General features: G+C 39.2%; 4 protein-coding genes across 5 annotated transcripts in view; 2 read left to right on the top strand and 2 right to left on the bottom strand.

The window, feature by feature from the left end:
* The first annotated feature begins 833 nt into the window (after nucleotides 1-833).
* nars1 (asparaginyl-tRNA synthetase 1) lies at nucleotides 834-9,455 on the top strand. Its single transcript, XM_082542430.1, has 15 exons — nucleotides 834-1,049; nucleotides 2,308-2,390; nucleotides 2,495-2,560; nucleotides 2,725-2,817; nucleotides 2,932-3,021; nucleotides 3,793-3,871; nucleotides 4,249-4,319; nucleotides 4,777-4,863; nucleotides 5,249-5,470; nucleotides 6,203-6,402; nucleotides 6,490-6,625; nucleotides 6,752-6,865; nucleotides 7,414-7,545; nucleotides 8,075-8,206; nucleotides 8,592-9,455. Exons 1-15 carry the CDS (start codon nucleotides 1,007-1,009, stop codon nucleotides 8,721-8,723), a joined length of 1,680 nt encoding a protein of 559 aa, XP_082398556.1. The 5' UTR covers nucleotides 834-1,006; the 3' UTR covers nucleotides 8,724-9,455.
* Nucleotides 9,456-11,744: 2,289 nt separating this feature from the next.
* On the top strand, nucleotides 11,745-29,942 carry fech (ferrochelatase). Of its 2 annotated transcripts, XM_082538340.1 has the most exons (11): nucleotides 11,745-11,939; nucleotides 13,812-13,902; nucleotides 17,278-17,397; nucleotides 19,564-19,712; nucleotides 20,125-20,259; nucleotides 20,658-20,764; nucleotides 21,658-21,756; nucleotides 22,758-22,865; nucleotides 24,151-24,315; nucleotides 25,314-25,373; nucleotides 28,776-29,942. In XM_082538340.1, the coding sequence occupies exons 1-11, from the start codon at nucleotides 11,900-11,902 to the stop codon at nucleotides 28,911-28,913; spliced, it is 1,212 nt and encodes a 403-aa protein (XP_082394466.1). In that variant the 5' UTR covers nucleotides 11,745-11,899; the 3' UTR covers nucleotides 28,914-29,942. The 2 variants fall into 2 exon arrangements, with proteins under 2 accessions (XP_082394466.1, XP_082394467.1); XM_082538341.1 differs by lacking the exons at nucleotides 11,745-11,939; nucleotides 13,812-13,902 and adding an exon at nucleotides 16,413-16,503.
* Nucleotides 29,943-53,216: 23,274 nt separating this feature from the next.
* onecut2 (one cut homeobox 2) lies at nucleotides 53,217-94,617 on the bottom strand. Its single transcript, XM_082538337.1, has 2 exons — nucleotides 93,306-94,617; nucleotides 53,217-56,890 (listed from the first exon to the last, which is right to left on the bottom strand). The coding sequence occupies exons 1-2, from the start codon at nucleotides 94,531-94,533 to the stop codon at nucleotides 56,601-56,603; spliced, it is 1,518 nt and encodes a 505-aa protein (XP_082394463.1). The 5' UTR covers nucleotides 94,534-94,617; the 3' UTR covers nucleotides 53,217-56,600.
* A 26,557-nt stretch (nucleotides 94,618-121,174) lies between these two features.
* Nucleotides 121,175-144,179, bottom strand: part of st8sia3 (ST8 alpha-N-acetyl-neuraminide alpha-2,8-sialyltransferase 3) — a 24,412-nt gene continuing 1,407 nt past the window's right edge. Inside the window, exons 1-4 of the mRNA XM_082538339.1 lie at nucleotides 143,325-144,179; nucleotides 129,724-129,843; nucleotides 127,859-128,416; nucleotides 121,175-125,629 (exon numbers count right to left, since the gene is read on the bottom strand). The exon at nucleotides 143,325-144,179 is cut by the window's right edge and continues 1,407 nt beyond it. Of these exons, the coding sequence (XP_082394465.1) occupies nucleotides 125,347-125,629; nucleotides 127,859-128,416; nucleotides 129,724-129,843; nucleotides 143,325-143,578 (1,215 nt within the window). The 5' untranslated portion in view covers nucleotides 143,579-144,179 and the 3' untranslated portion in view covers nucleotides 121,175-125,346. The remainder of the gene's footprint in view (nucleotides 125,630-127,858; nucleotides 128,417-129,723; nucleotides 129,844-143,324) is intronic.

Here is a 144,179-nt window from a genome sequence, read left to right on the forward strand (position 1 = left end):
CCCATCTCCCCCATCTCCCTCCCCTCTCTTCACAGTCACCCCCCAACCAGTCCCAACAGTTGACTGCCCCCTCTAGAGCCTGGTTCTGTCATAGGTTTCTTCCTTTAAGGGTAACTTGCATTAGGAAATCTCTGAGCTGAGGAGGAGAAACACTGAGCTGGAGCAGCTCTCTCACACAGAGGACCCCACCCAGTTTCTACACAACTACACCTTGCTGTCAAGTCTCAGTGAAGCTCCCGACTCAGCCAGCATCAATATTCATCCTGAGAGGTACACCAAGGATGTGACGGCAGCTGTGTCAGAGACCAGAGACAAACTACAGGACATCCCCAGTGAGGAATGGACAAAAACCTCTCTGAGAGGAACTGAATGGGATGTCTTACTGTCACAGACAGAGCCCATGACCAGAGATGAATTCTTAAATTATAAATGTCAGAACACATTCAATCTAAACACAACACACCAGCGTACTGAATGTGTCCAGAGCTTAAAAGTAGAAAATAGTTCTACTTAAGGTGAAAGGTATCAAGATCACCCAGACAGATTCACTGACTGAAAATCTGGCTTTCTGTTCATAAAATTACATTTATGAATGTGGAACCATGGGCACATGGTAGCATTAAATAATTAAAAAAAATTATAGCATCAAATGCGGAAGCATCTTTGCCCCCAATGCCCCCACAAGAGTCTTCTTTGATTTCAGTCCCCGTTGCTGATTGGTCGCATTGTTATGGCACATGAGTTGACTGACGCGGTATTCCACCAATTGGATTTGCTTGACGTCTCCACTCTCGCCAATCAGCGCCTGGGAAATGAAAACACACTTGAGTCTCCTCCCTCTTCCCTTCAGTGTGTGTGAGAGCAGGCTGTAGCAGGGCTGATGCAAAGTTGCATGTAACCGGTTAGCAGTGAATACCGGTCGTCGGCTTTGGAGGTTAAATTCCGTATTCTTTAAATATAAAACTAGCGCGTTTTAGCGGGCTGCTGCTGCAGTAACAGAGCCGAAATGGCGACGGAGATAACGAAAGATGTGGAACAGATCTCAGTAGGTAAGGAAGGAGAGTGAGCTAGCTGGTTAGCTAGCTCCCACAGACATGTGTGGCTTTAATATTGCATCAGTTGCAGAGATGTTAGCAGTTAGCCTGCTGTGTAACGCCGATTTCTGATTCTGTCAGGTCTCTGGAATGATATGAGCTAATATGTGGCATGATCACGCATCGATCGGCCCTTCTTACCGCTGCAGAACCAATGAAAGTCATTATACAAACGAAAACATTAGCAAGGATATGCTAACATTTAGCCACGGCAGCTGTCAGTTTGCAGTGGAGAAGCAAAAGGAGGCTGCGGCAGACCTGGATTTGAATATCTCACCGTCTTTTATTTAATTGATCAAACCAATATCTAACCCGTGACTGTATTTCAGTCTGTTTTAATCAAGCAGGAAACTGAAGGTACTTTCGGTTTCATTTTAGGGTGTCACTATGATAGAATTCACACATATGTGGTGTAAATATACAGCAGATTTTTACACATTACATGTAAAGTTCGTGTAACGATAATAAGCGTGACAGTCTTAGTCTTTACCATTGCCTGTTGTTACCCGGAGGCTGACTATTTTACATGTCAGATATTTGAACACATGATGCAATCTTGCTGATCACATTGCTCAGTGGTATGTAGTAAGTGTGAAAAGTACTGCACCAGTCACCTCATTAGCTTTATATTACAATATTAAAGAGGGAACCCCAAGGGTCACACGGTCACTTATGAGGATGTACTCACTTTTAAAAGGAACCAGAACAAATGAGGGATGGTGCAAGATGACCTGATCCCATAAGCTTGAACAAGTAAAGTTTGAAGCCTGAACTTAAAAGTACAGAGGGTGTCTGCCTCTTTGTCTGACATTCTTTAGCTATCAGGAAGATCTCCTGTGTAGGAGCCGGTTGCTGAAGGCTCTGTCTCTGATTCCTCTTTTGGAAACTCTGAGTCTGAGAACAATGTTCTCTACTAGGATAATTTGGTACTTTGAGGTCTGAGATATGGTGGGGCCTGATTTTGCAAGACTTTATATATGAGGGGCAGAAGTTTAAATTCAATTCTCATATAAGAGGGCGCTAACGTGGGAGAAATGTGACGTCTCCTTCTTGTCCTTGTTAGTACCGATGTGTGGAAGTATTTTAAATGTGTTTTGCTCACAGCATTTTAATTCTCTTGAGTGACGAGTAAGCCCTGCCTTGAACGCAGGTAAAATCTAAGAGATTGCACATATTGAGAAAATACTGAGCCGACTGTGCTGGTGTTTCTCAGGTGAGCTGTATGTGTCAGATAAATGTGGCAGCGACCAAGACGGAGATGGCACGGAGCAGAAACCCTTCAAAACTCCTCTCAAGGTAACTTGTTTGTTTACTTCAGATGTGCACGGGTAAAAATGCTTCAGGCTGCATGGATTGTGGGATGTCTGTCAGCACCTCACTGTGTCTTTGGATCTTCACAGGCTCTGTTGTTTGCTGGAAAGGAGCCGTTCCCCACCATCTTTGTAGAGTCCCAGAAGGAGGGAGAGGTTGGTTATATTTATAGATGATCACTTTAACAAGGATAGAAATCCAATCTTTACCATTTTGAACCCAACTTTGCAAGTTTTATTCCAGTACCAGCTGCAGCACCTGTTTTTACTAACTGTTATTAATGACTGATTCAGTTTATTTTCCTCCTCGTCTCCCTCAGCGCTGGGCGGTGATCTCTAAGACACAGATGAAGAACGCAAAGAAGGCTTTTAACCGCGAGCAGATAAAGAACGATGCCAAAGAAAAGAAGGAGGTTTGTGTCTAACCTCGAGATGTTTCCTACAATCAGTGGGTCACAAAACATTCTACAGATTCATCCGTTTTGTGCTTTTCTCTTCATTATGGCTCCGCTGTGTTTGTCGTAAAGGCCGAGGACAACGAGAGGAGAGAGAAGAACCTGGAGGAAGCCAAGAAGATCGTCATTAAGAACGATCCCAGTCTGCCTGAGGCTGAAGCAGTCAGTCTTTCTTATTTTACCTGTATTTTGGCTCCTGCTCCTGTTATAAAGTTTGGTTTTAAGTCTGATTGAACTTGAACACAGAAGTTAGCAAAAAACAGTCCAAAGAACAGCAGCTCTGAATGCAGCCTCATTTCCAGCTCCATCTTTTTAGTGTTAGACTCAGAGTAGCTTTGCATGATTCACAGTTCAAAGTAAACAGCTTGTTTCGTTTCTATCTGAAATCACTGAATGACTGCATTATGCTTGATTTATGTTTACATTTAATTTGAAATATAAGGCCTGAGCTTTTGGTTGCTTGCAGATTTATAAACCTCCTTATTGGGAACCGTTTTATGAGAATTAATTGTTGTAAAATAATATATATGAGAAAAAATAAGAACAGCCCTCTTAACCTGTTCCTTAAAGTTTCACTTTTTGGTTCTTTACATTCATTTTTAATATTTTGCAGCGGATGCAGCGTTTCTGAATAAAAGTCACATACAGTTTAAAAACAAAGAAAGTAGATTAAGCTGAAAGTAACTGGCTTTGTGTAGATAGAAAACAGTTCACAGACGACATTCCTGAACCAGAATGGTTTGTGTGGAGCGATAAGCTTTGGCTGGTTTGCTGCTGTTTGAATTGAGCAGCTGAAACACAGAAGTTTGTTTTAAACCCCAAACTAGCTGAACAATCAATAGAAATATAAATATGACTCCAAAGTCTGAATCATTTCACTGATTCTTCTTCTTCCTGGTGATGATTTAAAGATGATTGTTGTCTTTATTTCAGGTTAAAATCCATCGTCTCCAAGAAAAGAGAGGCCAGAGGGTCAAAGTGTTTGGATGGGTTCACCGCCTCAGGAGGCAGGGTGAGGAAACAGTCGATCCATTCAGTATTTACTCATTCTCATTTCAATTTAAGATTCCAAAGTCAGAGAATTCAAAACTTATTTGTTGCTTGTTATTCATTTATAATACGGACAGCTGCATTAAAGGCTTAAACGAGGATATTTCTGAATTATTTTGCATTTAAGAATAATGTCAAAATGACAAACTTGAAATGAAAAGATTAATTTGTAAGTTTAAGATTCTTTACTGACTGTGAAAAGAGAGAAATGAGTAAGATTCAGTTTTTAAGATTGAGCCAAATTAAGTTTTTTAAGAGGATAGAAATAATTAAAATGTTACTTTGAGTCAACATATGTGTATTATTATGTTTTTTTGCTTTTTATTTTGTCTCCTCCAGGGAAGAACCTGATGTTCCTTGTGCTGAGAGATGGCACCGGTTTCCTCCAGTGTGTCCTCTCCGATCAGCTGGTAAAGCTTCATAAACCCCCATTTTTAACCTTTCTACACTGTGAGCTACATGTTATGGTTAAAAATTAAATGTTCATGTCCTGTCACGGCCAAAAGTTTGGCACCGGTGTGGTTTTTCACAATCTTTGCTGCTTCTGTCTTTATTCACAGTGTTTCTGTGTTGTTGTGCAGAGTGATCAGAAACGTATTCACAAGCTGCAAAGAGCTCCCTGGGATTAAAAAGTTGTTTGTTTGTTTTTTTGGGGGGGATAAACGTTTAACTGCCGCTCCTAAAACATTTGGCCGTGAATGTAGTTCAAGACATTTCTTTTTATCCTCTACCACCAGGCCTAAGCAGAGAATCAAAGATTTAACAAAATCGGTGGGAGTGATTCATTTGAAGTTGGTGCTTTAAAAAGAAGCTGTTTAATTTCTGAAGTTGATTCTGAGTGCGACTCTCTGTTGTTCTTGTCTTTAGTGCCAGTGCTACAACGGCTTGGTTTTGTCCACAGAGAGCACGGTGGCTATTTATGGGACCGTCACTGCAGTTCCTGAAGGAAAGCAGGTAAACTCACCTGCTGCAGAAACCTGCTCTGCCTGTGCATGCTCACAGGAAACTAGGTCACCCAGAGCAACATGTTTACATGCCCCACAGTTCTTCCTGGAATCATCCTAACAAGAAATCACCGCATGACTGAAAGTGTATTTCAGTAATGAGATTTGAGTTTCTGTTATTTTTATCAGTGTACAGTAAATATGTTGTGTTAAACTAATAGTTGAACAGAACAGAAAACTTTGTCTTCTGCTAAAGTCTGAACCATGACTGAGGAACAACCTGAACAATCTAGTAAACTGTCTGTTTCCACTGATGAGCCTCCTCAGCCGTTACAGATGCTCTGCAGATGCAGGACGGAGATGTTCAGTGAGTTCTCCACGTCTTCTTTTCTCAGGCGCCCGGAGGCCACGAGCTGCACGGCGACTACTGGGAGCTGGTTGGCTTAGCTCCGGCGGGCGGGGCCGACAACCTACTGAACGAGGAGTCGGACGTGGACGTCCAGCTGAACAACCGACACATGCTGATCAGAGGAGAGAACGTCTCCAAGATCCTCCGAGTCCGATCCACAGTCACACAGTGCTTCAGGGACCACTTCTTCAGCTGTGGGTACTACGAGGTGAAGCACAGATTTATTGTGGATGCCAAAATGTGGTGGGGTTGGGTTTGTTTTGTTTTTGCTTCTTCACCTCTAACAAGGAAAGAAACCCCCAAACCTGATGACCTCACTTTTAGTCAGTGACACTCTGTGCCTCTGTCACAGGTTGAGAGTAGTTTTGCAGATTAGGAATCAGATCCACCTGAACTGAAAAGCTCCTTAGTCACGTCAAGTCGATGCTGCTGGCCAGATGCAAGCTAAATAGCTTTTTTCCAGTCTTCTTAAAGCAGCTGCTTGAGTGTAGCTGGTCACATATTCCACCTGCAAATATCTGTCTGTGGCCTAAGTTTGTAGTTTTTAGCTGATTGTCTTATCTGGGACCTATTGAAGGATTTAGCCTCTATCAGATAAGAGCCTGGTACTACATCTTCTTATCAAATCCAAATGCATTCAAATCACTTCTTCAGTTTGTTTATTTGATTACAGATATTTTAGTCATAAAAGTGCAGTTTAATAGTACAGAGAAGTCTCACTCGACAGCTGCTCGCTCAGAAATAAAGTCGGTAATAACTACAAACCGTTATGGTTGTTTTATTTTATCCTGCTTTGTGATTGGCCCGTTTCTCCTTTATTCTGAAAAATATGCAGCAGCAGTAAGTTTGAGGGTTGAGTGTGAAAAGGAGCAGACAGCTCGGCATCAGACTGAGGATCGCTTTGCTCTACAATAATCGTTAATTTATTTTTCCGGTGTAGATCACTCCTCCGACTCTGGTGCAGACTCAGGTGGAGGGCGGCTCCACGCTCTTTAACCTCAATTACTTTGGCGAGCAGGCGTACCTGACGCAGTCCTCTCAGCTCTACCTGGAGACCTGCATACCTGCCCTGGGCGACACCTTCTGTATCGCCCAGTCGTATCGGGCCGAGCAGTCTCGCACTCGCAGACATCTTTCTGAGTGAGTCGCCACGTTACAGCTTAAAAGCCTTTCTGCAAAGATCCATCATTTACTTACAGTGTTTTTATTATTGTCCTCCATGGTCAGATACACTCACATCGAGGCGGAGTGTCCCTTCATTACATTTGAGGACCTGCTGAACAGACTTGAGGACCTGGTGTGTGACGTGGTGGACCGAGTGCTCAAATCTCCCGCCGCAGAGCTGCTCTACGACATCAACCCTGTACGTGACGAGCGACAGTTTTGTGCTCCTGCGTCATTTTTCTAACTATTCTGGAGCATTTGACCTCATAACATTCACGTGTGGTAGTAAAGTTGATATTTTGTTTGGTGACTATGGCTTTTCCAGAACTTCAAACCCCCGAAGAGGCCGTTCAAGAGGATGAACTACAGCGAAGCCATCGAGTGGCTCAGAGAGCATGACGTCAAGAAGGACGACGGCACCTACTACGAGTTCGGAGAGGTGACGGTTGAACACAGCACATCATTCAGCTGCTCAGCTCATCTCATAAAGTCCCCAAAACGTCTGATATCAAAAAAAAAATTAATCAAACATATTCCAAACAATTCAAATTCATGAGTGCATACAATCCATTAAACATTCATCAATGTTTTATTAAGTTTTAAAACAGTCCCCTCGATTAAAATGTTAAAAATTTTCCAAAAACACCCACATCTTCATTCCTTAAAGTATTATTCACACCAGCTCCTCTGAACGTCTAAGCCGGCCTACACTTGTGACAGACAAACAGGAAAGTGATCTTCAAAGATCCTGTCAGTAGCAGAGAGCTGCGGTTTTCAGAGACGCCTGTAGAGGGCACTATTGTACAACTTGTTAAAAAGCTCAGCTGTCAAACTTTGGTCTTTTCAGATGTTCTGCAATCATTTACAATTTATAAATACGGTTTTCTCCTACCTGAAGAGTTTTTTATTTTGAATATTCATGAAGTCTTTCTTTGATTCTCTCTCTCTTTGACTTGCCTGTTGTGTCGATATTTCTCCCTCTGTCAGGACATCCCCGAGGCTCCAGAGAGGCTGATGACCGACACCATCAACGAGACCATCCTGCTCTGTCGTTTCCCGGCCGAGATCAAGTCTTTCTACATGCAGCGCTGCACCGAGGACAAACGCCTCACCGAGTCGGTACGAACCTCACAGATCCAGCTGCGGTGTGGCTGAAGCCTGGTTAGAGAGCGGGGAGGTCATGTCCTTCACTAAAAGTACAGTTTCTGTGTGAAGAGGAGCATGAGCTCTTCACTTCAACCTGAGCATTAAGTAGGTAAAAAGGTAAAGACTTAAAGTATAAGTAAGTTGGTGATGAGTGAGTTAAAGGCTCGGCAGGAGAGTGTGAGTGACCTGTGGTGTGAGAGACGAGGTGTAGAGCTTCACTAAAGCAGGTCATCTGTGACTAAAAACAATGTTTTATCTTAAAAATAAAGGCAGGACAGCAGAACGGCAGTTGTGATACAGCGGCATGTCAGGAAACAACCAGCGGCCTTATTAAGATATGATCTGATATATTCATTAAACACAGTAAAGGTTCAAAGTTCTTTATTTGTCACATGCATAGTTATACAAGTATAACACACAGTGGTCTGTCTCTGTTTTACCAAAAACAAAAAACGTGAGTTACCTGGATCCCTCGAGTATCGTATGTTTGTCTGTGCTGCAGGTCGACGTGTTGATGCCAAATGTTGGTGAGATCGTGGGAGGGTCGATGCGTATCTGGGACGCTGAAGAGCTGCTGGAGGGATACAAGAGGGAGGGAATCGACCCGACTCCATACTACTGGTACACAGACCAGGTAAATGAACACTGGTTTGACCTCAGATGTTTTGTGCACCTCACTACATCTTTACTTTGTGCAGTTAAACGACTCACGTGGCAGTTAGTTTGTAACGTTAGCTTGAATAAGGTTATCAAACATGTGCTAGTCGACGTTAGCCAGAAGAAAGACAGTTCAGGACTTGGGGACCAAATCCTTGTTCAGCTTTATCATTAGATAACAGTGGTTCTCTTATGGCTGATGCAGTGGCTTCCAAACTTTTTGTCTCCGAGGACCACCAAACAGGAAGTCAAGATTTTAAGGCCCACCTGGAATGAGCCCTAACGTTTGGCTTTATTGCATCACTGCATGTGTGTAGTTGTTGGTAGCTGTGTGTTTCAACAGGCTTCTGTGTGTGTTTCAGAGGAAGTATGGCACGTGTCCTCACGGCGGTTATGGTCTGGGTCTGGAGCGTTTCCTCACCTGGCTGCTGAACAGACACCACATCAGAGACGTCTGCCTGTACCCGCGATTCATCCAGCGCTGCCGACCCTGAGCACTCACACGCCCACACACACACACACACATGCAGTCAGTACACCCGCATGTGGCAGCGCACATTAAATGAAACCGAATCCATAGTTTGCCCGTGTAGCTTTCATTTCTGAAATCTGAAGAGTTTAAAACTTCACCATGCAACTCCTCAGAAACAAAGTCGGACGCCAGCTGTGCTTCGCCTCTAACCTTCACAGCTTCCTCCTGTGACTTCAAAAGTGCATCTGATCATGTTCAGTGTCTGATTATTAAACCAGAAATAAACAGTTGTTTCCTGTAAGTATCTGCTTCTGAATGTTGCAAAATATTAGCTCAGTCCACCTTAAATTCTTTGTTTTTCTTCGGGAAATTTGGCTTTAAACATTGAACCTGCAGCCACGACATTTACTAAAATAAGTCAGCCTTAAGAATATTTCAGGTGCTCCTGAACAGAAAGCTGAAAAATATGAATCGAAGAATAAAACAAATCCACTTTATTCCTGAGACTCATCGGTGCGTCCGTCCTCCTGAAGTCTGGACTCAGGAGAAATTCACAGCCTCAGCATTGCTTCTCCTGCACGTGGTCCTGGGAACATTTTCTCAAAACTGTTCGTCATTGGTGGTTTAGAAGTGTGACATACTGTACGTGTTGGCCTCAGGGGGTCTTATTGTGTTTCTGTTCTGCCTCTTCATCTGAAATAAATAAACTCTTACTCGATCAACTGAAGTTAAATAAAAATGTGATTCAGACGTGGCTGCTTTGGGCTTGTGTCCTTTTTTTTTTTTTCTCCTTTTAACCGTAACAAAACCTTAATTATTTAACCTAACAAACACTACAGGACATTTTAATGAAAGATATTTTATATTAACTATTTTTACTAAGTTCACACAACGTCTGGCCCCATGTCATGCTCATCATCTTGCGAAAATCTGTGCCTTTTGTTGCTGCTCCACATGCTACAACACCGCCCCTACAAAGTTCCAACAAAGCAACACTTTAAGATGCCGTTTTTGCTCCTTCCAGGCCGGATACTTTGACAAAATCCTCGTAGACATTTCATCAGATCAGCTTGGTTTTTGGTCGGATCAGTCTAAAGATCACAGTGATGCTATATTGCAAAGCGTTTGAGTTCATGTTGGAGGGCATGTCCATGGCCCTATTTATCTTATGTCAACCTTAGGACTGATGTTTTTGCACCAACTTTCTTTTGATTGGCTGCTCCTCACAAAACAGAAGGAAATTGCAGCGTTGCAGTTCCACATATGACCACTAGAGGCTGAGATAATCCAACACTTGCTTATAAAGACTTTGAAGCGAAAGAACCCAAATGGCGACAGGTTGCGTCTGTGAGAACTTCCCCATCTGGCAGCTTTTGTTTCTTTCTTTGTGTTTCTGCTTAATTTAACTTCCTCTTCTTGTAAAAATGTTTTTAAGGAAGAAGGAAACATTATGCAAACTGGAGAAACTGGTATTATTTAATAGGAATGTGGGCCATTCAAACGAGATTCTGATTCAAGGAAATAGTTTTTTGAGCTCTTTAGTAAGGCCTGATGCTGTTTAAAACACACTTCTATAGCATTTTAATCCCTTATTTAATTAGTTTGATTACCGGGAGGTTGTTAGGCAAATGTTTGTAGACGCTTTAAAAAAAAACCCATCAAAACACATGTTCTGACAGAGCAAAGCAGTCGTAACAGGCTGTTTATGATCAGCATGGTAAGCCTTTGGCCACTTTTGCACCAGAAAGTGCAGCATAAAATACACAGCAGGTCAATGAACATGTGAAATGTTAATTATGAATAACTCATAATTAAATGCAGAGGGGCGTAATAGTGGGGATCAGGTTGGATCAGCTGCAGTGTCAGGTGATCAGGTGTGTCACAATTATAGAGCACATTGTGTGTTTCGCTTTTTCTGTTTAAATTAACGTTTCTCTTCTTGTTTCCAGCTCTGATTAAACTCTGATACTTTATCTCCTAACACATGTCTCTTAACACGCCGCCTGTGGGCGTGACCAGCACGGCCGTGGGCGGGGTCCTTTAACGTTAAGATGACGCCACACTGAGATAACGATTCTACGTTAAGCACGCCACGGTAACAAAGCAACAGACCGGAAATTGACTCAAGCTATTTCTATAATAAAAGCACGTGTTCTTTTTCTTTTCTTTTTCTCAGTTTAAAGCAAAAACAAAATAGATATCGAGCAAAGGGCTTGTACAATGCAGCTTACAATCCGTTTCTATATATAATTTTACTGTCATAAATACAATGAGAAATGTGAAATATATGTTCAGTTTAATTTATTCAATTATTTTTTGTATACTTACCTTGTTAAATCCCAAATAGTTGTAATTAGAGTAAAATAGTTCACTAATCTCTGGAACTGACATGGTTTTCTATAATTTGTGTAATCTTTTGTATGACCTTGTATTTTTCTTTTTTTCTTCCTTTTATAAATTTTGTTGTTATTTATTTATGTATTTACTTACAATAAAAAAAGCTTCAGTTTTACTGTTTTTGTTGTTTTGTTTTAGTTTTGATTGATTTTATTTTATGTTGTGTTTCATTGTCTTTATTCTAGATTGTCTTTTATTATTTATTTTGGCTTTTTTTTCGTTGAACGTTGAGGGAAAAAATATTGCTGAGAAGATTTAATTACAAATAATAAAATGCATTGACCAAAGACTAATACTACATGCTTGAATAGGAATGTAAAAAATAAAAATCCGACTTTAGGGGACAAAAAAACCTAAATGTCCTATGTTGTAATACCACTTCCAGTTCGGAAGTGCCTGATAAATATCCTTCATAGTGTAATCATTAAAAAATATAATAGTGACATCCTCTTATGAGGAAATTATCCAGGACACATATTTTAGTTTTTAAAGCGTTTAAATATATTTTAAGAAGATATACAAGTGAAATCTAATGAAAAAGATGACATTACATCAATGCAGTTTTTGTAACGTTTAGCTCGTGTTAGATTTTGTTTCGAAACTCTAAACCGGAAGTTGTTTTTCATTAGCTGTTATAACTCTTAACGGAAGTCCTTGCAGGCAGCCGGCGGTAGCTGAAGGAATCTGGCTGTGGTGTCGGATAGTACCGTGAGTTACTGTGGATCCAGCAGCAGAGAGTCTCAGCATCCAGCCTTAATCTTAGCAGGCGCGGAGACGTTTTTTGCGTCAGTGAAAGCGAACATGATGGCAGCCCTGGGCAGCGCCGGTCGTTCGATCCAATGTGAGTGTGATTGCGCCGCCAAGTTAGCCTGAAGAGAAAACTTCCAAGTTTTACTGGTTTTCTGAGGATTTAATGTCAGGGCATAAACAGCATCACAGCGCTTATTTTACACAGTTTACAGTCACTGAATTATTTTATTTTTATTTGCCAGAAACTCAACAGCACGCTTCTGACATTGACATCAATATTTTGTAAATGTAAAGTTAGCTCAGGGGATAGCATAACAACTTCCTGGCCGGATGTGCCCCTCGCTTTTAACAACCTCCTTTATTTTGCCATATTACTGACTTTTTTTTTTTTACCGTCACCGTCGTCTTTTTTGGAATACATCGAACCCAGGTTTTGTGTATAATACCCATGCGGTTAGGCGGAAAGGCTAAAATTATCTGAATGTGTTACCATGATTGCTCTCTTATTTTGTAAACGTTGGTGTTTCTGCGGCTCATTTCCACAAGCTTGACGCGGCAGAGCTGCGTCCCTTTAGGTTGCCGTGCGAACGTGAGCGTTACATAAGGGATTTATCCCATGCCTAGGCTGCATTTGGTGAGCGTCAGGTGGCCTGAAACTATCGCCAGTGTGCACATACACTTCGCGTTTTAGCGCCGGGAGGAAGAAAGAAAGACTCGAAGTTACACAATTGCAGCTCTGTGAACTTGCGTAACCTCAGCGAGCCCCCTGGCGGTGCGGCGCGGTACTGCTGGGAGCGGTTATGAAAGTGAAGCCGGCTGAACGCATCGGTTAGACTGTATAGTTATTATCATTATTATTAGAATAATAAAGTTTATTTCCACGACAGCTTTCAAGAAGTACTTTCAAAGTGTTTCCCAGGATATTTGAAAAAAAAGGGCAACGATCTAAAGAAGAGAATGCACGCAGTTAAAACGGCAATAACAGTTTAAAAGCTCATTCATGACTTCAGCTTCATAATCCATAAATAAATCTGTAACAGATTCACTAATCTGAGACCACTTTAGGATTTATGGGTACTTTTAAAAAGTTTAAAGTAAACTCTGTATCTGCCAGGAAGCTGGTGTTAAGTTCACTCTTGCCCAGCAGCTGGGGTTTGAGGCCTGAGTGGGTTAGGAAATTATAACAGTCCAAACATGATGAGATGAAGCAAACAAATCTTTATTTATATAGACTGTTTCATCCCAGGTGGGGGCAAAATTGCCTCATTCATACTCTATGAACAGATTTATAACTGATTCAGACCATGCATGTGCACAGATGATAATGAATGAAGGCCATAACTTAAACGCACACATCTATCATTATTTTTTTTGTGTGTTTAATATTTTGTTTTTCAATAAACCCCCAAAATGCCCAGAATGACAATGAAATTTTAAAAAAGGCAATTAAATTACACGTTAAGACCAGAAAGACCAAAAAATCGTCAGCTTGAATCCAGCTGTGATTTTGTGTGAGCGCTTACATTTTATCTGCATTTCTATGCTCATATCAGTGCCCATTTATCTGCACAAAGCCTGAACCAGTGCAGCCATGACAGATTTAAAAAGGAGCCAAAATGCAACGGTAAAATGTTGTTGTTGTTATTATTATTATTATTATTATTATGTACTATTTTAATCCATAAGCAAAATAGAAATTAAGATTGTTATTACAGCTATAACTGTAGTTTCACAGTACTTCTTTGGAGAGTAGCATTGGCTGTGTTACCTCTGTGATTTTTCTGGAAGAGAGACTTTTGAGTTTAATGTAACAACAGATTTGCCTTCTCTTCACCTTAAAACTGATCCATGGTTGAACTCTACACTCATTACAAACTGATCGTTACGCTCACTCACTGATTCTTGAGCTAATAAAATCATCTAATTGTTGTTCCGATGAATCGCACTGTTTCTTGTTCTTCAGTTGCCAGGAGCAGCTTGAGTCTGAGTTTGAGACGACGCTCCACTGCTGCAGCCGCCGCCTACGCCCAGACTCCAGAGACGCAGGAAAACAGGTCACACACGCCACACTCGATTTCATGTCTTAGCGAGGACATCTAATTGAAATAATGCTTTCCCTAGCTGCTTATCCTTACCCTAAATATCAAAAATGAATACCTACCCTTAAGCCTTTGCCTAAACCTAACCATAACCTAATTGTATCCCTGACACTAAAACCACATTTTGAGTCTCAAAAATGCCTTCAAACTTGTGGGGACCGGGACCACAAGGGCTGTTGGTCCCCACTAGTGATGTGCGATACCACTGATTTCCTTTCTGATCCGATACCAAGTAAAAGTCAGGGTGGTATCGACGATACTGATCCGATACCGATACTCTGTACAAAAACGTAATGTTTCATTGTATTTCATAATACAATATATAATTGTATTATGAAATTGTAATAATATAGCTTCATAATGATTACAGGACATCAGACTACTTGTTCTTTTTGCTTAATAATGTAGAATTATCATGTAGAAATAAAAAACCTGAAGTTGTGCCCTATTTGAACATGTTGAGAGACAGACGTCTCTCAGGACTCCCTGAGAGACGTCTGTCTCGCCCTAGCAGCACCTGTCCCTCTCCTCCTCTTCAGTTCGCCTCAACATAAGCTCGTCATATTCTGTGATGTGATTTACTCTCAGGTGTTTGACGAGGTTAGTGGTGTTGCCACAACACGTCACTGTCTTGCCACATGTATCGCAAACCGCGCCTCGGCCGTTTGTGGAGGTAAAATACGTGCACACATGACTCCATTTATGCTCAGCCATTGTTGTGAGTGCGCACGCCAGGGGCTGGACACATTTATACAGCTGTGTTTTGCACATGACTATGAAAGGCGTAAGAGGAAATAGTTCCTTCCAATTTAGACAATCCGAATGATATAGTTTCTTTCCACTTTGTTCCTGTTAATGAAAAACTACAAATTTACCCCAAAGTACTAAAATATCGATATTTTAATATGAGAATTGATTCTAGAACATAAATGACTGGTATCAGAAGAATCGATATTTCAATATCGATCCGCACACCACTAGTACCCACAAGTATAGTAAACTTCCAATTTTTGGTCCCCACAAAGATGTTTATACCCGGCGTCCACAAACACACACACACACACACACACACACACACACACACACACACACACACACACACACACACACACACACACACAAAATATGAAATAGGTGTAAATGGCTAAAGGGGTCTCTAAACACAGAGTCAGTGCCAGAGGTGGGTGGATCAATCCAAGTATTGGTATTAGATCGATACTAGCCCGATAGATTCGTACTTTCTATCATCTATGTTAAGTTTGCTTTAGCTGCTCTCCTATTGATTGATTTATTCCTTTTATTTCAGAAGCAAAATCTAATAAAACCGCTCCACACCAGTGTGCAGGGCTGTATACACAAAGATTCCTGACCTTGTCTAAAAAAACAAAAAACACGTTTCACAAAGCATCTTGAGTCTAAAAGAAGGTGAAAGCCTGTCAGGAGTGAGGAGGGGAGAAGACGTCCTGTAATGATTAAAGAACAAATAATGGTGGATTTCCTTTCATCTTCTGTGAAATCGTTTCTCCTGGTCTGACCTGCTGGGGTTCATTAGAAATGACAGGGACTGTTTTCACCAGTTTGTCGACATCTTCTCACACAGGACCCGCCTCACGCCTCTTTATAAAATTCTGTCCTCCTCGAGCTGACAGTTAAGCTATATTTATGAATGCGACAGCAGATTATTGGAGTTCAAAGCTCACTGAAGGGTTTAAAACCTTAGCAGTGAAACATGTTTCTCGGAGCTGCTACGGCTGTAAGGCCTGCAGTGATGTAGCGTCAGAGGATGGAAAAGCAGCAGGCAGATAATTCCTGCTGAGCTTTGCCCACATTGGTCTACAGCATAAATGCTTTTATGCAGTTTTTTGTGCATAAATACATTGGCGTCTCCTCCAAGCAGGTTTTCTTCTGTTAGGGGAAATGTTTACCCTTCACTACCAATTTTCATAACTGGACTTTCATTTATTAAAGCATAAAATGCATTTTTGTTAATGAGAAGTGGGCATAAACATCAGAACTTGTTGTATGTGAGGAAAGAAAGATAAATGACCTTTATTAACTCTAGTAGAGCAGGGCGATATGACCAAAAACATTTATCATGATATACATTTGAAAATTTGCAATAACGATATAACTGACGACATAATTGACACTAGACAAAATACTTTACAACTCCACAACTTTTATCAGTGCAAAAACCCATCAATGTATTTTCACTTAAACAAGCAGCTGTTTTTTTTGTGCATTAAAGTTATATAAAAATGTAACAGTGCAAAATCCTTGCTGACAGTTTAACCAAAAGACATTTCCAGTGGAAACTGGCCGACAGATCCTCAGCATAACCATGTATAATATCCACAAAACTTGAAGAGGTTATACACACACAATATGGTAATATTATGTTGAAGCACAGTACGTATCCCTCCGCGAGGCTCCTGCCTACTATAGCCGTACTGCTCCAACAATCCATCAAGCGGTGCGGCTTCGTAGCTTAGCAAAGTCGTACTGAAACATTTGACAGATTTTCGAGCGCCGTGTACGACATAAAATCGTTTCAAGGTCAGTAAACAAAACCAGAATTCATACATAAGGCACACGGGATTATAAGGGGACCTGTTGATTTTCAGAAAAATCAAAGGATTGATTTTAAGTGTGCTGTATTTTCCAAACAACACGGTAATAACGACGGCCCGCTAGCATGCTCTACCAAAAATAGTGCTTTGTTGCGTATCTGACGGACGAAAGCTAAATCAGTTCCACACCACTGAAGTTGGAGCATTTTTACAAACCAATTCTGATTCATCCGTTTCATTCAACGATCTGTTTTCGCTCTTCTCATTCTGCGTCGCCGCCATGTGCTTATGTAAACATAGGCACTGCTCATGCGCGTTTTACCCATATTCTATCGCGATATTTCATTTTCCTATCGTTGCCCAAAATTACACCGGTATTACCGTGAACGGTATGATATAGTACAGCCCTAAACTCTAGATCAGATTTGTTAATTTGCAATTGATTAACATTAAAATACAGACTGCTGAATGACCTGACTTTGTACTTTGTGGGGTGTAAACGCATTGAAGCACTGAGTCTGGTTTAGATCCTGTTTGGCTCAACTTTTCATTATTTATTCCAATAATTTATGCCTTTTGTTCTTAAACGATTAAATTTACCTAACAGAAGCTCCCCCTTGAAATATCTTCCCAGTCCCCCTGGCTTCCATCCATAATTTTTCTGACCTAGATTTGGCCTAGTGCACAGTTTCTACACAGTGTCACATCTTTTAGGGGTGTTAGATGTGAATTATTGATCGTGACTCTCTCCTGTCTGCAGGAAGCCGAAGACGGGGATCCTGATGCTGAACATGGGAGGACCCGAGAAGCTAGAAGATGTTCACGACTTCTTGTTACGCCTCTTCATGGACACAGACCTGATGAAACTCCCAGTACAGAAGTACGCACACAGAGATCACGCTGCCTTAAATGCAAGGAATTATTTGCAAATGTGAACACAAAATATAGTGACGCAAACAGCTGACCTTAGAGTTGAGGTGGTCGGTGTTTAACAGCTGGGATCTCGGTTTCCCAGCGCTCGCTCCATGCATTTAGCCCGTAATGTGAACTCTCCGGTGGACAGGATGTAAACAGGATATAAAGCTCTGATAAGAGGTCCTTCCTTCAAACAGTCCTCTGTCATCATTATTTCAGCAGGGCTTTGTGGGGATCTAGTGGATTATGTTATGCTCTCGTGCTTTTCTGAAACTCCCCAGATGTTTTCTGTTTAGATTATGTGATGAATTAAAAGCAACTGCTTTATTTTTGGGTTTACACATATGTAAGCACACACAGTGGGGGCGGGCAGTTTGAGGAAGTTTGTTGGGTGACGGCTCTGTGCTGTGTCCGTATTTCATAACGTCCCACTGAGAAGAAAAATCTTTGTGGTTTTTAGCAGCACTGATCCTTTTTAAAGCAGGCGTGACTGACCCAAGATCACACACTTTGACTTCAAAGATTGCTCCACCTCAATATGAATGTTTTATGAGCCACTTATTGACTTTATTTAGACCTCGGGCGGTCCCGACCCCGAGGGAATGAAGCGCTATAGCGAAAGTCTGGATATTTGGGTGCAAATGTGTCCTGTGACTTAACCAAGGACGTCATTCCAAACCAGCAGTTTGATCTGAACTGAGTTCACTCTGTGAAGAGCTTTCCAGAAATTAAGACCTGCTTAATGCATCCAGTTCAGGGTCTTGGGGTGGGGCTGTCACAGGATAAGATGCGGGGTACACCCTGGACAGCTCACCAGTCTGCTGAAGGGCCTCGTGCATGGTTTTGGGCTGTGGGAGGAAGCTGGGGTACCCATACAGAAGGACCCATGCTGTGAGGTGATGGGGTTGGCCACTGCACCACCGTGCTGCCCTGCACATAAATGCACATAATGCAACTTTCTGTACAGTTTTGGAACATTTTTAAAACATTGAAGAAATGTCAAAGTCGAACTGTAACTGAAACACAAATGACTAAACGCGTTTGTCTGTCAGTCGGCTGACCTCGGTTGGACCTCGGGGGTTAAGCCTTTCTTACACTTGAAGCTGTTTGACTGTAAAGTAGAGAGATTCCCATCAGCCACTGCTCCTCTTTGTTTGCTGCTAACATGCCGGGTTAGGATGGTGAGCATTTCAGCATGCTAACATTAGCAGGGGGTCAAATGACAGCTGTGTCTAAGTAGAACCTCACAGAGCAGAGCTCCCTCCCTTTAACTTCTATTTCACCCAGAAGTGAAGCTCTTTGTGTGAAGAATCTCCTTTTATTTATTTATTTATTTATTTATTTTTAAGTGTCATGATTGTAATCTCTGCTCTGTGTAAGAAAACAACACGAGTGTCCGTCTCCATGTTGTCCAGCACTGAGACAAACCATCCTCAGAAGCTGGACAGAATAATACTGACCTGCTAGGGGGTCGTGTTGTGCATGTTTTGTATAATTTTAGACCGTTTTGTGTTTCTGTTTTATTGTTTGGCCTTTTAAAATGCTCAAATATGACGGCACAAACTCCTTGTAACCCTGCACCAGTGCTCAGTAAGGTCTGTTTGTTCATCCATGCAGCATCTGCTCGTTGGACTACAACAGCATTTCATGATGTAACAGGATGAATCCAACTAGACCTGACAATAGAAATGTTAAAATAATAAATTCCTGCCATCATTGTGTACTTGGTGGTCACTTTACCTTTCCTGCTTCTGGCCATTTTGAGCAGAGTTGTCTGACAGGTTTCCCTGGGGTGGGAAACACAAAAACGGTGCAAACGTTAGTGCTTCTTGCTTCTCGCTGCAGAAAGTCCATGCTGGAAACTCTAAACTAGATTTATTGTCTGGTGTTTGGTGACGCTTGTGGACATGAATCTCACCTCCGTGTCCATGGAAACTGCACATCTTACTGAAAATGTTAATAATGAACCTTGACCCTTTAAAGCTCCAGAAATCACACGTTATAGTGCTGTTACAGGTCATTTGCTTTTCTTCTTCTTCGTTGCTGCGCAATAATTCACTGTATTAAATCTGTGATGCATTAAGTGTGAGTTGTGTAACTGCAGCTGTGCGACCTGCCTCCCGCTCTGCAGTAAACTCGGCCCATTCATCGCCAAGCGGCGCACACCGAAGATCCGGGAGCAGTACAGCAAGATCGGAGGAGGCTCGCCCATCAAACACTGGACGTCCATGCAGGGGGAGGGCATGGTGAAGCTGCTGGACGAGATGAGCCCTGAGACGGGTGAGGATGCCTCACAGAGGCCTCCGCTCCTCCTCAAATCTGACAGCTTACATGGAGTTAAAGTCATGTTTGGAGGCAGTTTGTGTGCTTTTATTGAGATTATGGTTTGCTTGGCTGTTGTTGGCAAAGTGTGTGTGAAATGGAGATAGTAAGACAGCGAAGGAGTGTCTCCTCACACGCCTGCAGCACACCTCACTGATAACACAGCAGCAATCTGAAAGCTGACCAGATCTGTTAGAATTTGGTCTAAAAGCACGATAATCTTCATAAAAACCTCCCTTTAAGCTCCTGAAATGTTATTTTTATTTGAAGATTTCAATTAAACTGCATATCCTGCATATTCAAACTGTAATGTTGCCAGTGAGTTTCTCCCGTGCTGTCTGGTCATTGGCTGTTTCTTCTCTCTGCGCAGCTCCTCACAAGTTCTACATCGGCTTCCGGTATGTTCACCCGCTGACGGAGGAAGCCATTGAGGAGATGGAGAAAGAGGGAGTGGAGAGAGCTGTGGCCTTCACGCAGTATCCTCAGTACAGCTGCTCCACCACAGGTGACACAAGCAGGAAATGATGTCTGTTAAATGTAGAGAACATGTAAAAGGAACAATCAGAAGATTACTCAGACGTTTGTGTCCGTTAATGCCGCCACACCCAGGGTGCTGTCTGCTCTGCGAGCTCCTGATAAATACACTCTGTTCTCTCCAGACTAAATCACACTCAGCATGTTCTCAGACTGTTCCAAGAACGCCCAGCTCACACGTGAGGCAGGCACACTCTTCAAACCCACAATCCATCCATGAATCGGTGCCCACAGACTGTTTTTGGGTTACAAAATATGCATCTGAGGAAGAAACTTTGAGGAAATTTATTGATTAGTGATTGGCAGCAGCAGAGAGATTTTATTCCTGTGTAATGAAGTATTTCTCAATGTGTTTTCTTTTGCTCACAGGCAGCAGTCTGAACGCCATCTACCGTTACTACAGCAACAGAGCTGACAGGCCGAAAATGCGCTGGAGTGTCATCGACCGTTGGCCCACACACCCTCTGTTGGTGGAGGTTAGAGACACACGCACTCATTTTCATATCTTAGTGAGGACATCTAATTGGCATAATGCTTTCCTTAGCCGCTTACCCTAACCCTTATGATTAGGCTAATTCTAACCCTGACACTACAACCACATTTTAAGCTGCAAAACTGCCTTCAAACTTGTTGGGACGGGCATTTGGTACAGTGGAGGCCAATTTCTGTCCTCACAAAGATGTCTAAACATGTGTGTACACACATGCAAAGTAAAACAAACTAGTACTGATGTACACGATTCTGCCAAAAGTATTCACTCATCTGCCTTCACATCCATATGAACTTGAGTAACATCCCATTCTTAATCCATAGGGCTTAATATGATTTTTGACCCACCGTTTGTAAAGGCTTCAGCTCTCCTGGGAAAGCTTTCCATAAGGTTTGGGAGTGTTCATGAGAGTTTTTGACCAGTCTTCCACATGTGCACATGTGAGGTCAGACACTGATGTTGGGTTGGGCGAGATGGCCGGCTTGGAGTCTTTGCTCTAATTCATCCTAGAGGGTTTGAGGTCAGGACTCTGTGCAGAAAGGAATTCAGTGAGCTCCTGAGAGCGACCCATTCTTTCACAGATGTTTGTAGAAGCAGTCTGCATGCCCAGGGGTGCCTTTTTTTTTTTTTTTTAAATAAATAAATACACCTGTGGCAGTGGGAGAGATTGGTATATTTGATTGGGTGAGTGAATGCTTTTGGTAATATAGTGTGTAAGAAAACAGAGTCAGTCAGTAAGTCACCACGCAGCTAAATGACCAGAAAGCAGTTGTGGTGGGTGATCATGGCAGCTTTTTGTCCTGACTGTGTTTTATCAGCTGAGGTAAATTTCACTAGCTGTGTTTATAATACACCCTAAGTGTGTGTGTCTGTGTCCAGTGTTTTGCAGAACATATCAGAAATGAACTGCTGAAGTTTCCAGAAGATAAGAGAGATGATGTTGTCATTCTGTTCTCGGCACACTCACTCCCCATGGCTGTAAGTATGAAAAACTACTATCAGTACTGCTCTAGCCTCAAAGTAACACGCTAATAAAATACTCAAGTTTCACTCACCAGAACTGGACCACAGACTTCTCTAAGCTCTGTACTGCATAACACTCATTATATTTCTCAGATAATTCAAGTAAAAGGCTTAAAAGGGTCATAAAATCGAGTGAAGTGACTCCAGCTTGCAGCAGCTGTCGGTATCACACCCATCACCCCAACTTTTAAACTTTAATACATTTGAAGGGGTGGATTATAAAAATGAGAACAGGTTTTTGTCACCAGACTGTAAAGTTTGGCATTTGCTGTCACAGTTTCTGGGGACTGACTCTTGGAAAGGAACGAATGAAGCCAGAGTGGGGTCTGGTCCTTATTACTGATGACACTGATCAGATGGTACTGACACTGACACTCTTATAAAAACTGATGTGCTTTCCACAAATTACTACTAAAATTTACTGATATTTCTCAGTATAGGCATTTCCTTTCACAATGGAGTAGTAGTATTTATCTCTAGAAAACAAAACCCACTTCATCTTCATTTTCTTTTCGTGTAAAGAAGTACACTTTAAAAACTATTCCGATTTGTTACCTGACGGTTCATCAAAACAGATGAAAAACCTGAAATATCTCAACAGAAATCAGTGCAAATTCAGTTTGTCTTTGCTGTTAGGAAGCCTATAAAACTGTTTTCTGCTGCTTAATTGGTTAGTTTGACAGCACATCTTTGGCATCTATATCCAACATGTCACCAGCAGTTCAGTGTAACTACTCACACTTTAAATCCAGGAAAGTCCCAAACTCTGTGATAGGCCAAGCTTCTCAGATGAGAGATCTGATTTCCTCGTGCCTTGTTAGCTTTCTTTGAACCATGCCATTAGGCAACAGAAGGTTTTTGTCCAGCTGAAGTACTTTCTTCCAGCACATTATTCAGGAACTGCTTAATGTGTTAATGTTGCTTAGCGCCGTGCTGTTGTGTGCCCTGTGCTGCAGGTTGTAAACAGAGGTGACCCGTATCCTCAGGAGGTGGGAGCCACAGTTCAGAGGGTCATTGAAAGACTGGGTCACTGTAACCCCTACAGACTGGTGTGGCAGTCCAGGGTGAGTAAACATCACTCGCTACGTAATTGAATAAACCAGCAGCACCACCTAGTGGTGACAGTGTGCTGTAATAATCAGGTAACGCTGCATACTCAACACTGATCACACATCAGTTTGTAATGCTTATCAATATGGTTTAAATTGACTGAGCGTATGCTTTGCTGTTTTTCACACAACTTTCATTGTCAAAATGCTTTTTTTGTTTGTTTGTTTTGTTTATTTATTTACTTTTTGGCATTATTTCACCCTGAGCCTGACTTTAAAAAGACAAAAACGCACATAGCGACATGGTCACCACAGGCCAAAGAAAGTCTGTGACATTCAGCGACTGAGTAATGATGGATTAAGTGACCACTAGTGATGCAGAGTGGGCAGGTTCCAAGTAAGGGGGGCATCAACACAAGAAACAATTTGCTCATCACTTTTAACTGGTTGTTGCTAAGGGACGTTCCAGACTCCAGTTGCCTAGGTAACCCTCTATTTTATTTGTCACACCATCAAAATACAGATAAGAGCATCCTTTGCTCTCATAGGTAGTCGCTCCATTCGCCTAAAAGTTCAGTAAAGTTTAACTTGGGATTTTCTATGGGAAATACTCAATGTCACCTAGGCAACCGGAGCCTAGACTGTCCCCTATGTCACCATCGGTGACAAAATGCTTTACTTCCTACATGAGCAGGAGCCCATCTGGTCACCGTAGGTAAGAATAGATTTGGGCAGTGCTCACATTCCTGGCAAATGTGTTCAGTTTTTCTTTAGTTCTGCAGACAGACTCTTCCAATCCAGCTTTACCTTCTTATTATACTTACATGCAGCTAAACTATTAATATTATTTAGACCTGGCCGGCCTGCTTTTGTGTTTTGTGTTGCCACAAGATGGAGCCACTTGTCTGACTAATATTTTTGCTATTTCAGAGTAGAAGCCCTCAAAGCTCCTCAGTGCTCAGGTCACAGGGCCTGGCAGCTTACATAATTCACAAATGATAAAAATTTCACAGTGGAAGAGGACTCTGAGCTGTCACTGGCTACCTGTAGGGCAGAATGAATAACCCAACAGGGTGAAAATGCACAGTATGTGGTACATACAGTAACACAGGGTACCAGAGATAGCCTTCCTGCAAGAAGATCATGGTATCAGTTTTATTTATTTTATATTTAATGGGATTTCAAGAAAGGTCACAGGGTCGTTTACGTCCTCACTGAACCAGGAACACCTTAAACCACCTTGGACACGTCATCCATCTATAGAACTTAAGTCAGCCATGTCCTGTGTGTGGTCTCTCAGGTGGGGCCCATGCCGTGGCTCGGTCCCCAGACAGACGAGGTGATCAAAGGTCTGTGTGAGCGAGGGAAGAAGAACCTGCTGCTGGTGCCCATTGCCTTCACTTCGGACCACATAGAGACCTTACACGAGCTGGACATCGAGTACAGACAAGTGCTGGGAGAAGAGGTGAGAGGGGAAAAAAGCAGTGTTTATATACATTTCCTCAGTTTTATGTAAAAATTAACCGGTACATAAATACTGATTTAAAAGAACAGAATAAATCTGCAGCAGCCTTTGGAGAAATAAACTGAAGCAGGCAGAAAGTCAATTACCCAGACCTGCTCTTTCTCTAAAGTCCTTAGAAAGATTCATTAAATAGGGGAAACGTATTTATGCATTTGTGATCTACAATTAGGGCTAAGGTCTTTGTACTGGTTGTTTTGGTTAGCTAAAGTGTGTGTATGTGTGTGAGGTTTGTTTCCAGCAGCCCAGTGCCCTCTGTCTGTCTGAAGGCACCAGTAAAATGGCCACCAATCAATGTGACTGGTGCCATAAAGATACACATTCTTATACCCATGAGGAACCATCGAAATCGTTTCTAAACTTGAACCTGAAGAAACACATCTGTCTTCCAGTCCCAAGTTTTGAGGTCTGAAATGCTAAAAAAAAACAACCATACTCCACCAAAAATGTGTAACACCTCTACACACCTGATGTATTAAATTCCTCGTGTTTGGATTAATTTACTCCAAAACAAGACTGTCGCATTAACTGAGCGTTTACTACCTTTTTTCTGTGTGAGTCTAAATTGTTGGTAGATATGTGCAGTTCCAGTTTTTCCCAGTGGGCTGGAGAATATCATGACGATCATTTTAACTGATGTGTTGTGGTCGTGAATCACATATGAGCTGTGGCAGTGACTGCATTTTCTCTTTGGGTCTATTGAGTTTCTAAAGCTCAAAAGCCAAACGAATGACTGCATAAAGCTATAAAATGGAGTAAAGCAGCAAATGCTGACCTTTTAAGTCCACAATCAAGAGACTCTTTGGTGTTCTGACTCCACGTTCAGAACAGAAACTCAGACAGGAGCAAAGGAATGAGGAAAAGGGAGGGTTTGTCCCCTAATTTTGCAGTTTTCTAAGATGTTATGAACATTTGTGATGTGTTGTTATTTTTCTTTCCAGTGTGGGGTGGAGAACATCAGGAGGGCCGAGTCATTGAATGGGAACCCTCTCTTTATGAAGGTACCTGTCACACACTAACCTGACCCATGTTTGCAGAACAAAGATTTTCTTTAAAAGAAATGCAGATGCCTAACATGAAGTGCCACGCTGGTTTTTAAAGTCATGTTTTGATCCCTTGCGTTGAGCATTTTGGCTCTAATGTCATATGCAAGTGTTGCATATATCTCAGAAACGGAGTTGTTAACCACCGACTGCCCTTTATACAGTCCTTTTTACTTCAAATATGACCATAATTGACAAAATGAGCATCATCATCAATCAAATAACAGTTAAAATGAGCAACTTGGACAATAAACCCATCAAGAAACTCTTCACTGAGGTCACAGATCAAGTGAGAAGTAGGGTCGTTTTTCCCATAGACTTCTATGTAGTTGCGGCTCTATTTTATAACCAAAGGAGTTGCCCTCTGCTGGTCATTGGAATGAATGCAGATCCAGCTTGCATATATATTCGTAAAACAATATGAAGACTGACAATGGGTAATTATTAAAAGGTGCAAATAAATGTGGAAAAATGTTCAACCCCTTAATACAAAAGAATAAGTGTGAGTTTTCAATTGGTAGATAAATTTTCACTCATGTTCCCAGACTGTAAAATATTCAGATTTCTTTTCAAACTTGCAAACTTACAGCTCTGTCATCAAACCTTTTCTCTATTAATGCCAGCAGAAAGGACGAGTAAAGTAAATGACAACAGTATATGTACAGTAGAAGAAGAAACGAGCAAAGATAAAGTTGAGGTATGCTGCAATGTTCCCGTGGGGCATGTTCATGTCATATGACATTTCTTTCCTGTCGTAGGTGAAACCTTTTCGTTGGCACCATAGAGCTTTTTACCACATAACATATATAAAAAGTTAGTTCTCACAGTAAAACTTCTGAATCTGAATGAGGTGGATGTGATTTAACCTTCTAGGCGAACTGCATAAAATGATGAAACCTGTCATTTCCATTCCCACTAGGTGGCGCTCTAAGCAAAGATTATCATGTACATGTGTTCCAAGGCAGGACTTCTATCTATGAACTTTGGGGCAGATTGGGCGATCCAGGTTTTGAGCTGCAGCAACTTTTTGTGTTTTACTGTTTCATGACGAATCATTGAAATTTGCCCTGGCACCATGGAAACGCTCTTTAGCAAAAACGCAAAGAAGAATTCATTAAAGTACACTGCCTGGAAATTGCTAAAACTGGACCAAAGTTGCATTGTAAATTTAAAATGGGGACCTTCCTGTTGTGTTCAGGGTATGGCTCTCATAGGTGTTTTTATACCTTTTGGGATGACACACATGTGAGCCAAATTTCATACATTTACATAAAACAAGTGGCTGTTTCGTTTGACTTTGCAGGCAAGACCCATAAAACCATATTTAAGTATGAAATCTGTAAGGGGGTCAAAAGAAGAGATGGTCCTGTGAAGTAGCTGCAGCCATGAGATGGTGAATGAATGAGTGAATGCCTCCTTGTGTCCTTCGTTCTATCCTTTATCTCTTTCCTTCTCCATTGTCACTATTTTTCCTTCCATCCCTCCTTCCTTTCCTCTCTCACCTCCCTCTCTCCCTTCATCCTCAACCCTGAAACCTTTCTCACAACAGGCAACTCCTCCAGCTGTATCGTGTGTGTTTGTGCGTGCGTGTGCACAGGGTTTATTAAAGGAAAGGGGCAGATCAATGGGAACCTTTAGAGCTGACTACAGTAGAACTGAACCGCCCGGCTGGCTGGCTGGTCAGGCCCGCCGTGCTCAGAGACCCCTTGCCAAGTGTGTGTGTGTGTGTGTGTGTGTGTGTGAATCAATATCCAGAGGATGATTAGTTGGTAGTTACTGAAGGATGGTTTCCTTGGTGTGGTTTTTAGTTTCTCAGTGAGCTGCTGCCGTCTGCAAGTAGCAGCAGCTAGAAAATACAGAAAAATGCATTCATCAGGATTTTTACTGCACACTCTGGCTGGTGTTGAAGCTTCATTTAAAAAAAAAAAAATTAATAAAAATAAGTTCCCCTCAAAATTACTACACCTAACAACTTTTTAAAGCAATTTCAGAGTTGCAAAAAATGTCACCTGTAAGACTAAAATTACAACAGTTCAGGTAAAGTTTTGGAGCGCTCCTGTCATCCTGTATGTTTGGTTTAAGGGGATCTTAAGACAAAATTTGCACTTCAGCAGTTGAATGAACTATCATGTGACTATTGTAACACCCACCAATAGGTGCACTCGCTCCAGTCTAGTGCATTAGCTGAAGTTGTAGTTCATGTTCACTGTGTTTGTAACCTTGTTGAGTAAATGATCATTTGCTCACAGATGTGGTCAGACACATCCACTCATCGTGGGCATGAATGTCGTGGTAATTCTGTGCTTTTAATGATATCTTTGAGCGGTTCTTTTTCCAGAGTGGAATAATTGTACAGCCTACATCTTTAATGACTATTTATTAAAAAAAACAAAACAAAACACTACAAGTTGGTACACAACTTCATTCATTTATTGTTTTTTCTCAGTTTCAAACACACATTAATTATGTATGCAGGTAGCAGCTCTGCCAGTTGCTTTTGGTCACATATCCTGCCAGAGGCTTGTTGATGGATACCATTTGTCTTGGCAGAATTGGTAGCTTATTTAACTTGGTCTCCTGGTGCAGATCTGGCTTTAAGCATAATCCACAAATTTTTCAATACGGTTGAGGTCGGGGATTCGGAAAGGCTATTCCAAAGGCTTAATGTTTGCCTGCTATTTTAAAACTAGTTTTGATATGCGTTTTTGATCATTGTCTTATTGGACCAACCACTTGTGTCCAAAGTTCTACTGTCTTACTGATTTGACAATTTTGGAGGTAGTCCTCCTCCTTCTTTATTCCAGGCCTATTAACGGGAAGTTAATATGCCTTGACCTTATCAACTTGAAATACTGCAGAACCTATAGCACAACATTAAAAGATTTAAGTGTACATGTATATTTGAGCCTGTGTGGATTAAAGAAAAGGATTAAAAGTTCTTGTTTGTCTATTTATTTTCTATTTAATGTCTTTCTAAGACATTAAAGATGTATGCTGTACAATCCTGTTTAAAACAAACACAGTGAAAAGGATTCTTATTGGCTTTTTACCCACAAAGGTTTCAATTCTGATTATAGTAACCACCACCATTGCTTCAGTGCTGTGTTCTTTATGCCTTTTAAAGCTTAATATATATTTGCTTTGCCGGGTTACAGCATTAGTTACAGCGTAGGGTTTCAGAAAGGTTTGCAGATATGTGCCCAATGTAGAAGTTATACTTAAGATGGCCTACTTTCTTTTAGCCTTTAAAATTAAAATGCTGACTCCAGCCATCTGTTTACTGGTTATATGGAGCCCTAATCTGTGAGGCACAGTTTGAACATACTTGTCTGACTGCTGATATTCATTTATCTCGTTCAGGCCTTGGCAGACCTGGTCCAGTCCCACTTGAAGTCCAACGAGCCATGTTCCCGTCAACTGACCCTGCGCTGTCCGCTTTGCACCAACCCCACCTGCGGAGAGGCGAAATCCTTCTTCGCCAACCAGAAGCTCTCATAGAAACTCAAGACACACATTCTGATGCAGCAGGGCTACCTGTGGAGGAACTCGAGGCCTTCTTCTAAAAAGCTTCATTCAAACGCACAAGCCCACACCACCTCTCCAACAAGAGTGTCAGTTAACCAGGAAATGCCACCAAGAAAGGACCAAATGGTTTCTGCAAATGTATTCCCACACACACATTTACTTTAGGTTTTGGTCTTTAGATGGGACTAATATCTGCCTTTCAAAACCTCTTTATGCTACTTAAATTCATCATTTTATTTCACCAGAGAGGTTAAACCGTCAACAGATACCATTTGGTCAAAGCTTGTGTAGATTAGAGAACTGGGACATCACATGACAGGAAAAAATTGCACTAAAAACTGCATTTCCCCTTACTCACATTCCATTTGCTTTGCGCCTGCAAACTTCCATCAGAGACCCCATTTTCTTGCCTCTTCGCTGGTGCTAAATGACTAACAGTCGGCCATGATGACACAACACGCACCCAAAGGGTTCTGGGCTGTCTGGCCATTTCCTTCGCCCTTCATCTCACCTGCTGCTTCACGCCATTGTCTCTCCAGGTGGTAGCCCCGCCCATCCTGTTGTAACTCCTGCAATTTGATTGGAGGAGGTTGGATCCTGTGTGATAGGAGGGTACTGGCGGGCTTAAGAGAGAAAAAGAGGTTCATATTTAAATTAAATAAAACTAAATGAATTCTTGTGATGATCCTTCATCTGCTCTAATTTCATAAATGAACCCCAGTGAAGCTGGGAAACTAGAGTCACACACTGACCCTGTGAGTGTCATAAGCAAGCTAGAAAAATACGTTGCTTCTGTTTTCCTGCTGAGGGAAAAACGGAAACCAAAACAAGTCAAAAAGCGATGAGGGATAATCGAACTGTTCACATCTTGAGCTGTCCGTATCGGTAAAGGTCCAGCCTGTGAGTTAGGGGTTGTGTGCAGCTATTTATTTTGAGAGCGATTGGCCCAGTGACGTGACCAGGAGATGAAACAGTAGCTGCATACTTTTTTTATTTTTATTTTTTTCAAATAAAGTAAAATGAATGTAATGAAGAGACCAGTCAGAAATGTGACTTAAAATTGTAGCTTAACAAGGAAGAAGTTACCATAAAATTGTGAAACTATATCAGTGAAGCTGCTCATGAACCCTCCATGAGGAAAAACAAAGAGGGAACAGACGTTACTGGTTTTTATAGTAGCAGTACTGTTTTCACAAATTGAATAACAGCCACCAACATCATCAAGCTTAAAAATATCTGGAAAAGGGGGGGGGGGAATGACATTGTCTGTATCTGTACACCTGAAACTGAAGCTAAACCTAATCTCTTTAAAGATGAGGAAAGTAAGAAGGAAAAACAAGCAATTAAAAAGAAAAACTAAGTGATCAACACGAGATATCCTCACATCTGTTAAAGGTTTTAAAGGCTCGTACAGCTATAAGGCCGAACCGATTTGGTTTCAATGGGTGTAACAATTCTGACAAGACTAAAATCATCATATTAATGCTGCTTACTCCCATTTTTCTATTGGGCATCACCAACTTAGAGTTTTTTGTTGCTGTTATGGTTTCTCTTGTGAGCCAGTAGATCAGTACTAGTTGAATACTTTAAATCATCTTTATCAGTATAGGTGCTGAGTCGGTGTCAATTCCATCACTCTCTAACCAGAGCCAACGTCAGAAAATGTCTTTATTCTTTAAAGTATCCCATCCTTTGGGGCATGATAAGAACTGGCTTCAGTTTGGAAGGACTGAACAAAATGTAGATGAGTGCAGAGAAGTAGCTCGAAAATGACATTTGTCAGGTGTTTAACTGCAGTTAACCTCTGACTGCTGTCTGCATATAGAAACAATTCATCCTGATATTATTGTATCCAATTTAACCAGTGATTAGTGTGAATTAAAGAATTCTATAATTGATTTCAGTGTGGGTTGATAAAACTCCAGATGTCGTCTCAGTGACTGCTGGTTTGATTCCACCTGACTTCCTGTTGTCTTGGAAATGTCCGGGATTTGGGAAGTGATGTTTGATAGTGATGTGTCGGTCGCGAACGAAATGGCTCTTAGAGCCGGATCTTTGACGTGAACGACGCGAGCCGGCTCCTTGTCGCGAGCCGTGGAGTTTTTTTCTTTTCTTTCTTTCTCTCACCCTCTCTCTCGCACATTTTTTCTGCTTCACTCGCACGCGAGCCTTGTGCTTTGTGCTTTGTGCTGGGCAGAGAGGGGAGGGGCGGTAGTTATACTCGCAGTAGCACAGGAACAGAGCGGGAGGGAGAGAGAAAGAGAGCCAGGGACAACAACGTCAACTGTATTCAGTTGTGGATGATAAAGGATTCAGAAAGTTTATTCATGCAGGCCCATAAGATAGAGGATATGCATCTTATTTTTATTTATATTTAATTGTGTTGTGCTTTCCAGTGTTTTGTTTTGTTTCACTTTAAATTGGTTTAAAAGGAAAAAGCTGAACATTCATATAGTTAAAAGAAGCACGTACAAAACACAACAGAAGTGCTCCAGGATGCTAGGCACAGTGTTGAGCTTTTGTTACCTGGTGGCTACACAAGCCAGCAAGTACCAACGACTTGATTTGGTGTGTGGTAGTAACAGGTAAATGAACTTTTTTTTTTTTTTTAATTATTTGAATATATATGAGTGCTTGTGTATAAATACACAAACAATACACATATGCTTTCAATTGTGTAATTTAAGTGATCGAGGTAGCTCTGTTTTGAAGTTCAGTTAACGCTAGGAATGTGTTTTGGAGTTTGTACGTGTTTTGTCTCTTGGGGCCAGCACATATATTTATATATAAACATATATAAATAAAACCACCAAGCAACAAAACAACCTGAAGAGCCGGTTGGGAGCCGAAAGAGCCGGCTCTTTTTAGTGAGCCGAGCTGAAAGAGCCGGTTCTCTAAAAAGAGCTGGAAATCCCATCACTAATGTTTGACCTCTGACCCTGTTCCTCCTTTACTGGTTTTGTTCTGTTATGCAGTGATAATGTGCCTTTTTTACACTGGCTGACTAAAAATACTGGACTTGTGCTGTGTATGTAAATTATACGCGTGCTTAACCAAAATGCTGACAGGAGAACTCCATCCTGAAATCTGAATTTGCGTGTTTCTGCTGTGGTCAGTGCCATTTATTTAAAAATACATTAAAAATAAAATCTAACCATAATATCCAGAAAGTAGTTAAACTGCTGGGGCTTTACTGCACATGTTTCAGTAATGACCAGTCTCTTTAAGGGTCTCCTCTCCCTAAAACTCCACTTTATTCTGTTTGGCCACTTTCTGGAAGCTTGCTTTTTTGTGTGTGTGCTATTTGGAACTATGACCATGTGTAAATTTTGCAACACTGTATCATTGTGTCAAAAACAGGGAAGAGCTACAGATATGTAACATTTAAAAAGTAGCAAGTACAGGATATTTACATAGTTTAGAAATGATATGAAAAACTGAAGGCTTGAACCTGTTTGTAGAAGCTAATGGAGCTCGAAATCAGCCTTTTCATGGTGCAGGTCATTCTCATATTTTTGCCAATGCTTGCAAAAAGTTTCTAAGATATTTTTGCTCCTACATTTTTCTGCTTCGACTGTACAACACAGACAGAAATGCACTATACAACGTGTACTCATCCGATACCAGACGTGTTAGTGTGCTTCCACATTCTTTTGTGTGTGTGTGTGAGAGTGAAATGCGTGAAGTATTACTCAGTCTCAGTGACTCCTTTTTAATGTCAGCATCCATAAGCTGTCTAAAGTGGTTTGTCATTATTATTGTGACCCATGATGTGGGCTTTCAAAACTGCTTTGCAAAGGATTAAAGGAGTGTCTCACTGCTTATGTGCAACTAAAAGACAAAGTTGACCTTCATTAAAACCCTGCTAACAATGGGAAAAGGTCACAGCAGAAAGACATTCTCAGGGTGTGTGTATCCTAACTTATTTTCAATGATCCTCAGTGTGTCCGCTTGGACAGCTGGTGTGACTGTGCGTGCGTTCAGCTGAAATTTTGCAGTTTGATTTGTACAAGCAAACGCACTCTAGATTTCTTGCACCTCCTGTGTGCTTGTTGTAGTTTGGATTTTTTTTAATTGATTTATTTTCTTTGTTCCAGAGCACATAAACCACCTGTCTCTACTGTTGTATCATGTTTTTTGGACATGTACATGAGAGGACATGGTATTAACAGTGCAGTTACAGACGACAGCAAGTCTTCCTTCAAAATAAAATACAGTAATGTGAGAAAAAAAAAGTAGTCATTTCTTATTATTTCAAATCTGTTGTCACGATTATCATTTGTCACTAAATAAAGGGTGAGATTTGCATGCACCAACCATTTTATTAGGCACACCTGTTTAGATATTTGTTAATGAGCAGTTAATCATCCAAATGCCAGCAGCTCAGTGCTGTTCATACTATGATCGTAGAGCATGTGTGTGTTCTCTATCACTCTAGACGAGTAAACCAATCATGATAAAACTTTGCATAAACACTGCAAGTCCCAACCTCTATATTCCATATCTATCTATATATATATACAGGGAGTGCAGAATTATTAGGCAAGTTGTATTTTTGAGGAATAATTTTATTATTGAACAACAACCATGTTCTCAATGAACCCAAAAAAACTCATTAATATCAAAGCTGAATGTTTTTGGAAGTAGTTTTTAGTTTTAGCTATTTTAGGGGGATATCTGTGTGTGCAGGTGACTATTACTGTGCATAATTATTAGGCAACTTAACAAAAAACAAATATATACCCATTTCAATTATTTATTTTTACCAGTGAAACCAATATAACATCTCCACATTCACAAATATACATTTCTGACATTCAAACACAAAACAAAAACAAATCAGCGACCAATATAGCCACCTTTCTTTGCAAGGACACTCAAAAGCCTGCCATCCATGGATTCTGTCAGTGTTTTGATCTGTTCACCATCAACATTGCGTGCAGCAGCAACCACAGCCTCCCAGACACTGTTCAGAGAGGTGTACTGTTTTCCCTCCTTGTAAATCTCACATGTGATGATGGACCACAGGTTCTCAATGGGGTTCAGATCAGGTGAACAAGGTGGCCATGTCATTAGTTTTTCTTCTTTCATACCCTTTCTTGCCAGCCACGCTGTGGAGTACTTGGACACGTGTGATGGAGCATTGTCCTGCATGAAAATCAAGACTCACTCTCATTTCATCAGTCCATAAAACCTTAGAAAAACCAGTCTTGAGATATTTCTTGGCCCAGTCTTGACGTTTCAGCTTGTGTGTCTTGTTCAGTGGTGGTCGTCTTTCAGCCTTTCTTACCTTGGCCATGTCTCTGAGTATTGCACACCTTGTGCTTTTGGGCACTCCAGTGATGTTGCAGCTCTGAAATATGGCCAAACTGGTGGCAAGTGGCATCTTGGCAGCTGCACGCTTGACTTTTCTCAGTTCATGGGCAGTTATTTTGCGCCTTGGTTTTTCCACACGCTTCTTGCGACCCTGTTGACTATTTTGAATGAAACGCTTGATTGTTCGATGATCACGCTTCAGAAGCTTTTGAGACTTTTGAGACTGCTGCATCCCTCTGCAAGATATCTCACTATTTTTTGACTTTTCTGAGCCTGTCAAGTCCTTCTTTTGACCCATTTTGCCAAAGGAAAGGACGTTGCCTAATAATTATGCACACCTGATATAGGGTGTTGATGTCATTAGACCACACCCCTTCTCATTACAGAGATGCACATCACCTAATATGCTTAACTGGTAGTAGGCTTTCGAGCCTATACAGCTTGGAGTAAGACAACATGCATGAAGAGGATGATGTGGACAAAATACTCATTTGCCTAATAATTCTGCACTCCCTGTGTGTGTGTGTGTGTGTGTGTGTGTGTGTGTGTATATATATATATATATATATATATATATATATATATATATATTTATTTATTTATTTATTAGGGGTGCAACGATACACAAAACTCACGGTTCAGTACTTTGGTGTCACGGTTCGATATTTTTTCGATACAAAAAAAGTTCATGCCTTTTTAATTTGTCATTTATTAAAATTATAAATATATATTTTAACTCAAAAGTACAGTTTTTAAATTTAATGTTGCTGAAACAACAAAGTCGGAGTAGATGTGCAGTCATATTCGTTGTGTTCCCACTAGTGCTATCAGCGTTAATTCTCGTTGAAATGCCGTTAAAGCCACAACACGACAAATCTCCGTTAACGAGCTACCGCAGATCGCCCTGTGTGTGGGGCTGGACCGCCAACACCTTAACAAGCTAACTGCGCTAACACACTAGTTCCCACCAATGTAATTGAGCATTGCGTGGCACATCCCACATACTGTTTTACTTTAGTCCGTGACGCGCTTACCTTCAGGGTCATACGTCACATGAAGACCAAAATAGTTCTAAACGCCAGATCTGAATGAAGGTGGGAGAGGTTCAATTTGCCATGTTGCAAGGAGAGCTTAACTTCTGTCTGCTAGCTTGCCCTGCGCTCAGTGAATCTGCATTCGACTACTCCGCCTAGGCTGCACTGTCGATCGCAGATCCACTGAGCGCTCAACACAGACAGCATCGTCAGAAGGAAAGTTGATAAAATATATTAAAAACTTTGTATTGTTCATCCATATGTGTATCGAACGGTTCAATATCGATACGAGTATCGTTGCATATGATTATATGATTAATGGTGAATGGACTGGTTCTTGTACAGTGCCTGAACACTCAAAGCACTCGATACAACTTGCCTCATTTACCCTTCACATTGGAGCAGCCAGTTAGCTTTACATCTTGAAACATCTCCCTCTGTATAATCTGTGAACCTCTCAGCTTCTACGCTGAGAAAAAACAACTTGATCATACTGTTGTGTCCTCACCTGTGCGCAGACACCAAATCTGAGAGGTGCATGACTGGCTGAAACTCCACCAAAGCAGCAACAGCATTCATGAGAGTGAGAATGGCAAGTATAATGGGCTCCTTGCACAGCTAAGCCAGGTGTAACAGTATCCAAACAGGTGAGATATAAAAAAGACTCCAAAACATGAAGGTCACTGGGGCTTTATGCTGCTTTCCATTTGAAGTTAAAAGTTGAAAATCCTGAGTTTCCAGTCAGGATTTACAGTTCGAATTCCGACTTTAGAAAGTTTCAGAAGGCACACCAACCCAAGGCATCTATGCTGTGGCTGTTGTGTATTTGTATTTGGATAAAGCTCTATCAGGGCACATTAAAAATATCAATCCAATAACCTCAAAAGAAAAAAAAAAAGGGGGGAATAAAAGTAGCGTTAAAATTGGCTTCTTGTTATTTGGTTAGTTTTGGACAAATGTAGGTGATTCGAGACACTTTTGAAGTTTTGTTGCTTGAGGTTTTTTTTGTTGCTGTTTAAGGCTAATATAGCACGGTCTAACACACCACCAGGATTTGATTTCCTTTATTCCTCCTCTGTTTTCCTTTCTTCTTTCACTCATCTCGTCTTTTCTCCTTAATTGTCCTTTTAATCCTCAGCCTATTTCTCTTTATCTTCCCTTTATTCTTCTTTCTTTCCTTCCCTCTCTATTTATGTCTTCATAGTCGTCACCTTTTTCATCTGAGTTTCCATTCATTTTGCTTTCTCCTCCACGTTCATCTCTGCCTCGGAAAACATTCCTTTCACATGCCTGCTTTCAGTTCCTCTTTTTCCCCTTTCTCCCACATCTTCCTCACTTCCTCTCCCATCTGTCTTTCTCTTATCTTCCACTTCATTCCTTTCCTCCTCTTTCCCGTCTCGCCCTCTCGCTCATTTCTCTTCATTTGTGCTTCATCTTTTTCTGCTTTTACCCCCTCACCTGTTTTCTCCTCCTGTCATCCCATAATTTTCTCCCCTCTTCCTCTCCTCTGTCCCCCTTACTGCTCTTTACCCCTCCCCCGTTTTCTCTGTCCCATCTTTTCCAATCGTTTGTCCTCCCTCCTTTCCTCTTGCACACCCCCCTCTTCCCCCAGTTTTCCGTGCTTTTCCAATCTTTTCCTCATCTTCACTGTTCCTTCCCCCTTCCTCTCCTGCACCGTTCATTCCTATCTCGTCTCCCTCCGCCTCCTTCCTTCGTTTTTCCCAGCAGTCCCCTGCGGTGTTGCAATCACCTCTGCTGCTGTTGATTAAGCTGAGAGAGATTGGCTGTCCACGACCCAATAACCCCTGAGGACGGCCGGCTGAGCGACCCCCCCCCCCCCCCCCCCCCCCCCCCCCTGCATCTGAGCCAGCAACTATCTTTCATTTCATTTTCTTCGCTCTCCCCTTTTTCCTCATCGTACTTCATCCCATGTTTTCTTTTTCTCCTTGTTCTATTTTATCTCCACTTCTTCTTTTAATTTACTCCTCATTTAGCTCCTATTTTTTCTTCCTGTCTTCCTCTCTTGACCACTGTCCAAAAAATCTGTCCTGTCCTGTTCTGTCTCCTTCATTCCTCTTCTTCATTCCTCTCCTTTCCAGCATCTGTTTTTATTTATTTCAGTTACCTTCTCTCCTTGTGCTCCACCCCTCGCTAGCATTTTCTTTGATTTTTTCTTTTTTCCTTTTCTCTTTTCTTAATTGTCTCAGTTTTGTCAAACTTGTCAGCTAAACAAGTGTCAGGAGGTTTGGTGCAGATGTTTACTGAGACTCTGATCCTGTTTGGATTGTCGTATCCATTCTGAACTTAATTAAATTAAATTGAATCTTTATCCTGACAAAAAAAAGCAGCTACCATAGAATAATATTTTTTTTTTAAAAAATCCCTCAAACTAAAACAAGTTCTCAAATCCATCCATCTTTTTCCGCTTTTTCCGGGGCGGGTCGCGGGGGCAGCAGCCTAAGCAGAGAAGCCCAGACCTCCCTCTCCCCAGTCACCTCCTCTAGCTTATCTGGGGGAACACCAAGGCGTTCCCAGCCAGCCGAGAGATATAATCTCTCCAGTGTGTCCTGGGTCTGTCCCAGGGCCTCCTCCCGGTGGGACATGCCCGGAACACCTCACCCAGGAGGCATCCTTGTCAGATGCCCGAACCACCTCAGCTGGCTCCTTTCGATGTGGAGCAGCAGCGGCTCTATTCTGGGCCCCTCTGGCTGAACTTCTCACCCTATCTCTAAGGGAGAGGCCAGCCACCCTTCGGAGGAAGCTCATTTCCGGCGCTTGTATCCACGATCTTGTTCTTTCGGTCACTACCCACAGCTCGTGGTCATAGGTGAGGGTAGGGACGTAGATCGACCGGTATCGGTCGGTGACAAAGGGCAGCCCTGGCAGACACAGCCCGAAAAGGGGACATGGGCCCACCACCCGCAGGAGGCGGGTGCATTGCGTGCCGGACGGCGGCCAGGAGCGGAGGGCCTGGCGGACTGATCCCCGGCTACCAAGACTGGAAACTGAACCCATTTAATCTATTTCTGTATTTTTCCTCAGATGTGTACTTCTCATTACTTACACTGTAAAAATGTCAAAAACTACTCAGAGCATCGTTAAAATCTCCTCCCACTAAATATGGCCAATAGTTTAGGAAGGCTACTTACTTGAAACACTCGCTGCCTTCATGTCTTTTGAAAACCAGCTCGCATTTCTACAGGTTGGAGATTTGAACATAACGAAACAGAAGTTTTCCGCCCCCTCATCGGCACCCACATTAGAGGGAGCATTTTCAGGATTTGTTTTAAATGAGGCGGTGCAGGCAGGCCACATGAAATCAGAATATTTGATCAGAAGTTTTACAGAAATGTTACAGCTTTGTCTTTTCTCAGGACAGGCTTTTCATACTTTAGGTGGTCGTTAGGTGGAGCCCTGCTCAGTTCTACCTGCATTCATTCCACCAATCACCCCGCTGTATTTGAGCACTAGCTTAAAGCTCAGAGCTCAAATCATTGTTGCCCTTGTGGTGTTAAGCAGGTTTAGGGAGGTTTGATTCTGTCAGTTTTTGATGTTGCTTTTTAAATTTGCCTCCTTGAAAATCTTGAAAACAACCCCCCTCCGCTCACCTGCAAACATCTCCTTCTCTGGACAAAACTGTCTCTCCACCACTCCTTGGCCTGACTCCTCTCAGCAAACTGTAAAAGGAAAACCAAGTAAAGACTCTAAACTGCACACTGAAGCATTAATGGCATTAAACATCCCCACCACTTCACACTAACCTGTCTGCTCCTCTCTGGCATTCATAAATTCCTCGTCCTGCTTCTGAAAACAGACTTACCTGGTTTCACTTACTGGCTCAAAATACTGGCTCCAGCTCCTGAAAATGGTGATCGGTCTCTGAGTGCTGCTTCTGATACTATGAGACAAGTACATTAAAACGGTACTTGAGTAGATGTACTGCTGATTGGTATCACTAGTCCTCTCCTTGCTTTCATCCAATGCTGTTGTCCAGAATAGAATTAACAATAATTCAGTATTTCTGCATCATTCAGCACTGGAAGGTGTTGATTTCATATCACAAGTGACTGACATCCACGAGAGGACACACAATGCAAACATTCATCATGGATCACTGACACTCCATTCTTCAGATTTTTCTTCTTTATTTCCTTCAACAATCTGACTTTGATTTATTCCATCTCTATCTGTCTCTGATGGTTTCTGTCATTTCAACATCTAAATTGTCCTTTCATCTCAAAATCTTTGCACTTAATTTTGCAACGGTGGGTTGGAGGAGCGGCTCAGTACTAAAGGTGTAGGTGTGTGTATTTTTGTGTGTGCACGCGCTGTGGTGACTGCAGGCTGCTAGTAATTGAAAAGCCAGGACACCAGCGCCCGGAACCCCGTGACCTCCTATTGAGGAGAACGACCATTGATTTCTGCAGAGCAAGAGAGAGAAGGACGGAGCGAGGTATGAGGTAAAATGAAATTAGAGAAATAAAATTGGGAGAGGATAGAGGTAAAAGAACGAAGGGCGAAAGGAGAGGAGGAGAAAGATGGAAGGTTGAAGAGAAAGCGAGCATAAGAGGAAACCAGAGAGAGAACTGGGGAAGCAGAGAATAAAAAACAAAGAAAATAGAAAGAAAATTTAGTAAATTCTGCACAGTCTCTCAGAGGAATAAAGAGCTCGCCTTGTATAAATTTCTCCACTGAATGACAGAATCAAGTGATAATCAAGGGGCAAACACCTAAAAATTGCAGTTCTTCTTGTGGTCACTTGAGGTTGTTATTAATAGTTAAACACTACAGTCTTAATTCCTGCTCTTCTGTGCAGGTCCGACTATTCAGATCAGCTTCTGTATATAAAGATGTGCGTGAGTCTGCTGATGAATTATTTTCTGTGCTCTCATTTTAAAGCAGAACCAAAATGGCAAAGCCAGGTCAGGTGACGTTGTTTGGGAACGGCGTGGTGGTCGATATCAGCCGGGCTGCACCGAGCTCAGCATAGTTTACAGGCTATTTGATTCCCTTTCTCCTGCATGCTGCCTGTTTACACTCATTGTGGAGGTGTATTGGCTCCTGTCCACTGGCATTAGCAATGTCAGCCTAGTCCAGCAAACACCCTTCTACCACGCAGCCTGCAGCACAAAGTCCTCGTACTTCAGCCTGAGTGGAAACCAGCACCACGCAGGAATCTGCTGGACTGTTAATGTGAATTTAGCACAAAGCAGTGACACAAAAATCTTAAAATCAAGCTGTTCATTGTACAGCAGTTTCCAGTGAGTTGCTCTTCGGTTTCCCACGCTTTGTTCTCCTTATCAGGCATCTGACCCACAGGTAATAGAAAGACAATGTCACCAGATTAACAGCTACACAATGGGCCACTGTTTCCCTGGCAACAGAGGTAGGAAGGCGAGCAGGAGGTTTGGGACGGAGTGATTAAGAGAGCGGGAGGAGGGGTTAAAGGGGAGAAGTGACGAGGTGGATTGATGAGAGGAGATGGATGCTGGAATGATTACAGTGAGAGAAAACAGAGCAGAGTGACACTGAGAAGAAAAGAATGAAGAGAGAAGAGATGTAGAATCAGACGGAAGAGGCGGTAGAGTCATTACAGACACAGAAAGAAAGAAATAGATGGGGTCGTGGAGTGGTTAAAAAGAAAAGAGGCAAGGTGAGAGGTAGTGGGGACCAATCTAACAAAAGAAAATGCGGGACAAGATGAAACTTTAAACACGTCTGTAAGGAAACTGAGGAAAAAGATCAAATTAAAGATGCTTTGCCAGGACTTTACTGCAGCTACCTTCGGTCTATGCTTGTTTGTGGGTCTTCATGGATTCAGTTTTTATATTTAATAAATGAAAAGCTGTTCCATCAGGTGACTGACTGTTTTGGACATTGAACAACATCCCATTTCTTTGCCTTGAGAACCTCTTGGGTTGCTTTTGAACTGTGACGCTCTGTCCAATCAGTTTTGAAGCTTTCCCTGAATCCTGAGAAAAGACCAATGCCCTGAACTCTTCACAGTTCATGTCCTGCTACTTCCATCAGCAATCACATCATCAGTAAACACTAGATCCGGATCCGCTGGCAGACCTTTATGCCCACGTAATGCTGCCTCCACCATGTCTGACAGATGTTGTACTCTAACCTCTTTTCTGTCTCTTCCCATCAGGATTAACTTTTTGGGAAAAGTTAATCTTGATTTCATCTGTCCAAAGAATTGTTTTCCCAGAACTGTGCAGCTCTCTCTACTTAGGAGGTAGGCTGTGGTTTGCAGTTTTCTGTAAACCTTCTGTATTTACATTTGTAAAGATCTTGAGCCCTTGAGAGCGCTCTTGACTTTGTTAGATGTTGTGATGTTATTTTCCCATGGAAATAATTCAGTCATCGCACACTTAGTTGTCTTTTTTTGGTCTTACAGCTTGTATGGTGTCGCTGAGCTGGTCAGTGCGTTCCTTCTTCATAGGAAATAACTAGATTGTTGGTTTGGCCACACCAAAAGCTTTTTTTCTTTGAACCAAAGTAAAGCTAATGATGGCCTTCTTCACTTTCACAAGCAGCTCTTTGGACCTCATTTTGAGAGTTTCAGTGAGCAGTTACCAAATAAAGTTCGACACTTAAACTCCAGATTATTTATTTGCTTAATCTGTCAGGGAACAGGACTCACCTGACCACTGGTCACTTTCAAACCTCTAAAAAGGACTCCAATTACTACTTTGTTGAAACCCATTAATCAAAGCTGAAAGCCTACACTTCAATCACATTTTGATTTTTGATTTTAATTTTGATTGAGAAACTAAAGTCACTGCACACTTGTTTGGTTTTGACTTGACAATCCCATGGTAGCTGCACCCTCAAACAAACCCCACTTTATCTTCTAGTTAAAGCATTCCCAAATTCAAGTTTCTTTCAGCACACTTTGGTATCTGAAAACCTTCTGCTGCTTACCCAGACCACTACACCTCTGCTGAATGCAGAAGATTAAGGTGTCTTCTGGTCCCACACAAGTTGGGTGATTTGAACTCCTAAACAATATGACTTCTCCAAATCAAGTGGCAACCAAAACTATCTCTAATGTCTCAGTTAGCCTCCAGACTCCCATTTTAAAATGCCCCTCTTTAAATAAAACCCTTTGGAGCCTGCTGTATAAAAAAAATAAAACACCTTTGGTCTCTGTAGGTAGTTTCCCTCCTCTCTTCAGTTTGGGCTGTTGGAGCACTTTTAATGCAGCTGGCAAATAACGTGGCCCGCTGTGTTATACTGACCATACAAGAAATTTGATTCAGTGTTAGTAAGTGAAATTCTAATATTTCATTAGTCTGCTAGCAGCAGTGTTGGGGAGTAACGGAATACATGTACCGGTATTACATATTTAAAATACAAAATATGAGTAACTGTATTCTATTACAGTTACTGTTTAAAAAGGTGGTATTCAGAATACAGTTACTTTGATGAAATAAATTACACGGCGGTATTTTCCTGTTTCATATGTTCGGCTATGTCCTCTCTATTTTTGGTCATTCCACGCCGGTGGAAACCCAAACAAAACACGCATTAAGAGGCTCTAATGCCTGTGTCTCAATCTTGTGGCCCGCATAATGACATGAAGAAATATGTTTTAAAATGATTATTCAAAAAATTATTTAATATGAAGGCAACAGGCAGAATGCTACAGGCATCGCCCTAAAGAATGTAGCCTCATGGGCAGTGTAGTCCGTACTGCAGGGAGAATGGACTGCCATACCCGTTATGTTTCTGTGAGCGCGAGGAGGGAGAAAAAGGAGAGTGGAAAAGTACGAGCTGTCATCGAGCAGAAACGGGAGCTGGAAGCATGTAAATATAATAATAACCACTGCAGCCAAGAAGAGTGCCTGACGAGCCCAGTTGTAAGTAAGCTGTTAAGACTCGACTGTACACCGTGTACACACGGAATAGTTTTCTATACGAGATCGCTGCAAAAAGTGCAGCCTTACCTAATTTCCACCCTACTGTTACTCAAAAATCTAGTTTGTATTGGTATGACAAGTAACTTTTAGTAATAGTAATAAATCACACAGCAGTAGTACATTCATGTAGTTGTAAAAAGCTAAAAAGCATGATATATTAAGTAATCCAAAGTATTCAGAATACGTTACTCTCACTGAGTAACGTAACACATTACAAAATATGTTTTGGGGCATGTATTCTGTAATCTGTAGTGGAATACATTTAACCTTCCCAACACTGGCTAGCAGTAATTAGCAAGTATGTTTCTTTGGGTGATATATAGTTCATGGGTGTAAATACTTGGGTACTTACATTAGCAAATTCTTACTAACTGCGATAGTTAATATTAACTGATTATTTATGGTCATTTTACACCTAAAACAAAAACAAACAACAAAAACCAAAATGGTAACTTTAAACCTTAAAGACCAAAACCAGAGGGTGACATTAGTGACCACATTTGTTAACCAGTTTATATTTAAAACACACCACCTCATTATATATTGTCGAACTTTCTATAAACGTTTAAACCTTGAAAAGTAAACTGAGTATATGAATCTGCAGTTTCCCATCATTGTACTTTTTATTATAAACAAAATAACAGAAGAATCAGTTGTACATGGATAAGACCATTGTGATTTCTTTATTGATTTTTTTTTCTTCTTTTATACATAGAGTGGAACAACAATTATTCTCCAAATATCTTCTTCATGTTTGATCATCATTTTTATTCCACACCACAAGTTTGCAGTCACTTCACTTTTTCTGTTCCGACCAAATGTCAAAAATAAAAATGCCTCATTTGATTTTTAATTACAGTATGACAAATATGACAAATTAAAAATTAAAAATAAAGAAAATTAAATTAAAATTTAAAATTAAATTAAATAAGTAAAAAAAAAAGGTTAAGAAGCAAAAAAAAAAGGATTAAAATATTGTTCAGGGGGATGTTTTGGCGCGTAAGCATGGAAAAATGTATTTTTGAAAGGAAGCTACATTAATTATTCTCCCCTGCAGTGTCCGTGGTAACTAAAAACATGGACAGGTTGTGATTTTATCCACGTACTGACTTCATGAGTCTGCCTCTTTAACCTTTGACCCCATTTTGTTGATGCTGCTGATGTTAAAACCATAGGTTCTGACTGGATTTCTATATGCACAAAAGAAATGCAGCTAAATGCACATATACAAATTTTATGTCATTGGTTTCATTATTTCACTTGTGCAGGTTAATGTTTCGTACACATACGTTATTAGAAAATTAATAACTTAGCGGACTTGTAAAGTTCTGATTCTTAAGAATTTTCAACTTAACTCTGGGGTTTATAGCACAAAAATAACATTCAGGATTTAGCATATTAATTTACATCACACACTTAATCAACAGACAAATGAAACAAAGAAAACATATACTCAACAAGGACCAAAAAAAAGAAAAAAGGGTTTTCCAAAGTCAGACTGTTAATTTTCAGGTGATAGATGCCATTTTCTGACTAGTTTCTCTAAGTTAGAGTAACACTTTGACCACGTTCACAAAACACTAGCCTTAAGTGAGCTTAAAGATTTTTTTTTCCTCACTGAAACACTGAAGTAACTTTTGTTTAATTTTCATTTTAGTTATTGAGTTATGAGGGGCCATTTGTATCAAGATTCTCATCACTTAAAATGTTCTTTTCCTTTGGATACTGAAATAACTCAAATTTGATCAACTGTCCATTTGTTCTTTGGCTCTTTTTGTTCATAAATAGCCTTTAAAAATGAATTAAATCTTGAGTTTCTCCTAAACATCCCTCTTATAAATGGTCAGAGCATGAGATACATGAACAATTTCTTAAAGCTTTGCTGCTTAGTGGTTTCAAGTTCACGTCCAGCAATATTCAAACCAAGCAAAAAACAAAACAAAAACAGAATACTACTTTGATTATTGTTTGATTTCAGTCAAAACCGTTTCTACGTCAAAGGCATCACATTTACTTTAACGATCACAGGAAGGGCCAGCTTCTAAATTGTATGATAAATTTTCCTTTAAACTATCAGTACCCTGATAATCCCTTCTCACTGTGGGTGCTGATGCTTCAATACTCCAAATGGAAACAAGTTATCAGGTTAAACATCAGGAGGTCAAAGGTGTGCCAATGCGAGATGCAACACAAGGGTCTGTGTGTACAGCATATAGTCATGAAAATGAATCAAGAAGATGACAACAAGAAGATGGTTAATAATAAGACTCACAATGCATTACATGGCTAGCTAATTATACTCATGCATAAAATCTGGGCTATAGAACTGCTGTATGGGTTATGTAATGTGATGCTAGCATTACGGCACTGGTAAGGAAAGAAACCAAAACTAAAAATGTAAAAGAAGTACATGAAAGCAGCCGTTATTATTCTGGGCTGAAACATGTAGATTGTGACATCATTCCAACAATGTTCCCAATCCCAAAAATATCCATACGAGGGGACAAAAACCCCCTTTAAAAGAGCCAAAAAATAAGATTTAAAATGATGTGTCCTTCAATCCTTGGCAGATGGGATAGACGGAGAACAGCAATACATCAACAAGAAAGAGCATAGAAGAAGACAAGCATTTTTAATTTTTGGTTTTAGCGCACCTTTTTAGCTATCACAAAAAAGAAATCACAAATTAAAAATGTATAAAGCTTTTTCCCCACATTTGTTTTATTTTAAAGTCACAGTTACCAAAAAAAGAAAGAAGAGCAAGTGAATAATTTATGACATACGCTATAATAACATCATCCTAACACTAGTGTCTATGAGGTATATCTGCAACAGTTTGGTAAAGAGAGCACGGTCTGCGCACAACGCTCATAAGTTTGTCTCCATGTTTAGTTTTATTTTTAAAGCTTTGCGACCATTTAAAAAGAGAAGAAGAAACAGAAAAGAGGAAAACAAAGAGCTAATTTTCCACCAGATCTAGTTGAGTATTGTGGTTTCTGTCTTGCTCAAGATTGCAAAATTTTCATTTCAAGAACAAGATCTACAATTGAAACCAAAAATGGAGTCAACATTAGAGAATCTGCACAGCTTTTGCTGTGTGAAATGACTTTAAAATTCCATCAGATTTGCACACTGGAGTTACTTTCACAAATAATAAAACTAATGCAACAATTGTGAAATATTTTTTGTTGTACTGAAAATCTTTCTTTTCTCATCACTTTATTTACTTAAAATTTTATGTCTCGTTGGCTTCAGTGCACAAAGATATTCCATATTTCCCTGTGAAAATTCCAGGTCACTTGAAATTATGTGTATTATAAAACATTTATTTTTGACTTTCTGTACACATAGAAAGCCAAGAATTAAAAAAAAATAATTTATTTCAAGGATGTCATGAAGTAACTGGAGAAATTGAGAAAATTAGTTTGTTAGCATATTACATTAAACTGAGAAAGAAAAGCAAAGACCAAAAATGCAAATTGTTTGTGTCTTTGGCCAAGATGCCAAACATTTCATTCATCACTGTCAAAGTTTGACAATTGGAATCATCAGTCATGGTAAAATGGTAAGTAAACTTGAAGCAAGCAATGATTAATCATGACATTAATTTTTGTACATTAGACGCTGAATAAAGCCACAATGAAAATGATGAATTTTGTGTTATCTAAGAAACTGCTTTGTAGCATAATCATAGAAATATCTAATAAGATTTTATCTGTTTTTAAAAATTACATTTTTAACACTGTAACAGAATACATAGGCTTTTTGTTCTACCACATTATGGAAAAACTGTTCATTCTTTTACTGTACAAGCAAAATCCTCGCAAAACTGGGATTTGCCTTCTTGTGATCTACACAAATATTTGTACTGATTTGCAAAGTCTGGAACTCATAAAGCAAACTTATATTGTTTGTAAAACATAAGAGTTTTATTTTTGTGGCTTTCCATATCTATGGAGGGTCAAAATCTACTTATCTTTGTGTTGGTTCCTGGTTGGACCAACATGCATTAATTGTGAAGACAGGTTTCTTGCCTTTTAGAGTATTGCTTGTAATAAACAAAATACAATCTGATTGGCCATCCTGTTCCAGTATGCATTAAACTTACAGTAGATGATTATAGCATTAAGTATTTTGTTTTTTCTTTTAACAAAAACAAGGAAAAATGGCAGAAAAAAAGTTTTTATGTCTCTTTGGCTTTCCACATTTACAAAAGGACAAGAGGTCAAACTTTTCATTAATGTCTCTGTTAATTCTAGCAAATATGACATTGACATCTTTCAGTCAGTTAATACAGGCACAACATCAACCAGATCATCCTGTGAAAGCCCAGCTGGGAAAAGACAAAGAACAGGGAAGGAATAGTACGTAGAAGAGGAAACCTTTGGTATTTAATGTATTTCTTCGCTTTCATTACACTGCAAAGCACCACAGAGCAGTGAAGACACTCAGTGGTGGCATCCACACTGAGGTTTTTCTTATTTCATGGGAACAGGACATTTAAAGCACATCAACAGATCTAGACTTTGCTTTGGTTCAAAAAAGGCACTCATCCAAAGTTATCTCATACTTTGCAACAAAAGCGCTCTCTTTGTTTTCAAAGCATCCTGGTTTGGAAAAGCAAAGTGTATTTTATTTAGTATTTAAATAGTATTTAAGCAATTTTCTACAATGTTTTACTATGACCCTGATGAAGGCCAAAAGCCGAAACGCATCGGTCAATTATTAAAGTTGTTCATCTTCCCTCAAGTGTTGCTGGAGTTCCTGCATTGTGAATTCTTTCATCCTCTCCATGCACCTTGGAAGTAGGTGAAGTTGTGCCAGAAATTTTTGCTGCGATAAATATAAAAGGTCCCATTAAGACTATAAATGTAGAGCCATCACAAGTTCCAACTCAGCCTAGTTTTCAATGCTAATTACCAAGTATTTTTTTGTTTAAGTAAAATTAGTCTAACTGGCTTTTATCACCATCATAATGGACATGATTGAGTCATTTTGACACATCCTGGAAGTAGTTCATTTGGCTTCTTCCTGCTCAAACACAGTACTGATGATGAATAAACATGACGTGGGTGTCTGAACAGAAAACATCTCATACACAAGGTGTTGGGACTTGTTTAAAGGGCTATTTTTTTCACTCTTGTATAATTTTTGGTAATTTTTACTTTTGTGTCTCAAAGTAAAGGCCTTACTTCATATGTCATACAGTCAAGTTTAGTTGAAACGGGCCTTAGCAAAGTCCAATTTTAGCTCAGTGACTCTTAATATTAATGTTGCAGTAGATTAATTAGAAAAGACAAACACTATCAGTTAAGTTTTAGCTTCGTTTATTATTTTTTCCTTATTTTTAGGCCAATTAACCAGAATATGAGTAGAGGAACTGTACAAAATCAGACTTTTTTTATATTATCACATCACATTGAATTTTTACATTTTTTAAGACGTTACTCATAGTTTAAGTGACATTGAGGCCCTTTTATTTACCAGCAGTTAATTTACCAACTACATTCAGCTGTAAAATATTTATAACAGATGCTAATTTTTTTTTACATTAAATCATGGGGCTGTTTTTGATCTTCAGTTGAGTGTATTTCTGAATTTGGAATCCAAACTCCGAAGCTCATCGCATGAAATGTTCAAATGACTTAGTTGAAGTCATTTGAACATTAATACCCCTACAACTGATAAAGCCCTGATATTCTGCATATAGCCCGAGCCTACACAAAGTCTGCCTTTTCACCTTCTTTGCACTTTTTGAAGATAAGAGGCCAAGTGGAGCTAAAAGAGAAACATGTAAATGTGAGAAAGAGAAAGTAAGAATAAGAGAGACAAGAAAATGTAGAATCTGTGGGATTATTAAACAGAACAGAAAGTACAAAAGCATGGAGCTGAGCGCAGACCGTACCGAAGAGGAAACAAATCTTTGGTTTCTTTGGTTTCATCAACACGATTAAAAGGACAAATGGAAAGTCAGTGAGGTAGCCTCTCTGGTTCTCACTATTGAAATAGAAAGTTTTTTTTTCTTTTTACACACAACAGACAAAGTCAGTCTTGGAAGCAGCTAGCTTTAAGGGACTCCTCATTTTTCCTTTGTAATAAGTGAAACAAGTTGGTGTGTTGGCATTCACGCAGTCATACACATTGAAATCCTGATACCAGCAGTTATTTCACATCCTGTTTATAGTGCCTGGGCAAGGACACGGTTTAAGTTTGTAGAGGACATGCTTGAGAATATGGTTTGATTTCTTGAGAAAAAAAAATCAATTTTTGGCAGCAAAATACTTATATACTGTGTATAAAAGATGGATGTAACCTTTGATCTTAGCCTGGAAAGTGAAGCCAGTGTATAACTGTCTTAAACATACTTTCTTTATAATAGTCAGCAGAGGTTGCTGCTCTGGTTGCAAAAAGAAGTCAAGTTACATTTACGTCCATAAGAAAAGGACCCCATTTCTCACAGTATTTGCAACCATGGTAAAAAAAAAAAAAGCCCCAAACCTTTCTGATAAGTTTATGGTCTTAGTTTAAGTCTTCTTAAAGATATAACAATGTTACTTTTTATAAATTATCGTCGCATTTAAAGCAAAAGAGACAAGAGACTGACCTACTTTTCACATGTGATGTTTTGCTTCATAAAAACAAGATGGTAACAACCAAAAAGTGAGGCTTTAAAATGTGGTTACACCCATGTTTTATATACAATATACAGGTGCCCTATAAAACAAATATCTCGTAAACATCTGACATTATGTCCTACAGCTGTAAAAGTAAATTAAAATTTTTCTTTATTTAGTCCATTTCTTATAAATTATTTTTGTTTTGCTGAATTAAAAATGTGACAAATATACCTTAAAAAAGTCACTACCTCAAATATGCTTTTGAAGAAGTGTACATGTGGTTATATGAATACGAGCTTTACCAGGGTGTGAGCTGCGTGGATGTAAACACACACAGTTTATTGGCCTCTCAAGGACTCCAGTTATCTTTGGCGAGTCAGTTCATATCAACATGTGGCCCTTCACTTCACCTGATCAAGTGTCACTAGAACACCAGTCTCAAATTCATTGCTTGTTCAACAATGGTCAGCAGGATGCAAACAAATTAACAAAATTAAGCACAAAAATCACAGGGAAGAAAAGGGAAACAGATGCAGTGCTCATCATTCGGTAGGCTAATATTTGTCATAAAGAGATTGTTTTCATTACAAAAAATTAAAAAATAATTACCAGGACAAAAACAAAACAAACAAACAAACAAAAAATAAATTAGCTAAAGAGTGAGAGCAAGTGTTCACATTCAGAAGTACGCAAGTCTAATCTGACATTTCTACATTGTTCTGTCATTAAGTCTAAACATTCATAACACAACATCTCATTTGCTTTAAAGTAAAGCTAGCTAAGAATAAATTAACAGGCCTGGCAAATGCACTGCATCTTTGATGCACCTAACATTCTTAAATACTCATAAATATTCATCAAAAAACAATTACATCTAATTAAATAACATAAAATTATTAATAAGTACAAAACTAGCGTGTTCTAAAACACCTCATAAATAAATACAGCATCGAACAGAAAGGAAAAGAAAAATACAGTGTAAACTTTGGCAAAGCTAATCATCAAGGGTAAAAGGGTTAAGAGGGAGATTTGGCAACAAAAATGTGTTCGCTTAAATTAATTCACAATTAAAAATATAAATTACATTAAATAAAAAAATCGCATATTGCAAAAACACACAAAAAAAAAAAACCCTAAGAAGGAATACAGTAGTAGTAAATTTGGCAAATAATTTTTAAGTACTTAAAAACAAGCAATGAAAACCTCTTTGGGACTGTTTTTGGTTTCATACCCTTCCTATTTCATTTTCATTTATCTTTTGTTAGTTTGGCAGGTTTAGCCTGTATTAAATCCAGACGAACTGCAACTAGGAATGGAAAATGGCCACCACCCCCTGAACTGTAAGTCACGCCCCCTCCTTGGGCGCTGTTAGCAGGACGGGACAGCCAGGTGGGTGGAGGATTTCTTTGGACTAGAAGCTTTACATACAGAAAGACAGAGAGAAAACTAAGGATAAAGCTATTTGACCGATATTTTAGCAGTTTCTCTCAGCAGATGTCGACTTGGTCTTTTTTGGTTTGGTTTTATTTATTGTTGTTGTATTCACGGAGCAGCAGCATAGTTCTTCCCCCCAAGGAACAAGCTAACATGAGCTTTCTTTGCTACAGAAAGGGGATTTTTAGGTTTCTCCTACAGCATGGCAAGTTGGGCTACAATTTTTACAGAAACCTTCTATCCAACTTTAAAAACTTTTTAACCCTAGCCAGCCGTGCTTTAGTCCGTCAGCTGAAATTCACTTCAGGGTTACAGTAATTATTGTTATATACTGTATGATAGAATAGATTATTGTACAGGTTTGTAAGTGGTCCAAATCTGATCTTAAACAGCATGCAGCTTTTTCTTCTTTAACAGATTTTTAGCTGGGTTTGGGTTGAAAAGCACAAAGTCAGACTTGGCATAAAATAAACTGATTGAAAAGTGACAGTGTGCTACTGTTAGTACAGCAAAAAATCTTTGGTATGCACTGTACAGTTCAAATAGCACTACCGCTGTCATTCTTTCCATAGCAGGAAGTGTGCTAGACAACAGCAACTAGCTAGAATATTTAAACTGGGTGCAAGCATCACAACTAGCTGATGTTGTTTCTTAATGCTAATTCACCAAGCTCAAATATGTTGTCCTATTGGAGTTGGAGGTAGACATTGACCTGTGTGAAAAGCTAAAAGGGAGAAACTTTTGAATTTTCCAAATACTCAAGTAGTTCTCCCTCGGTGTGCAGCAGAAGATTGTTTTTATGTGTGGTGTGGTCTGGTGGTAAAGTTTGCAGGTAATGATGGCTACATTGATGCCATGCTGAAGGAACAACCAATAAAAGTAAAAGCTGTAAGTTTGGGGTAAATGATCCACAGAAAAATAAAATTAGCTTTTTGCAAGCTCATGACCTTAAAAGCTTAGAAGTAGCTAGCTAGCTAGCTTACAATCAAACTAGGTTAATTGAAAGAGACATGTTGGGTAAGTTTGTTAGCTAACTGCATAAAGGAAATGCTACTAGTTTTAAAATCAAATGATAAACAAGGCTTTGGGATGGCCTTTATGCTAACTTCCAGAACAGCTTAAAACTATCTGATAAGCTAGCTAGATAGCTTGCAATCCAAGTAAAGTTTTCAAAAGAAAAATGTTGGCTAAGGTTGTTGGTTTTAATAAAGCTAAATGATTGCTGAAAATCCAAATTGTTTTAAAATACAAGCTAGATCAGCTAATATAAGAATCCAGAATAGTGTATAAGCCAGCTAGCTAACTCGTAATCAAAGTGAGTTCTTTGAATGAAACACGTTGACTGAATTTGTTGGTTTTAATAAAATTAGACTGAAGGTAATACTACTTGCTTTAAAGTCAACCAATGAACAAGTTGAATTAGCCTTTAAGCTAACCTTTAATGTTTAATGTATAACAGGTGATCAACAATAATAATAAAAAACAACAACACACCACTATCAACAGTACATATGCTGCAGGTATGTTCATGCTGGTTAACAAAAATGGGTATTTTATTTGGGGGGGGAGAACTGCTACTGGAGTTAACGGTGAATCTTTGGTTTGTTAGCTGATGAGGTTTCTGTTGTTCTTTTAACCTTTTTTTTACTTTGAAAAACTGCATAGGCACACGTTAAAGACACTCTTCAACCGTGAGAAACACATTAATGTTCTGCCTTTTTTTGGGTGGATCGAAGGGAAGAAAATGGTCAACGGTGTCCTCCGTTCGTTCCTTCCCTCCTTCTCATGTGGTTTTACCCTTTTTCAGTCCCCAACTTGCTTCCCCTTAAAGATTGCCTGACTTAATATCAGGCAGAACAAAGCTACTTCTCCATTCTCGTGGTGTCATCCTTCCTCATGTCCTCCCTTGTCATCGTTGTCCTCCATCCTCGACGTTGTCGGTGCCACTCTTTTTTTCTTTTTCTTTTTTTTGGTAATAATTCTCTTCCATCATCAGTTTTTCCCATTTGTTGGAACAGTTAGGTGCAGAAAAAAAGTTTTCTTTGGTTTCGATTTGTCAATAAATAGAAAAAGTCTTAAGTGTCCTTTTTTTTTTTTTTTTTAATGTTAAATCGTTCTTAAAGCCTTTGGCTTGCCTCTAACCAGGCCAAGACTCAGCCTGGGGTTTCTAAGGAGCAGGGGCTGCTGACTGGCGCGTTTCCTTTGGTTTGGTTTCCTTTCTTTTTTTGGTTTGATAGCTTGAGTGAAAGATGATTGATGAAGTGACTGCAAATGGTAAAGGCTGCCAAAACTGAGCTGGAGGTGATGGTGCTTGAGGTTTTGTGGGTTTGTTAGTATTTACATCATGTGTAAAGGCTGTAAAGTGTGACAGTAAAACCTTCAAATCAATGGGTATTGGAGGATTTGGTAGCTATGGATGCTTGGACACAAGGACAGTCACAAATATGGGCAGAAGAGTCTAGTTTTTGTGTCACAGCCCATCTGTCTGTTGACTGTCCATCCCTTTTACCAAGCATCCAACTTTCCTACACTGCAAACAAACTACATTTTTGAGTGTTGTCCTCAAACTTGCATTGCATTAGAGCTGATCTTTTCAAGTTGACATTTGCTTTATCTTAATAAATCAGCACAGTTTGATGTACACATTTATCAAAGATCATTTGTTTGCAGCAAATGCTCTTTTCCAACCCACTGACCCTCTGGAAGAGACAGACTAACCAGGCATCGTCTTTAGATTGTCCTCTTTAACTATTACAAAGGCCCTGATTCGCCTGGACAGTTTGTCCTTCTTGGGCTCAGATGGTTAACTGGTTCTGCGGATGTGTTGATGCAGTGGGAGGTTTTGGTTTGCTTACCTGTGGTAGCAGTGAGGGCAGATCAAAGCTTTCCAAAAAGCATCTTGGCTTAAAACTGGATTTATACCAAAAGATTTTCAATCCAGAACATTCTTTATTCTTAAAAAAAGTTAAAGTTTTGGTTTCAATATTTTTTGTGGTTGACTAAAAAAGAGCGGTAGAAATCACTCTCAACATAACGTAGCCTTGTTTTCCCAATAATTGTGCTTTTTTTTTCACAAATTTTGACTTAAGGGTCCAAAGAAACCAATGTAGGAGCATTTTTGTGGCATCTTTCCGATTTAAACTGGGGATAATGTCAAGATTATAAACCTAAATGTCACCTGCTTAGTGTTTGTTCAATAAGAAATTAACTCTAGTGCAACAGAATAGATGCAACTAGATGGTGAGAAAAGGCGGCTGGCCGGCCGATGCTTATTTAATGCCAAGATGTTTGCAGGGTTCTTGCGGATGACTAATTTAAAGCCCAGAACTTCTTGACATTTTTTATTGTCTTAGATTTAATGTTAATAATATTGAACTATTATCCCCATCCTACTTTTAGTTCACCACCTTGAGGATCACAGATTTTGGTCACATGGTTATAAATTTCAGCTCTAGTCTGACTTTCATTGGTTTGAAAACCTCGTTTTTCTTTGCAAACCAAGGTGGTATTAATGCTAAGATGCTTTGTGGAGTGTGCTGCCCTAATGGATGCGTTTATGGTAACAGAAGTGATGGGTAGGTGAAGCAAGGGTAAACTGGAGCTTAGCTTTGGTTTGGCTGTGAATTCAGGGAAGTGATTGGGAAATGACTCTTTAAATTTGTGTGTGTGTCTGAAATCAGTTTGTGTGTCTGCATGTTTGTTTGTACATTCGTACAGTACATTATGTGACAACAGACGCTGAATGGATTTCAGCCACTGTTTAAAAAAAATGGCATCCTGAGTTTTCTAAGATGTGATGACCACTCGGCTTGGCAGAGAGCCCCGGTTCTATTGCAAAGAAAATGTGCTTCAAGATTGTGCTCACGTACATCATATATATTCATATATTATACAGTAATACTCCATCAAACGCTAAATATGCTGAGAAGCTTGTAGTTGGCTCAAATTATGAAGAAGTTGCATGTGCCTTGGTGAGTATTTGTGTGTGTGTGTGTGTGTGTGTGTGTGTGTGTGTGTGTGTTTGTGCTTGCATATTTTGCCATTTCCTAACTTAAAAAGAAAAAAAAATCCTCACGTTCCCCTTTAAAGAGCCAAATCTTTACATGTTTTATCCAAAAAGCTATGGAAATTTTGTCATTTTATAAACAAGAGTTGGTTATTGATCACATGCATTTAAGGGATCGGCTTCCTATTTTCACATTAAAATTTGTATAGAACATGTTAGAAATCAACTCCTCAGTTGTGATAAAAACAGAGACTGCACAGCCAAAAAATCTTCCTGAATAATATATAAAAGACTCTTTGAGCTATTAAAGGCTGAATCTGAATTTTGAGGGGTACGATTTGGAAATTTACAAGAAAAAAGGCTAAATTAACTAGATTTTTAGTGTGAAATTTACAGGAAATATACCAAAAAAAAAAAACAAACCCTCAAAATCTTTAAGGAAGAAAAGAACATCAAGAATTGTATAACAAATAAGAAATCCTGAAATGAATGAGGAAAAACTCTAAACTTTTTTAAAGATTGAAGTCATAACCTACAGCTAAAATTGTGAGATTTTTATTGTAAAATTTTTAGACTTTTTTTTTCTCCTGAAAATGCTGTTGTATATCAGATAAACTGATACATTTTTATCAGCAGAATACTGAGCTGGAGTAACTATTAATGTTATTTTGAATAAAACTGTCCAGATATCCTGTGAAGAAAAAGAACTACCTTCTGTTTTCAAGATAAATAACAAACTTTGATTGTGCAGTTTCTGAAACCCAGCTTCTAAATTAGGATTCTTTCGTGAACTGATGTGTCGGCTTTGGACATTTGAGATTAGAAATACCACAAAATTTCCACACAACTCCTGCTTATCTCCGAGCTTCTATCACATTCTGTGGTCTTAAAGCTTTCCTTGCATTCCTGTTTGGTTGGTTTCTAGCTTATATTGCATAATAGAAAACACGCATCGTCTTCTCGTCTTTGGTATTTGGGCTAGCGTGTCAGCTTATTGTCCAAAAGGAGACATCAGCAGTGAACGTCAGTGAGGTTTGAATGCACTAAAGATTAATTTACCCTTCAGCTTCTTAATGGATGTATGATGAATTTGCAAAAGGCGGTTTGGCTAAAACAAGTCGTGGCAGTGAGCAGCCCCTCTCTCAGTTTGTCACTCTTGACAAAAGCAAAAAAAAACCCAAAACAAAACCAGACAAACAAAAAGAGTAAAAAGTTTGGTTTTCCTCCACGCTTCAACTGGACGAAACCTCAACCCGCGCCCTCCATCCCTCCCCAAAACTCCCACCCCCTCCCTGACTCCCCATTCCCCTCCTCGCTCTCTATTATCACGCTTTGGTACAAGTGCTTGACGCTGAAGATTGGCCGCCAGGGCTGGCTCCGTCGTCTGTCCATTTGTCCAGGCTCCGGCGGCGGGCGTTCATGAAGAAGTTGCTAACGGTGGTGAGTTCGAGGCCCAGCTGCTGCGAGATAGTGAGCTGCATCTCTTTGGACGGCCGCTTGTTCTCCTTGAAGATGGCCAGCAGGGTGCGCCGCTGCAAGTCGGTAAAGACCAGCCGCGACTTCTTTGGCGTATTGTTGCGGTCCTTCGACGTGTCCTGTTCCTTTCTCTTGCACGCTGCAAAGCAAGTGTGAGAGGGTGGGGGAAAGAAAAAATAAGAGGGGAAAAATAGAAAAGTGTTATTGTTTGCATTTGAACAACAGTTAAATATTGGAGGGGGATCTTGCAGTGTCCCTCACACGAAACACAAACAGAAGGTCTTGTTTACAGATGCTCATGTTCCTGTGTTGATCTGATCTGTGTACCTTCTGTCTCGCCATGTTTTCCATTGTGCCACCGGGCTGAACTTTACTTACTTGGCTCATGCTGTGATGTTTCACTGATTAGAAAACACAGGAGTTGCATGATCGTTTGGTATCTAAGTGTGCTTTAACCTCTAGCCTACTTGGTTCATTTCCTGATGGATTTGGTTGTATAGACTGTGGTAAAATCTGGCAATCAAGCTTTATTTGTGTAAAGTGAACAACCAGAGTAAGACTGCACTGAACTTTGAATTCTCATCTGTTGAATTATGACAGATATACTCTTATGTGTGATTTTGTTTAATACCATCAGGACTGTGTACTGTGTTTGCTTTACTTGCCACCTTGCTGTGAGTGTTTCTTCCAACCTCTGATTATGTTAAGATGGTGTACTTGTTTTTTCTGTGCACCTTTTTCCAAAAAGAAAAAAAAACTTTAGTTTTGCATCTGCCTGCCTAAAGCACATCATGTAATGCTCAAAAAGTGACCTTTAATATTTGAAGTCATGTCTGCTTTAAACTTTAAGGATCCTAACTTAGTGAAGTGGCCTGGCAATATCTTCTTACAGTCACAGTAACAGCTAGTAGGATTCTCTAAATAGTAAGGAAAGTTACTCCAGTGCTTTCTTTTTTACTTCCTTTAGCAGAAGATACACTGGAGCATCCTTAATGAGAGGAAAGCAGACATTTATTTTCCATAATTCAAAAGGAAGCACTATCTGATTGTCATTGCGTAAACTTGTTTCTGCCACTGAAAAAACAAACAGTTGAGTTATTACATTTGAGTAACTCTAATGTAATAACTCAAAAATTAACTCAAAATCAAGAAAAAAAATTGAAATTTTGAGTTATTAAGTTGAACTTTTGAGATAATAACCCCAAATGGTGACTTCTGGTTGCCAAAAAATGTTATTTTCAGTGGAAGAAACAAGCTTCTATGTGATGTTTTTCCAGCAAGTTGAAGGTAGGCTGACCTGTGCTAAGTCTACCACACCTGTCCCCAATTAGCCAATCAGCCCTTCTAATACATACACAGCCCTCCAGTCTTTCTCCTCCTGCTCGCTCGACTTTCTTGCCACTTTTTGTTCTTGTTGCAGTTCAGCAGCTCTTTGTGATTTTCTGGTTTTGTTGTTTTTTTTATTCGTGTATGACCTTTAAAGCTGTTTGTTTTTAACCTGATGCCTGCTCCTTTCCTGTAAGTGTTTGTTTTCGCTGACTGCCTCTACGTGTACAACCTCAGCCTGAATCAAAGATTTGGATTATTGTGGGCTGGAGCTGTCTCCTTTATCTTGGTGTAGAGCTGCATTTTAGCCCGATACTTGCATTGACCCTCTCTGACTAGATCAGAGTGCCGAGGGATCACCATTTTCCATCATGAAGTAACTGTAGTTTTCCTGTCACTGATTAACACCTGAAATGTGTCTGCTGCTGTATAGCAGCCAGAGAGGGCAGAGGAGGAGGATGAGGAGGTCTGTGTGTTTGATTTGATTACCTCCCTGAATTAAGTATGCACGAGTCAGAGCTGATCAATACGAATCAGGTTAAGGACTCAATTCAGTCACAAAACTATTATGTAAGGGGAAACTATCCTCTCTGTAAACACACACACAGAGTGACATCCCTCTCCCAGCTTTGTATCTCAGCATTTAGCGACCTGACAAGATTAAATTAATTAAGGACAGCACCTTTATTTGTTTCCCTGTCTCATTACAGGAACAGATGGATTTAAAAATGCACCGTTCCCCCAGATATTACCTTTTAAGCTCAGAACTGGCCTTTAAGGAGTGACTAGTCCTATAAACACAATCAGTCCTTGTACCATAACGACAACTTTGTTTTTTTTACTTGGTCTGAGAGACATTTTTCTGTTGGTTCTGACCATTCATGACCCTGAAATATTGTACATGAGTAAAACAAACACCAATTAAAGAATCTGACTAAGAAAGGAATTGGTGATTTTTGCTGGCTAAAACCTCGTTGCGGAGCATTTATACAGGTTCTGGTATTTTTGGAAACACTTTTTTGGACTTTTCTAGGAAAAACTGCCTTAACTTTGAAATATGTTCCCCCTTTGAGTTGAATTTCAGGAGGTGCCTTTCAAAAAGGCGTCTGGAGATAAGTGTGAATGTCTTTGTGTCTGTGCTGTTAATCATGTGGAGAGAGATTCCTCTTCCTTTGTTCTCGCTGTCAGGAGTCTTGTGGTTGTAGTTAAAGTGTATCACTGACAGGTGGCACTGTTGATCTCTGAAAATGAAGGCAGCTGTTACCAAAAAAACCAAAAAACCAGCATTGAGAAAATATATTCATCCTCAGAGATAGAAAGGGGAGAGTCAGAGAGTCATCTCAGAATCATCATGACTGTAGAGAAGAGATATGTACAACAAATATCAATAATTATATTTTAAATCACAACTAATGACTTTATTCTGTACCTGCTCTGCATGTTGAGCCTTTTAACCTGTTTCCTATATATTCCTAATTATTTAACTATTTTTTTTAACAGTGCATTTATTTCCTATGTTTTCTTAGGACTCCTTTTATATTTTCAAATTAGATTTTAAAGATTGTTGGTTATTAATATGAAGGTAATTAGAGGGCTTAAAATCTGCCACAGGTTTGTTAATTCAAAGTTTAAACTAGAGGCAAATGTTGGACTTTGGACACGACTATTTACTGGATGATCTTTGTGATAAAATATTTAACTGTGAGCTAACAGACTGAGGGAGGTACACCACTCTTCATACTTCTTATTAACAGCTTTCATTGCTACCTGTTTCTAATACTGCTGCTGTAGTTTACCCCCGGCTTTACACTCGCTTTAATAGGCGTGAAACAATGTTCTCGACTTTGAGAAATAATATTTCATATTTTGTGTGTGAATTTGAAAGCATGCACAGCTTCAGTTCTACTGAAAGGCTGAGAAGACGGAAAAATGAAATCTTAAGCGATATGAAATGGTTAGAATCAGCTTTTTATCAGGAATATGTGACCCCTGCTCAGCACATAATCCCTATAACTGTTGTTTTTATGTGTTTCTAAAGTTGATTTCAGAATAAAATGTCACAAAAGAAATATTTACTAAAACATTTAAATTCAAGTCCGAGGCATTCAGAGTCCTGCAGCGGTCAAAGCCACCACAGACTGAAGTTTCAGCATCATACACTCCCAGATGGAAAGCCTTTTAGTAGGCTGTACACATACTCTTGAAAAAAATTTAGATGATCCGCGTGAAATTTTCAGAGCTGCAACCAAATCAATTTTACACCACTTCAAGTGCCGCAGCCTAAAGATATCGTAGCATCATCATTGGGAAAGCTGCACCAGTTCAGCCCAGTGAAGCAAAGTGTGGCATGTTTGATGCAAGTGTTTTTGTGAGCTTTGAGACCTCTATATCATCAGTGTTAAATAATCTATGGATGTAGCAAAAATCATACAAATTATAAAAATGTATTTTAAAATGTTAAAATTTAATTTCTTTTTTTTTTCTTTGTATAAACTCCAGTTTCTAAAAGGAATTTTTTTGCATTTCAGTGTTAACATCTGTGACACAGAACAAATTCTTTTTATATTATGGGACTCATTTTATATTAAGTTCACTCAACAGTGAAACTACCCTTTCTGTCAGTTTATCTACAATTTAAATCCTGATATTCCTTAATGTATGCAAAAGAATCACAAATTCAACAATAAGTCTCAGTTTTTCTGCGTGATGAATAAATGCTGCTGTAGTAAATGAAACAAATCTGTCAGAATGACTATTTAGGCTTAAATTGTAAGAAATAAATGTATAAAATTATAGGAAAGCTCTATTATGTCATTGCCTAAACTTATGTAATTATAAAACCAAGTTTTGTTAATTCACAGAACTCAATGTAAAACAGAGAAATTTAAAATATTAAAAAATAGGAACTTACTTGTCATTCAATTGTTTATATATTGCTCAATTACTTTTCAGTCACAGGGCAGGTTTTTATTAATAGGAAAAGATACAAAACCTTTGGAAAATCCACTTTTCCAAACCTGTCCAGTGGGCCAGGTCGGAGTCTTTGCTGGGTCGATTTTGTCCCATAAGCCTTATGTTTCACATCTGTGATGTAGAGGAACAGTAATACCCATTGGTACCCTGGATGGTTAGATCTGTGTTCTGATAATTCACTGAGCTGTTTGGCCATGGAAAAACCCCAACATGGTGCACGTTTTTTATGCAGATGTTAATCTTAGAGCGTTTCTCATCTATGTCGTTCAGCAGTCGGTGATCCTGCTCTGTAACTTTATGTGCTCTGCCACTTCTTGGGGTTCCTAAACACTTTACAATAATCCCGCTCACAGCTGATCGTGGAATATCTAGGCTGGAATGACTTGTTGCAACTGTGGCATCCACTTGAACTCAATGAAACTGTATGTTTGTAAAGGCAGTATGCATGGCTAGGTACTCGCTTTTATACACCTATAGAGGTGTGGTCTAATATTTTTTATCTGCCAGGCTTTGTTAAAGATGCTCCATTTAAAGTAGTTTGCCATGCTGTAAATAGATTTTAAATGTGCTCTCTCTGACTTTCTCGCTTCCTGCTTACTGTAGCTAAATTAAAAGCAGATCAGCAGCAGTTCACCCCACACAAGTTTTTTTTAACTTAAAAAAAGTGCAGACACATCTACGTATAAAAAAAGGGAGCAATCAAACACAACCACCCCTCTTCCCTCCCGTTCCCCACACACACCCACACACACACGAACACACGACATTCAATGGAAGCACGCTTGGGTGGTTCATTCAGCCTTTTTTTTTCTGCCCGCGCCCTCTTCTGTTCGAGGTTACAGTAAGGATCAAACACACAATTATATTATTCAAAAGGGGTTTACCGGTTTGAGGAGGGGTGAGAGTAAAGGTGGGGTGAGGGGGTGGGTGTTCTTTAAAGGTAAGGGCTGAATCAATGGGATCAATAAGGCAGGGTCCCTCTGCCTTTCATTAGCTTTCTCAGCCACTCTAGACATCCGAGTGTTGCTAAATGTGTCTCTAACTGCACACGAGATCAGCAGAAAGTACTGAGAATCACTCCTGTTTTTTTCTCTCTGAATCAGCTGTCATGTTATTTTTACATCATCTGAGTAATCATCACTGAAATCTCAATTAAAGCATTTCCAGCACAATATTTACTCTCATAGTCATCTATGTAGTCACAAGTTAGCCTTAAATAGAGCTAAGGCTTTTATTGTCTAACCATTATCTAAAGTCTTTGATCTGCACTGCAAATTTTCCACTTTTATACTAAATTGCAACATTTATAAAAAATGATTAAGTCATCCAATAACAGTTTACTTTTGTTGTTGAATTGTTGCTAGAGAGCACACCAGAGACGTTATAATCCTGATTCTAATGGAAAACTTCAGTCTACCTGGGGATGAACTTTTTCTAGTTTCTGAGATGGGTGATACATCTTCAATACTTCAGTATGGCTATTAAAAGTAATTTGGCGAACTGAACCAAGACTGTGTTTCACAGCTAACTCAGTTCTATTAAAGCAGACATAGGTCATTAAGGGTTGGCCAGTTACTATGATCCATTTTATGTGAAATCAAAAACATGTTTCAGAGTAAAGGAACAGAGAATATTTTTTTTGCTAAGCTGCAAACTCTGGGTGCAGTTTCTCTAGTGAGCAGTTGAGGCTCACTCCAAAAGTGTGTCAGTTTCCACAAAGTCTTTACAGCAGTGATAAACATCTTTACAGACTGCTACAGAAATGGCTTTTATCTCGATAAACAGACTTTATTGCTATTTGGAGTTTGCACAAGTACTTCATGTTGGTGGTCGATTGGTCTAAATTTTTAGACCAAGTGGGTAAAAGGATCAACTAGTCGCGTGCCACACCTTCACCTCTGAAAGGCAATCTGTCTCCAACAATTGTGGTTACATTCAGAGTGACCACTGTCATTCTCAGACAGACTAATGAAGGTTTTACAAATAGTTGCCATCTAATTGCTAAATGGAGACAAATTGCCAACACGCCAACAAATCAGTCTGAATCAGTCTGCAGTAATGAGCACGACTTCCGACAAGTCTCTGCAATAGGAGACTTGACTCTACCACCTATGCCATTTTGTTGTTAAATCGCTATACTGCTGCAATTATGTCAGTATTTGTGGATGAACTTCTGTTTCAGATCTATCAGGTTCTGGCTGGACTCTCTGGCTGGATGTAGTTAAACAGAATTTCTTTGCATGTAGAAGGCAACAGATTTGTAATTTTCTAATTTCACACAGTTTTATTGCAAACAGATCGCATGTAATTGCTCACTTGGCCCAATTCACCCACCACTGATGGCAGGCCGACACAGGCTTATTGTCATCTTGTAGCCATCTTGATGCACCAAAGTCACTTTGCAGGCGACACCTGACTGCGAGTGGTCTCAGGCTGCAGTCTGCTCTCATTGTTTTTCTGAGTGTGACTAACATTAAAGAACAGTATAATTAGTAATATTAAACACACAATATTATAATAGACTATAAAAAATTGCTGAATTATTGTACATATACATTAAAATGCATATGTTACCACCTTTCTAGTGGGAACTACAAAGAGCTCTTTGTACGAAGAGACATGGAAGGTCAGGTAGTAGACATGGCTACAGTTACTTTGCTTCTTTCTTTGAATCAGCTGAAATATTAGTAACAAAAACCAACAGAACCAGTGAGCTGGTGGGAATAACATATCAAGGTGCACAACCTGAGTCAGTGAAGAGCTAAAAACCACCAGCTTTACCTAGCATGGGCTCTGAGATGCTCATTAATTGCTTGGATAAGTGAAGACTTTGACCGTGCAATGCCAGATCGAAACCGCACTACATTCACTAATAATACATGATGAGAATCTGCACAAAACAAAGGATGGAGCACCGCTGTTGCAGAAGAAAGGGCCACAATCCAGCTGACACACATTTAAGAGCACTTCACTGAAGTTAATTATTAACCAATTCTGAAGAAGGCTGATATAAAAACTGATCTTATGTATCTGAATCGCAGGTCAAACACAGATGTTGTGCACATCTGTGCTGAACTGTTTAAAAACACAATCAGCTTCTCTCTCCCACCTCAGCTCATGAGGTCAAGTCTTCCAATATGGCAGCTGAGAGGCACTACTCCACCTTAAAGCCCTTTCTCTTTTCATTTTTGAATGGGGGGGGTTGAGTCAAGTACAGAGCCTCAAGAGCTGGTAACACTCACAGCAAACTCATCAGTGTATCATACAGACGCTTTAAGAGTCAAGGGCCAATAAATGTCAATAGAAACGTCAAGTTGATGTTTTATTGAAGCAGCGATTCGAAGTGAAAACTAGAGATGGACCGATCCGATATTACGTATCGGTATCGGTCCGATACTGACCTAAATTACTGGATCGGATATCGGAGAAAAATAAAAAATGTAATCCGATCCATTAAATATCACGAAAGCACCTCACAAAACTTGCAACACGCTGTAACTCACCTCAGAACGTTAGCACGTCGGAGCAGTATGCATCACGTGATAGAGCGGCTGTGGCATGCGGGACCTGTCGTGGTCTGGATAGCATGTGGAGCTTCGCTAGCAACCTGGCATTTCATCTCCGACAAAGTTATCCCCGAGAGAAGTAAAGCAAGTGTGTAAGTCCATCTCTGAATGTTTGTAAAGCATTCCTGCGTTAAGCTTAACAAGCGACTGCCTCTCGCTCTCCGGCTGCTACTTCAATCGTGAAACTGATCAGCTGATCGGCTTTTCTGTCGCGAGTCCGTCTCTCTTGTTTGTTTTTGGCCCACTTTGCACCAGAAAGAGCAAACCAGCGGCTGAACAACAGCAGAACGTTTAAGCTTGATAAGCTGTTGTTAGAATTTATTTAATATTAATTTCTACTCCAGGATCTTTTTCTACGTAGCTGACGGCTGTAACTGTGTAGGGGCGGATCTAGCAAAGTTTAGCCAGGGGGGCCGATAGGGCATGAACAGGGAAAAGGGGCACAAAGACACACTTTTCTTTCTTATTCTCATTTAAAATGTCTAGCTTTTAATAAATAATTATCTGACACCCAAAGTTTTAATTTGATGTAAAATGAATAGAAGTCAATTACTGTATATAATGACTATTAAGTCTAATATATATACCCTAGTAAGCTATAGTACTTTTTACTTTGGGAAGGTACCATCTGTGCAGTCTGCAATTTTGTTGAAGAAAGATGTTGAATCTATTTAATATTTCTTGAAAAATAATTGATTTCTGTGCATTTTTTTTTCACACTGCATCAAATTAAGGTTGATTACGTCGATTAAGCATCATGAGGTGGCGCGTGAGGGGTGGTTCCCTATTTTTTATTTATTTAATTTTGTTGTTGCTGGGAGTTGGAACCCTATTAGTTAGGTTGCTTAATATTTACGCTAAGTACTCTTTAAAATACCAGAATAGGGAGGATGGTGTAGGTCTAAGTTTATTAGATTGATCAGTATTGCTGAACTATGAAATATTTTTTTTGTATACAGGTATAACAGAATAGCTTTAGTGTAGTTGTTGTTTTAAACTTGAGTATGAACTTGCAGACTTGCAAAATGCAGCAAGATATTTTAAAAAACAGTTTTGTTGATTAAAAAACACTATATCGGATTCATATCGGTATCGGCAGATATCCAAATTTATGATATCGGTATCGGACATAAAAAAGTGGTATCGTGCCATCTCTAGTGAAAACACAGATATGGAGCTCAGATACACCCGTGATTATAAGTGGAAACTGAGTGGAAAAAGAGGGGTGCAAGAAAAAGTTAGGAAACACAGAAAGGAGGAATGGATTATCAAAGATGAGGAGAACATGACATAATAACCAAAAACAGGAGGGCTTCATTTTCAAACAACATCTGTTAGTCTAGGTTAGTCTGTGTACTGGGTCTCTACTTGCTGTTTTTGTGAGCCTCCTGTCTCCCATGTCTTGCATTTAGCTTTACATTCCTTCCCTATATTCTGTTCACCTGTCGCTCATTTTTCCCCAGTTGTGTTCATATATCAACCTTTGAGTGTTAGGAGTGGCTGTGTGGAGACAGGAATAGGACCCAAGGTGCAGACTCCGGAGACAGTCGTGAACTCAAAACAACTTTAATGTAAAACTCAAAATATAACATAACTGGAAAAAAAATCAAAATAAACTTAAACCAGCGGACTAACAGAACACACAACTAGGTAAACGGTAGATCGCGACTCAGACACAGAGAAACACAGGGCTTAAATACACAGAGGGAGCAATCAGGGAATGAGTAACAGGAGGGAAACACAGCTGGGGCAAATCAGGCCTAAGGAGACAAGGGGAAGTGAAACCAGATACATTAACATCAGACATGGACTTTCAAAGTAAAACAGGAAATACATAACACAGACTGAACCAAAGACACAGACTCACATGCAGGCACTACAACAGAGGGAACAGAGACGTGGGACCAGGGCAGACACAGACACTGACTGGACACGGGGATATAGCGGACAGGGGAGACAGCAACTAAGGATTACACAGAGACAACCCATAAGACATAACTCTAACAAAGAAACCAAAGCATAGAAATGATAAGTAATATATAAACTCAAAACCCTGGGTCAACGACCCAGGCATCCTAACATTGAGTCCTGCATTTGGGTCCTAAACCTGCACTTCATGACAATTTTGTGTTCTGTGTATTGCTCTTTGCAAGTTTTTAAATTGTAATTTTAAGGACTTTAGTTTTGCATTTGTTATAGATGCATATTGTTTAGTTTTTGTAACTTTTTTCATGATCTTCATTATTATTATTAATAATATTATTATTACTACTGCTACTACATAATAATAATACAATAACATAAACTCAAAAGTAAATGAACTAAGGGGGAAAGGATTGTTTCCAATGCGTGAACATCCACAAACCAGGGACCAAACCAAAATTGTTAGTGTGAATATATTATTACTATGTTGTGCAGGAAAAGTTAAATCATGCATGCACATTCACCCTTTTTCTGAGTTCAAATACGTTATGGAAATGTTTTTTAAAAATGAACATCTGAAAATGTGTGCAGTTTCAAGACAGTTGCTTCACATGTGGTGAGAACTTACAGGTTGAAGTGGAAATACATTAAACCTTCTAAAGCCCAGATTTTTCTTTCACATCTTTAAGAATTAAAAAACACGGTCTAGCTCTAAAACCAAGTTTAACTTTCCCTTCATTTTCCCTCCTGCGTTGTACGATGCTATAGGAATGAAGCTTATTATAAAGAGTAAAAGTTTGAAGGGAGGAAGTGAGCGAGCCAGCGAGCATTGGTTTCATCTTACAGACGGGGAGAGGGGAGCTCAGCAGAGTCATTACAGACTGTTTTCATCTCCACCACAGAGATAGATCACAGCCTGGCAGCTCCTCCGTGACAGCCTCGGTCTCCACAGTGCCATGCAGGAGTCCAGCTGCTGATGGACGCCAATTCCCACTTTGCAATACATAAAGGGAATGGACGAGTCGCTCACAAAATAGTGACAAATTCCTGTCGGACGGTGTGATGGCTCAGAAATATAGTGGTCTGAATGACAGTGGATAAAACGGGGCACAGTTCAGGGACAGGGCTGAGTTTTAGATCACCAGTATTAGAAGTGCTTAGAGATGAATGCACAATCCCTTTCTTCTACTCGTAAAAACAAAAAATAGGAAAACTATAAGCCAGAATAATAAAAAGCACTAATACATGTGTTCAACATACCGTATTTTCACAACCATAAGGCGCACTTAAAAGTCTTAGATTTTCTTCAAAAAGTGCGGCGCGCCCTATAGCGCAGTGCGCCCTGTGTGTTGTAAGGAGGACGTAGTAGAGAACACCATGAGAACGCTAAAGGGTGAAGTGTGTGCGTTGACTTTATTGCACATACCTGTATAAAAGAACAGGTATGTGCGTTATGCAGGACATCGTTGTTTTAACAACCCTGAAAATGGCAAAGAGACACGCTTACGAAGCACAGTTTAAACTGAAGGCCATCAGCTACGCGGAGGAACATGGAAATCGAGCAGCGGCGAGAGAATTTAAGATTAACGAATCGATGGTTCGCAAGTGGAGGAAGCTGGAAAACAAGCTCCGGCAGGTCAAGAAGACGCAGCTGAGTTTCCGCGGACATAAGGCGATCATCGAGCAAAGAACGAGCGGGAGAAGCGTTTCGACGGTCACCATTCGGCTAAAAGCAGTTTCACTTTCACTTTTTATGAAACGGTGCCATTTTTCCCTCCGGACCAGGACTACGGTAGCGCAGCAACTTCCAGCGGATTATAAGGAAAAGCTGGCCATCTTCCGCTCCTACTGCAGCAAACACATCGGCGACAAACACATCCAGCGATGGATGACCGATGGAGACCACAGTTTAACCAAGAGTGGAAACCAGCGCCGGGCGAGTTACGCCACAATTTGCCAATGGATTGTAGATGCTTGGGCTAACATGTCTGCTGGCACTGTTGTTCGAGCTTTCGCAAAAGCCGGCATCATTTCCGAGGAGCCGCACGGCACGGAAAGTGACTCTGACGGTGAAGACAGTGAACCTGGCATGTTTGATGAAGATTTAGCGCAGCTGTTCAATTCAGACACAGAGGATGAGGACTTCGATGGGTTTGATTGATGATAAAAATGTGAGTACCAAACTTTGTTTTGCTCCTGCTTTATTTTTAAATACGCACACTTGTATGCTTGTGTGTTGTTGATGATGACGATTACTGGTAATAAAAATGTGAGTAAGGTACCGAACTCAGGTTTGCTCCCGCTTTATTTTTAAATACGCATACGGTACTTGTATGAGCCCTATGATCCAGTGCGCCTTATGTGTGTGTTAAATACAGTAATGGCACACATAACTGAGACTGCGCCTTTTAGCACAGTGCGTCTTATGGTCGTGAAAATACGGTAAATAAAGGATACAGATTACCTGTGACATGAAACCACATGCTTATTGGCTAAAAACCCTTCAATCACAAGTCAACAACTACTGACTGCGTGGGCTTCACAGTCAGACCCCGAACAGAAACTTCATCATCACCATCTTGTTTTTTGCAACCAAGACGGTGACGATGGAAACATAAAGCAGGACTTTAGAAACCAAAGTGATCTTTTATACTGGCTACAATCAGTCCTCACAGACTCCAGTGTTAAAATGTTCAAATTTACATCATAAATAAACATGTTTAGAGACTGCTACAAACATCCGATTTGGTCTTCATGGACAGTTTACCCTGTCATAATAACCATCTGAAGGTTGAACTCTTTTGGAACTGACATTAAGGCTTCAGTTTTTGTGAAATTGTTATATTTTACTAATGTGCTACTACTTACTTTGAACTAATGAGCAAGTATCTGTTCCTGTGCTGTAAACACCATAAAAGATGGACATAGCCTCAAGATGAACATCTTCATCACTTGCATCTTGGTGTTTTGAAACGGGACGTCACAAACACAGACTCAGATTTAACTGAGGACATAAACTCAGAAGGAAGGTGTTTACTGGGATCACACCTAATGGCTGTTCTTCCCAGAAACTTCTATAGTCTAAAGGAAGACAGAAGACAGAATGCCAAAAGTTGATTTGGTTTATTTAAACTGTTTTACATGATTTGTTGGCCTATAATCTGCCAAACGTGTCAGTCATGAATTATATCGATTCATTTTCAGCCAGAAAGAAAATTCCTATCAAAAGATAGAAGTTGCAATCAGCTTTTGGCACAGTGACTTTTAGAGATATGGTCTCGAGGAAAGCAGAAATTGCAGCAAATATAACATTACAGTTATGTAACGAAATCTTAAGTGACCAAAAAGGACTGGATTTATTATAATGTGGGTACAAAAATGCAGAGTCATAAAGATACTTGTAAAACAAGTTAGTTATTTAATACATAACCCCTTCATAAATAATGTTGATTAAAGTCTGTTTACCAATATAACCAAAAATATCACACATAAAAACATAAAGAAACACTGAAAATTACTTGTCAAAATGTTGACACAGATAACTCAAATCAATCCTTCAGCATTCAGTCAAGCAGCTGTCATTAAACCTGCAATGCTCTTAAACTTTTGGGAGTAAGAGTAATGTAAGAAGTCAGGGTAGCTTATGTATATTTAACATTTGGAACTGGCAAATTTAAAGACTCAATCTCTCACTTTCACTTGCCACACCTGGCTAGCAAACATTTCACGGTGAATTCCAGTGATAAAAGGTAGTTAGCAGCCCTAAGATCAAAGCACACTGCAACATGATTGGAGGCTTTTTGCTAACTTAATGCAGAAGTTTTTCCAGGTACCACAGTGGTGTCTGCTTGCATGGTGCAGAGAGATGAATTGTGGGAATTGACCCCACACACAGGCTACAGAGATAAACTTGAATTCAGTCCTCCTAACAAACCAACAGCACGATGGCAATGACGCTACGCCTGGGTAGAGGGCCGATTAGTTAATAAGCTGGACGCCATGAATAAAAAAACACACCAGAGATCAACAAAGCACAGAAGCTCAAACAATGGCTTTAACACAGAAATGAAGCGAGGGTCATGTCACCACCAGATATTTACTGGAATGTGCAAAAATGTTTGTATGCTTATAAACTTCACAGTTAACACATGTCAGACAATTGATATGAGTGAGAGGCCCTCAAATCACTCTGTGTCAGGGTTCAGTACGTATTACTTACATAGTTTCACAGTAAACAGGTCACACTGATCACCAAAGCATATTGATCACAGGCCATTGTTTCCTGTGTGAAACCACCTCTGTATTAAAATCAATGATTCTGACTAAACTGCAGCTGCCATTTTACTTCTCCTCTGTCTGAGACGGAGGCAGATGGAAGGAAAAAGAGGAAGACTGAGAAAAAAAGAAACCGAGACGCAGACGGAGAGAGTTTGAGGATCAATACAGCTGAATATAAAGCCACAGATGTCTGTCGGGCCTTTGCAGACAGACAGGCTTCATTCAGCAAGAAACAAAAAAGGATATTCTTGCACAAAAGGAAGTTCCTCTCTCTCTCTTTCTTTCCCTGCCTTTCTTTGCATCTGTGTGTGTAGATTTTGTGCCATCTTCTGTTTTCTGTTCATCGTTATTTCATCTTTTGTCCTCTTTCTGTCCGATCCATCATTTCCCCCCCTCTTTTGTCTCCATTATCTTTTTAACTATCTTCTCCCTTGTCCTCCCTTCTTCTTCTCCATCTCTCCTCTTCCTTCCTGTCTCCTCACCGCTGCCTCTCTGTCATTTCCCCGCACCTTCTCCTCCTCCTACCTTACTGTTTCTCTCTCCTCCTTCTCCACGTCTTCCTTCTCGGTCTCCCTCACTCTGTGATTCTTTATTCTTTTTTTTTTTATTGCACCATTACCACTTAAGCTCTGATATCCATTACACAAAGGGCATATAAGTGCAGGGTAAGTAGTAAAGTCGCCCTTCAACACACACTTCCAGGCTTGTGTGTGGCGCCATGTTTTGGACGCTTCGACACTCCGTCATGGGCCGACCAGGCCGAGCGTTGTTTGGGTTCAGTCGTTAATCAGCTGTGATGCTGTTAATGTGGGCGAACCTGGCGCGGTGTCACACGCCCCTACACTGCAATAACCGTGACTGCTAACTGTCATTTAGTGCTGTCTGCTTATCTCAGTACTATAACTGTAATCTGCTGCTATGTGCTCAAGGTTTATGTCTTTATTTTATTACTTTTCTGCTAAAACGTGCAGTGACAAAATCCAGTTGACTAAATCTTACTTCATTTTAAAAAACTAACAAAAACAAACACTTCTAACTGAACCTTTAAAAGGTACTTGTTGTATGTCATTTGTCTTTTTAATACAAATACAGACACAAAATGACCTCTGCTCCTACAGACATCTACAGCAAACCAGCCCTCAGCTCTGAGTTCTGTAAACACAGCTTAAATGTTCATCTCAAGACCTCAAAACAGAACTTCACAAATCGATGGCTGATATTGGTAGTTACATTCAATCATTACAAACACGTCCTTATTTACAGTGGTGGGCTGCTGAATGAAAAGACCTCGGAAAAACCTAAAAAGAACCACACACACACACACACACACACACACACACACACACACACACACACACACACACACAGACTGATATAATAATGTAGAACCAGGTCTCCGGCAGCCATATGTGTGTGTAATGTGTAAGACAGAAGCTAAAGCACAGCATGTCAGCCTGGCAATCATACTTGATGCATCATATCTCAGCACTCAGAAACAGGACTGTAGCACTTAGCAATGAGTACTCTACTACTGTATAACACTGTGTGTGTGTGTGTGTGTGTGTGTGTGTGTGTGTGTGTGTGTGTGTGTGTGTGTGTGTGTGTGTGTGTGTGTGTGGTCATGCTTAATGCACCATGGTGCTTTCCTGCTTCCGTTTTAAGAAAATAACCGGAAATGGAGACACAGACTAAAGCCTCTTTGTGCTTCTTTCTCACACAGACACACACTCGAGAGCATGAGTGAGACTGTAACAGTTTATCCTCTGATGTCTCCTTTAAAAATACAGTGTATGTCAGTAAGTCAGCTGAGAAATAAAGAGCACTCACTCTGTTAGACTCTAAACCAGACAAATCCTTGTTACCTTCATCTCCTTTGATCTTACACTATATCTTTTTTTGTATTGTGTCTATAAAGGCATGTAGATGTGTCTGTCTAAAATACACAGAACATGTTGACAAGGAACAGGTTTCCCTGACCAATCGCTTTTGGCAAATAAAAAAAGAAATGCCATAGCCAAACTGCAATCACCTGACAACTCCTTAGCTTTTTACAAAAAGCATTTGCCTTCATATATGGACTGTAAGAAATAACTGGGAAACACAACAGGAATTCTTGGCTGGGAGATGTGTTATCTGTATATCTGCTGCCTCTGTGCCTTTTAGCTGAAACACTGGCTATCACCCACAGAGGCTAATTCATCATATGACAGGCGATGGGTTCCCACATTGCTTATGTTGTGACCCAAAGCCCAAAACTCAGAGAAACATTAATCCCAAAGAAGCTATAAATCAGAATAGCAGGACCTCCTATAATTATTGTCAGCTGCCCGTACTCTTCCTGCTGATGCAGTTGAACCAGTCTCGTTATACTGAAATGCCTGAAGTGAATCCTAAGACTCGGCTGTGTTTATGAAACTGTTAATCTTCAAATACTACAGTGTTCTAACAAGCCTGCAAACCACCTGGAGACGCAAGCATCATCAGACAAAACAGCATGAAATTATGCCACAGGATGTAATGCATTGGGTTCAGGCTTTACTTTACTGAGGCTTTACTTTGGCCTGTGATATGATCAAGTTCTTTAAAGTTAATTATTCCATCCATGTTCAGTCTTGGTGTGTCAGAAGGGTTTCCACATGTACAGACTGATCTGTTTCATGAGTGATGTACCGAGGAACAAAGAGAGTCTGAGAGAGAGAAAGAGTATTCAGAGTACGTAATCACTGAATCAGTGTGTGTGCAAAGATGGTTTATCAGTGTGTAATCTGTATGTCCACACAGTCTGTGGTGACATCACCGGACAAAGGTCTCTCTGCCCGCCCGCCCGCACACACATAAACGCACACACACACATTAATGTATCTCTACTTGTTTACCAGGACAAACGGGCTGCCCAATCACAGAAACTGGTGACTCAGTGATGTCATTGAGCTGATGAGGAAATGGCCTCAGAGGAGTTTGATGTCATCCACCTTCATCACTCACCCTCTGTCTTGCTTTGTGCCGCCTTCTCTAATTTTTCATTTTCTCTCATTCACTTGCTTCCCGTCCTCTCTAGTTCCGTCCGTGCAGGAGCTAAGGAAACTTTGTTCAAATTCATGCTTAAATAAACATGATGACAATCATCTGAGTACATTACAAATCTGTGTTTTTATAGATATGTTTCCAATCACTTGGTATGTTTGCAATGAACAGGGTGAACCCAACTGCAGAGCCTCGCAGCTCTATGAGGCAGGAGGATGCAAAAAATACTATAAAGAGGAAAAATATAGTATGAAAAAAGAAAAAATATAGAAAGTCTACCAGAAAAAGGGAGACTGAAGGGACTACAGAGGACAACCTGACAAAGGCTGAACGCAATATAAATATCCAGAACCAAGGAGGGATAATAAGGCGCACGTGAACGACATCTTTATCTGCTGACTCAGACACTGGGCATTATCCACAGAGAACTTAACACAGACCAAGGGAGAAAATATTGGTGAATACCGACACCTAAGAGATGCACAGATGAACTATTGCTAGACCTCCAGTCTGTACACGATTCGGCTCAAACTGCCTAAAATGTACAACCTGATATCACTGCTGTTAAGTCTTCAGGTTCTGATCTGTTTGACAAATGGTTCTCTTATATCCTGAACAATATTTTATACATTGTGGATTCACTCAGACCAGCCATAAAAATAAAACCAATAATCCTGTTACTATGTTAGATCCTCATATTCACGGACCTAACATAGCATAGCATCTTTATTAATAGGTTACTTGTAATGCTAAGAAACCAGGCAATTTTAAACCAATGACTCCATGTTAGCATCCTTCCCGTTTACATCAAATATTATGAGAATTGTAGTGGCAAAAAAGTCACATTCATCCAAAGTTAAAAACAACATAAACCAAGGACATTCGCTTTTTTCCACCAAGATTTACAATACACACATAATAAATTATATCCCTGTATAAATGATTAAAAACCCATGCATTCAAAGGGTTTAAATATAACAAAGTAAATAAAAGTTAATAAGAGCAAGAAAAAAATTACATTAAAACATCCTTCCAAGAGAAAGAATGAAAATGTTGAGAGAAAACACCCACTAACCTTTAACCTGCTGAATATTGACACTGAGGATAAGTCAGAGGGAAGCTCTGTTTGGACATTACACACACACACACAGTAATAGGTGATGAGTTAACTGATCTCTCAGTACCTCTTTCTTATCAGCAATGTTTTTTGGAGGCCTGAAGTCATCGCCGCTCTGTCTCACAGCACAACGGTCCAACAGAGAGCAAACACGAGCAGAAAGATAATAGTCTCTGATCAATAGATTGTATTGTAATCGCTGATTGATCAAAAGAAGGTTGGTCAACTATAAACGTACATCCTGGCAAACCGCTCACCGCTATGTTTGTCTCCAAACGATCAGTGGCGAGCGATTTGAGTTGATCAGGTTTCCTGCTTTGAGAGATGCAGATGCAGCTCACTTACGTTTAGTCTGAAAATGTATTTTTAAAATTGTATTTAGATTTAAATATCTGATCTAATATGGCTTAATCTTGATCAAAAAGTTTAATATTTATTAACCAAATCAAATCAATCAGTAATCTGCTTCCTTACTTATTTGTACCTTTATTTCCCGTGTTTATCTTTGGCTTTTTTCTCTGACAAGCTCCTGCCCGCTCTCTCCTGCTAAACCTGTCTCCATTAAAGGTTGTAATATCTACAATTGGATCCCATCCATCCAATATGAAACATAATCCAATAACAGACAGATTCAGCTAAATGAATCCAGTTATGTGGCCCAATCAAATAGAGGAGGATTCCCTTCAAACCCATCTGTCTGATACACATCAATCTGGGTGCTTTTAATGCTTTTACCACCAAACTGAGCGGAGGTGAGCACAGAAGAAAAATAAGAACAATCTGACCTTCAACACTGGCTTTCTTTTCTCTGTAAATTTGGCTTTGATTTGGACTTTGTCACCACAAATGATAAGAATAAAAGGTCAGCAAAACAAAAAGTACAAGCTCTGTAGGTGAGATAAAGAAAAGGCCATTACTGCAAGAAGAAACCATGAAGTAGAAAACAACAAGATTCAACAAAAGAGGAAATTTGGCTTCATGCATACATTAGAACAAAGAGAAATTAGGCAGTCATGGCCCATGTTTATTTTTAAATGTCTGTAGTTTTCCCTTTTCACAGGTTTTCTCCTGTGTTGAATTGTGGTTTTTAAACCCTCATCTTTATTTCTTTATTTCCTGAACAGTTAAGGTGAGTAATTGTTCCCACCTGTGTCTCATTTCCCAATAACGCTTTGTAAACAGGTTCTCTTGTGTTTTGCTGTTACTGCCCTGTTCAACTGCTTGTGCTTATTTTCTGTGATCATGAAAACTGTCTTGCCTGCGCGTGTGTGTATGTACAATTATATACATGTTATCTATATATTTTTTCTGTGTTTATGTCCTTGTTTTTGACCTGCAAAGTGATTACTGTACCACATGCTGTACAATTTCTAATGTAAAAGCTGTGCTATCAAGACATGCATAGTGGTTTGCAAATGGTTATGAGATGAGAATCAATACTGCAAAAATCATCCCCTAAACAACACAACATTTTTCACTGGTGTATTAAACTGGTAGAATGGTAGTCCACGTGGCTTTAAATACAAAAATAAAACTATTGTTGCTAACAGTTTTCCACGAAAAACAACTTAAAATATAAGGAGTTTTTTCTTTAAAGGGGAAAAAAAGAGTTAAATGTTTGAACTTTAAATGTAAAACCTGATTCCATTTAAATCCATTATTTCCAAAAGACTAGATAATTTTACTCTCTGTATATTTTATATATTTTATTTATATATATATATATATATATATATATATATATATATATATATATTTTATTATTATTATTATTATTTTATTTTATTTTTTTACTATTTAATTTGTAAAAATGTGTATACACACACACACACACACACACACACACACACACACACACACACACACACACACACACACGTAGGAAAATATTTAGTATACACATCCAGAAATGCATACACTATTATATATTGTACATATATTTATTAGTTTCAGGTTGGCCATTCTTGTATTTTGCTCGTTTGTGTTGTTGTGTTTGCACATCTCTGTTGCTTGTGGGGCTCGCACACAAGAATTTCACTCGCATGTGCTGTGCCAGTGTGCCTGCACATGTGATGTGACAATAAAAAGTGATTTGATTTGATTTGATTTGTGATTTGATTTTATGCTATTGATGTGCAGTGACCTTTGCATAAAGACAAGCATATAACATAAAATAAAACCAGAGTGGTTGCCAGTGAGGATCACATCTCTCTCTCTCTTTTAAAGAGTATTAAAATATTAATATAACAATAAAAATCACAGCTGAAATATATAAGACTTGAGCACTGTATGACATGGTTAACTCTCAATATCTAAAAGGGGGTTTAAATATTTAAAAATAAAAGTCGTGTTTCGAAAATGACATAGAGTCCAATGGTTTTGAATCAAGCCCAGAGACAATAGTGAACTGTGGCCACAAGACATTGGTAATTTTTAGAAAAAATGCAAACAGCCAATATAATATAATATAAGCAGAACAATCGCTTGCACTTCGCTGGTTTTAACTGATGCCTATTTTTAGATTTCACTGGGCAAGCACTGCCTCTTTGCTTGCCCTGAACTTGGAATTCCCATGTGCTTGGTCACAGGTATAGGCCATCAAACTCCCTGGTTTCTCTGTCTTTTGCATGTGTACACCTCAGTTATTCCCTATTCCCTCAGTGCCTCACAACTGGTGTTTTATCAGAGTGACAACTCTACACTTGTTTATTATGCCAGTCAATACCAGCTGTAGGAGCATTTTTTTGTTAAACATCCCTAGCATGCTCCCATAGGTGGGAATATGGACAACAGCTTTCATATTGTGTTTTACAACATGATATGTTGCCTACAATAACACCTGTATCATGTCACAGCGATTCTATGATACAAGTAAACATCAAAATGCATTTTCAGCCTTAAAGTATCTGATATTGACTGGAAAATGCTTTTCATATGTTATGATGCTGATTATAACGTTGTTTAATGCAAGTCTGGTCCTCTCTTCCTTTTCCTCCTTCCACAAGGGGAACTACTCCATTCTCCCTAATAAATCATACTGTTTTGTAATAAAAATATTAAGATCTAAAATTTGACCTAAAACAGTCCTCCAAGTGGGGTGGACCCCTGGGCCCATCTCTAGAATATTCATTGACTAATCTGGCCAAAAAGAGGCAAAAACCAAGAATATGTCAGTAAAACTGACTAGCTCACTATTTTAATTGTCACATTTTCCCCCTGTGAGTTTCTTCCTGTCACATATTTCATTTGCTTTCCCTTCATTCATGTTATGAGTGCCACCATGTGGAATTTCAATAGCAAATTTCCTGCACATGAACATGCAGAAGAGTACTGACATTCAAACAGGCTCTGGATGCATGAAGGTAAACAGTCCATGTGGAGCATTAAACAGGGAAAGCATTTACTAAAACACAACCTTGAAACCAAAAACTAATGTCACTGGTGAGTCTAACTGGTGAGGGAATCGGTTTAGAGCAGCTACATCCTTACGTACAGAGATATTGATATATTTGGCTTCAGCGTATCAATAACATATTGCAAGGGAAATCGAAACAATATATACTCATATCAATATTTGGTCCAAAGTCAGTGAATGTCACTAAAGCAATGAAAGTGAAACATGCTGTTCTCATATCAAATATTCACAGAAGACTAAAGAAAACAGTCAATGTAAATGTCTCCAAACACCAGAAAAAGAAACTGGTTTCAGCAAAACCAAGTGCAAAACCATTTTAGCCACATTCTCCAGCACGAACCAGCACACAAATAAAGTAATTCCTGTACTGTGATTCAGATTCTTATTGTAATCGTTATGTAGTGAGCCATTGGCTCCAGAAGGCTCTTTGCTGAGTTGCATGTATGCCTTTCACATAAGTAGTTTGCTGCGTCTACTATTGCACATTAAAGTGTCCAGGTTGTTGTTATTGTTTTGCAGCAGGAGACATTCAGATACAGTCTCTCTCTCTCTCTCTCTCTCTCTCTCTCTCTCTCTCTCTCTCTCTCTCTCTCTCTATTGTATGCTGTCAGCTCTCTCGGCCTACAACCCCCTCCCCCATCTCTTCCAGGAACCGGTCTGGATCAGGTTCCTGCAGATCAATGGAGATCTCGGTCCACACCGTTTACGTTATCGTTGCCAGTATTAATGCTCTTTTAATCTGCTCGGGATTACAGCCATCGATCCACGTCATCCATCCACGCACACGGCCAAGCCCGAACTGCAGCTGCTTTACACACAACAACACACACACACACATTTCAGAGGAAAACAGCAGAGGAGAAAACAACAGCATGAGCAGAGGCTGGAGCAGGAAGGACAACAAACAAGAATGTGCCTCAGCTTCCTTGTTTGTGTCCGATCTCAGTATCTGACCATCAGAGCATTGATCGGTTATAGATACACATCAGCACATTTGCATAACTGTCAGCTGAAGCAGCAAACTGAAATATCACAGACTGACAAGAAAAATGAAAACTTTAAAATGAGTTTGGTGCATTCTGATGTATAAATTGTGCTTGAGCAGTAAGTGGGTGGAAGTAAAATGAGTTGAAAATGTTTCAAACTGTGACTATTTAAAAACTGAAAGATATTAAAAATCTGAATTTAAGCTTAATAGTCCTGTGTCTCATGCCTATTTTTGGTGTTTAAAAAAATCCATGTTTACACACTGACACAGTTTTTCCTGTAATAAATTAATGTTTTTACTCTAAGCTAAATTAATCAGCCTGTCATCAGATGTTCTTGTGCACCAGGATTCTTCTTCTACTTCTTCTCATCTTGATATAAACATTAAGCATAGAAACCATTACCAAGAAATTCAAGTTAAATTATAATAATTATAATTAATTCTATTCAGCAAATAATCTATAAATTATCTATACATATTTTGATGCTGTGTTTTTTCTTGGCAAATTAAGCATGTAAAATTTAAAACTGCATAATAATAATAAAGAAAAGGGCTCAGTGGCTACCAGAGTATGAAAGTAAAACTGTTAATTGAGAACGAGCAAATCACCAGAAGATCAATGTGAAGCAATGAAAACACTTCAACTCAGGCTCATGTGATGAGCACAGTTGTTATTAAAGATAAATTTTCAGATTTCCAAATGCAGTCTGGAGTAAGGGAATGACTGAGTTAGGTGATAATAAAATAGACATCTAAAGGTTTTTGTTGTGCGTTTATGTTCCTTTTTTCCTTAAACACTGTGTTTTCACAGTAAACCCTGCCTGCAGCCTGACAGGTTTGTCCTGCCTGTCGTTGCTCATTACGCCTCTGGACAGACTTATTTCAGCCAGGCAGTGACACCAATACTAATGAAGCTGAGGGAGGAAGGGTGAACAGGATGGAGGAAACAAAGAGAAAAAGAAAATTAGGAAGAAAACATACAAACCCCACAAAGATAACTACAGTAAAGTAACAGAAAATGTCATCAATGGGATCGGTCTATTCAAAGGTGCTGCTTCATGTGTGGATCAATAAATGAATCCTAACAACCACTAAAATAGCACAAACCAAATAAGGCCTCACATCCTGCACCTCCTCCAGTCTACTTCTGACCTAAACTGCTGCGGGGCCTCACTATTGATTGGATAACATCAGCAAACACATTCTGCAATCTCCTGAAAAACCCCTTGAGATATATAATGTGGTTAAAAAATAAATCCAACAGCAGCCAACAAGGACAAAAATAGTTGAAATTAATCACAAATGCTGTTCTACGTGTGACAATCATTAGATGTTTCCCATATTTTTAGTCTGTTACTGGAAGCAGTTCATTCCCAATTATACGTGTATAAACATTTTGTTTAATTGTAACTTCAAGGATTAATAGAATCTACTGCATTGTCTTTACACATCACGACCAAATTGCAGGCTTTTACATACCAGTCACTAAAATATTGACCTCCTTTTAACTGTAGCCTTTCCATTATTCCAGAAATATCCATGATGAGGACCTTTGGCCATGAAAACATACTTCATGATAGATTTAATAGATTTACTATTATTATTATTATTCTCTTGAAATAGGTTCTAGGTTACCACATGAATTGGAAGATAACTAATTGGCTTCTTTTGAATATAGCTGTAGGAAACATGCAGGGGGTGACTTGTTTCCTATGTAGACAGGTATCATTTAAACTGGAAAAATGGCTTTAAACTGCAATGTCTGACTGTTTTTTGTTCATTTTACAGTGTTGTGAAGCTTTTTTATATGGAAACCCAAGTAACTGGAACAGTGCATAGATAAGCTAACTTAACTGTTGGTGCTTAGAACCTGCAGAGGGGATCAAATAAAATCCTGTAATTGTAATCCACTGGCAGAAGCCAGAGTTCGCTCATGCTAGTTCCCGAGTTATTTTCTCCCAGACTACAGCAGCTCTATACTATTACACACTACTGAGCTCTTTATGAGGTTTTTGAGCTTAAAGCAGACCTGTTAACGGAGTAAGTCTTATTCATAAGGTTGAAAGAGGCAAATTTCCAAATGAATGGTAAGAAATTAAGACTGGCATGCTATAAATTAATACTATAGGGCCAAAGACATTGCATACTACTTTTTCCATAATGTATCTCAATAATACATTTCATTGAACCTAATGTCAGAGTAGAGTAGTTTTTAACTATACTGAAATATAAGATATTATCACCAATAAATAGCAAATTTTCATAGCTAGGCTAATCTTTATGAAAAGAAAGCTAATTTGGCCTTTTGAGCATGATTCAGGATTGTTTTCTCGTCCTTGCTGCAGCTCCGACTGTCCACTGTGCATTCTCTGAGCACTCGGCCTCAGTGAGTTCATGGTCCAGGTGTCACATTTGATTTGACCGTCCTAATAAAGAGGCGACAGGACCATTTTCTCCCCTGAACCCGAGCCACTCAAGCAGCCCCAGCAATGCTTCTACTGCCCCAGCAACACCAGTGCACCATAATTGGTGTGGACAGTCTTAACGAAAAATCTCTACACCACTCTTCTGATATTCTTATTGGGAACGGTGAAGGTTGGAAAGAGTCTGTAAAAGGAGATCGGTGCTCTGCTAAATGAATATAGTGCAGCCAGAGCCTCTAGAGTCATAATTTTTTGATTATCTGAACCTTACAAAACATACAAACGAGTTGTGAGTTTTCGTAATTTTAGACACAAAAGCAAGCTAATTATTACAAAAATGCACAGGCACAACCAAAAAAACATTGAAAATCAGGAGTGACCAACAAATGCAGACTTTGTCATACTTACAAACACAGTTAGTGTTTGGCCTCGGCATTGAATGTCGCTGCAGTTGGTGTATTAAGACACCAAAGTCAAAGATCACCTTTTGGATATCTCTGACATGGGACCAGGTTGGTTTAGACACAAAAAGGAGGAGCTCAAGTGAAGGTGGGTTGTAAAGTGGCTTGCAGATGTGGAGCAACAGCAGCCAGGTGGCTTAAAGCATCTTAGATATCATGCCTTACATGAGACTTGTCAACTCTGTGCATAAAGAGAATCAACTGATATGAATCAATTTAATTCAATTTAGTTTTAGTTTTATAGCCTTAAATCACAACAACAGTCACCTCAAAGTGCCTTACATTGTAACATAAAGAGCCTACAGTAACAGGCTTTATTAAGCATTGATTTAGACTGCTTCATCCAAAACACAGCATCTACACTGCCCACCATGAAAATAGTGTGCATTATCAGCATAATGTCATCACCAGCTTTTTGTGTCGTAGAGATAAAGAGCTCCTTCTTTCTACCTTCACAACCTGAAAATGTATATATTTTCAGTCTTGTAGTGTTCAGAATCATCATCGACCATATATAAGAGTTTGATGTAGCCACTGTGATGTTGTGAAACCTCAATCTCGTGGTTTTTGCCATCACCAACTTGATGTTTTGAAACCAAACGTGATGAGTGATAAGACTAAGAAATCAAGGGATTGCTCGAAGGCTAGCAGCTTGTCAGTTACACAGTAATCAATAAGTAACAAGTTGTACTCAGTACATCTATAAACCAGTGACTGAACCCATACCCTCATCAGGACAGTGTTTGCTCAGCTCATAGAGGAGCTGAGGGTTTTTCCACAATCTTCTTTAAAACCAGAAGAGTTGACCATTAAAACAAATGTAGGTTTAAGACACATCTGCATGAACTTCACTTTTCAGACCCAGAAGGTACAGCCATCTATTACGGAAAGACCCATCAGACCTGCTGGAGACACAGAAGTCTGCATTCACTTCCCAAAACCTGAAGACAGACTTTGTCACGTCTCACTTTCCAGCCACCGAAAACTGCTATCGACAGCACGAGACAGAGATAACAGCATCTGTCAAAGCTTCTCACACCGACACACAAACAAACATCACAAGTCTCCTCTTAGCAGCCTGAAATCCATTATTACAGATCGATGGCAGTCTGTGAATATGCAGGAGGTCAGAACAAAAACCCCGAAAACGGACACAAGCTGTATTCCCACAGTCTGAAATTGTAAGACTACGCACACACACACACACACACACACACACACACACACACACACACACACACACACAGACAGTAACTGCTGGTAATCTGTGTCATAAAGCAGAGTCCGACTCATTAATAATGCACCCTGTCTGCTCGCAGCAGGATGCATAAAATGGAAAATATTTAGGTTCAGTCACTCAGATTTTCAGCACAATTTGACTCTGAGTGGATTCATTCTCTTCTGGAAACATTAAGGTAATCCCTGGTGATCATATTCTGTATTTTATTTTCCGCTAAAACAACCAAGCCAACAATGACTGTATCCTATTGATAAATAGACTGTGCTATCTAGAAATTTGTTTCCCTTTCTACCTAATTTCCTGTTTTCTGAGATGCTTTTAATGTGAAAAACTCCATAGGAAACAACTTCACAGTGCAAAAGAGATGCAATATGAATACATGTTGAATTTGTGGTATGTAAAAGGAGAAAAGAGGGATCATTGTTGTATCATTACATGCACATTACTCTGAATAAACCATGTGAATAGCGGTTCGTTGATTCAACACCAATTTGCCCATCATTTTCCTGTCATCCATAATTCAGTCGCAGTCACGGGCGGACTCTGTCCTCCATCCAAACAATGGACTCCTCCTCCTCCTCTCTTCCTCTCTCCCTCTCTCCCTCTTCCTCCCTCCCTCCATTTTGCCTGGTTAACCCGGCTGTGAGGTGAAGAAGAAGTGAAGTGAGCAGACCGAGGCGGGTCACGCTGAGATTCCCATCAATAATTCATCGGGCCGCTGCTGCCTCTGCTCTTGTGTTCAATTCCCCTGACGATCACATAATACCTCCACCCCCAAAAGAGAGAGAAGAGGATGGAGTGAGAAAGAGGTCCAGGGGACGAGAAAATGGTGAAAGAAACAGATTCAAAATGAGGGAGAGGATGAGGAGGAGGCATCGAAAGAAACGAAGTAAAATATTTAAACAAGCACATTTGTTTTCTTTTAATATATTGTCAGTGTGCAAGTTTATATTGTTTCTTTAAATTTCAGAATTAGGATTTGTATGTGACTTCTCTTTAAACTGCCGTTGCAAAATGTACTTGCCTTTATAGTATGTGGACACAAAGATACTAGCACATCTGATGAAGAGCAAATCCAAAGGCTCTAAAATGTTGGAAATTGCCTTTTTTTTGTTCTGCCAGACAAAAGTGACTGATTCATCTGTCCTGACAATTACTTTTCAAGTGGAGACAGAGGTTAATAGGAACACATGACTTGGTTATTAAGATTTATTTATTATTCCAACCAAAAAAAGGTCCTGGTGGTTGATTTTCCATCCACCAACTGAAACAAAACCTGCTAAGGGTTTTTTGTGAATATAATGATTTTTGTCACCACCCAAAAATCCAAACCTGTGATTTTTAAATATTTTCTTGTGGGTTCTGGGTTCAATTTACACCAGCGTGAAATAAATACTTGTTTAATACATGACTGAGAACAGGGAAATGCACAGACTCTTTGCCTTAATCCAACCCACACAGGCCTCTTTAAAGGCAGGAACTGTTTTCTTATATGAACATGTACAAGTACAGGAACTGGGGCGTCCAGTTACACTGTCAGTGTAACAATGGTTAGAATTTTAGTTAATATTATTTTGAAAAAGTAAGGAGAAATTGTGACGTACAATGATTCATACAAGCTACTTAAGTGTCTCAAGAATACTTAATCTTAGTCCAAAACAGCAAACTCACTGCTTTTATTATTTTGTCTAATGTTTTTGACCACTCAAAATTCTTTACACAAAGCCACAGTCACTTATTCTGGCACTTATCCTACCAGACACTGGGAGGAATTTGGGGTTTCAGCATCTTACACAAGAACACTTCAAAATGCAGGCCAGAGAAACTAGGCTCTTTTTTTTTCTATTTCTATTGGTTATTGAGCCACTCTACATCCTGAACCACAGCCAACACCAGACCTTAGCTCTCTCCTGCTGTACACAGAAACCCATCTGAAGCCCATTTACAGCTCAGTATCTCAGTTCCTTTCGTTGTGTGTGAAGAAAGCTTTAATAGTGCAATCAATTCAATTTTCAATTCATTTGAATTTTATTTACATAGTGGCAAATCACAAACAGTTCAAGGCACTTATTACTGTAAGGTAAATAATACAAAGACAGATCACACAAAACGCAAAGCTAAAAATTATAGACAAACTCGGAACAATAAGAGTGATACGTACAGAGAGTTATTCATGTTTGCTGGACTTAAAATGTTTACATTTTGGCAAAAGATTTGCTTCACACTAGGTTCTGAAAAAACTTTCTCCAATAATTTGCAATGCAGGACAAGCGTATGATCACTGAGTTGGGTTCACATTTGCAGAATTGTAGGCTGATTCACGCTACTGGTTATTCTCTTCCTCATCACATTAGCGATTAGGGACAAGTACTTAGAGCTTTCCAGTGCAAATGTATCCATAGACATAGCACAAGGAAAAACTTTGTGGGCACTGGATCTGTGAAGTCTGTATCATTGACTTCCTTGTCACCGACTTTTCCAAACTGACCTAAGTGTATGTGCTGAACATTAACCGTCATCATTTGAATTTCTCTACCTACTTCTATGCAGCATGTAATACTTGTCTAACATCAAATATATATAAAGCATTACTGAAATTCTGCTTTCTATATCCATCCATCTATCCATCCATTTGCTTCCACTTATCCAGGGCCAGGGATACTTAAACACCTCCACTTGGAGCACTAACTCATCCGTGACCCAGACTGGGTAATCCGCTCTTTTCCGACTGAGGACCTCGCCCTCAGACTTGGAGGTGCTGATTTTCATTCCCCCTCACTTCACAAACCACTCCAGTGCAAGCTGGAGGCCACCACCTGATGAAGACAAGAGAACCACATCATCTCTGAAAAGCGAGACCGCCCAAGTGGAAGCCATCCACTACTTGGCTATGCCTAGAAATTCTGTCCATAAAAATTCTGAACAGAATCGGTGAAAAAAGGCAGCCCTGGTGGAGTCCAACCCCCCCGGGAATGAGCCTGACTTATTGCTGGCTATGTGGACCAGGCTCTTGCAGCGGCATACACTTTCCCCAGGAGACTGAAGAGTGTGATCCTCCTGGAGCACACCGTCTGGTTCCCCTTCTTAAAGATGGGGAACCAACACCGCGGTCTTCCAATCCAGAGGTACCCCACCTTATCTCCACACAACACTGAGGATGAACCTCATCCACTCCCATGGCCCTTCCACCAAGGAGTTGTTTAACTGCCTCAGTGACCTCACCCCTGGTGATGGACGATTCATCCCCTTCATCCCCAGATTCTGCTTCCTCTATTTTAAGATGTAGAGAAGTTGCTTGATGGTTTGTCAGAATCTCCTCGAGGCAGTCCAAAAGTCTCTCCAACTGGCCTCTCCAAACTCCTCCTACAACTGAGTGCCGGGTGGCGGCCAGACACGGAGACCCTGGCGGACAGAGCCCCAGCTGCCAAGACTAGTGGTTGGGACATGCTTTTTAAAATTAGAAAAAAATGATAATGCTTTGTTTTTCCATGCCCACAGTCTCACAATAATTTCCTGCAAAAGACCCTGAACAAAAATATGTTTATAGACTGAAAAGCATTCAACCCTCATTTATTACTGAAAACTTTAGTTTCCAAACTTTAGCTGATGGTTGGTTGTCGAGAAATAAATACAAAAAATAAGCAAATAAGTGGACTGAATGAGATGAAAGTGTATCAACTTCCTTCTGTAGTTTTCCTACAGTTTCTTCCGACCTGCGTATTTTTTCCCCAGAAATATAATATGGATCATATTCAGAATTTACGGACAAAGGCATTACTAAGACATTTCTAGACAGAGTCTGAGATGATAGGGAGAGTAAAGAAATTGAAATATATGCTTAAAATAACCACATAATTATTATTGTCCTTCATTGCTGTGACTGTAAAGACCATTATGATGGAGAATTTAGCTACCAGATAAACCTGTCTCCAAGCTCTCAATTCTTTTCTTTTCCCCGTGCATGCTGCTCCTCCCTCTCCTCTCTGCTCATCTCAGGGTCAAGGGAATATTTGCTCCATCTATTGTCTGAGTGTTGCAGCTCTGACCTTTGACCCCACCTCTATTGGTTGCTTGTAGCGTTGCTGATCTAAGGATTGCACCTCCCTGTTTCTGCGGTAATTTTAAAATCACCGTAGAGGCGAGAGAGAACAATGGAAAGAGCAAAAGAGCAACACCTGGCCAACACTCAAATAAAGAAACAAAATATTGACCCATTCTCTGAGAAACCACAGGATGCCAATTACACATCAAGAATCAAACAGAATTAATATTTAAAATCAAGGCATCAACATGTAGCATCTCCAAAGCTGATTTACATTATACGGAGAGCGCTTTTCTATAGCCTAGCTTAGCCAAAGAGCAGACGTCGCAGCCAAGTCAAACCATGATGTTTAGACTTTGTGTAAAACTACCATTGCTTTCATGTGCACAAGAAATGTAAGAAACAAAACAGGAGCTGGAAACAAAACAAGGTCAATAGATAACAGCAATTTAAAAAATGATGGCGCTGGATGAGCCACAAACCCCAGTTTCCTGAGTGAAAGTCCAGTGTGGGCCGAGGCCAAAAGAATTTTATAGCCTTTGTTGTTGTCTCGTACATTTTATTCTGTGAACCAGCTTCATAGCTATTACATAATATTTATAGTAAGCCTATTGCCAGAGGAGGAAACTACTGGCTTAGCAAAAGAGAGAGAAAAAAACACTTTTCCACTTTTACTTTTACAGTACTATTATGTCATCAGTTCTAATGTACTACAGTTTCCTATTTTAAACTGATTTACAGTAGAGAAGAATAACAGCAGTATCTGTATATTTTCCCACACTCTTTATGGTAATATACTGCGTAAAAGGTTGTGCAGTATCTTACACATACTACAGTTGTTTAGATAAATGACAGTATGTTATCATAGGTTTCTCATTATACAGCCATTTAAATTACATGAATTCCAGTGTAGCTTTTGACAACTGCTTTAGACAACAAAGACACTAATAAACAGAAAACTTAATTACCTTTTACTCTATAAATCAGACATTGTACACTTAGTTAACTACCTAAATAAAAAAAGGATTATATTATATTTCTCAATGTTTAGAATTAAATAAGAAGAATCTTTAGCATTGGTATAATAAACTGCAGGCTTTGCAAAGATTTGAAGTTAAAAAAGACCGAGAGTGTGAGATATGCAGTTTAATCCTAGGGAAAGCAGATGAGTGCAGCTCACTCAGACAGAGGTATAACTGTGAGGCTGTCCTGTGACATTTTACAACACACAGGGGAGCACAGATCACATGAACACTCCCCTGCTCTCTTCCAGCTCCAACCTTCACCCACTCTCTCCTGTCATTTTCTATTAACCTGTATCGTCAAATACCAGCATCGAAAATCAAAGAACCCCTAATGAAATTACAGTCAAATCCTGCAGAGATAATCTCATCCACATCAGCAATCTACAGACAAATCCAGCCTGCTTAAATACTGATTTCCAATCGAATGTTAAAGAATCAGCGCTCCATGTTGGGCTGATGTCACGCATTGTTATAGTCAAGACCTTTTCTGTCTCTGCAAAACTCAGAAGGATACTGAACTGGTTGCATCATATTACAAAGTACATCATAGGATGTGTCAGATGAAACCACGGCAGATCTGAAGGTTTAAGAATAAGATAAAATCTTCTTAAACTCTTAATAAAAACCCTGCAAAAACACTGACATTCACAAGGTATAAAAAGGGTTATCACAGCGATAAAATAAGAGAGGACATAAGTTCATAAAATGCTGTTACGATGTTATTATTAGTAGGAAAAACAACAGAAGATATATAGTTTTAGGAAAATGTAGGAACACCTTTACATTGACATATTACTAATAAACAAGCTGTTTGTTTTAATTAACTGCGTACTCATTTGAATTTCTCAAGTGCAATTGTTTTTGTTATTTGGATAAATCTTTTAATAATATTTTGTTATATGACTGCATTGTATAGATGAATAAATACATTTTTAATTTCAAATTTGACCCAATCATTCATCAGTTGTATATTTTTGCCTCATTTATTTTGATTTGTGTTCTTATTTGGTAGATTTTTTTCTTGACATAAAGTGGTTTTTTTTTAATCTCTTATCTCATTACAGCAACAATAATTAAACCTAATTAAAATATTATGATAATATGAGTATTATAAGAAAGCTGTAATGATATAAATTGAAAGACATATGCGCTGTATGATAACAAACATATTTATTAGATTAGACCATATCTATTATATTTTTGGATAAATAGAGTTTATTAAAAAGGAAAAAAAAATAAATGAATGAAAACATGAAGAGACGCACACACATGACAAATGCACATATCCAGCAGTGAAAGGGATCAATTTCAATTTACTTAATTTCACCCACAAAATCCAATATCAATATCCTATATTCATGGAAAGTCCTGGAAATGTATATAAACAAAAGAAAACCCATAAAACAGCCATGCTGAAGACTTATTGTTGGATATTACACCGACTCTATAAAAGCAGCTAGATATAACATTTAAAAATGTACTAATCTATAAACACATTAAGCCGGTGAAAACGATTTAATGTATTTATCTGTGACTTAAAGAAATGTATAAAATGATTATTTGAATGCTGTATGCTATCATCTTAGTGTCACTGTATGCGCTTATAATCATGCAGGTTTTAGAGGGTTCATTAGTCTGTGTGGGAGATTTTACAAACTCATAATGAAGCATGTAAATGTGCAACTTATCAAAACGTTATAGTTTTTATTACTTTTATAATGAACATTTTCAATTTACAGTGATTATTTACGGAAATGATGAATAAAAAATAAAACACAAAAGGTAAGAATTCCTTATCATGATCATTTTAATACAAAGATTTTAATTTAATACTACTTCCATGTAAATCTGCATTTGTTCTCTGGTATCTTGTATGTACTTTTGTTTGTTTAGAGCTACTGAAATCAAGAGCATAATTAAAATGAAAAAGATAGTGATCCCCTAAAACAGAGCATTTACCAGATTTCTTTATTTAGACTAATTCGGTGCTGATTATTTCTCCTATGAAGGCAGCTGGGATTAATTAACTTGAGTCAACCAATAAAACTGAAGTGGATTTCAGCGGATAGCAAAATACAGGCAGACATCTTTTTTAAGCTTTTAAAGATTATAATATTCCCAAGTATCCCAAACTCTACAAAGTCTATTCGTCAGAAATCCTGCGACTGAATGTTTCACAAATCTGTCACTTTGCTGCTCCACATGTCACTCTTTTTATTTGAAAGTGAAAGCCACGTGCCTCCCAAATTTAAAAACAAGGTATATGGGGTTTTTTTTTAAATTAAAAATACGAATTAAAATACAAATTGATGCATTTTGAAAACTATTTATTATTTAAACTTGAAACATAAAAAGTTGATGTTTAATGGTTTACCTAAGCAGTACAGTGAAAATACTACTACTACTAATAATAATAATAATAATAATATCTTTGTTGGGGCTGCCACACAGTTTTTACATCCATTTCATTCATATTTCCTCTTCTTTCTTACTTTTTAATCTCATGTTTATTTGTGTTTTCTTTGGAATTTTGCATAAATAAAAACAATGTAAAAGCATATTTACACAGAGTGAGGCACTGACACTACATATATAAATTAAGCTTATAGATTTAACACAACAAGGGTGAATGCACCACTGAAAATATGCAGGTTATAGCTTAAATATGCAATAATTACAAACTTCACACATCAGGTAACTATAAATACCGTTTCGCTTAAGCCAGGACACCATGACGATAAAGTATGCTTAGTGTAAATGTAATAATTTGTAATATTTTGGATTGTCTTTGTGTTTTCTCAGCTTTTGAATAGTTATAATTTTGCATATATAAAAAAAATGTGAAGGCACCTTTCCTGTACCTAAAATATCTCGGCACAGAGTTTTGGCTTTCCTTCCAAAGGAAAATCAGCAGTTTTATGATTAAAGAAAAACATTTTTAATCTGTGTTTTTAACAGGGCATAATTTACTGAAGTTTGAATTCATGTTTGTTTAACAATGGTCAGAAATAAGAAGAAAATACAAAGATTTCTATCCGGTGAGGTAACACACACTTTTTGCCTTTATGTATATGCGAAGCATTTGTACTTACAGTATCTGCATATTTAAAACTTCAAAATGAGTTTTGAAGCCACAAGAAACCCTGGCATATATTTTTAAAACAAACAAAAAGAGAATAATTTTAACGATTTAAAGTCTTATGGTAAACCAGATAAATATAAACACTCATCATTTATGCTTTTAATGGGACATAATGAAAGTAAAGACAATTTTAACAATATGGGATCTTGTTTAACTTATATAAAAACAGCAAAAGTCATACGTGTGAATGACTGTGCAAAAAAAAAGTAATTTTGAATCACTCACGGTGCATAAATCATGCAGTTTATAGCAAAAAAAAAAAAAAATGCAGCCCTAATGAAAAACACATTTTTTTTCAGATTAACATGAAAAAAAAAATCATTTTTAATGTGATTTAAATAAACTGGCCTCTCTTTGTTTTTTCTGTTTTTGCATGTAAAAACAATATAAAGGCATATTCGTATCGTGGGAGACACTAAAAAAAAGTTTAATAAAAAAGCTGAAATGATGTGGAGCTATAATTTACTCCCAGCAAGCAAGCTATGAAGTATGCAGGCATTAAGATGTGGACGTGCAGTGGGTAGTTTAAAGTCGTATTCTAAACCACGTAAATACAAATACTGCTGTCACTTGTGCTGCGCTTTACATTTTAACATGAAAATAAAGAACCTTTGATATAATTTAAGACTCTAAAATTACTACATATTCAAAGAAAATGTCTCTGTTGTGATATATAGATGACCAAATCCCAATAGAAACATTAAACGTTTATCACATCTTGGTGTGAAATTAAATGCAAGCCTTTCCATGACCTGACCTTTAAAAAGGGGGAACTGGCCCGTTTTAGTGCTGCTCCTGCAGACAATAGAGGCTGGGACAGGGAACAGGTTCCTCACTAGAGGGGGCACCAGACCCACCGATTCTGCAGACCTTCGTGTGTTTATGTCACAGCTTTCTGATCGCTTGAAGCTCCACACAATCAAAAACAGATCCTCCTGAATGCCCCCATCACACTTCTCCACCCAAATGCTAATGCAATCGCAATGCAATAAGCATTTAAGGAGCTAATGACAGTAAAAACACCAGCATTATAAGAATGTTCAGCCCTGAGAATATATATTTACACCCGCGGATGCACATTAACAACCACAAATTATACCAAAAATATTGTGCGATGTTTAGCAGGTTTTTATTGTTGTTTTATTTTCTTGGAATTTTAAATATATTTATTATTAATCTGGGTGTTATTTAAAGCAGAATAACTAGTAGATTTTTTGTGTTAGTGCAGCGTTTTCCTCGCTGCCATGGAGGGACTGGAAACTGAAAGAGGAGGATTGTTGGAGGGAAATCCCATGACCTTGTCATTTCCCATCGATCCTTTTGTGTTATTGATCAATAATGGTAATCATAGCACCGGTGAGTCTAAATAAATCCCATTCACCTAAATTGGAGTGGCGCGTGAGGAGCCACGAGGAGTGAGAAAGAGAGAGAAACCAACCAAAATAAAGCCAGCAAGAAGATTAAAAGTCAGCTAGTGATAAATGCTGAGGAATCATTTGAGGATATTTTGTTTTAATGTGGAGGATTTCTCCTTTTTCTTCTCGCTGTGGCACAAAAACAAATCAAAGCAAAGCAGCAGCAGCAGCAGCTCAGGTTGTTTTCCTCTCTTACCTGCCAGTCTGAGCGCGGACATTCTCTGAAACTCGGGCTCCTGCAGCCACTTCCACATCCTCCTGAAGGTCTCCCGGCCTGACTTTAGTTTACTCCAGGGTTTGGGGTTCCTCAGCAGGTCCGACAGGGTCCCCTGGGAGCGGCACAGCACCCTCTGGGCGAAGATGGCCTGGGGGATGCTGTACCTCTTGAGCTCCGCCGTGATCCTCTGCGCAACCTCCTTAGTGTTGATTTCTTCCAGCTGTCCCGAGCTGTTCCCCCCCTGCGTCCCCGAGGAGGAGGGCGTTCTTTCCCGGGTGGAAGCCAACACGGGCCCGTGGGATGGAGACTGGAGGTGGGGGTGAGAGTGGGGGTGGGGGTGGTGGCCCGCCGAGGAAACGACCGGGTGTCCCGGGTGGTGCATTCCGTTCAGGTGCGGCATCATCCCGCCAGCCGGAGCGCCGAGGCCTCGGTGCTGGTGGTGGTGGTCCCCTCTGGCCAGCATAGAGGCTGTGTGGTCGAAGTTCAGCATCTTGTCGTGGCTCCCGTGCGTCGTGGTGCCGTAATTGTGGAGACTCTGTTGGGTGTTGTGGATGGAGCCAAGGCCGTTGCCCAGCACCGGGGAGAGGTTCTGACCCATCCCGGACATGTGGTCCTTGTGGTAGGGGCTGTAAATGTTGTTCATCCCCGGCAGTCCCCGCTCGTCGCGCATCAGGGTGAAGCTCCCGCTCACGTTCCCGGAGAGCCGCTGGTGGTGGTGGTGGTGGTGATGGTGGTGGTGGAACTTGTCGGACACGGTGGAGATGGGGGGCAGCGGCTGCAGCGGGGTGAGCGTGGTGTAGGTGCCGCTCATCCCCATCCCGGGAGAGGAGGTGTCGCAGGGAACGCTCATGGCGTGGTGCAGCGGCAGGGACAGCTCCGGCCGGTACTCCCCGCTGCCGTCAAGAATCGTGGCCATGCCGGACACCATGGCCGAGCGGGAGGACGCGGCGGCGGCGGCAGCCAGGTCCTGGTGTATCCGCAGGGTGGACGCCGCCGCAGCCGCAGCCGCCGCTCCGGGTCCCGACGAGCCTCCGCGGCCGTGGTGCGGGCTGTGGCCGCTCATCAGCTCCGCATCAGGGGCCACGGAGCTCACCGCCACCCCGCCATGCAGGCTGCCGATGCCGTCCATTGTCATGTCCGTGTTCATGGCGTAAGCGTCCAGGTCCTTGGCCAGGCATCTATAGGCGTTAGTGTAGGCAGTCTTCATTCATCTGTCCTCTCAGTCCATCAGGTCGAGCAGAATTATCTCTCCTTCTTCTCCTCCTTTCTCTCGCCGCTTCTCCCGTGATGAGCCGGGATGGGTCAGTAGCCGTGTCCCCGTGTTTCCTCCACTCCCTCGGTGTGTTTCCCCCCCGGTCCTCCTTAAGGCCTCTCCAGCTCGCTCTCTTTGTAAAAAGTGTTTTATCTCGATCATACGGGCCTGTGCGGTGGCTCCCCCATATCCAGCCCTCTCCTCCTCCTGTGTTGCTCTGCTCCTCGGACGGGAGCTGTCCACGGTCCCCTAGCCGACCTCTCAACCCAACCTGCTGGGTGAGGAGGCGGAGGGGGAGAGGCGAACTCGTATACGGGGTGACTGACGGTGGAAGAGATCAATTAGAGGGACGGAGAGGACTGTGGGGGCGTGGTTGACTGAAAGACAGGCCAATCAGCGTTAATGATTGCAGCTGTGGGCGGGATCACCGCTGTTATGATATCGGTCTAAAGAAGACTTCATACATATTTTTATGTACTAGTTTAACATTTTTGATTAAAAAATAAAGACCAGTCCCCTGCCATTTTCTGTGCTTATTTTAATTATCTATTTATTTATTTTCTTTTATTAAAGTTATTGAGATATTTTACTCAATGAACTTTATACACCACATTTTACTGTATTTTAGTCTGATTTCCACGTTTTGATCTTCTTACGTTGTGATACTCAGCTTTTACATAGCATTTTGCTGTATATCATACAATTATTTTAAAATGATCGCGCTAGTGGGCTTCTTAATATTATATATTCAGTTCTTTATATAATATTTAATTGTATTTAATGAGCTGTTTTACTCTATTTAGCTTTAGTTCTTTTTAAATGATAATTTATAGCATTTTACTTTAAATGTTATTGAATTACACTAATCTTTTTGCATGGCCTATTGAGATATTTTATTTTGATTTTTACTCGTTAAGCTCCTTACTTTACTATATTGAGCTGTTTATATGATATTTGATTAAATTTGTTGAGCCATTTTACTTTATGGAGCCAAATTAGAGTTTTTTTTTTACCAACTGTCTTATTTTCTTTAATCTCATAACTACTTATTGAGCTCTTATTATAATAAATAAACTTTTTTGCTTTGCATGTCACTTATTTACCTTCTTCAGATTTTTGGTTTTGTCATATCCTGTTTTATTTAAGCTTTTTTTTTAAATTATAGATTTTCTTTCGTGTTTTGGCTGCTGTACCGTTATTTGCTTTTTCCCAGCTTCTGGCATAAAGAATATATTTATGTTGTTTTCTTATCTAATTTTTTTAAATATATTTTAAAGATGTCACCAAGAACATGTATGACATGTCTCCTCCTGAATTTATGGTATTGCAGTATTGTCTGTCTGTATATTACTCCCACAAACTGTGATAAATTAATTCTGAAATTGTAAAGACTGTGCTGTACTTGTGCAGTGCAAGGCTTAAAGGTCATTATTGACATTGGGAAGGAGTCTGTCTGTTCTGGGACTTTCTGTCATGTTACACGGCCTTCCGTGGCACATCTTGTCCAGTTTTAAAGACACCACCATGAAAAAGTCCTTCATATTCAAATTAAATTTTTATTGTTAACTTAACTGACAGCCTGATCTACTGGCGACACAACCAGAATATAGTGAGACCTATTCCAACCAAAATTTGAAATATAAGGCTTTACAAGATTTAATTGTTCCTTCTAAACAAATCTGTTTAATTATTTATGTCATATAGGGCTTTACATTAGACATATAAATAATTTAATACACATGACTGAATAAACTAGAAATAAGGAAAGGAAAGAGTTTCTTTAAAATAAATAAATAAATAAAGAGGTGTTGAAAATAATACAGAAAGCTTGCTCCATAGTTTGCCAAAATTACAAGTGCTAACATAAATGTGGTGTAAAATCATTATATGGATTTCTGAGTGTGAGCATAACAGCTAAGAAACATTTCCACTGATATGAATGTGAACTGAGCCTTTAAGGCCAGTTTGGCTGAAGGTGTTCAGCATTAAGTGTGCAGATTCCCTAAATCACTTCTTCATCCTGCGGACATTCGTCTTGGCGCCTTCCTGCGAGTGAAACCCAAAAAACAAAGACTTTAATCTGTGCGTCCTTTGTAACAAACCAAGGATGCTGTGTTTTCTCCTCAGCTCCTGCAACAAAAGATGCAATTTGCCCACAGGGATCATTAAAATTTGATCTCATCTCAGCTCTCATCGCATCACCTGCTGTCTCTGACTGTTCACCGTCAGTGTGGGGACAGGCAATAACACATGACAAAAACGTGAAGCACAGAGGAAGTGAGCCTTTATGCTTGTCTGATATTAAACAAGTGATGTTTTTGCAAAATACCACATGATCGTAACACTGTTTAATCTCAGCAGTCTTTTTGCAACTTTTTGATGCTGATATCTGAACGGACTGCAACAAAATGTAAAACAAAAATACCTATAATTGAGACTCACCATGTATATTATATTTATTATCATTAAAAACTACCAGGTTAGTTTTAGCCAATAAATATAATAGATTAAGTTTGAACGAAAGTCATGGTTTGGGTTAAAATGAGTTTTTCCAACTTTTCCTCCGTCGCCATGGTGATGCACCCCCTCTGAAGAGTCCAAAATCTAGGTATTTCATGCACTGAATATAAATATTCCATGTTCCAATTACCACTTTTTACAACCGAGAATCGGATTGTGAAGGCCTCCATTTCTGAATGCTACTTTATCCAAATTGCAGCAGATCCCTACAGGCTCTCCTGAGGGTGGTACGCCCATAGGAGGGCTGGCCCACAGAGACCAATGAGTCACACAGACGAAGGCCTGGCCAAAAGGCCCTCACCAATTAGCTCCTCCCTCAGGCTTAACTCCAGGGAGGTTCCCCTGGTAACCCAGAGCCCTGGCTGGGCAAGGTAACATGGACTACTGTTGTTCTCTTCAAAGTGGTCTTCTGAATCTCACATAGTCCTTTCCCCTCATCCTGGACCATTTTACCTTTGGAGACCACACAAGGAGAAAACTGGTGCTGAAGGACAACACAGCTCCTGGGATCATTCAGGCACACAAACCTTTCCGCCATACTAAAGTGGCATTTCATTGGACCATGGACTCTGAGAGGAGCCGGTACTCCTGCAAAAGGAGCCAGAGCTTGAGGGGTTTTGGGCATGTCCAACCTGGAGGAGCTCTCAAGGCTGACCCAGGACACAACACAGAGATCATGTCAACATGTACACAGCATAAGTTATCAGTCCCTAAATGCAGTATCAGCACCTTCAGCAATTCTAGAGCTAGTCACCATGCAGGATATAAAAGACATACTGACTGACTAATAGAAGATTTTCATTAACTTCAAACTATCTAAAACGCATTTGTGAAAGTAATTTGACCCATCACCCTAAAAACATGTACTTTACACAGTTATAGCAGAACAGGGCAGTTTAGCCAGCTAACTCAACTCAGCGCTGAGGTTCTGCAGACATGTGACCGCTAACCACATGACATTTACTTATTGGCCACTTTGGATGTGTCACAATGTCATCACAACTTTTACTTTGATGGCAAACCTTCTCCAGTTCCAGTGTTCGTTGTACTTTTTCAAGTTTTATTACCACGTGGCTAATAATTAAGGACTGTTTGCTGACAACCATGAAAAACCACAGGCAACGTTCTTTCCAGTGAGAACCAGAAACCTCCAGGAACCGCTGCTAATCAGTCAGTCAATGCACATCTTTCCCCAGAAACCAGTGGTTGTCCAGCATGGCTGACAAATATGGAACAATCTGCAAGTAATCTCACTTGAATTACCTCAATACAGGAAATCTAATGGTTTGAAGAAAGAATTGACAGAAAGAAAAAGAATGGGGAAGTATTACAACAAAACATTACATGCTTTAATATTAAATGAGACCAGAAGTGTCTTAGACAAGGCATCCCCACCAAAGTCAATACTTTATTTTCTAACTTTAAAGAAAATTATCTCAAACCAAACCAGATCTTTATGACTTTTTCCTCAAACTCCACCTCTCCACCAAAATTCAGTTGGGTAATAATGAACCTATGTACCTCATTTAACTGGTAGATGAATATTGTGGGTGTTAGTGCAGCTGGACTGTAGTTTGATGCTGGTTGGATAGATGTTTGCAGCCGTGTAGCTCACAGTGTTGAGCGCTGGCTGCTGCAGCGTAAATGATGTGGTGGTGTGTCGGGACGTTATCGACAGACTCCGGGTGGAGTGATGAGCGTGGGAGCTGCACTGAGAGAGCATTATAGCCCGTAGCCAGTTCACTTTACAATTCATTACACTCCCAAGGACAAATGACTGCTAAATAACTCTGTCTGCCTCTCTGTCTCTGTGCCCTCTCCAACTGATCACTGCTATTGTTAGATAACAAGAAAAAAAACATGCAGTTATTTTAGATCCAGTCAGTAAAAGATCTGCTTTTTATGGCTATTTCTGTGGCTTCATGAATCTTCATGAATCTCATCAGTGCAACATTTTCTAAAGTAAGGTTTTGGATGGTGAGAGTGCTGATTGTTGGAGAATAGCTGCTTGGTGGAGCATTGCTAATCACTATTTTAGCTTTACTTTGGCTTTGAGAGAGAAATATCCAGCCTGTTCTCATTCTTGTGTCATGGATGGAGCTGAACAGGTAGAATGATTTTTAACACCGGCTGCTAAACAAAAATATCCACCTTTTTATTTCTCACATATACGATCGGACATTTAATCTATGCTAACACCGGTCGTTTTTCTCACAGGGCAAAAAGGACATTAGCATTGTTCTAATCAGCCTGCTAAGGAATTACAGTACTGTGCAAAAGTCTTGAGCCACCCCTTAGTTTCTGTACATTTTGCCAGGAAAATGAGAAAAGCAACAGTAGCATTTGTTCAGTTAAAGTAAGCTTGAAAGTCTGCATTTGGCAAGACAACCTTTGTTCTTCAACACAGTCTGAACTCTCTCAGGTGAGCATTCTTCTAATTTTTTAAAGTAGTCTTCAAGAATAGTTCTTCAGGCTTCTTGAGTTACATTCAAGAGGACATTTTTAAGGACATGATTTTCAGACACTGCTCATCTGTTGTAGAGATCTTTTATCTTTTTTGTAAGCCTGGCACTTCTTTGCCTCCTCCACTTGTCCAGTTGATAAAGTAGCCACAACTGGAGGCCCAAAGAAGAAGTGGGAGGACTAAAAAAAACAAAACTATATCCAGCAGATGAAAATCACATCTTTAAGAAATAAGAAAAATCCAGCAAAGACCTGACTTTCTGAATGTCCTTCAGAAAGTCCGGAGAATTATTCCTGAAGACGACTTAGTAAAATTATAGGAAAGCTTCCATGAGTAAGTTCAGATTTTGTTGAAGTATAAAGGTGGTCATCTCAGATATTGACTTTCAAACTCATGAAATAGCAAAATGGATTTTAAAAAAGGGATAGCTAAAGACTTTTGCACAGTTTTGTGTATAATAGAAACATAATCTAAAACAACCTGCAGAATAATCCAAATAAAAACAGACGTGGTAAAGTGTAGGAAACAAAATTTGTGTCACTGCCAAGACTTTTGCTCATGACTGCAGCTATACGAGACGGCAGGAAGATGTCGTACTTAAAGTAAATAAATAATAGTAAATGTAAGAAGGAAGTGTTTGTGTACACACTGTGAAATGTCTTTAATAGACACTTTTGATATTTCTAGTAGGGAATTATAATCACTCAACAATATTCTCAACTTAAACAATTATACTCAGAGCGTTTGTGATGACTATATATATGACTTTGTAAACATTCAGCACTAAAACAATATTACTAGTTGTTTCTATTCTCAGTGTATCTGGATAAATGACCAGGATTTGCTTCCACTTACAAAAAAGTCAAAGTAAAAGTTAAAGCTGCTCTAAACAGTTTTTTAAAACATGATTACTTATTTTCTTCTTTTTTGGGTTTTTTTTTTTGGTTCTCTTTAGTGGACTATGGTAATTATATAAATTACATTTATTTAGTATTATTGGAAGTTTTATTCCCCACAAATATATATATACAATATTTTCTTTCCTAAAACCAAAGTTTATTTCTTGCAGGTTCAGCTCTCCGACTGGGTAAAAGTCTCCCTCAATTATTCTGTATGTTTTATATTTTTTCAGCTGAGGGCCCGTAAAATACAGATTTTGAGAATTCACTGATGAGAAGGAGGATGAACCACAGAAGAAAAGGTGGTGGATGAGACAGAGAATGGCGAGAGGAGCAGTAGGAGGAGGAGCAGGATGGGTAGTTGGGCAGATGTTGCTTTGTTTAAAGACTGTTGTGTAATTAAGGCCAGAAGAACAGAAGCCTGACCCATTTTCTCCTTTTGATCAGTTGTCAGAGACTCTGCAGGAGGTCTGCTGAGGGATAACCTGTCCGTCTGTCTGTCTGTCTCTTCTTGAAACTTTCAGCTGCCTTGCTGAGGAAACACTGCAAGAGAAGCAAACTGTTTATGTTTTATGCTCCACTTGATATTTTTAACTGCACGGAGAGGAAGAAAAACAACAGAGAAAGGTGGCATGCCGAGCAGGATGAGCAAGCGAAGAAGAAGATGAAGAGCAGGAAGAAAGAGGTGAGGTAATAAGGGAGTTTGGGGTCGGTCAAGGAGATTGAGGAGAGAGGAGCAGCTGTAGGCTGAGGTGGTGGTGATGGTGGGTTGAGGGGGAGGGAGGGAAGTGACCGAATTTGGAGTCAATGTGGGGGCGTAAACAAAACAAATCACTTCCCAGCAAAACTTTAAGCTCCGCCCCTTCTGAAAAAGTTCATATCAAAATTTCCGAAACATGCATGAACTTTTATAAATGACTGGCTGACACTCAAATACCAACATTTTGTCTTAAAACCAGTAAACCTGTATTTTCCTCCAATAGCTCCAGCTCCCATGAGACGTGTACGTGAATCATCTCAGAGGGGTACACTGTTGGCAAACATTAGCTAAAATAAATAAATACAAATATTTAGTAATTAATAAAATCAGTAATTAAAAGATCCATGTGGTGTAATTCTGGCTGTCAGTCAATCTGTCAGTTGTTTTCTGAGAAACAGTTTAACACCTCTGTTGTACTAGAACACCAACCCACTGGAGACTGATATTTTAACAATTCCCAGATATGAAGTTTAATTATTAGTCTCAGTAATGTCCTTAAAGAACTGCGCACTGTACTCTTAAATAATAGTTGTTCACCGTTTGATGATGCGACACCATAAAGAACTATTTTGTGCAGGCGAATGATACACATTTTTTTATTCCTTACAATTTGAGTCCACAAATAACAAAAACAGAAAGAAACATGTACCAAATACTATAATAGGGACAATCATAGATACACCAGTGACCCAACCAGTTGCAGCAGATGGCCCCGCCCCTCCCTGAGCCTGGTTCTGCTGGAGGTTTCTTCCTGTTAAAAGGGAGTTTTTCCTTCCCACTGTCACCGAAGTGCCTGCTCACAGGGGATCATTTAATTGTTGGGTTTTTCTTTGTATGTATTATTGTAGGGTCTACCTTACAATTTAAGTGCCTTGAGGCTGTTGTGATTTAGGGCTGTAGAAATAAAATTTACTTGAATTGAATTGAACTGAATTAAAAAGCATTATCAATAAAGTAAGAAAAAAGTAAAAGCATATCATTTCTGTGTGAATCTGGTCCTCACCAAAGAACAACATTTTATCATCAGAAATATAGAGTTCATTATTTCAAAGGCTCAGGAAAAACAAGCATTGCAAAAGTTTAAAAAAAGTTTAAAAAGAAAAACAAGAGAAGGAAAGTCACGGTTTTATTTTCAGTCATTTCTTTAATACTTGCTTTGTATTCCAGTGAATGATGGACTGAGAGCACATTAAGTAATTTCCAATGAAATTATTTAACATAAAAAATACTGAGCAATTAATTTACTGACTATAATTTTTTTTTCATATACAAACTGCAGTGCTGCTGACTTGTTTTTCATTTATTACATTTTTTTTACATCACCACAACGTTAAATCTTACATTATTTAATAACAGTTATGTGATTGTATTCAGTTGCATGTTACATTATATAGAATTACAACTACATTACTTTACCTTCACAATGATAATAATACATTTTCTGTGATGTTTTACTGCATGTAAATGTTTTGTACATTTGGAGCACATTTTTGCTTCTATACACTAAGAAGACATCTTTCTGCAAACTCGAGGAGCTCTTTAGATCACTGACCTGTCAGTGTTGCGCCTTTGGTGTCCCTGTACATCAGCACACACAAATCCCTCAGTGATGACGCATTTAGTTATGAACTTATCTGGCAGAGAAATTACTACCTAAAGCAGCAACTTACTGAATGCTCTTTGCATGTAAAACAGAACATCCATACATTTATTTTATAAGGAAAACAGTCAATTTTAGGTCTGGTGGTCGTCACTGTTCCAGAGACTCTTTTTCTTATTACTTTTATCAGAAAGCACTCTGATGTTTTATCAGAGAAACCTGATCTTCATCCTGTTATTAAATTAAACACACTACAGATTTATAGAGGCTTTAACACATCATTGCAAATGCTTGACAGACTCAGTTGGCATCTTCTTGATAAAAGACTAATTCACGGTGCAATTTGTGTAAAGGCTGGGAAAACACAGCAGGTTCCTCTGCCGTGTTTCCTGGTGAGTTTTAGTGGCTACGGCTGGTTGTAAAATGTGAATGAAGCTGAAAAAAAAGGAAAAAAAGCTGCAGGATGATCTGGATGCTTCCTCCTGCTTCCTCCTCTCTCTCGCTTCCTCTCTCTCTGTGTCCCGGGCCATCTGCTGTGCACAGAGCAGTAGTATTGATCTGCAGCTTTGTGCTGGAGACCACATGCTAATCTATAGTGTTAGTGACAAACACTGCTCCGCTTTGCCTCGCATCTGTCCCACTGACTCTCTCTCTCTCTCTCTCTCTCTCTCTCTTCTCTCAGTATAACTAGTGTCATCCTCCCTCTCCCTCTCTCCCTATCTCCCTCTAAATGAGCCAGCAGTTTTTAAACGGGGGTCCATCTGTCCGGCTGTAAACTCTTCCTCCTCCTCCTCCTCCTGCTGCAGTGGTTGGTTGCTGGTGAGTCCTGAGTCGGTAGGCTTGTGTTTTGGTGTTTCATGGCAGCCATCTTTGGTGTTGCATGTAAGACCTGATGACGAGCGGAAGCAGAGGTAATAGAGACATGCTGTTGTACATATGTGCTGCATATAAATAGATGTGTGTTTATTTTAAAAACAGGGATATTTCAAATTAACATTTCTCTATTTACAGGCATATAAAGGATTTTTGCTCATGTATGCTCTCTTAAAACAAGCAATGATTTCATACAAAGATTTACATAAGTGCATACATGCATACAGATAAATAAGAAACTATTAAATGTAAACCTAAATGTATACAAACCAATAAAGTGGCACTTTTAAGACACAAAGATTCAGCTGTTTACAGATTGTCATGTATATAAATGGATTAATGGAAATATACAGAGAGAATACGTCTAGAAAAGATACACAGGAAGAACTGTAGAGCTTGAAGCAAAATGTAAAGACTCAGATATTTCTGATGTAAGTTTAGAGATTTACTGAAACAATGTGAAGGTTGATATGCATAAAACAGATTAAAGCAGATTATAGGAGATTTGAATTAATTGTTGGTTGATAAGTGTTACACAGTACACAGTATAACATTTAACAGTAGTAACATGTTTAAAAGTAAGATTTTGTAGAAATATATACAGCATATGCAATTTAAAATTAAAGGCACACACAATCAATATAATATGTAACAATTTGTGTAGCTGATGACATTTTGTCAGGTGATTTGCATTTAAATTCATAATATAGAAGAGGCATAGACAAACATACACAGTATTTGCATATTTATATGATTATAAAAATACAATTTCTGCCATAAGTCCAATTCATAATTAAATGTGCATAAAAAGACACTAGGATAGTATCACCACAGATACATCCATAATTTGTGTAACTGATGACATTTATTTAATTGTTTTGCAATAAATTGGATGTTTATATGAGTATTTATATCCAAAAAGTTGAAATATGAACAAGTTTAAAATGAAAAATAACCACAATATAGACATTAAAACCAATACAATTTGCATAAATGTATCAATACGTAAAAAGACTATGCATAGATTTTTATGCTTAGACCTATTGTTGAACTTCACAGCATCCTTGCTCTCAGCATTTGTATTTATAGTGCAGTGATACAGCCTATTTTATGCTTCATGCATTGTATTTTTAGTTTTTCTGAATTGCTAAAACACATTTCCTAAAATCTCATCTCTTTGTCTCAAAACACTAAACACAAACTCCAAAATTCAAGCTACACACGCAAAACCTTTGACTTGTCTCGCAAAACCAAACATTTGACCCAAAACTATTTTAACTTAACTCAAAATCAAGCACTACTGTCAAAAACCACACAAAACCAGCCAATGTGCAAACACAACTTAGCAACGATTACACACTACAGAAATAAATACAAAACACTGTGAGATAGTGGAAAATAATATGTATTTATTCATTCATTTATACTTGTACTCACATTTTAACAAAAAAGAACAGCAGCAAAAACAAGATATATATATGCATACATATTCTATATTTTTACAGCATAATCAGATTATTTAATCTGCCTCAGCATCAAGCCTCTGTGCTGGGTCAGGCCACAGGACTTCATCCACATCACATGTTATGGTCTCCCTTGCAAGGCAACGAGGAAAGAATCCTTTAGCATATTGAATCCAGCCCTAGCAAGATTCCAGTCCTATCTCACCACATGCTCCATTCAATGCTTGAAGTAGATTTTCCTTTGTGTAAGGGTTTCGGTCGTACACTTTCCATCACCATGCTGAGAAAAACTCCTCGATAGGGTTCAAAAAGGGAGAGTATGGTGGAAGAAACACATTGATAAAATGCTGCTCATTGTGAAACTGCGTATTCTTGGACCATGGTGAAAGCTCGCATTGTCCCAAATGAAATGGGATGCTCTGCCTACTCGCGATCTCTCTACTCAAGCAAAGCATCCAGGAATCTAACTAGAAGTTCGGTGTTATATGGCCCAACAGTAACATGACTGTGGAGAACCCCATAGCTGCTGATGGCAGCACAGATAGTTACATTTCCACCACGCTGACCAGGCAGTTCAATAATGGCACGTTGACCTATGACATTGCAACCTTTTCTTCTCCTTTTTGCTAGATTCAAAATGTATGTTGTCTTCTGCTGCATTTCATGCAGACAAATTGCATTATGCATGTGGCCGTCTTTCAATTCTAAACAAAATACCATTTTGTTATAAGTATACATAGCACATGTATAGATTATACTATTTCATTTACAGAACTAAAATTAGTTTGTTGTGTAAAGAGAATCTTTGAGCTTGACTCAATGGTTAGGCCTCATGAACACATCTTCATGGATGAAGCTGTATTCAATCTAGCAAAAAGCAGAAGAAGAGGTTACAATATGTGTTTTCAATTTGTGTGTTACAGTTTTTTCTAAATGCTTAAACCCTAACTGTGATTCCTGTAGCACAATCTCTAAAACTATTCAGACTTATAGCAAAACCACTCACTGAGTTTGCAAAACTAAAAGCACAAAAACTGCTTTGCACTCAGTTTGCAATTTTGTAACACACACTTTGCAAAACTGTAGGCACAATTCACTGCACAACACTCAATTACCAAATTTCCAACACACTCCTAGCAAAAGTATACACATGTATGGCTATCATTAACACTAACTTGCCAACTGTCTGGCACACTTTCACATGTGAAAACTTTTTTAGATAATTAGTTCACTTTGCAATCAGCCTAAGCACTATACAGTTTTTCTCAGTCGCTTTGGTGCGTTTCTCAGATCAGAATTGAAATTCTCATAACTATTAGTTCAACCTCCACAACACTCAGTCATTTGTGCACATCATAGTAGCAATTTCTCCTCTCTCTGAACAAACTGCAAATGATTTTGGACATGAATCAGTTGCTTCCATACATTTCCCTGCTGCTTTCTGACATTTCCATTTGCTTATGTCATGTCAGTCAAAAGTAATCATACCTATGGATGCTGAATAGTCGTTCCCAATAAAACTAATAGTCATACATCCATTGCTTGAGTCATCACACACAAAATTGTTGAACTAGTTATCACATGCCAAATATTGGCCATCTGTCAAGCAAATCCTATACCTTTCTGTATCATTGTTCCTGGAAATGTCTCCGAAATTGAACAATTGATCTCGGGTGAATTACAGCTGTCACTCATGAGGAGGCGTGTGAAAGTTTAGTTGTAACCAATGACAAACAACTTGTTCACTGTCAATTATGGATGAATCCTGTGAATCCCCAATTGGCAAGCATATATAAACTGCGCAGGAGCTAGTGTGTACCATTTCTACACTTCTGTGACACAAAATGGAAGGTCAGCACCGTGGAAGAGGGGTGAGGATGCGGGGAGGAAGGGGAAGAGGGAGAAGAGGCAGATATAGGCGGATTCCTAATGAAATAAGGGCTACAATTGTGGACCATGTTGTCAATCACGGCCTCACCATGGAGGAGGCTGGTCGAAGGGTGCAACCCAATATTGGAAGAACTACTGTCAGTTCAATCATTCAAACATTCCGTAGGGAAAACAGGTATGCAAACAGTAATACACTGTACTGTACTGTGCCATCTCAGACACATCACATGTTACTGTACTGTATTTGCAATTTCACAAAAAGTTCACTCTGCACCACATAGGATTGTAAGACAACCTCGCGGAGGCGGAAGAGGGCCCCTTTTTACCCCACAGCAAGAAGAAGCCATTTGTGCAATGGTCATTGCAAACAATGCAATAAAGCTGAGAGACATACAAAGTGCTGTCATAGAGAATTACACGGTATTTGGCAATATTGAATCTGTTTCAATTTCAACAATTGACAGAGTACTCAAGAAAAATGAAATCCACATGAGCAAATGGCCCTGCTAGCAGCCATGGATGCAGCATGTGACGACATCACAGCAGGGTCCTGCAGAGGATGGATTCGCCACTCCAGGAGATACTTTCCTCGCTGCATTGCGAGGGATAACATCTGTTTTGATGTAGATGAAAATATGTGGCCAGACAGACAGGAACGTCTGGATGTGCCAGAATGATTTACTGTACTGTTACATGTGCTGTTTATTGTTCACATTAGTGCACAGCTCTACCAAATGGGTGATTTTATGTTTACATGTATTCTACAGTGCACAAGTGACTGTAGCATATTTTTCTTTTGCACAATTCTGTAGGATTACAAACACTTCTACACAATGGAAATGTGAAACGTACGTATTCAGTGTCTCAGTTACTCCCAAGACTCCCATAACATCTACAGTGACTTTACTGCACATTTCAGATGGCTGTACAGGTAGGCCATAGTGCTGTCGTCAGCATTTTCAGGTGTCACCAATTGTTTTTGCAATGGGAAACACTGAAATTATAAACTGTCATAGTGGAAACATGACAATGCCATTTGACTATCTTGTTCATAAAGATGGTGTCAAGACTTTTCATTTTGATGGCACTGACAGTTTCATTGACATAGATACTTGCTTTTGAGGTATGGATAATCAATTCTGTGCATGTGACGTGCTTTTGCAGGCTATCCACTAGGTTTTGCAGTTTGCACTAATTGTTTTGGGAAATGCACTAACTGCTGTGCAAATGTTAATGGTGTTCTGAGAAACGCACCAAAGCGACTGAGAAAAACTGTAATACAGGTAAGCTGTGTGTGCGGAGTACAATGGAGGGAGCAGAAAGAGTGAGAAGAAGAGGAGGCCGAAGAAGAGGACGTGGAGGTGAAGAAGTAGGATGAAGAGGACGACAAGGACAAGGAGGAGCAAGAGGAAGACGAGGAGGAGGGAGAGGAAGATGAGGAGGGGGGAGAGGAAGGGTAGGAAGAGTAAGAAATAGAATTGCTGATGACATCAGAGCTACAATAGTGGACCATGTAATCAACCGTGGAATGACCCTGAGGGTAGCTGGCCAACGGGTCCAGCCTAACTCGAGCCGCTACACTGTAGCAAGCATCATAAGGACATCTTGAAATGAGAATCGGTTAGTACAGTCACTTTGCACAAAGATTTGTAGCACTGCCATATGCCAATGAGAAACACACCAATACCATTGATGTGAAAATACTGAAATTGTTACTTGACAGAATTGCTAGATGACCAGATGCTGGGGGCAGAGGAAGCATGTTCACTGCAGACCAAGTAACCCATATAGTCATTATGGCGATTGCAAATAATCCTATACTTGGAAATAAACACTTGTGTTTGTTTTGATGTGTTTGAATAAACACCAGTACTTGAAGTTTGGATCCCTCTATGCTTATGGATCTATGACAGAAGTATGAGCTCAAACTGACATAGCCTACCTTGTGCACAGGGAAAGCAAAAGCCAGATGTGTTTTGTATTCATACCATCAGTGTGCAGTTGGCGCATTGTGTGCTTAGTAGATGATGGCTTGTGTGTACTGTTTGATACGGAAACACCATTTTTACGAAGGTGTGAAGAGTTAATCTAGCTGTGTTTGCTTTTGCAAGAGAACTACAATGTTTTGATTATTGGGTGACAGGTTTTCTTATTTGTGTGAAGAGTTTTGCAAAATTAGCCAATAGTTACAAAAAATGTGCTTAAGCAATCAGAAAAAACTGTAATCATGAAAACAGTGTGTTAGTTGTGTTTCACTTCTGTAGCCTGTGTGCATCGTTCTGGGTACAAGTGCACCACACTGCTAAATGTGTGTTGTGTTTGAGAATGTGCTTAGAGTTATGGTAAATGGGAGATTCAGATTTGCAAATGGTGTCCTAACCAGATGACTAGTATTTACAGTTTTTACCGAATGCCTAAACACTAACTGTGATTCCTGTAGCACAATCTCTAAAACTATTCAGACTTATAGCAAAACCACTCACTGAGTTTGCAAAACTAAAAGCACAAAAACTGCTTTGCACTCAGTTTGCAATTTTGTAACACACACTTTGCAAGACTGTAGGCACAATTCACTGCACAACACTCAATTTCCAAATTTCCAACACAGCAAAAGTATACACATGTATGGCTATCATTACAGTTTTTTACAGACGCTAGGACACATTTCACAATACTTAGGTCACTTTTGCAAAACTCTTCACACAATCCTCCTAACTGACCGTCAGCTTGGCAAAGCAGTTCATTTCACATTCAAAATGCACTACAACTACCAAAACACTTCATTCAGGTCTCAAATAAACTCATTCTTCCAGAACACTAGCAAAGGTTGACAGCCGACAAACACACTTTGTCACCCACAAAACAATGACCTAAAAACACTAACAACATGTAGCATTACACAGTGTTTTCTTGTGTAAAACAAGGACACATCTCTGTTTATAATTTCAATATATGTTACTGGAATGAATCAGACATCATGCAGAATTCGTTAATATTTGTTTATGTATTTTTTATTTTTTTGCACTAAGTAATCCCAAAATACAAGAATTTGTATACACACCATCCACTGATACACATACAATAGTAATGCTAATCTACTCGGTCTTCTCCATTTGGCCACATGTTCTCATCCACATCACATCTTATGTCATCTAGGGCAACACACCTAGGAAAGAATCTTCTGGCTGCCAGAATTGAAGGAGTTGAAAAATTGAAGGAGTAACACCTGTGTAGATGTTCATCTACAATGAGAATCAGCTGTGGCTGGTTAAACTGCATTTTTAGATTTAAAATATGTTTCAATAAAATATTGCTGTTGAATTTTGCTGTCTTTTCAAGTTTTGCATTGTGTTATTGTTTTGGCCATAAGTTTAACAGTTTTGAAAACAGTATGTAAGCACATGCAAAATGTCCTGTACGTACAAAGATTTTTGGCAGTTGTTGTGTCTGAGTGAGAAGATAATTCATGAAATTTGAGAGATGTAGTCATTGAATGCATTTTGTGCCAAAACAATGATAACTGATCCTCAGTTTAGCCCACATAGACTTCTGTTGTGCTCACTGTGTGAGGAGCTTTGCAAACGTGACCTAAGTATTGAGAAATGTGTCCTAGCGTCTGTAAAAAACTGTAACACTAATTTGCCAACTGTCTGGCACACTTTCACATGTGAAAACTTTTTTAGATAATTAGTTCACTTTGCAATCAGCCTAAGCACTATAATACAGGTAAGCTGTGTGTGCGGAGTACAATGGAGGGAGCAGAAAGAGTGAGAAGTAGAGGAAGCCGAGGAAGAGGACGTGGAGGTGAAGAAGTAGGATGAAGAGGACGTCAAGGACAAGGAGGAGCAAGAGGAAGACGAGGAGGGGGCAGAGGAAGCATGTTCACTGCAGACCACGTAACCCATATAGTCATTATGGCGATTGCAAATAATCCTATACTTGGAAATAAACACTTGTGTTTGTTTTGATGTGTTTGAATAAACACCAGTACTTGAAGTTTGGATCCCTCTATGCTTATGGATCTATGACAGAAGTATGAGCTCAAACTGACATAGCCTACCTTGTGCACAGGGAAGGCAAAAGCCAGATGTGTTTTGTATTCATACCATCAGTGTGCAGTTGGTGCATTGTGTGCTTAGTAGATGATGGCCTGTGTGTACTGTTTGATACGGAAACACCATTTTTACGAAGGTGTGAAGAGTTAATCTAGCTGGGTTTGCTTTTGCAAGAGAACTACAATGTTTGGATAATTGGGTGACAGGTTTTCTTATTTGTGTGAAGAGTTTTGCAAAATTAGCCAATAGTTACATAAAATGTGCTTAAGCAATCAGAAAAAACTGTAAGATTTTGGCAACTGTGGGATTGATTTGATGAAAGAGTTTTCATAGTTAACAGTTTAGTTTTTACAATGGAATTTAGTGTTTCAGCAATTCAGAAAAACTGTAATTTTGCATGGCTGCAAATATTATAATAATAATAATAATAATAATAATAATAATAATAATAATAATAATAATAATAATAATAATAATAATAATAATACATTTTATTTATAGGCACCTTGTACAACAAATTAAAAAAAAAAAGATTAAAAAAACAAGTATGAAATATAAAAGCTAAACAAGGTAAAAATAGGAATCATGATGAAGGATGTGCAGCTTTTGCAGATATTTTGAGTTAGTATTGAAAAAATGAAACAAACAGCTAATTTAGAGTTATGTCAATAATATATAATAATTATAATAATAATATAGATCTATACATGTACAAAGATCATATATGGACAAACATGTAATGATAAAACAGAATATTTTAATGAGAAAATATGAATGTATGAAGCTAACATAAATATAATGAATATATCTATGGACACACAATACATTCTGAAAAATCCTTTTTTTCCTAATTTCTTTATAGATATATAGAAATGTAGGCATGCAAGGTTGTATGAGATCTATAAAATACTGATGTTTTTAACATGATATTTGCAGTAATCTGCTAAGATCATTTATAAAGACAAGAGAAGAGATGGCTTAATTATGGTTAAATGTCTACATTATGAAGTGATTTATAGATGCAAAATCTGCAGCACAAGTCCGCGTCTTTATGGAGAGAAGACTCCGTCCCTGGCTGCCTGTATAACAGCATTGATAAATGTTTTAGAGGCTTTAACTTTCTGCTGTAAAGAAAAAAAAAGAGCTTTCTGTGTGTGTTCTGGGAATAAAAATTTGAGCAAACTTCAAATATCTTCCTTCTTTTTTTCTCCCATCTTCCCCCTTCTCTTCTCCTCATCCCTTTTCTCTTCCTCCTTTATTCTCCTCAAGCCTTTTCAAACTTTCGGGACCTGCTGCCTCTTTTGTTGCGGCTCTGTTGGCCATGAAATCAGTCTTTGATGGGAACACAATGGCCGCGTGCAGAGCCGGCCCGCTGTATTCAAATGTGACCGCACGCCATTGTTGCTGCATTTCCAGCTCTAAATAAACACTCCCTTAACAGCCTTTTATCTCATGCTTTTATGAATTTCTATATTAGCTGTTGGGCATTCTTGAACTGCTGCTAAACTCCAGCCGAGTGCAACAAATCGGCCGTTTAAAAACTTGACACTGATGGTCAGGGTTGGACCGACGCGCCTCGCAGTTTTAACTGGTAAAAAACATGTTATAATGAAGTCAGCCTTGTTTTTAGAAAACAAAAAAAGAAGCAAATGAGCAAACTTTCATAAATAAAAGATGCTGGATTCATTATTTTTTAATGGAGAAGGGCAACGCATATAAACAAGTATTTCTATAAATGTATCACTGTTAGCGAGCTAATCATCTCTTGCAGGCAAATGGCGGGAGGTTCTTTAAAAATTAAAGTGGGAAAAACACAAAACAAGACACCGAAATATCATCAAATTGTGTGCAGAGGCGTGAAGGAGCAACAATATAATGAAAACATCCACTGTCCATGAAAAACAAAGACAAGAACAATAAAACTGCAATTATGCCAGCCTCACGTGATGTGTAACATTAAAGGAAAACAGTGACTCAGATAAAAGTATGAAGTATAAGAAATATAAAATATAACAATAGTAAACAAGATATTCCCCAAGGGACAATTAAAGAGGGTGTGAATGCATCAGCAGCAGTGCAGTAACGGACAGAAAGTGTAAAAATACAAAAAAGATTGCCTCTCCATGTCGTCAATGTTTGTTTTTGTTTTTTTTAATGGACTGGTTGCCTTTGTTTTGCAGCTATAGCACCATGCTGTCATGCAACATCAGCAACACGCTAAAAAGATCAGAGCTGCCATTAACCACTCTTTATTTAAACATGCGGATATAAAAAAAAATGCATAAAGGTAAGGAGCTTCATCTTGTATCACTATATGACGACATGTTTTAAAGGTAAAATGATTAACAGACATATACATTAAACCCATGCATAGCACTCTTACACTATACACTCTTAAATGAATATTAGAAAACATTACAGCTTGGAAAGTAAAGCACACAAATGCAGGAATTCAACCAACACAAAGCCAAAGAATCTTTATCAGGTCATGTGATGAGTCCACTACAAAGTCCAAAACGGGGTAAACAGAAATACAAATCTTCACAGGGAGAACGAGGAGCAGACCGAGGCGTTTCCACACATAACAAACCCAATAATTAAACCTGCACTACGACATGAAGTGAAAGCTCAAAATCCCAGCGCGCATAAAAATCAAATCTTCAAACAATGAGCAGAAACAAAGTGAGAACTTAGAATCACGATAAAGCTGAACAGAAAAAAAGCCCTGAGAACACAGAGTGCAAAACTCCAAAGAATCCACACTTCACTCTAAGACCAAAATTCCTTTACAGAAGATTGAACAATATACCCAAGGATCAAATTCACCACACACCCAAAAATCTAAACTTTACAGTTTAGACAAAACCCCACTGAGCGTGACAACAGAATTTTGTTGTTTCAAGGGGTAAACACAAGGGTGAGGGTGTTTATTAGTTTTTCCCGTAAATGTGAAGACTCGAGAGAAACATTTTAAAGGTGAAATATTTGAATCTGTAAAGTTCTTTAACTCTTTTGAATTAAATTAAGTGAATTTGATGTATGTTACTTGTGTGAGTATTATAGTGCTCAGTATTTTTAAACAAGGGGACGAGGTAAAGTAGAATCAGGAAGTAAGTTGATAAGTTGTTAAATTATATTTTCTGCTTATTTCTATTTAAATTTTAAAATTAGTTTTCAAAAATGTGCACTCACAGTAAAGATAACATAACCTCAGTCTTCACACATTTTACAATAATTAACTTCCATGCTGTTATTCTATCATCTGCAACTCATAACATACATTTGAAAATGTACGAATCATAAAGTTTTAATAGCGCTGCTGCTCAGATAAGACAGGAAACAAAGAGGACACAAATCAAACAAAATGAAATATTATTAACTCGTCTTGTCTTTAGTTAAATATTGAGCAAGTAGATATTTTTACATTTTTTAACCTGCACATGGAAAAGGAAGAAATATAGTATTTTTCATAATTATTAATGCACTTATCATTTCTACTCATTAACTAGGTTTTATACACACACACACACACACACACACACACACACACACACACACACACACACACACATTTTTGTGTGTGTTTAGGCAAACATCAGAGGGAACATGGCCACAGGCCGCGACAGCTCATGCTAATTCAGATCAATATTGGTGATGAACTTCCATGTGAGCTCAGTTTCCTCTCGGTGATCTGAGGGCAGCTTTACTTCTCAACTCTGCACTTTGGTTCACACTGCATGACCTGGTGTGTGTGTGTGTGTGTGTGTGTGTGTGTGTGTGTGTGTGTGTGTGTGTGTGTGTGTGTAGTATAATGCAGTACACAATGTATAAGCAGTCTTGCAATCAAGGTTGTTTTTGTTGAGTAAAGTGTTGTTTACATTTTATAATTTACACGTTTCTTTTTTCACTCTGAAGAGAAGATGAACTTGATTTTAACCTAAAGTTAAACAAAATGTTTTGCAGTGCGTTTCATCTGTGCTTTCTCTGGTTTTGCTGACAGTGCACAGTTTGACAAACAACACGTTACTGTGTTGGCCTAATGGGGGGAAAATTATTTGTTTTATTAGTTCAATTATTTGAAATAATAAAATTAAAAAAGATTTTGGCAGGCACAGTAAGTATTTTCTGTTTGAGATTTGCTTTTGTTTAAAAGGTTTTAAACAAATTTCTGTGATAAAGACTGTGAGGTTTTGATTACTAGCTTTAATAAATCTTTAGTTTAAAAACAGAAAATGTGACCTTTTTTTATGTGCAGTGTTTTAGAAGACCCTGTTTTTGAATACCCCCACATGTGTATTAATTTCAAAGCCAGACCAAGTTTTTAAAGTTTGGTATTTGGAGCCTTGTGCCATTGCGATGCAGCGTCTGAATGTTCCTGCAGCAGGGCTCGTTTCACAGAAATGTTGTCATTTTTGATTCTGGACTGATATGTTCTTTTTGTCCATATTGTACTTACTGTAGAAGTCAAAACCAAGAAATATATTCTGAAAAAATTGGAACCTTAATTTTTCAATTTCTTCCATTTACGTCTTTTTCCTTTTATCTTTATCCAGCATTTTATTTTATTTTATTTTATTTTATTTTATCGTTATTTGTGTCTGTGTCATTACAGTTACATCAAAAACAATAAATCAGAACTGGACACCAGATTAGATCCTAGGACTAAAAGCTTAATTGTTCCTGGATTCTGGGTTTATGTTGTGTTTGATTCTTCTTTCATATTATTGAGTTTTGGTTTCAGAGGTCTGCACTATGAGGCAGGAATTGGGCTTATCCTGGTAAAGGGTAAGGGATTCACTGGGTACATCGCTACGTTAAATTATGCTGCAAACCTAACCTGCTTCAGCAGAGACCGACGCTGTCACTGCCTACTGACAAATCAGTTCTCTGGAAAACAGCATCACCATTCCAGGAAAATCCTTCAGACCTCTGTGTGTGGACAGTAGGAGGGTCTAAAGTCTTTGTGTTTCCTTCATAAGCATCGATCATGAATAGAAATTCTTAGATAAAACTTGATTCCTTAGTATTTTTTTTCTGAAAACTGCAATTTTATAACAGCTTCATTGTGCTATATGCACTAGCACCATTGTTGCTAGTGTCAGTATTGTCTGTTGTCTATTCTGTTAAACTGAGAGCAAAGAAATAGCCCAATTCCTTGTATGTGACATATACCTGGTCAATAAAGCTGATTCTGATTCTGATGTCTGTCTAAATCTATTTGTACTTGTTGACCTTATAGCAAATTTGCATATAGACTAAGCCTAAGACTAAAGTCTGATATAGACTTGTGCCGATGATGTATCCTATGTAAGTGTCCCCATGTTTCTAATGCAATGCCAGCCGAGATTAAAATTAAAATCCATCCATTCATAAAATCCTGGGATTTTTTCCTCCTGCTCTTTATAATGGTTAGTTTTTTGATGTCGTTGTTTTTCATACATTCTCATCCATTTCGCCAGTTTCTGAAATCTCCCTCCAGAAATCTGCTGACATTTTTTAGGCCTTCTATTTACACTACAATCATCGTACTTTATACTGAGGTGATGATTGTTATTCTCTCACTGATTACTGCAAAAACTACAGTGAAAAGGTAGCCGGAAATGCAGGAGGAATCGACGATGCTGAACTGGCCATTGTGGGAGGGTCACGTGTATTTACATGACACACAGGACACCAAAATAAATAGACATAAACACATAATTTTACACAAAATACATGCTAACTAAGAAGTGCAACATTACAAAAGTAAGTAAAAAATTGGACTTCCAAGCAATAACCTGCCTTATAAACCAGCTGTAACACCATTATAAAGACAGAGGGCACACACACACATTTTAAATGCCAAAAATAATTTTAAATAATTCACAAAGATTTTCCCCCTTCTTATCTTTTTTGTCAATAAAATGGCTCATTTTCCAAAATCTGAGCATCTGAAGCTGATTTCTGCAGAGTATCAGGTTTAGTTAGAGACTCGCCCATTAACTACAGGACTGAAATAGGGGGAGGGCTCTTCCTCCTCCTCCTCCTCTCCTTCCTGCATGATTATTTAATGTCCTCTGGCATGTTGCTCTTTTAATCATAGCATTTGATTTATTGATTTCCACTCGTCAAGAAGACGGTTGAGCATCTCTGAGTATTCACAACACTGATCAAAGAGAGGAGAAATAAGGGAAAGAAGAGCCGAGTTTAATATTTCACGAATCGACACGTTTGAATTGGAGACGACAGCTGAAAAAAAAATCATCTGAGGATTTCAAGACTAATATTTACAAGATATATATATATATATATATATATATATATATATATATATATATATATATATATATATATATATATATCTTTGGCTTTTTATTCTTATTTTTCTCATCTGCGCGATATTGACTTTCGTTCTTCTACACATGATGTCATTTTTTAACTGTCACTTTGAATTTTATGGGTTTATTTTGGTTGGGCAAATAAAAAGATCTATATATCTCACTTTACTTCAATGAGACAGACCTGGTTAATCATTTTAGCCACTTTTACTTCTTTAGGAAGGAAGGTGATTGGTGCCAAATTTATCCTGATGAAGACGTCCTGAATCGGACTCAGTGAGAGATTAAAAGAATAGAGGGAGGACATTAAAACAGCCCTACTCTGTGGTAATAGAACATTAAAATACACCAGCATGAAAATCCAACTTATAATATACACAAAGTGCTTTAATTACTGAAACTGAGATCAACTTTTTATTTTACAGTATGTAAAAATATGAGTTCATGTTTCTCAGTTGCTTCTTCGTTTTATTATGAAAATTTAAATTTGGGCCTCTGAAGCCATCAAACGTCAGCAACTAGTGTTTATTAAATATGCCTTCAAATTTTCTTTTATTCTTTTTCCAAACTGCATGAAAATGCAGACATTCAAATAAAGCAAATTCCAATAAATTTCAGTTTATTAAAAAAAAAGTTTTGATTCTAAAATAATTTTATTTCCTTCAAATCTTTCAGGAGTTTTAAAGACAAAAACTAGCGCCATCTGAAAGTAGGTCAGTTTGTATGTAAATGAGACGGGTCAGATGGCGTGCGCCGGTGGTGGCTGACCTCTGACCTCTGACACTTTCAGTCCTCCCTGCCCCGTGTGAGCAAAGCTTAACAAAAGAAATTCTGCAGAAGTCAACAGCTGGATTTAACACACCATTGTGTAGATCGTTAATCAGTGTGAAAAAGGGATTATTAATTTAGTCATAAAATAATCAAATGGTGCTTTAAATAAAATTTAAAAAAACAACTGTTTGTGTGATTAATGTTTAATTTGGTATGAAATCTTATCTTTTTTTTTCACATCTACTCTCGAGCTTTAAAAGTAATCTGGGAGCACAGATATTTTAGATGATCCAACTTTACTGACCTGCTTCTGAAGATGCGTCAACAGTCAAAGACAACTTAAAAAGAAAAAGGTCTTAGGGGAAAAACCTTTATTGATTCCTGCAGAGAGTTTATATAAATAGATACTCAACAAACAAATACAAAATTAGATAAACCAAAAATCAATAGATATGCAAATAGCTAACTGAGTTAATGAATGAATACCGACATAACAAAATGAATAAAATAACTTAATGTTTTTTAAAACATTACAAAAATAAAGAAAACAATAAGTGGGTTAGTGTTATAAATAAAGACCAAACATTGATCAACCACAACATTAAATACATTCACTTCCACCTAATTCTGATTTAGTTACAATATAATAACAACAATTAATAACTGCTAAAGTAGTGGTTAATTAAGTATTACTTAACATCTATTTTCTGCCTTATTTTGTGGAATCAAAATGTATTTATTTTTTTGTCTATTTGAGTGAGTGGACTGTTTTTGTTTCATACAGAAATACATTTTCTTATTGGACCTGTTATTGTTCATCATACCTAAACTTTGTCTATGGCAGATATTCGAAAAAGCTCTAGTGCAATTAATCACAGTTTTATTAGTTTCCTGAATCCTGATTCATCTCAGATGAAAATGTGTCCTAAACATCTTCACAAGTATTTGTGGCATATCTGTAAATGTGCAGAAATCTTTCCTGAAGCAGAGCTTTTAAAATCCAGCTGTTTTCTGAGCGTCCTCTCAGCAGCTTTGCAGTCGTTCTGAAGACCCTCGACAACCTTTGACCTCTGCTGTTCACAGAGTATCGGCCTGCAGGGCGTCGCAGCCTCGTATCACTTCTGTTTGCATTGTGTGTTTGCCTTTGAACTGCTGTGTGCATTTTAGACAAATAAAATGACACCACTTTGAAAACATCAGATCCTGCAAATGTGATGATATTTTAAGTGACTTTCATCAAATGTATATCTTTATAAATGAGGACACTCGTGAAGTACAGGATATGTTGGAAGAAGACATTTCACTTGGACTTTCTAGGGACAGAGGGATACGCTGTACTGCAGTTCTCTGCTCCTACTGTGGACTCTTGCTTTTGGAGACTGATTCATTCACACAGCACTTTATTTTTCAATGTCTTTAAACACTTTTAAACACACCAATCAATGATCAAGCCAATTTAGGGTTTAGGATGTTGCTCAAGGACACTTCAAAATGGGGATTGCAGGAATTAAACTACTTCCCTTCTGTTTAGTAGATGAAAGAGGCCTGTTTAGCCTTCACAAGAAACTGTGCGCCTGACTTCAGGTTGGGCTTTGTAACTCACATGTTACACACAAATAAAGGAATTATGTGATGATGGTTGAAAGAGAGTAGGGTCCCATGTCTTTTGCCTGAGTGAAATGATTGCACAGCATACATCTTCAATGATTTTAAAAAACAAGATTTGGATGCACAATTTCGAATTTATTTGGGTTTTTCTGTAATCCACACAGGGTCACAAGTAAACATACAGCCTCAAATATATACATACATTCACTTAAATATGAGGCTTTTGCATCTTTTGTTTTCTTGTACTGTTTATGCATTTTGTGGGACAGACTGTCAAAGGAGGCTTTTTAGTTATTCCAGACCTGGGCTGATGTATGAGATACCGGCAGGCTTCAAAACTATTCAGGTACCCATGAACAAGGCGAGGATTTGTGCACAGTTCAGTCACCATCGCAGTGCACTTTGAAAACAGTCCAGAAACAAAGAGTATTGTCTAATTAAGCTTTAATCAGTGATTTGATTGCACTTTGACAGGTAGTGCACTCACAGTGGCCGAGTGAAGTGGACTTTCTCAATGTCTCAATGAGTGACTGAATACGCTTTTTTATCATTAATATTCAAATATTCATTATATCAGATATTTCTATTTGGCTTCTATGTTAACCATAAAGCATGTGACACATAAACTCTGTGTAGATACACAGCGACAACAACAAAAAAAAACAATTTCAAAAACAAAATGATAAAATTGTAAAAACTCTGGATCAGAGACACGGGCTGCTGGAATGAGTTGCAGTTTTGCTGTTTAAGCAGAGGTAAGTTGGTGCAGGGTTTTGTATCCATCCACTCATTCACTTTCTTCCACTCATCTGATTCAAAGTAGTAGTGAGACTGAAGCCTATCAAAGCTGTCATAAGGCAAACGATGGACCCTGGACACGTCGCCGGTCTGGTGCGGGGCTAAAAGAGAGATTTAGAATCACCCATTAACCTAGCATGGATATCTCCGAACTGTGGAGGGAAGCAGACAGAATGAAGAACTTCCAAAGTCCCAGGCCCAGGATATTCCTGCTGGGAGGCAACAAAGCTATCCACTGCATCGCCATTTGTTGCCCTGTTTTGCATAACAGTTATAAAAATTTCACTGGAAGGCAATGATGTGCAGTCACATCAGCGTTAGACGTGTCGACGTGTGATGGCACACGGACCTCCGTGTCCTCCCTCGTGTAGATTAAAGGTCACTGAGCGGGTTTTACTCTGTGCGACGTGGACAAATCAGTGTTTACTGCTGATAACGTTGAGCATTTTCTGAACCGAGATTATTTTTCCCACCACAGTCAGCAGCTTCCAGCTTTAGAATTATTTCAGTTTGTGCTGACTAAGGAAGGAAAAAGATGTTTTCATCTTTTTAACAAACAAAGGAGAAGAAGACACCACTCACATTGTCAAACTGATCATTTAATTCATTTAATGACTAAATAATGAAATAAATACAGAGTAGATATAGTTTCTTTCAAGTACTGGATGATTTAAACTTATTATTAAATCTACAGCATATTGTTTATGATATCTAAAAGTGGTTCTAGTTTATGTTATTCCTGCACGAATCTTCCTCCATTGGTCTCTGAAGACATGGACGTGAATGGAGCCGGCATCAGTTTCATTCACAATGCGAAAAAATACATTCTGTAAAAGCTGTTACCTGATATTTTACTATTATTTTACACTACAAAAATAAAAGATGACAAAAGAAAGAAGAAAAAAGACAAAAATAAAACATGAGAACATCTTGTAAAACTCAGCTCAAGTCAGAAAATAGCATAACCTTCACAACGACAATCTCTATGTCTTTAATTCCCTAAAACATCATATTTAATCTTTCTGGAATAAAATTTTAGGACACTAAAAGGAAAAATAAGTGAAATCCAGCAAAAATTGAGCTGCAGATTACAAAATTAGTCCCAGTTTCCCTCATTTTTGCAAAACTCAAAAAATGTTAAAAATTAAAAATCCACAAAGACACAACTCTCCCTTGGAGATAAAAAGCATGTAAAAAAAAATTATAATTCATATTTGATGTGCCTAAAAACAAAACATGCTTATGATGGAATTTCTCTCATGTAGCATGTGGTGTCTTAAATCATCTCTAATTAACTACAAATGAAAAAGTATTTGATGGATTTGTAAACACACATACACAGAAGCAACAGCAAAAAAAGAGAAAAAGATTAACATACCACAAAACACTCAAGGAAGTAATGATTAAAGAAGTTAGTCCAACTGTACCTGTTCACAAAAACCTGAGTATGTGGATGCAAATATGTATGGAAAGCCAAGAGTGCCAAAACTTTTACATCGATGGTGGATTTTTCCCATGAAATGAAAAGTGCCTCCTGGGATATATTGTGAAAAATGTGCACATTTCTGTAACAACTACAAACAGGGATTAATGACAGTAAGAAAATTGATATTTTAATTGTCTTATCTTTGTGCTTGTTATACTTTATAAAACCAATGAACAAGCCGACAAACAAAGACTTTGTTGTGTAAGCACAAAAAACCCCTTTATAATAACTTTATCTTATTTCAATGTTAAAGTCTCAACTCTCCACAATTACATCAACAGATAAGCAACAGAGTCTCGTGCCAGTGACGACCTTTAATCTACCGATTCTTGATCATAAGTTGAGGTTAAAACCACTTCAGGCTCTCTCCATTGTCTTACTAGTATTTTCTAACAGTAAAGGTTCAAAATAACAGCATCTCAATGGACCCACCAGTGGTCAGTCAAATATCTGGACTTGCATCATCGTCATTCTTTAAAAAAAAAAAAACAGTATGGAAGAGGGAACACATGTCTTCCTGCTAAAATGAACAACCTGTACATTTACCAGTGTTGTCCCTTTACACAAAATAAAATTTAGACATGATTTAAAAAAACTAATAAATAAACACAAATATAAACACATCTTATTCTTATACTATATTTTTAAACTCTTTCCATTCACTTGTGGCAGGTTCACTGTTTTACTGAGTAACAAGGTAAATCTAAACACCACACAGCCCATTTTACAAAACAGCAAACAAGAATTTTAACATTGTGTCGATGGCGCTGACAATGCTAATTCCCTCTTGAATGTCTTCGTGGCTCAATCTGATTGTCTGTAAAAAGTCTCGTTGTTGCTGGCATAAAGTGGTGAATTGTACGCGGCCCAAAACACGATGCTAAAGACAAGCAGCTAAAAGGTTCAAGTGAGTTAAATTTCATCATCAAAGGGAGAAGGCGAGGCCCCGTGTGGTCATCCAGGAGGCACTACACTACAATGCCACAACTTCTATCAAAGAGGACTTGAATAAAATATAATAGGAACTATTTTCCATGTAAAAGCAGAAGAAGAAGCTTTGCTGATGCATCTTAAATTAACTTTTTATTAGTCACCTTAAATTAATGTCTTTTTATTTCTTTCTAGCTGGGCTGGACTCTTAAACTGCATTTAAAAAAGCTGGATGTAGCTTCTGGGTCCATACAGAAGTACCTTAAATCTACATTATTTCTAAAAGCCAGTCGGGGGCAACTTCAGCAGTTCGGCTTTCTTGCCATGTGAAGTGAACACTTTTCTTATGACTTGGCTCAGTTGGTAGTTTCAGGTTATACTGAATTTATGTTGTTTTTTTTTTAAAATAAGTTAATATGGTAAATTAGCTTCCTTGCCGCACTAATCAACTGTGACGTCACAATTTCCATCATTTAAATACAGTCTGTGATTGAACTTTACAGATCAGCTGGGATTTGGGATTGTTTGTAATTGTGATTATTTAATGTGATTATTGATTCAAGAATCATGCATTTATTTAATTTAATAAATAAATAAATAATTTTAAATATTTTAAATAGTTGTAGAGAATTGAATTGCTTTTGACTGCAAAGCAAACTCTGCTTTGTACCAACCTGCCTTTCAGAGCTTCTAGCCTTTCCTAAACCTTGTCATAATTTACTTCTACAGAAATTGTATTGACCAAAGTAGCTCTTTTCATCGTCTTGGCTCCATCTCCAACACTTAATCCAATTATCTTGTTTTTCCTAAATGATATTCAAAAGAATCACTCAGCCCTACTATCCCTATGAAACGTATAGTTATTTGTTTTAAAAGTAGATCTTTTAAAGTGACGTTAACTCCACGGTTTACTCTGTTTATAGCTCTAACATTAGCAGTAGGTTCACTTTAGAAATCAAAGGTTATCAAACCACTCATACGCAACAAACAAATAAAAACAGCAGGGTAGAAACGGGAATAAGGAATGAGCTAATGAGACTAAAAGGAGAAAGAAAAATTGATTTGTATTCATCAGATGGACACAAACTCAGATAGAGTTAAGTGAATATATGTAAAATACTACTTCGTTTTTGGAGAGTGAAGTGCAAATGCAATAAGTTTTTTCATACTTTAGTGCTTGTAGCACAGGGCGTTTATACTATATCATGCCTGCTGCTTAAATAAACAAAAAAGAGACTTCTCCAGGCACCGATTGCACTACTGTAGGATCTACTATATCCTTTCACTGTGCTAAATATAGAGACTGAGCGTTCTTATATATATATATATAGCACAACAGCAGACATGGCAAAAGGAAAGACTGATAATGATGTTGGAGCTGTCAGGTGGAGCAAAGAAAGCCAAACCTGGTCCCTCCTTTTGTTCTCCTTTGTATGTGGCACTGTAGAAGTTTTGAAAACAGAAAGATATGTAGACTGATAATGTATCTTGGTCAAAGGCAAAATACTGTGTATTCTGATCTCATCATCATCTTCATCAAGCTTCATCTTCTTTTCTTAATATGACTCTAATGTGCAAAAATAAAATCTAGGATATTGTCAGGACCCTGCATACATCCAACCTCCAGACTTTGTCAGTGTGGTCCCTGACATGCGGATGATCCCAGCATTGTTGTTTTCAGACCAAAAACAGCAAAGAAACCAAAGAAAAAAAACCCCAAAATGTCAGAGCTCTGAGTTTGAGGGTTTACCAAACCCCAGCGCCACACGGCTGTTTATTATAATATATAACGAACGTAAGACAGCACTTTGCAATTTTTGAAAACAGCCACAAAATCATGTTTTTTGCCATGCCTGGATCTATGTGCTTGAATCTGATTGGCCTACATGCTGTCATTTCTGGATGGAGCAGTTTTATGTTGCATGTGTCTGCATTAGTTCTGTGAAAGACCACGACTGCAATTAAAAAGCTATTAAATGATTCAGCACTGTGACACTCGTCTGAAGACCAGCTTTTGTATGACAGTCCACCTTTTTGTGGTAAAATGAAACTAAACGCAGTGCTGTTCAGCTGTAGATTTATGAGCAGTAGAAAATTAACACACTGCTTGTTTATTGAGCTGTCACAGTTCATCTTGAGCACACGATTACGAGCCTTTGCTCTGGTATCTCAGACTGATCTCCACTGCACCAACTCAGCCTTACAGTCAAGCTGTTGCCTTTGACTAAACGGCAGGAGTCCCAACTTTGCTTGTCTCACCCTTTCTGTAATTCCGGCCAGTGGAAGTGCTGGATCGGAGCCTGAAGGAGCACAGTACCTGCCACAGTTTTATCCCTAAGCACAGTGGGAGAGGGAGAGCTTCAGCAGTCCTTCTGTGTGCATCTTGTAGAGGAGTTTAAACTCGGCTGGCAGCTGGTGGGACTCCTGCCACTTGGTGGTGAATTTGGTGCCCTTCTTGTCGTAGTAGTGGTAGGGGAGCTCTTTGCCTGTGTTCGGGTCCCAGCCAAAGGGCCAGAAACCGTACAGGTGGATCTGGTCACACATGGAAGAAGCCAGCGTGTACATCAGAATGCCTGTGCTCAGGCGCTTCGGCGACAGCTGCTTGGTTTTCCAGTAGCTGTGGAGTATGAATGACAAGAGACTGGTCACAGATTAAATTAATAATTCAGGCACTCACAACTTTATTTATTCACTCTTAAAGTGAATTATATCACTTTTACTATTAAACACTTGAAAAATGCTATGACCTAATAACTAAGTGGCAAATAAATGCAAAGCGATTATTAGAATTAAAGAATATTAGAATCAAGGATTTGCAACAAACCACTGAGTTTATCTGTGACATGTTCCTTGTACTTTTTTTGCAATGTTTTTGCTGTGTTTTGATCCTTTTTAGCATCGACTTCCTGCTTTTGTTCCTAGTTATTTCCCCCTTGTTTTGAACAGTTTAGGCAAAAACCTGAATTTTGGTAAACGGAGATAAAGGAATATCATCCTGTCCACTTTTGTCTGCTTTTTTCTAGAAATCATTCCCAAAAATTCTGAAAATAGGACTCTATTGATAGGACATAATCTGCTGAAGCTTTAATGTGGCAGTTTTGCTCTGAAGAATCACAAAGGGGGAAACTCTCCAAACTGGCCTAAACAAAAGCGGCTTCAAGAGTCCTTACAGCGCTGAAAGCCGTCTGAGCTGCTTAAAAGTGGTAATTCTTCCAGAGCAGGTAGACTTAATGGGATTGGTAAAGATTAGACTACTGTACGGGCAGCCCTATTCTGCCACTACAACACTAAGAACCCAACTTAAATCCCCCTCTCTCCACACACACTGTTACAGCTGTGTGCCATACCTTTCACTAAATAGCTGTTTCCTTATAATCCGGCTTTGGAGCCTAAATCTCCTCTTTTGACATATAGAATACAGCTCAATACAAAACAGCCACGTGTCAGCCAGTTTCTACTAGTTTCTTTAAACAGGATTGAGGTGGATGAGGGACATTTAAAAACACAGACAGAGAGAAAGCACAAATAGCTACAGCCTTTAAATGCTAAGAGACAGGGACGACCAAGCTAACCGGGCGGAAATGAAATCCAGTTGTGAGCATGTCCATTTTTAACAAGCAGAAAGCACCGAATTTGATCAGCTGTTAATCTTAATGAGCTATGCAATAAACTCAGAGATTAATTCAAGTAGTGGGTTGGACCCCATTTTACCTTCAGAACTGCCTTAATCCTTCATGGCATAGATTCAAAAACATACTGGAACCATTCCTTTAGATTTTAGTCTATATTGATCTACTAACATTATCGATAATGTGAAACCCTAGAGATGGTTGTTTGGAAAAAAAAATCACAAATCAGCAGTTTCCAAAATCTCAGAGCCCGTCTGGTACCAACAGCCATGCCACGTTCAGCATCAGATAAATCACCTTTCTTCCACATTCTGGTGCTCAGTTTGAACTTCAACAGGTCACTTTGACAACCTTATGAAATGTGAGTATCATCATAGGTAAAAGGTAAATAATTACCAATGACAATGACAAGACATATTTAGAAAAAAGTTATCTAGTAAACCTAATGTTCACGTTGATGATGGAGATTTCCTTGTCAAACAAATCAATTAAAGACCAAAATCCAGAAATTAATCTATCAGCCAACAACCCTACTGTTGTCCAAAAACTATTAAAGTCATCAATAAATTGCGTTGTTGGACTGAAGAACATGTTTCCTCATTACTGTGAACACAAATATGTACCCTAGAACAAAATTTGTAAAAACTCAGCTACAACCTCAGAAAATAAAAGGCCAAAACTGCAGTTCATCTAACGGCCACTGGGGGGTTATATTCAAAAACAAATCTGTCCACACAGACTCCTGACTTAAAACCATCCCCCTATCTTCTTAACCATTTATTCCCTTCAGGATACTCCACACAGAAATGATGGCCAGTCCTAATTTGGCCAGTCTTGGCCATCAGGGTTGCCTCCTTATGCAGCTCTGCTCCTCTTCCGGCTTGGCTTTTTGAAGTCTTCATTAATGTGAAACTAAAGTTGTAGAGTTTTTGTTTTTATAACACAATGAAGACAATACAGTGTACGTCACAGACATACAAATATAAGTGCAAATTCCTCATCTGGAAGAGGTCCAGAGGTGCACATGGAGAAGACACTGAAGAGGAGATCAGCCAAATTTATATTAAGTATACATCTTTATTTTTAATGAGTAGAGTTATAAAATGTTTTACTGCTACTAATGACATAGTGATCACATGTGGAGATGTGGACTGATGACGTACTAGATATTAATGATTTAACACCTGAATGTACTTTAATAGTCTGCTTTTTCTTACTTGTTGACATATTTCATGATGTTTCCAGGCCAGGCGAGCTGGACCTTGAGCTGACCTTTATGCTCCACAAAAAAGTCCACCAACGTTCTCGTCACTGTGGCCGACGTGTGGAAGAAAAACGCCGGGATCCACAGAATGGCGCCATCTAGCTTCTTCAGGCTAAGGAAGAAGTTATTTCTGTCCTGCACAGTTAGTAAGTTGTTATAGTATTTCTCCAGGATACTGGGGTTAAAGGTCGTCATGTTGGTGCGACGCCCAACATCTTTTTTAAAGATCTCAGTCGGCGCAAAATTGCAGCGGAAGACAAAGTCGTATTTCTCAATCTGGGGACCACAGCGTGAGCCAGTGAGGATGCCGCTGTTGCCAATCACAGCACATACGTTATAGTGCTTGTTGAGGATTGGTGAGACCTCCGGGAGGAGAGAGCGAAAGTTGTCGCTGATGGAGAAGACGTATTTGTGGCTGGAGTAGTCATAATGCATCAGCTGACCGATTCGGACTGAGTCTCGAGTCAGCGTGAAGTTGTGGGGTATGTCGATGTACTGAGAGATCTCCTTCCTGCAAGATGGAAATATATTGCCTTGTTGAGATTTTTTTTAGCTACAACAGACAACACAGAGAAAGTCAGTCAGGTAGAACACTACAAAAGCATGTGCAGCGAAAGTGTGCTGGGAGTTGTTCCAGGTGGACAAAAATAAATAAACAAGACAAGGTGATGGCAGTAGGACTGGAAGCTGATATGTAGTCGATCTTCAGGAAGAAAGGCTCTCCTCCCTCCACTTTGCTGGCACCAGAGTTCTTACCCTGTATCTTGTATTTGTGTGGGCACATTGAACTCTATTTTGACACAAATAGATTTGGGTCTGATAATTGGTGGTAACCATAGATAGTATAAAAAATGGATGTAGCTACATGATGTCAACCACAGTTCCAAAGTCCTGCTTTGATGGCTCTATCTGAGTGTTTTCATAATGACCATCTTTGTCTTTTGAAGCCAAATGTGAGAAGCAAGAGGCAGATATGATTGTAGGATTGCCTTGAGTAACCTAAATCTGAGACTATTATTTGACTAAGCCCATAAACTCATCAAGAAACTATTTACTGAGGTCAGGTCAGAAGGCCAATTTCCCGGAGACTTCTTATCAAAAATCTTTCTTGCAACCACAGGTATTGCCCCCTGGTGGCCATTAAAAAGAATCTTAAGAGGTTTAAGGTATCTTCATTGGCTGATAGCGAACTCTACTAAACAGTTAGGAGTCTGTTGAGAAAAGTGCCTTCAGTTTTAGAGCAGGAGGATGTATTTTAAAATGTGACTAAACACTTAACTGACTTAAGTGATGCTCTAACTTCAGACTTGAAACTTCTTTAGATTAGCATCAAACTTCTGGACTTTAATGTGACTCGCTATGACTACACATAGCTTGGACTTGTATGTTTTTGTATTGTAGAATATAGGTCAGTAGCAGCCCTATCCACAAAGAAAAATCTACTAGATGAATTTTAAGTTCATGCTTTCATTTAGCAAAAAATATCTTGCACTAATCCAGAAGAGTTTCAAAATGGTCCACAATCAGTAAACAGAAGTGATACTGGGCTCGGATTCAGTGAAGTGTTTCTGAACAGCTACCCAAAGCTTTCACTAACACAAAAAATGTGGCAAACTTTTTCACAACTAACACTTGCTGTTGGGAGTGCTAAAAGCATGTTAAGCTTTCAAGACCATCAGAAACCAATGCAGGAGACAGTTTTTGTGTGTGTGTGTGTGTGTGTGTGTGTGTGTGTGTGTGTGTGTGTGTGTGTGTGTGCGTGTGCGTGCGTGCGTGCGTGCGTGTGTGTGTGTGTGCGTGTGTGTGTGTGTGTTCTACCTCTGCTGGTTAAAAGCAGTGCTGTTGTGCCTCCATTTGGATGAGTTCTGCAGGTCCTCGCTGAGAGCGTTGGTCAGAGAAGTAAAAGCTGGATCCAAATACTTCATCGCCAACTGGGAGCTGCACAGAGGAGGCAGAGACATGTCAATTAACTTGGTCCTCTTTTTAATAAAAGTAAATCATGCAGTTGCACTTAGAAATATTTTATGAAGCATTTTAGCTTTTTGGTAAACCATTAAGCAGCTTTGAATATCATCAAATGGACATAATAACAAAAAGTCAGGCAATCAGGCAGGTTTTGACCAAGCCAGGATATAAACACATTTTTATTTGGTAGTAAAAACTGTGGCTTAGTGGCTTCTGAATAAAACTAGAAACTGTACAATAGTACAGCAACAGTCTGAGAATAAATATACTAAATACACTTTTAGTGTGTCAGAAATATTCATCCTGTGCATATCTTTACATGAAGTCAACAGGCGTGTTTTTTAAGAATAAGCTAATTATTAAAGAAATCTTTTTTTTTTTTTCAAACATGCATATTATACTGGTATGAGTGCCCAAGTGTTTTGAGTTTTGTTTTTTTTTCATATAGCATTTAACACTTGCATGCTGGTCAGCTTTGTGCTCTGGTGGGTCCTCAGCACCATTCAGACACAGACAAGTGCCTTGAACTGCAGTTGGCGACTGTAAATGTTGTTCTGTTCTGGAGAGAGAGTGTCCAATACCACCAACTACAGAGTGTTGCCCAGTGATCCATAAAAGGTAAGGAGCTGATGCCACTACACTGAGCTCACCAAAGCTGCAGAGCAGAACATGGATTACAGTCACTAGCAGCAGTCCAAAGCGGTGGAGTTGGAGCCCATCCAGAGAAGCAGCTTCTTGCACTGTTATGTCGTTATGTCTTCTTGCACAAAGTATGTGAGGTGTGATCAGAAAGTTCTAAGGTAGTCAATAAAAATCAAATTTGAACAATCTTTCCATCAAGGTCAGCATGACTCCTTCTACAATAAGCACTTGATTTCTTCCACTGTGTCAAAACTTTAGTCATTCCACTTTTATTTGCATTTTTAAGAAAGTTTAAGAAAGATGAAGTTGCAGGGATGCAAATCTGGCCAGTAGTCCAGTTAATGAGTAGGGACTGCACTGATATGGCCAAGCATCTTTTGATCGCACCTCGTGCATGCAGCATGCATGCCAGCCTTTCTTGCTACAGCCACAAATACTCAATGATATTTAGTTGGGCAAATACCTGGAACCAAAAATGCTGAATTGTTTAAAAACCTGTCTGATTGTCAGCTGGTGTTTTTTCACAACTTCTTTACAGTGATGTTTTAATAAAAGTAACAAAAACAATATGGCTAAAACTATTACATGAAAATATAAATAAGACAGGAACTGTAGATGGGAACTCTCCATTCATAAATCAGATTTTGTCTTTTTCTCCACAAAGCTAAAATGCTTCCAAAAGAAACTTACTGAAATGTGCAAGACTTTAAAGAGCCATTTTGCAAATATCTATCATTCTGTTCATTTGGAAATCAGCTGCAGTGAAAAACAGCTCATTCATTTACACTCAGCTCAATGTAAATGCAGACTTTCAGTCTCTTTCCTGCATGCGAATCTGGTTTAGTCAAAGAATAGACTCTTCGGGATTCTGTGGAAAAATGAGCAATAAGGCCAAACAGTTGCATCAACTCTGTCCATCTTAACAAGTTATTCATAGTGACATTGAGGAAATATTGACTGTTCAGCCTAATACAGTTTCATTCACTGTGTCTGTGTTTGGGATGCTTTTAAAACACTGATTCACATCAATGACAAAACAAACGTGTTAAGATGAACATTTTTATTTGCAGTGCAAGAAGGCCCAACTTTAATTTCTCGGTAATGATAATCGTCCTGAACATTTGTAATAAAACCTAGACTCAACAAAGAGATTCATCAGGTAAGTATTTTAAAAGAATTTCTATACACCGGGTTTTTGCAATGAAAACTCGACATTTTGTATATAGTGAATTAAGCCTAGACTAAAACAAAAATTCAATGAAGGTCTCCACTGGAAAGTTTTATTCCAAGGCTTAATCCCTGTCTGGGAAAACTGAGTCATTAAGACTAGTTTCCTGCCACAGACTAAACTTCAAAATGTCAAGATTTTAGGTCTCTAGTATGACATAGGCAAATAATAGTTGATCAAATACTGTTTGAAGTCCTTGATGTTTATCCTCCATGAAGAACCAGGTTCGTGCAGGTGACTGCATTAGGACAGTCCAGAAAGCAACAGAGGTAACTTGGACTGTCCTACCAGGCAAGCCAGTAATGACTGGTTGCTAGGGGAAAATATGCACTCCCTGACCAGTTGGCATGGAGTTTGCTTGAGATTTTTGAAAGTCTATAGCTGTGTCACAAAACGTAGGCCGCATCCTTCGGAGGACCCAGCCTGGGCCGGGTCCTTCGAAGACCGAGAAGGCCGGAAGTGCGAGGCTGTGAAATGGGACGGTCTAGCCTTCAAAAAAAATTACATTTTTAAGTTATCCGAGTGACTTATATATCATGTTTAACCTGAGTAGTGAAAGACAGCAGGGTCTGAAAACGATGAAGCTGGGAGTCCGCTGCTCTTGCCGGCTCGAGTGACCATTGAACCCCCCGGCTAGCTATCAAGCAGGTGGGTAAAAGACGTCTCCGAAAATGTCGGAGCACTTTTGCAAATATGCGATGTCTTGATAAACCAAGCAGATATTTGAAGTTTACATGGCTACTTTCTCGTCTGAAAATATGTTAAAAGTTTATTTTGTGACCCAGAAAGAGCAATAAGAGTAATATTAAAACTTAGTAGCAGCCGCCATTGTTGGAAACTGAAATTGGCTGAGCCGTGCTATTTATTCTGGGATATGGTGGGCCACGAAGGACACACCCGACCCATCCTTCAAATTTGGGGAAATGAAGGACGCATTTGTGAGCCGTATTTGAAGCAGTCGACGAATTGGGACAGCCTTCGTCGCCTGGCTGTCACGTAATTGGCCTTCAAATGTGGCCTCCGAAGGATGCAGCCTACGTTTTGGGACACAGCTTATGACTGCTTTCTTCACTAGCAGATGGTTGCCTGTAGTTTGAATGGAAGACACCAACCTGTCTGCAAACACTTGCCAACTACTCTCTGAGCAGCAGTGAAGCTAGACAGTGCAACACAAGATTAGCACAAGGTAGCTCTGCATATTTGTTTTGTTAGACTTTAAAACCAGATATCCTTTCTGACATAACCCCAAAGGTTATAAAAGTTATAAAAGTTGGCATCTTTCATGCAAACTACAGGCAACAATCTGCTAGCAACTAAAGCAATCATAACGAAGTTCTTTGCCGCCACCTAGTCACTTGCCACCAATTAGAGAATGCACATTTTCCCCTAATGAACTGGTGGCTCGGCCTCTATTATGTCTGTGCAACTCAGGCGTTGCTGTAGCATCTGACATTTTTGCAGACATTTTTTGCAGTTTAGGAGTTGAATCTGAATCAGCATGAAATACAATTTTTACCATTAAAGCTCTACAAACTGGAGGTTGGAAAGGATCTAAGCTTGTATGTAAGACTTCTTATTTTTGAATGTATTTAGCTGTGTATGCTCAAATTATAATGCTCACAGATTACAATGAAATGCTGAATCATTTTGCAACCTCTGCTTAAACTGAGTAAGGTTACAATATACAAATATACATCTAATTATATATATATATATATATATATATATATATATATATATATATATATATATATATATATATATATATATATATATATGGTACATTTCTTCATGCCATGTCAAATTCAGCACCACAACATTAACAGGGCTCAAGTGAGCATTCGTGATCTTAATTTTGATTTGACTTGAAAGATGGTAAGTAGGCTGGCAGGTCAAGCTTTAACAGCAGTCGACTGACATACATATACCCATTTGATACATATGTGATTGACATAAACCCGGATATAAAAAAAGAAAGGCTTGCACTGCATCCTTCCGTTTTTAGCATCAGCACTCTTTATTCACCTCAGGTCGGGTTTGCGAGGTGGCCTCTCACTGCAGGAGGGGCGTGAAACAAAAAGAAAAGATAAATAACTCACTCGTTCTTCATTGACATTTCAAATGACACCCACCACTTTGGAGCTGGAGACCAGGCATGCAGAGGCTATAGTGCGTTTCAAATACTCACCGCAAATCATCTAAATGGCTCAACAGCACATTTATAACTGTGACAGCAGTATCAAAAATAAGAAGACCTCCAGTCATCACACACAACAAAGCACAGATTTAAACAAAATACTTTCACTGTAATGGGAAAGTGAAAACAGGCATTTTCAATCAAGAACAGCGGTACTTTTTTTTTTCTAAGAAACTTCCGCATTGGCAAAATGGATCGGTTACAAGAGTCTGAAAGATGTTTTTAACCCTCTGATGTTTCAGCGAGTACAACTAAGAGGCTGGTGGTACATGTGGTTTTGAGTGAGATAGCTCTTGGTTGAGATTACATCACATGTAGAGACTATGCAAAAAAAGAAAAGCTCCATAACTATAGCTCCCTGCATCTAGCTATGTTTGTTACTGTATACAAAGCAGGTGATTTGAGAGATAGCTTGAAACCTTGAGATTATTTATATCTTAACAAAACAGCTCATCAGCATGATTTACTTTCAGAAGCTGTGGCATTGCTTTCATTCCTCTTCAGAAAGAAAGCAATGAGAAACTAGTGACATTTTCTTCCTGATTAAGATATAACAGCAAAGATAACTAATATCATTTGAATTGTAATATTGATTGGCAGGCAGAAAGTCCATGACATGGACTAAAACCTTCTCCATCCAATATGGCTGCACAGTGATCAGAGCAATCACCAAGTTCCTGATGATAAATTAGGGCTCACGCTGCAACAACATGACAAGAAACTTGTCCACTAACAAACTGCTTTCTTTTAAAAATGCTGCTCTGCTCCACATCTAACTCACTCTGAGCATAACCTTGGCCTGCGATGGTAGCAAGCGAGGGGGAAAATTATTACAGGCGGGAGGAAAATGAATGCGGCACTCGTGTTGTAAATCAAATCAGCCAAGGACGGCCGGCCGGCCTACAGAGCCCTCATCAGACCTGCGCTGTTTGAACATCGCACATGACCCAACATGTCGGACAGCAAAGATTTACAGATTTCTGTGGAGCTCAGCTGCACTGTCCCTACTAAAACCTGCTTCTTCTTCCTTTTTTTTTTTTTTTAGCACAGGTGATTTCTGCCATCAGTCTTTGTGAAAAGCAGCTCCTGATGTTTTCTGTTCATATTCTAAGATAAATGACTGTCTGCTGCGTGACTGGACAGAAAAATGTCAACACCTTTTTAAGTGCATTAGACTGTGGTTCATTGTTTCACACACACTTGTATATTTGGTGACTTTTTTATCATTCTTTCTTAGTTATATTTTTATCCATCAGGTCTGTCAATCAGTAGCTGCTGACCAGCCATCCCCGGTCCACACCAACTGCTGGCCAGGCCACTGTTGTGGTAGTCCTCGATATCATCCAGGTTTTTGTTTGCTACTTGTATGGGCTCTAGTTCTCCAGCATTGGTGTGAAATCTCACAAGGGGGATGCACACAAATGCCAATTAAACTATTTCAAATTTAGGAAACAAGGAAAGAACTTGAACTGGTGTGTGTAATCAATGCAATCAGTGGTATAAATGATTGCTTGAGTAAAGAAATGGTGTATGGTGTAGTGTAGAAAATCAAATAAAAGACCAAACAACATCCAAAAGGTGGCTGAGGGAGGAGAACCACACTGAGGGCTTATAGCACTGTTAGACTGGGCCCAGGTGGTGCCAGTGTGACTGATTGGAAGCAAACCACACCACATCTCCAGTGTCTACAGATGAGACCTGCCACACAACAGGCTGAAAGGAAAGTTTAAGGAACCAATCAAAACATGAAACATAAGTCGCTAAAGTTGCTGGGAATCCAGTTTAGAAAACTGAGCACACCTGGCCACCTCCAAGGTCTGGGCTGTGTGGACCACTTTGTGTTCATGGGGTCGGAGGTAGAGTTTTAGCTCTAATCATCAAATCTAAGACGAGTGAATGGTGAAAAATGGAAAGGAGCTATGCAGGAAGCTGTGCAAAGCTGCACAAAGAGATGACCTGGAAGGGGACATCCCCCAAGTTAATCTCAGGTTTTTTCACTTCACTTTTTTATGAGCAAAGTTTCTGTACTTTTGCATCACAACTAATGCTAAAAGGAAATTGTGCTTTCAAATGCAGTTTTCAAACAGAACACTATAAATATTTGGACAAAGCGTGTGTGTGTGTGTGTGTGTGTGTGTGTGTGTGTGTGTGTGTGTGTGTGTGTGTGTGTGTGATATTTCAAAAACTTGTTTAAAACTAAAAAAAATTATTTGAATTTTTTTTTTATGGCCGATCTCTCTGAAAAATTCCAAATTAATCACAAATAACATTCAACCACTAAAACATTTTTTTCTTTTCAGGAAGTAAGTAATCAAGTAAAACTGTAATCTTGATAAAATAATAATAATGTGCTTTACTATTTTTAGGTGTACATTTGAAATTTCAGGGATAGCAATAATAATATTTTAGAATTAAAAATATAATTTTGATTAACAGCTTGTGCACACAGGTGTATTGATGGTATCAGAAATATAAAAATGATTTTTGGTAATTACCACTACTGACAATTTAGGGCAGCTGTGGTATAAACTTTACATTTGTTGGTGGTTTAATGAATGTGTTAAGCACTGTATACAGGAGACCCTACGGTGGCCCCTAGAGACAAAGCATGTACAAACTCCAAAACACTTACAAACTCCAAAACACTTACAAACTCCAAAACACATGCAAGCTCCAAAACACTTACAAAATACAAAAAACATGCAAAATCCAAAACACGTACAAAATACAAAACACTTACAAACTCCAAAACACGTGCAAACCCCCGAAACACGCGCAAACTCCAAAACACATGCAAACCCCAAAACACAACGGAAGTGCTCCAGGACGCTAGGAGCAGTGTTGAGCTTTTGCTACCTAGTAACTACACAAGCCAGGAAGTACCAATGACCGGATTTGGGGTCTGCAGCCTTAAAGGTCGCATTTTAAGGCCGATTACGTCACAGCAACACGACGAAGGCTGTCCCAATTCAAAGGCTGCTCGAAATGCGGCCCTCAAATGTATCCTTAATTCCCCTGAATTTTAAGGATGGGTCGGTGTAGCCTTCATGGCCCAACATATCCCAGACTTCATAGCGCGGCGGTGGTGTGGATAATTTTGCCGGAAAAAAAACGGCGGAAGCGGAGCGGACGAAGAGTAAACTTTCAGAAGTAAGTACTGAATATTATGTCACTTATTTAAGCGCAAATGTTTTTATAATGATGAACATTAAAACATTACTGTTGGCAACATGTCGGGAAAGTTATGTGACATTAGCGATGTTTGTACTAACTTGGTTTTAAAGCCTTTACTTCAAAATATACGCCGTTCAATAGCTGACTTTAATCTTACAGAGAATCTGATGATTTTATGCGTAATTAAAGTCAGTCATGTCAGTCAGCTGACGGTTCACTCGTTAAGCTGAAAGAAAGATGCTTTAATCACAGGAGTCACACATGTGTCCACTGTACCATCTGGGCACTGTTCTTGTTTAGCACTCGTAATAACACAAACACTAAATCCTCCTTCTTTTGTGCTGTATTGTAGCAGTGTGTACACCTGAGACTGTCACCTGTCTGTCTGTCCTGCACTCTCTCTCTGTTTCTTTCTCTCTGATTGTGGAATAAAAGTATGAACATGTGTTTATAAGTTACACTTGTGTTTGAATCCTGCAGCTTATCACACATTTGATTTCTATGTGTGACACCTGCAAGTGTCCAGAGTGAGGACAGACTGAGGGACCCACTGCTGCACATCATCTGTGAGGCTTTGCACCCCTGATGATCCACCAGGACAAACTCAACAGTGTGTGAGGAAGAGGAGGAGGAAGAGCCAGCAGCAGCTGACAGTTGGAGAGAATAGACAGACTGTTCCCTGTTTTTGAAGGACTGCTAGGAAAGTTTAACATAACTAATTGTCTGTCCTGAATCATTCTTATTAGGTAATGTTCAAATAATTTTATCATTCCAGTGCTTTCAGTGTGGGAGAAAGTACTCAGGGCCTTCAGGTTACACACTATGAAAGGCAGCAACAAGTTTAATGTTCAGAAACCTAAAGTATGTATCAGCAGCAGAATGGAACTAAAAATAAATGTTTGTTCCAGTTCTATGAAGCTTTGAGTATTTTGGATTAGTAGCACTGCTGTGTTTGTTGCATCATATTGCTGTAATTGTTTATATGCTTTATATATTCTGAGGTAAGTTGATCTATAGTGTTACATCATATTCTGTAAGGATGTTATGTGTTTGTAGACTTTCTGCCCAGTTTGAACCATTTAGCAGAATTCAGCCTGTTTAAGGCTCTGATATCTATTCTGTATGACTTAAAGCAGTTATGACATGGTCTGATTTTCTCAAAGGAATATTTCATATATCAGTCTACTCTTCATTCTATCAGAAACAGTTATCACAGCTTTTACATTTTCTTTTTACACATGTATGTAAGCATTGAGCCAAATTTAGTAATGCCAACATACTGAAGGAACAACATTTGTCTCTTATATATGATACACCTATATATGCACTGTCAATATACATTTTGAACCAGCTGCAGATGTCAGAGTAACAACTGACTGACCCCCACATAAAGTGCATTACAGTAGTCCACAGGGGAAGAAATAAAAGCATGGATCACGGTTTCAAAGTGCTGCCTAGGAAGAAAAGATTTCACTCTTGCCAGTCGCCTTAAATGATAAAAATGGACTGGTCCAACTTAAAACCAAGGGCAGTAACAACAGGTTTAAAATAAACTTCCAGGGGTTCTAAATCAATAGAAGAGGACTCACAGGGGCCACTGGGTCCAAACACCAACAAATCTGTTTTGTTTTCATTCAAATTTAAAAAGTTTAGAGCCAACCAAGCTTTAATGTCATCTAGGCATGTCAAGAGAGGTTTTATTCAGATGCCATCCTTCTGCTTCAGTGGCAAATAAATTTGGCAGTGAAGATTTAAGGTGATAAGACATGTAAATAACTGCAACTTGAATCTGTACTGAGGCTCAGTATTTGACACAGAGTTCATGTTCACTGCTGTAATAGCTAATAATGATTAATATAATAACCATAATATTGGCCATATTATATTTACATTACAAAAGTGATATGACTTTAGTCTCATGAACAACATTAGCTAATTGTTATTTACTATCTAATCTTAAATGACTGTTCAGTACAGAAATGAAGCCCAAAAATCATGTTTTACTGTCCTGTGGTCTCAGCCTCAGATACTTATCAAATCACACAAAGCTCTTGTAGAAACAAACAAACAAATGAAAAAAATGTTCTCCTTCATTTCTGTCAAACAAAGTTGTATGACACGTTTCCAGCTGTTAGTATCATGGTTGCTAGGCAACCTGGGAAGCGCGAGGGAGACTAGAGCCTATGTGTTTGCAACAAACTTGCCGTTTATTTTGCAAATCGAGTTCAACACTGCCCCTAGCGTCCTGGATTTGAAGTTTGCACATGTTTTGGATTTTGCATGTGTTTTGGAGTTTGTGTGTGCTATTTGGAATTTGTAAGTGTTTTGGAGTTTGTACATGCTTTGTCTCTAGGGGCCACCGTAGGGAGACAGCTTATTTATTAGGATGTTTTACTTTCTGCACAGATGTTTCACTTTAAAAACTTTCCAGCGGCTCACAAAATACTCCCCACCCCCCTTACTGAATGTGAAACATCTGTAGGAAGATCAGCCTAACACTGAGGAGGAGAGATAATTTGGAAGCTACAGAGCAGCGAGTGTGACATGACTGATGACATGTTGTTGTACTGATGGAATTAATGTTGTGGAAATGCACTTTACATTGTATTTAGACTGTAAGTTCCTGCAGTAAATGTAACTCAAGCTAATCCTTAATGTTTATAATCAGTCTTTATGAGGAATAATGTTTTAAAGACAAACCTGACAGTAGCTGTAATACTGGCTTGTATGAGGATTTACATCAATTTTGCCACTTTTATACAATGAACACATTACTGGTGTAGAATTAGTATAAAACCTGGAATTTGGAGACAGATGAGGTCAAATCTGAGAGAACTTTGTAATCTGAGTGTGTCTAAATGACTGATGACTAAATAAACCACTTATGATGAACCCGCTGATGTCTTTGGTTCATATATTAGCCAGAAGTCCTGCGTAAACACTGGGAATATACACTCCTTATTAGGTACACCTTGATATTGTAGTTTGGACACCCCTTTACCTTCCGAACTGCTTTAATTCTTTGCGGCACAAATGAGCTTTGTGACATTTTGCGTTATCCTGCTGGAAGCAGCCATCAGAAGATGGTACATTGTACTTATAAAGGGATGGTCATGATAAACAACAATACTCAGGTGGCCTGTGACGTTTACATAATGATCAGTACATACTGAGGGGCTCTAAGTGTGGCAAGAAAATATCCACAACACTATTCCACCACTACTATCACCACCATCAGTCTGAACCATTGATCAGAGACAGGTCGGATCCATATTTTCACGTTGTTTACACTAAATTCTGACCGTTTCATCCAGACACCACAACAGAATCCAGACTAATCAGACAAGTCAATGTTTTTCTAACATTCTGTGCAAATTGTAGCCTCAGATTCTTCTTATTATTTGAGAGGAGTGACACCCTGTCTTCTGCTGCTGGCATTAACAAGGTATTTTCACCCAGAGAACTGCCACTCTCTGGATATTTTCTCTTTTTCAAACCATTCTCTGCAGACCCTAGAGATGGTTGTGCAGTTAAATCCCAGCAGATCAGAACTTTCTAAAATACTCAGACCAGCCTGTCTGACAACACAAAAACCATGCCACATTCAAATTCACTTTATGACCTTTCTTCACCATTCTGATGCTTGGTTTGGATTTCAGCAGGTCATCTTGATTATGTCTACATGCCTAAATGCACTGGATTGCTGACATGTAGCTGGCTGATTTAGATATTTGCATTAACATGTAGTTTGTTGGGTGTAATAAAGCGGCTGATGAATGCAAATGGGGTTTTTTTATAAGAGCAAAACGTACGTCTTCCTTCATTAGAATAAAACTTATAAAATTAAATGAGAGTGAGAAGTGCTGATCTAGTTCACAGCTGTGGGATTAAGTGACAGATGCCCTGTTTTTCTTCAGGCTGACACACACTCACACTGACTGGAAAACACACTGACGTGTACCACATTTAGATCGGTTTATTAGGACAAAGCTGTCTCCTTATTCAGTGGGGGAAAAAACGTCTTCCACCAGTGATGAGTTAGGAAGCAGTCAGTGTCATTCTACGGTGTATTAACTGCAAATTGATCAATAACAAACGGACACTTTGATAGAAAATGTTAAGCTGAACCAACTCTGCAGTGTTTTGATCAAATTGCCACCATCATCTGTTTTCACCTAATCAGGGGGTGATACAGAAGTCCCACCTGCACTTGCAAGTACAGGCGTAGCATTAGCAGTAAACAGGATGTACCACGCTGTGTGGGCCTGTGGACCCCGTTTCGACTTTTCTTAGTTTAGTTGACCTTAGAATGAAGACGGGGAAACGGGAGGCTATAAATTTAATCTGTAGCAACATCTGTAGTGAAAATAATTTTAGATTTTGGAGGAAGAGCATGCTGCTATTTTTGTTAAACAGGTGCTAGAAACTGTAGCCTTGACTTCCTGGAAATTTAACAGAAGAGAGAGGAAGTCATGCTCCTGTTCTTTCACATAGAGATAGATGTTCTCTTTTCAGTTATATAAATATATTCGTTATGGATCTCATGTGGGTTTTGTTTTTGTTTGTTTTTTTCAACTTTAGGGAGATATGTCAGCTGTTTCCTGTGCTGACTGTCAGACATAAGTGGCATTAATCTTATCACATAAGAGACAAAACAGAAAAGGTGAGAGCAGTTTATAAAACCCAAAACTGAGAAGTTGCCTCAAGCAAGGGAGTTGCAAGGAAGTTCAAGTATCTTGGGATATTATAGTCAGGTGACAGAAAGGTAAGAGGTTCAGACTTCCAGAAGAATCTTAAGTACAGCGGCTGCTCCATGTCAGAAGGTACTGGCTAAGGTGGGTATGGCATCTCAATAGGATGCCTCCTGGGCACTGGGGTGAAAACCCAGGGTAGTCCTAAAACCTTCTGGAGAGATTATATTTTGCGTCTGGCCGGGGAGCACCCCAGGATCCACAGGAGAAACTGTGGCTGGAGAAAAATATGTCTGGAATACTGTCACCTGATTGATGGATGGATGGATGGATGGATGGATGGATGGATGGATGGATGGATGGATGGATGGATGTTTTAACATTGGTCTGTAACTGTCTGGGAACTGACATATGGAATGTCAGTTCCCAGACAGTTACAGACCAATGTTAAAAGTAGTGGGGATGCTACAGAGTTAAGCATGACCATGAGACATGTTCCTTCCATCAAATTCAAAATGAGCTAATATGTTTCTTATCCAGTCTTGGATCAGTTTAAACATTAGATTAGATTTGTGTTTATGAGATTTGTAAATCATGTTATTATTTTTTTATTTACACTTTACACAGATTCACAACTTTTGAGGAATTGGGGTTGTATAACTGTATGCTTTAACACTGTGGTTTTCCGTCACTGTAAATCAGGATCTCAAGTCTAAACCAGAAAAAAGTGCAAGACAAGCTAGACTTAAGAAGTACAACATGTTTCAAAAACTAAGTAAAGGTCACCCGGGTGAGTTAGAGTATCTTCTTTAATTTGAATTCCTTACATTAATACACACAGCTACAGTTTTGAACAACAACATGGACACTCTCTGAGACTGCTGAGTCATTATAAGAGTTTTGTTTCTCGTGTCTTTAACAATGTCCTTACTGGAGTTATTACTTTAGCAAAACCGAAAAGACTGGAGTCTTTCCTTAAGCAGACTGACTCCAAAGTCAGCAGTTACTTAAGTAGGAGGAACAGCAGATTTTAGCACTTCCTCCTTGGTTACACTGTTTTAAATGCTTCCCCTCTGAATAAGACCCACTGCACAGATTTACTAAATTACTGAACCCAAAGAGGAAGTCATAAAAACTGCAGTTATTCATTACTCAGAAAAAAATGAAATGAAACATTTAAAGCTCAAGTGTGTGGACACAAAAATGAGTGAGAAGGTTAAGGTTCAAAGATGTTTAAGTGTATTAATTCAACTTTAAATTCGTGGACATTGTTTACATTTACAATGTAGGCTATTTACGGGAATGTGGTGTCCACATACTTCTGGACATTCTTGAGTGTAAATTATGGAAATGAGCTTGAGTAAAAAATGAAAAAGCAGGCAGGCCTCACCCAGCAGAGAGGCCTTCGCCTGAGTGTGACCAACGCCAAAAAACGGTTTCCTACTGATGCAAAGATAAAAAGCAAACACTCAGCTGCTGCGATCCAAACAACCTGCAGGTCCACATTCTGGCCTGGACTCACCGAAACCCCGCGTGGAACATGTACATCCTGGGTCCGCCGTTGTGTCCATATCTCGGGGTGCTGAACAGGAAGTCCTTCTTGATGGAGACATAGCTGATGAGAGACAGGATGAGCAGCGCCACGCTGAATATGACGAGCCCCAGCGCGCTCACAAACCGTACCATCCTGCCCCGATGGAGGAGGCTGGCCCTCCGGCCCAGAGGATCAGGAACCGGCCAGGACGAGGAGAAAGCGAGCACCCAGGCGCACCGCATCAGCGGCACGGCGACGGCGGGGGCGCGGAGAGGACGAGGCGCGCTTGACGCAGGTCTCAGAGCCCACGCGGGGAGGAAGCGCAGAGGCAGGGAGTCGGGGTTTCATCTGCTGCGTGCGAGCGGAAAAGTACCAGCGGCGAAACAGGAGTGCAGAAACACAGGAAGGCCGCCAGCACAGCAGAGAGGACGCTCACACGCGGACCTAAAAACGCCTTCCATAGATGCCGTGCAGGCTGTAGGGACGCGCGTTTGCTGCCAGTTTCATCAGCTGAGAGTGATGCAGAGAGAAAGCGGAAGAAAAACCCGCGTGACACACTGATCGTGGATGTATCCCAGGATGGAGAGGAGGGGGGAGGAGGAGGAAGAGGAGGGGGTCTTCCTGCTGGCGTGCAGGGTCAGATTACAGTTCATAACCTCGAGGCAGGAGATGAAGCGGCGGCTCGCGGCATCCTGCAGGGAGGAGGTGGGCACTGCATCCTCGGCGTCTCTCTCTCCTCTTCTCCTTCTTTCTCTTTCTCTCTGGCAGTGTAATTAGTTAAGGCCAGGGTGTCGCTTTAAGGAAGCGCAGCTCGTGTATCTGGTAATCAGATAAACAGTTCCA

Source organism: Aulonocara stuartgranti (genome assembly GCF_965226115.1).
Source record: "Aulonocara stuartgranti genome assembly, chromosome: 7".
In the NCBI taxonomy this organism is placed as follows: domain Eukaryota; kingdom Metazoa; phylum Chordata; class Actinopteri; order Cichliformes; family Cichlidae; genus Aulonocara; species Aulonocara stuartgranti.

Coding starts and splice junctions, on each gene's coding strand:
- nars1 (XM_082542430.1), top strand. CDS start 1,007: ATGGCGACGGAGATAACGAAAGATGTGGAACAGATCTCAGTAG. Junction 2,818..2,931: donor ATGCCAAAGAAAAGAAGGAG/GTTTGTGTCTAA, acceptor TTTGTCGTAAAG/GCCGAGGACAACGAGAGGAG. Junction 6,403..6,489: donor ACTCGCAGACATCTTTCTGA/GTGAGTCGCCAC, acceptor CTCCATGGTCAG/ATACACTCACATCGAGGCGG.
- onecut2 (XM_082538337.1), bottom strand. CDS start 94,533: ATGAAGACTGCCTACACTAACGCCTATAGATGCCTGGCCAAGGACCTG. Junction 56,891..93,305: donor GTCCGCGCTCAGACTGGCAG/GTAAGAGAGGAA, acceptor CTTGCTTTGCAG/CGTGCAAGAGAAAGGAACAG.
- fech (XM_082538340.1), top strand. CDS start 11,900: ATGATGGCAGCCCTGGGCAGCGCCGGTCGTTCGATCCAAT. Junction 19,713..20,124: donor CGAGATGAGCCCTGAGACGG/GTGAGGATGCCT, acceptor CTCTCTGCGCAG/CTCCTCACAAGTTCTACATC. Junction 22,866..24,150: donor GACTGGTGTGGCAGTCCAGG/GTGAGTAAACAT, acceptor GTGGTCTCTCAG/GTGGGGCCCATGCCGTGGCT.